Source organism: Trematomus bernacchii, unplaced genomic scaffold (assembly GCF_902827165.1).
Source record: "Trematomus bernacchii unplaced genomic scaffold, fTreBer1.1, whole genome shotgun sequence".
NCBI classification, from domain to species: domain Eukaryota; kingdom Metazoa; phylum Chordata; class Actinopteri; order Perciformes; family Nototheniidae; genus Trematomus; species Trematomus bernacchii.
The window spans coordinates 7618011-7732180 of NW_022987313.1; the positions used below are offsets into that span (position 1 = coordinate 7618011).

A 114170-nucleotide genomic window follows, 5' to 3' on the forward strand; every position below is an offset into this window, starting at 1 on the left:
ATATGTTTCATTTCTGGATTTCCAGGAGCTGCGTTTTGCTGATTTAGGTCGTGTTTACAGGACGCACATACTGTAGGGGTAGAGGACAACCCTGGCTGTGCTTTTGCTTTGGCTGCAAATAAATCCTGTTCAAATGTCAAACCTAAACAGTTTCTTTTATTTTTGATAAAAAATACTTGACATGACTTGAATCAGATTCATGTAGTCTGTCCTTACCTCACCCTGCCCTGTCCCCCTCCAGTTCCTACAAATATGTTATTTTAAACTGAAACAATTATATTATATAATTGTAAACGCTGTTGAATTTAATCAGTGTTTGTGTGCAAACTACATATATAAGGAGAAAGGGATTTTCTGTGTTGTTATCTCTTCACCTCACTTTACCAGACTCCCAATATTTTCACAATGTTATAGCAGAGTGGTATTCTACATGGTGATGTAAAAAGATAATGATCATATAATTGTTATTAGAAAGTAGGTATTTCTACATTTGAGACATATTATCTTCAGTGACAAGCACAACATTCTTGCTTGTGTGTGCTTTGGAGTTTTTTTTAAATAGATTCTACTTAACATTCACTGGCTTATAGATGGTTTTTTGGTTATTTGCCTAAAGTGCTTTAGAGATGTCTGTCCAGTCAGACAGGCTCCTTCTCTCCATACCACTGTTTGGAAATTATTCAAATTGCCTGGCATTCAGCTCACAAAATGTTTGTAAAATCATTTTCCAGCCACCTTTACAGCTCATTCAATTTTCTCTTTTATATTTTGCCGTACAGTTATTCATCTTACTTATCCCATGCATGGTTGGTTTTAACATCTGGCTATGAGACATTTGGGCAATGCTTTGGTCGTCACTTCTCAGAACTGTTGGCACGTCAGTGTGTGTGAGACTCAGACTTTGAATTACGGACCAACAAATACATGAATAGGAAGGCCTGGTATAGCTAGGCAATACCTTGTGAATTTCTTTGGTTGGCCTATAAACAGGTGTGGATGAGAAAACTGTTGAAAAGCATATTATGTGGATTTACAGGGTTCTTACACTATGCTAGTAGCTGAGCTTTACCAGAAAGGACTGACACTGTATTACAAATTGTGTGTAACAGGTCATTGCAATAAAGATTACACAATTGCAGCAACTGATGTTTATTTATTTAGTCATTCTGATCAACTATATGATTGTCTGGAAGAAGTCTAAGGTGCTAGCCACACCTTTTTTCTTCTCTTTTAGTCATGTCATAAAGGTGAACACATGCTCTTCCAGTTATATCTGTAAGAACACTCTGCTGTGCAACAACACCTTTAACACAATGCTTTCAAAGAGAAATGTTGTAATGTGTGGGAAAGATTGCATTGTTGTTGTAATAGCAACCACTGGTTGATTGGATTCTGCTTTCTAAGTCGATTCCTACTCAGGGTAAGAACCATAATCTAATGCAACCACTATAGGCTGGGGTGCTGAGCGTGTGTGTTTAATCACAGAGCTGATTCCGTGTTGATGCACAAAAAGTCCCAGTGATGTCTATGTAAAGCATCTCTTTTGTCCTTATCTGTTGCCACATTCGGGGCTATCCATCATACAGCCAGGACAGCAGGGTCGAACACAGATTCAATCGAGCGGTGCAGAGACACTGCTGGCAGCCATCAGTATGTCTCAGTAATGAAAGCTGAGACAAGGCTCCTAAATCTTGCGTCTCATTCAAACATTACCGGAGGAAAGCTGCCAAACAGGGCCACATTAATGGGTAAACAAAAAGTAAAGTAATTTAATCCAATGTCCGTTCTTTGTATACTGTAGCACACACAGCTCATCTTTGTTTGAGCACGCTTGAAGTGGATTAGATGGTTGTTAAGTCCCTGAGATCAATGCACTTCTAAATCTCGGTTTAACATGATGTTTAACTGGGATTGACTCACAATAAATAGAGCTTAGGATCTCTACTTGTTCAAATGTATTATTTGTAAGTAAACAGAACTTTGCAGTAGCTACTTTTGAGATACTGTTTTCAGTTTCAGATTATACACACAGGCCTTTTCTTTATCGGATGTCACCCATTTACAGTATGCAGTCGCACATTCTTCCACAGGATAGGGGGCTGAGGAGATAAACAGATGTGGTACCTGAAGCCTTCCTCCCTGTAACCAACAGGAAGAGACCATCTCCGTTCTGCAAGGTCGAAGCTGTTTGTGTGTCTGCAGGTAGAGAAGAGGGAGCACAAGATTCCTAACAATACAAGTAACTTTTCCCTTTGTTGTTTTATTTTAACAGTTTCTTATACTTATACCACCAACAGCACATACTGTACTGAATGCATGCTTCTTAAAGTGTCCCAATAGCATAATTCTTGTCTTCTTGTGTCTTCCTGTTTCTATCAAAAGGCGACAGTCATGACGCTGTGTGGTTTCCTGTTTATCCTCTACTGGTTTGCAATGACGGAATGATCTACTAAAGCCCCCTCGATGATGATTGGCCAATCTCATCCGGCTGCAGAGTTAAAGTTTCAAGTTCTCACTCTCTTTCTCTCTGTCTGCCTCCTCATTTTATATTCTCACAGCGACGGTGGTTTAAAAGTTCAGCTGGGAGCCTTTTTAATATCTGCAGATTTGAAAATGCTCCTTTGTTTACCCAGGCAGCCTGCCTACGGACCTGAAAGCTTTCTAAGACTGAGTTTGCTGAGAGAGCAAGTGTGTGTGTGGGTGTGTGTAAGCAGAGAGCAGCGGACTCACAAAGTGATTACTTTTACTCTTGAGACGCACAAAGACTCAATTGAATCTGACAGTTACCAAACACCATCCTAGCATTCTTCCTATCCCCGGACAACTGTGTGGTAATATCAAAAGTTCTGGTTGTTTCACAGTAAGCCTGAATCACCACAGAGTTTTCACCTCTGATGAAGTGTTGCATCATTCTCAACATGCCTGATCAAATTACATGGCTAATCGTTGCCAAAATCTTTTACAGGGTATGATTGATGAAGACATTATCTACTGTATTATCTGGAACTGACAGGGGCTACATAGACAAGTCAACTGTGTAAATTGTTCAAATGTCAATTTACCAGTATGTATGTCTGTGTGAATATGCTTTCTTACAGAGTAGGGTGACATCATTGAAAAACGATCTCATCTGCACACTCAGTTTTTCCAGGATTTAAACTGGCAGCTTAAGTTTTCTGGGAATTTCTGGCAGGACGGTTCCAACTGGATACATTTTTCCTTTCTCTAGAAAATTCTGAAGCAAAAAATGAAACACAAAGCACGCCTTTATGCTTCAAAAAGTGCTTTTTCATTTTAAGTAACTGGAAGCGAACTCATCCAGAGTAAAATCAGTGGTTGTACACTTTATCAAACACATATAAAATACACCATTTACACAATGACACTTGCAGGAATGTGTCCCAAGTGAGACGTAAGTCAAGACTTAATGGTATTTCAAAAGATGATCACATGGCACATTTTCGAGAAATACAGGAGTGCTTAAGGGTTCATCAGGTGCAGAACCAGTTCCTGTCAAGCGTGGGTGTGTCTGACTCCTCGGCAATTTGCACCCTCATGTCTCTGGGGAATTTGACAGCAACATACTGCACGTACCGCGGGGAACAGTCTCAGGGGATTCACGGAGGCAGGGAAGAGTGAGAGTGCAGGAAGAATTGTGGATCAATGAGGAGCCTCTTAGCTCTCCTGCAGGTCAGGCGAGGTGAAGGAGAAGTTACGAAACTCCTCCTGGTTGATGGAAGGGATCATAGGGTCATCGATGGGCGTGAGGGTGGGCTCCTCCTGGGTAAAATCTGGGTCAAAGTTGTTGACGTCTTCAGGTGTTTTCTGAAGGGGAAAATACAGAATGATTCATCAGCTGCAACATTTGAGCAAAAACCATGGTTGCAGTCACCGGCTAAGACAAGGTCAATCATTACGTAATGTCTGCTGAGTGTCTTGCTTATCATTTATACACACACTATCAAGCTATCCATAAAGTTATTAATGTGACTTACGATCCTTGGCTTGAAGGGCGGCTCTATTTCTCTACGATTCAGCTTCTCCCAATCGATGCCAGTGAAGAAGGCGTGGCCGGTCACAGCGCTCTCTCCGCCCTCTGAGGCCACACAGCCCAGACGCCGGGCCGGGTTTTTGGTCAAGAACTGGGGAAACCAAAAGATTCATGAGCTTACAGAAGAAACTTAAAAGGAACAGTATTCTATAGTCACTTGTTGGATATACCTAATGTAGAGGTGTCTGCCTTTCATGAAATATTGTTTAACTAGAGGGCATTTGGCTTGTGGTGCTTCAATTAACAAGATAAATATACATCAAGAACTCAAAAGCAATTATTATCTTATTTCAGAAATACTGACCCTGTTACTCAGGATAGTCAACAGACCTAGTGAGCAGTTTCATGAAGGTATTATTTAGTTTGTACTTTGTGGGAAACTAAAAATGTTGTTGAGTTTAGATCTTTATGGCCTCTATCTGAAACACTAGGCAAATTGCACCAAAACAATCTAGATTCATAAATAGCACTACAGGTAAGAGGATTTTGGAATGAACTGTACTTTTAAGACTAAATAAGAAATGTTAAAATTGTGTCAATTGTCAAGAAAATATGACACATAACAGCAGCAACAACCAAGTAGGATTAAACCGTTTGAAAACAGTTTACTTAGCAGCAGATTATACTTTGTTGTATCTCTACATAGTGAAGAAATATGACTCATGTTATTCAACTAGATCAGACCAGAATGTTTTTGGAGAAGTGCCAAACTCGACTTGAGCGAGCGTGACATCCAGTCAATCCCTTCCTCCCAATTAATGAAAAAACTCACCCTGTGTCGTTACTGGCGCCACCTACAATGCTTTATCTAAAGAGAGTTCAGCTTAGTTCAATAAAGTGCAACTGAGGTGTCTCAACTTCCTGGTTTCACAAACAATAGAATAGTTAATGACCTACAACTGTGCCTCTGCCAGAAATATAGAGGGATGGGTCCAAACAAAACAATCTCAAAATTGGAAAACTTTGTTTTAACTTGCCTCTGGGAGGAAACTGAAAAAAACACAAAAAAACAATATTGAAGTGTTTTGGACAGCTCTGTCTGGGCATTCAGACAAAGCCACAACAAACCTCTGTCTGCACAGCGACAGTGAGCCGACTAACCCAAAGACATTGGAAAGATCGATACAGCTATCAGCTCAAAACGCTATTAACTACCAGCGGCCTTAACAACCCCACATACCTCTGCAAATCTAAGTTCACAAAGAAAGAGAAAGCTGATTAGAGAGACGTCAAAGAAATAGAATGGCACTTAAGTTGAGAGGAAAAGATAAAGAGGAAATGGTGAATATAAAACACCCTAATGTTGGTTTTGCATAGTTTAGTCCTGTAACTCACAATCAGACAAGCCTCAGACACATGCCACACCATGAAAATCAACTTGCAGAGACTTGAATCTTGCATCGACACAACAGGACATCTTCCTTCCAGTTGAAGAATCTATTTAATCACTGCATATCTGCTGATATAACAGACTATCACTGAGCAGCCCTGCAGTATGTGTGTATATTTAAAAACCTTGGTTACCAAGGAAATTAATAATTAATTGTTAGGCACTTTACTGTAAATCCCCCTCCGCTTATGTGTTGTTGTATAACGTCCTTCTCTCAGGTTGTTGTTGATGTTGTGCTGGCAGGTGATGTTGATGTTTGCTTGTTTCAGTGTTCTTGTACAATGTTAGTGTTGAAGTGTAAATTAAACACATTTTTTTTTAGACATTCTTCTTTGGGGACGAAACATTATAGTTTAATGCTTATGCAGTTGCGTGTGGGGATTTGCAGCTGTAAGCATGACTGTGATGACGTGATTTGCAGTTATTGAGTTCAAACTTATTTAAAAACCACAGCAGCGCACCAGTATGGCCTTGAAGTGGAAATAACAAACACAGACCAGCAGGGGTCAATCGGTTCAGGAGCTTACAGACCACAAGACTTAAGGAAACTATAACACTGATGCCATCTTTCCATCCTCAGCACCAGACCTGACACGTCAGCATTACTGAATTAAGAAGCCATTCTCCACCACACTAGCAGAAACATACAAGGTCATCAGAAATTACTAGGGCTAGGGCATTTTAATATATATGTTTTTGATTTTCTATTAATCAGATATATAATTTGTTATGCTTCCAGGTTCTGTAATGTGGAGGAGTCTAACAAAAATGTAAATCAAACATCTTTGCGTTTTTGAAAAGATGGCTGACAGTAGAGGAAAGGACATTGAGGACATCAGCTTTTGGCTCACAGATATTGTGATGGGCATTTTATACTTTTTTCTGATGTTGCATAGAAAAGAGGATTTATCAATTATCAAAATGTATTGTTTTATTACTCAGAATGAACTCAACTGAACTCCAACTGAACTGGCCTGCATGCACGAGGAGCACCTTGCAAAGATCAACTTGCATTTATAAATAGTGCAGCAGCGTTCAAATCCCAACACACCAACAAGCAATCTTTACTCAACATGTGACTCTGGCAGCAGTGACACAAATCACCAGGGGACATGGGTCCTGTGCTTCCTCAAGCATGTTGGAGTAACAACAAGGATAAGAGGAGGAGAACAGGGAGGGAGGAGGCGTGTCGTATTTATAGCCTGTGTGCTGTGGCTGGGCAGTGGACCATGCCTTAATATAGTTACAGTATGTAAGAGACCCTGGCCAAACAGCTGGCTGGCAGAGCTCCGCAGGGCTGTCAGTCACTCTGAAGGACAACAAATAACTGCACAACAAATGCACAGCAAAGCCGTCCAACCTTTGACATTTTAACATATCACGGAGCAGGCTCGTGTTACTCTGTCCAACAATGCTGGGAATTTGTCTTTTAGAAAATGTTCACAACTTATTGGTTTTTCTCCAACACGCTGGTCACCAGTCATGTGAGAAATTGATTTCCTCTATCATTAGTTCAGTTTAAAAAAAGGTTTCGATGACATTTCTTGCAATTATATATAGTGTAAAATGTCAGACGGAGGCAATCTGGGGATGGAAAATGTCTGGCAAGAAAATAAATAACACAGCAGCTACTACATCCAGCTTTATCCATCAATAGGGCTGCAATGATTATTCACCTTATTGATTATTGGATCAACACGAAAATGTTCGCCAACTATTTTGATAATCAATTCAAACTAACTGCAAAAATAGCGGTAGATTCAGCCTCTTAACTCTGGAGATGTTCTGCTTTTCTCTGCTTAATATCATATTAAACTGAAATCCTTAGGGTTGAACTCACAGAACAAGATATTACCTTGGATTTGGACATTGAATGGTTTTCTTACATTATAAAACCAGATGATACAATGATTCATATTCAATTAAATTAAGATTGAATAACAATACATAGCTTTTTCAATAATGACATCTAAATAATCATTGGATGCAGCCATATTAAGCAAGTTGATGAAAATGAACCTGGACTCACAGATTTGAGTATATGCACTGCCTCATCACTGAGCCAAGATGCATAAACAATCTCTTCATTGAGGATGGATTCAAAGAGGTCATCTTCATTTTCAGCTTCAAATGGAGCGTGTCCTGACAGCATCTCATACAGCAGCACGCCGAGAGCCCACCAATCAACAGAGGGCCCGTATAGCATCTCCTGCAGGATCTGTGGAAACATGTCGCAGCATTAAAGTTAACCACCACAGCACAGAGAGCATTGAAAGCAACTTTTTTTTAAAACAAGTGGTTGGATTAATAGACTGTTGGGTTAGTGTGTTGCCAGTGAGGCTACACTGAGGAGCAAGTGTTGACTGTTAAAGAAGCCTTTCATAAATCCAGACTCACAGAAAAGTCTCTCAAACATGAGGACACAGAGCATCTTAATCCCTCAATATGAAAACCAAGCACATTTGTAATAAGGGGATCAAGGTTTGTCATGTCTATAGAGCCTTTCAGAATTTGACTTCCAGTAAGTCAGGAGAGAGTTTGAGTGACAGGCACTGAGCGCAGTGTTGGTTTAAAGTGGGGTGGTGTGATGGAGAGAGGAAGGCACTGGGAACTGCGTCAAATGAACTCAGAAGACCTCGGTTACAGGAAGCAACATGTGTTCTATGTTTCTCTTGTTGCAATCTGGTAAACTGATATAAAACAGAACAAAAATATATGAAAATGTCCTGTAACGCAGGTGAGGTGAATAAAGGGTCCAGATGTCTGTCATTATAGGTAATTAAGGGTAAAGTTACAGTGAGTTTTTTAAGCACAAGAGCAGAGACTAACCTCGGGCGCAATGTAATCCGGAGTCCCACAGAAGGTTCCTGTGGCCGTGCCTTCAAACATGCCCTCTTTGCACATGCCAAAGTCCGCCAGCTTACAGTGACCGTCTTTGTCAAGAAGAACATTGTCCAGTTTTAGATCCCTGAAAGGCAAGACAAACATAGAAAGAACCAGAGAATAAAATATCTGTTTTGGGACATTGTTAGCCACGATTATTAATAGTACAGAGTAAAGCTGGAAGCTATTATTCAAATGGCCCTCATGCTGTCTAGTGTTGGCAACTTTGTGTGTTTATAAAGTCTGTTGTTACTCACGTTTTATTGGTTGGTTGTATTAAATGCTTTTTATGGTTATTTCTAACAATGTTACTCTTGGATTTGTGATCTTGCTCTATAAAAATGTGAACACAAACTTTACTCACTAATCATCACCCATGAAAAAATGTAATTTACGCCAACAGCTGCAGAAATGTCAAGTTTGTGTTCAGACTGCAGTCACACCCTGTCGGTGTTGTTTCTAATTATATCCCATGGAGGTGGACATTTGTGGTGAGACAAAAAGAGAAGGTCTCCTGAGGATAGTGAAGCTTCTGTAGCAGAGGGAGACGCTGACAGACTGCCTGAATGTTAAATGGCTGCCAGGAAGAATCAGATGACCACTTAGGCTGGCACCAAGGAAAAGTGCTTTAATGTCAATATTTAGACTGAATTCAGGAGAGGCTAAACGAGAGCTGCTGGAACAAATTCTTACAGCTTAGTAAATCTGACATTATTACATGTACTGGAGGTAATTAAAGTGACACATTATTTGAATGTTCAATCGTGCAATTTGGGGGGAAAAAATGTTGGGTTATAAATCATTGTTGTTTTCCTCTAAAGCACATTCTTACAAAATATAAATAATATCAATGAGATTTTTTTTCTTGTGTCTTTGTTGTGATTTTCCTGTACTCTGTTAAATTATGAGTTTTATTTTCTGAGGAAGGGGCAACCGGTAATGAAATAAGGCAATAAATAAAAAGTATTAAAAAACTGAAATTAATCCATATTTTACTATTATCAAATATAAAATGATATTATTAAAAGACCTATAGAAGAGTTAGTCCAAGCGACATCCTTGCTACACATTATCAAACTTACCTTTATTACTAAGGTTATAAGATTTGTCATTAGATGGTAGTTGGTTATAAGAACTATAAGAAGTGCTCTGTGTTGTGGAACTAATGAATCACCATGTGAGCATAAAAATAAATATATATACATAGCTCCTTAGTCAGCAAAGAAAGCAATAACAACATGCATTTATAGTAATTGAATAAATAAGTATCTTCCCCAGTGATATCTGTGCATGTGAAAGGATGGCAAAGATCTCCCCCTGTCAGCTGGTGCTTTGTCATCTGACAGGGAGATTAAACCTTCGGAGTGTGCGATCTGGAGTTGAGCTCTAATCTGCAATCAGGTGACCAAACTTTAGACCAAGGTCATTTTATGGAGAGGAAGCTGTATGGAAGATACTTTGTAATATTAATATATATATATATATATATAGTAATATAATATAACATGTGGGAAAAGCATGCAACAATAAAAAGGAAAATATTTTGTATTTCCTGTCCTTCCAGTAAACAAGGACTCTGATTGATTTTCTCAAACAGGTTGACAAACGCAGAAATTCTCAATGAAAAATGGACAGAGGCTGCCGGTCAAGCCACACTGGCCTGTTTGTATTAATCTGGTTTGCTTTACATAATCAGATTGTGTAACAGTGACTCAGAGGTTCATGGGGACTTTCTGTCGCATTCAGCCTCACATCTAGGCCAAAGAGAGCAACTCTGACCACTCTGCCGTACAGTACACAACAGGAAGGTGCCTAAGACAACAGGAAAAACCAAACTGTAGAGGCCAGCCAACTGATTAATGGTTAAGTGGGTGTCTCTGATATATGGCCAAACATTTTCATGCCTCAAAACACTTTCCAGTAGTACTTGTTTCTAGATTTGGTTATAAATGTGTCGTCTGAGATATGAGCCCTTTACCCTGATGGTTTTAAACCCAGTTCTCATTACACATCACTTTGCAAAAAACTCACTATACCTACTGAAATATTAACTGGGTCAGAGATAAAGTTGCACTAATATGAACATTTCCAGAAAAGAGAAGTGGAAGTGCTGACAAACACTGACGCAGATATTGTACTACTTTTTGGCAAGGGTAAGAGACCAGTACATCCGGACAAACCACCACAGCCTTCAAACATCTTTACAAATAGACATGAATTTAAGGTTAAACCACTCTCACTATTTAATAAGTCGCAGTTTAGCTGTAGCTTGTTATTAAAGAGGAATAAGTACTAAAGCAAATATGCAATGGATGAAGTTATTGGTTGTTGTTAGCTTTTTTAACGTTTTGTTCCCATCATATTATTTGTTCTCTAAAGGTGGGGTAAGGACAAAGAATTACACAATACAACAACATTTCTCTGGCACTGTCGCAAAAAAACGTTTCACAACAACGGCAGAGTTTGTTGTTCTTCATACTCTAAAATGTTTGATCAACTATTAATGTTGCACCTTTGTATTCCTCATGCTGTTACATTGTCTGAGTTGTCTTGAACAGTTTTATTAAACGTTTTAAACTCTCTAAAATTACCTAGTATACATACCTAACTGTTTTGAGGCAGCTGTACTCTGCCTTGCCAAACTTGTACTCAATGAAACTTAATAAATTAAACTGAAACCATCAGCTGTTCATGATACTGTGTTTACCTCCTGCAGACTCTCCTCACTAGACAAGTGGTGCAAACCAGACAGTCTGGGTTCAGACCATTTGAAATATAGTAATCAACAAAATGTGAATGAACCACAGCATTTCCACAGCTTCAAACGTAGGAGGATAATAATTGGACATCTTCTGAAATAACAACTCAGAAGGTCCAAAGCACCACTTCAGCTATGGCTAGAAGCGATATATCTGGTTGAGTCACGAGAACACGTACTTATAACACCTTTATAGTGACTTGAGGTCGCTGGCTTATTTTGAAGGCGCTCTGCTGTTATTACACTGGCCTGATGTGCAAGCTGCTCTTTGGCTTGTTATTTTGGTTGTAGCATGCAAACTGCGTGTGGCCTCTTAAGCTAACAGTCATGCTATGTGATGCAGGCCACACTGAACACTTGGACCTCTAAATATAACCAAGGATTTAGCTCACATGATGCCCACATCCTTATCATCATGAACCGGCAGGCACCCAAGGGTTTGAAAAAAACCACTGAAATATGTGATGCTGGAATACGAGCAGTAAAATGGCTACCATATGAAATAATAACACAAAATGATATTATTAAAATTGTAGGTCTGTTTACATCTGTTGTGTGCTTGCTGTTTCTATGGTATGAGCCTTGAGGAAAATAAAAATGATAATGAGCTTAAACTAAACATTTGGTAAACAGCCCAAGTTTCTGGCTGCCTGGAGCATTTTAATGGGAAAATTCATTAAGGGCTAATGGTTTGAGAAAAGGCTGGGGAGTATATGATTGAGGGCTTCAGAAAGTGCATTGATGTTTCAACTGAAATGGGGAGTGAGAAAATAATGGCACATCCATCTTAAAACAAGTTTACTGCGATTTTGTATTTTCCTCTAATAAAGTTGGACAATTTGCAAAAGAGGATTAGAAAGAATTGAGGCCATTTCTGGACTTTTTTACTGTAGGCATTCATAAAGAGATGCATGTCTTTGTTTTAAACACTTGAGGGTCTACTCTGAATAATGACCGGAATGACCATCAAAAAACTAAATAATAGTGAAACAAGGCGTAAAGATTTAGAAATCTCAATAATATATAACATTCTTGAAAATACCTTTTAGAGACTCATCAATAGATACAATACCTGGTTCAGATGGAGACCTACTACAGTAACCTATAGCACAAATGCTTTGAGGACCTGTCTTTGGACACACATGTTATAATCTATCAGGCCCAGCAAAGCCATTCAAGTTATTAAGTGTTCTGTGACTCAGACCTGTAGAGGATGCCTTTGTCGTGCAGGAACATGAGCGCGGATGTGATCTCTGCTGTGTAGAAACGCGCTCGAGGCTCTTCAAACTTCCTGGACTTCTGGATGTGGAACATAAGATCGCCACCATTCACAAACTCCATCACAAAGAAGAGGCGTTCCTGCAAAAGGAGATGAGATTTATACAAATGCAACACAAACCACAGTAGCCTCACAGGGGATCTACAAAATCCGTGACCATGGACATGCTGAGATTTCCTCAAGGATGACGCACGCCTGCTTCTCATAAATTTCACATGTCTATTTAATGTATTCCTGTGCAGCTAGAATGTCAGCGGGGCAAAATAAATATTGATCGAAACCCATATATCTTTTTCTCCCAGTAAAGGCTATAGTTGATTTGTGATCTAGAAAATGAAAAAGCAGGAGAAAATGAAAAGCAGGAGAACATGATGTTCAGGTTTGATCGTAAAGCTTCTTGGAGCCATCAGGACATTCAGTCACAGCTGACTACATTTTACTGCTCTGTGGTTAAGGGTAGTTTAGTATTTAATGTTTAATAATAATGTGCTGCCAAGTAAGGCAGGCAACACTCAGTGTGGTCTAGCAGGAAGGGAATCTTTAAATCTACGGTCGAACAATTTTACATCTCTACTCAGTTTTGTTGAGTTGACAAAATTGAAAATGCTGTTCACACTGACATTTGAGCTCAAACTTGAAAGTACTTAGACATGTTTCAGTAGGTTCACTTGTACTTGAATTAAATTCAATAGCTTTCTTGAACATTAAAGTAACTAATGCAATTTCCTGTGGTGTTCAGTTTAGATCCACAGCTAACGAATGGCTGCCTCTGGGATTTCTTATACTTAATTATACTCATTTATTTTGCAAGACACTTTTCAGACCTTGGTCAACTTGATGAGTTAGATGTGTGGCCATGCAAGGTGAGGGTTTTTCCGATCAAGATGAACAAACAATGATAAATTGCTGTATCGAAGGTAAATTCCAACTTGACATGTAATTTGTCACATCACCACAGGCGCAACACATCCCCTCTCTCACTCTTTCAAAACCTACCCACTTCAAAATGGATGGGAGTTCAAAATGGATTACAGTAAGGACACTTTACAGCAAAAACAACAGCACAGTTTGTGCATGATATCAGTATGAGAAAAACGACACCCTCTGTCCTTAGACCCTCACATCGTACAAAGAACAACTTCCGGAGAAAAAACCCCACAGTTTAAAGGGAAAAATGGGAGAAACCTCAGGGAGAGCAACAGAGGAGGGATCCCTCTCCCAGGACGGACAGACGTGCAATAGATGCCGTGTGTAAGAGATAATACATTTTACAGCGTAGGTAGACCGAATGTTTGGAAATGCATGTGACTATAATGCAATGTAATATGAAAAATGTTTAGTCACGTTTCTTTATTTCATCACAACCGGCTCAGGAAGGGGCGATGAGATGTCAGATAAAAACTAAAGAGTGGTGCAACAAAGGCTTTTCTATGGTTATAACTGGGTAGGGGAGCAGTGTCATAAATGCAAATCTTCACTTTGTGCAGCTCTATTTCAATCCCAGAAGAAGTAGGTCAGTAAAGGTTCGAACAACTGAAGCAGATTAGAAGTGTCCGGTCTGTGAGGCGTCACTCGCTCCTCACACATGCACACACAACACTTATAAACGGCTGCCCCCTGCTGACAAATGTACATATTACAACGCCTTGTACCAATCCCACACTGCATGCTGACTGGATCCTCTACTGTGTTTAAGTTTACCATTGGTGTGGTTAGTATACATCTCAAGCAATATGTGTAGGTTCAGTCAGGGGCGGACTGGGACTACAAATCAGCCCGGGACTCTCGACCGGCCCACTTCGGTACCGCAAGTAATTACCGCTAGTAAATTGTCGACGGGGGGCGGGGGGCGGGGGGGGGGGGGGGGGGGGTGCTAGTGCTTTAATTTAGACTTATTACACAAGGGTTATACAACAGAAAACTGGTATAATGAAAGCAACATATTATACATTGGCATATAAGAGATTTAAAGTGGGGTATGATTTTATATTTCTGTGCAAGTGAACTACAATAAATATACCTAAGAGACTAAACCAATACTTTATTTTGTGGAAAATATGCAGCTCATTCTTTAGCAATTCAGGCTTGGAATTGTTGCAATACAGTATAAAGAGTTTAGAGAGATACGACAGCCTTTGTTAGCATGGTGCTCGTATCAAGTGAAAACACTTATTCATCCCACCGTTTCATCTCAAAGCATTTCTTCAGGAAAGCAAGGGAGATGGAAAAAAAATGAAAGAACTGATTTCACCTCAAATAAAAGCTTACTAAACTGCTCTATGAATGCATGTGTGTTGGACCCGTACTGACCGGCGTCTGGAAGCAGCAGTACAGCTGTGTGAGGTAGGGGTGACAGCCGGCCAGGGACAGCACCCTCTTTTCTGTCATGGTGCACTCCACATCATCGTCCTGCAAAATGATGTCCTTCTTCAAAACCTTGACCGCAAACACTCGGTCTCTGCCGTTTAGTCTCGCCAGCATCACCTGCAGATACAACATAGTAGGATACACATTGTTTTCTCAAAATATTGCTTCCACTTGATACAAGTCGTATCAGAAAGATGAGGATATGTTCATCAATATCTTCTGATCATTCCCACCTTGCCAAAACTGCCTTTTCCGAGAACTTGAAGGAACGTGAAGTCTGAGATGCCCAGTCGAGGGGTCTCCGCCTGATTGTTTTTACTCTCCCTCCTCTCAGGGGCCCCCCCTATGTGACTGGCACTTCTGGCCTGTCAGAAAACAAGTAGATAAAGAAACACCACTTAGATCAGCCCTATTGAAGCCACACCTAAATTAAATAAAAACTGAATAGACTCATTCGGTAAAACTCAGCCTTTGTACCAATGAGTTGCGTTTCGAGAGTCCTCCGGCCTGCAGACCCATCTCTGCGAGCTTATTGGCCAGCTCCACGCTGTTGACCCCACAGTTTGGAGCGACGTTGCCTCTGCAGCGGATGTGAACATTCATTTTACAGACTGCAGAGAGAAAACGCAGACAAAAGCACTCAATAAGAGACACATTACAGACACTTAAGATCTAGATTTAGAGGGACAGATGTTGATAAGGGTCTTACTTTTACAGTGCAGCCCCTGCTTCACTATTCCCCACAGCAGGGAGCCACAGTGGTCACAGAAAGTGGGCGACTTGTAGTTGTGGATGCTGAACATGTGAGGGATGTTGATGCTGAAGCCCGGGGTTCCAGGCTGCGGAGAGAAGACATACAGTAAACTAACCACTGGGGGTGGTAACAGTATGTTTACCTACACATGTTCACATTCAAATTGTCACACAGAGTGCATTGAGGGGAATGTTAGTTCCTATTTGTGTCACACTCGGACCCCCTTTCAGTTTATTGCTGCATTTGCTTCTCTCTGAATTTCCCAAAGGAAGAGAAACTTGTCACGCTCAGCAGAAAATAGTAAGACGGAGCAAAAGTGACACGTTTAAAATGCTAAAACAAGATCAGATGTATTTATAGAAATGTATAAAAAAAAAGCATGGGTGGAAAAATATAGTGTCCTGGTTCAGTGATCAGCTCAACACAGAAACAGGAACCTGTACGGTCTGCTGATCGCTGCAGCTGTTAATTAGGGGGGTGTGTGTGTGTGTGTGTGTGTGTGTGTCCTGTATTACACACAAATTACTTGAGAGGTGAAAAACAACAGCTATAACACGCTTGTGTCCCTGAAACCTTCTGACACACTTATTACTTTGTTATTGACCAAATTATCTGTATTGAGTCGAAATCCTGCTGTTATAAGAGCCTAGTGTAACTGTGTACAGACGGTGTTGTGTTCAATTGTTCTTACCTGCTCTTTGATTTCTTTCTTCATGCGTGGACACATGGTGACGATCAGCTGGTGGCATCTTTTGTGAACTACACAGGTACACACTGGAGAAAACAACCACTCAATGTCAAACTCTCAACTCATGTTTTAAGGATATTTTCAATGACAAATGCTTTTTTGTTTGTCAATGAATGACCTTCTGTTACTTTGAATCTGAGAATAGTTTGGAGGATTTAAATACATTTGATCCTGCAATTGATTCATTACATCACGTTACAGACTCTAACACAACTATTGCAGTTTAATCCAAGTCTTATTTTAACCAGAAGTATACTCAGTACTGTCTAAACACAAGCGTTAAGAGGAAAATCTAAATATTTAAAGATCAGACTTGGGATAAAATGCAGGGGTCTTATGAAAGTTTGTAAACTGATGATTGGATATCGTTGGTAAATTATTTTCCCCATTTACTTCTATTCATTTGAAATATTCTCTACTTTTTCTATGTTATACAAATTGTGCTTTTGGGATAGATGTATGCTTTAACTGTGGCAGAAAGAGAAAATAATGTCTGCTCACCTTGGCACTGGTAGCCCTGTTTTCCAAATACACCCCTATAAACAGAGAAAGAGACACAGTGAGATCCAGTTTACAGTCCACACAGATACTGTGCGTGCAGGCAGCAGGGACTCTCACCAGATGAACTCTCTGCAGTGGAAACAGAAGGTGGGTTGACGGAGGAAGGTAGACATGAACTTGTGTCCGTTGACCTGGTGGATCCTCCGTCTCACGGCCCCCTGTCGCTTCCTCGTGAACTGCTTCTTCTTCTCTTTCACTATGGCGTCGTCTGACAGAAAACAATGACAAGGAAAGTTTGTTAAGAGCAAAAGTTTGCGCTCAAACAAAAAGAGAGCGACAAAAGGACTTTTCTAAAAAACCTACCTCTCTGTGTGAATATTCATAAAAAATGTAATGTATTCATTATATTGTATTTAATTATTGCTATTATTTCATAATAATTATCATTATTTATTATAATTGTATATGATGGTAAGCACTTTTTTTAATACTGTTAAAAAGTGCTATAAATAAAGATTGTTAATGCTAATTAGAATCGATAACCGCCATAATGTTGTGGGATTTATTTAAAGCAGATATAATCAATGCCTCTATTTGAAAAATGGATCACATTACTACTACTATACGTGATAGCAGACACCCACGATGAACTATAATTGGTTTTGCTCTAATAGCGTCATTTTCAGCCACGACAGGCTGCTGTTCAAGGCTGAAAAGCCCCCACAGATCACCCGCTGTACTCTACCTGCTTTGCAGCGAACAGTAGACACATTTAGCAACTGGCTGGTTAACGCGGTGTAGCGCTCTGCATCTATAGGGCCATAGTTTCCACAGGCATGGTGCAGAGCGCTCAATGACAGTGTGATTGTTGTTAGATTTCTGTTGGCTACAAAGTTCAATTTCAACTAAAAGTATTCCAGTCGTTTTTTTTTGTGATCTTTACAGACAGTGACATGGGTGTTTACGTGGTTATTTGTCACCAGATGAATGTAAAGGGATATAGATCTAAGATTGGCTCGATATAGAATCACCTAAACACTGAAAAATAGACAGTCTTTGCATTTCAGAAGCTGGAAGCAGAATTGTTGTTGGCCTTCTTGCTTGATAACAATATGAAGTAAATTAATAAAAAGGTCATTTTCTTTTCATGATGGAATAATCATTAACTAATTGTTTCAGTACAAGCCAATCTTCCGAAATCTTTTTTAAATATTTGCCAATGCCAGGTGCAATACTCCCTCTTTGACATGAAGTTCTCAAAAAGGTTTTTAAACGCAAACAAATATCGGAATAAGAAGAATGTAATCGATTTATTTTCCGACCCTAGCTGTTGTGTGACAAAGGTCAGCTAACATACAGGACAAGAATGTAAGACAGATATAATTAAAATGTCACATAGCATTGTGTACATTTGTGTCTACCTTTGTGCAGCTTTCTGTTTTGGCTCTTTATGTTGTAGCTTGACTAAAGTATAAGTTAAGTGTTGTAGGGTTATAGCGAGATGATGAGAAACCACACATACATTACGGAAACATCACCTCTGAGCCCCCGCCTTCCCTCTGTAAACAGCACATATATTTGTGGTAGAAGTGTGAACGTTTTTTGAACAGCGCGCTTTTACTCTACAAACCTTTTATCATATGCTCAACCGCTTAGTTTTTCTCTGTCAAAGATCAATTGTACAATAATAAACCCATTAGTTAAGAGATGTGCCTCGATTGGAAAAGTGTTGCTTTTTTAGTTTTCTCTAAATGTTTGCATGGAATAGAGTTTAAATATCAATGTCTAAGGCATGGACATTATTACGTATTATTAATTATGAACTATCAGTGTAATTTGCATGATAAGGGGAACATACTGTGTGGTTTTCCAAATGAATGACCCGGAGGATATTTTAATGTGCACAAACAAACTGAGTCATTTGAGCTTTTGTTTCTCTTATGAGCAAGTAGTTTTCCTGATGTAACAAATAGAAATAAAGCCGTTCATTGCATCCAACACATTTTTGAAGACTTATTACTCATTTTGCACACGTATAATAATATATATCAATATCATAGAATAATCTTATTTTTTATCACAAGCTATTTCAAGTTTAGATAATGCTATTGAAAAAGGCACAGAGACTATCTTTTGTTAAGGTGTAAATTAATCAATATTTAAAAAAGAAAGGCATGAATATCTCTAGTGTTTGAGGCCTTTCTCATTTATTTATTTATGATTCAATAAAATGTTAGTGTTTCGTGAGGTTTGGCAGGCAGTGAGGCATGCTGGCAGCAGATTAGAAAGATGAACCATCAGAGGCAGAGTAGCCACTAGATAACTAGAAGACTTCTGCTTCAAAAGTCCTGCAAGGTCACTTCCCTCTCGTCTCATTTCATTTCTTCAACTCATTGTGAAACCATGACGTAGATATCTCTGCTAAAGATGTCCTCAGTGTTGAAGTCTTCTGACGTCTAAAGAAAGCTTTCCTTTCATCATAGAAAGACCTGACATACCAGACACATACTAACCTCCCGAGTCACACACAAACATGCATTCACACCTTTCGTCAACGTCTTGTATTACTACTACACAGTTGGACTATGTATTTCATTGCTGACATCTGATTATTATCTAAAAACAGGTGTCAGTGTGTCAGACTGGAAAAGACAAGACGGTTACTGAATGAGGTGGGATAATCGTTGGTGCTATTAAAGTGGATGTGAAAAAGAAACTAAACGGAAAAGTGTTTGAGTGCTGCTTCTGCATGGGAGGAAACATGAATCTGCTTTCAGATCCACAGTAGCAGCCTTACCATCAATGAAGGATCCAGTGAGTGCAATATGAACGTAAACCTTGCCCTCTGGCTCCAAGTCCATCTGCAGACACACAAACAGAGAGGGCAATTACATTTTGCATAGTCAAATAGCCAAACGGCGACAGTATGGAACAGATATTTGTATACTCTAAAATTATACAATACCAAATCAACATTTGTATAAACAATTACATATATATCAGACAAAAATAGAACAGAAATATGGCATTATATAACTATGCGTTTAGTTATTCCGCGTTAGTGCTTTAATGACAGTAACTGGATTAAAACAGGCGTATGAGATGGTATTATCATTCTTCAGTGTGTACGTAATGTCGGAGGAATTTGGACACCGCGGCAGACAGAAAACAAAGCAGGTCTGGCAGGTCGGGCTGGTGGCAGAGTTTGTTGTGATTTGACGCTCAGCTGAGAGTGACTTACAAATGTCTGAATATGCATTTAAAGCACTTTATACAGAAAAGGGTCTTTTTAGAGATGGATACACAGAACAGGAGATACTTCCTGTAGAAACCACGGAGTGGAAACTTAGGTCACTGTAAGGAGCTATTTATGTTACACACACACCCACCTGGAAAATAATGGTTAGCCACAAAGCATTTCATGACAGGGTTCAATCACTTTATCTATAATTGTTTTGTTTTAAGTAACCTGGTCATATCTTCTGTCTGGATCTACAGTCTATACATACAGTTTGACTTCCTGTCTCTGGTGTTTTCACCTTTGCTAACTCTAGCCATGGTCTACAGAAACTAAAGAGCTGCAAAGCATTTCAGAAAGGTCTCTTTCTAGTGAAATAGCTCAACACAAGCTGTTGTCAAATCTGTCGTCAAAACCTTACATATTGGCTAGAGGCTTGCCTTAAGAAGGAATTTGATCACAGAACTATGAAGGCGTTCCCCTTTTCTGTCAATTTGATCTAAGTGAAGCAAGATATATTTAGTTGTTTTGTAGTTTTTCATGCTGAATGACTTATTTAAAAGAAAATATGTTATTATGTTGACCACAAACTGTTCTGTCTGCTGCCGTCTGGCAGGCGGTACCGCAGCATCAGGACTAACACCACCAGACTCACAGACAGTTTCATCCCACAGGCCAGAAGACCGTTAAACATCTGAACTTTTGAAACAACATCCACAACATTCATCTGGCTGCAATTTACAAATGATGTATCTAATATATCATATTCAATCACTTGTAGACTCTTATTGCGCTATTCCACTATTTGTTGTATTTACTTGCACTATTTTTTCAGTTTTTTCTGTTTTATTTTGTTGCACTGTTGGACTGCTGTGACCTAAGATTTTCATCATCATAACTACACTGTAGCTATGTACGCATGACCAATAAAAGCCTTGAACCTTGATCTGGTTTAATCACCTAATTAAATGTAGAATTTCTTTAAGTTAAGACTGTGAATTGTGTCCCCCGTCACTCACATTTGAAATACTTTAGAAATGGACGGTTAACTCTTTCAACTCTAAAATACAAGTGTGTGAAAGCAGCATAACAATGTAGGTAAAAAGCAGAACACTTAATGCTGCATCACAAAGGAGGAAGTTTCTTTTTTTTTTTAAACAGGACATGGGGCCCGTTTCAGTCGAGCAAGCAGTACTCTTTGCTGGAAAATGTGAGGGGCTTTATTCAACCTACTTTCAATTTCAACGCTCCTCAGAAGGACTTGATTGCTTAAAGCCAGAGAAACCTATATATTGTGAAATTAAAGAGCTCAGTGGAACGAGTCAAACATGTCACAACATAGTGACATGTAGTGTCAACAGGCAAAGGAAACTGGCTAAATGTCATATGGTGAACGTCTCAGACTGATGATGTCAGCGCTGACAATGATTTCAAGAAGATAAAAGAAGGAGTTGAATGACTAGAGATCAAGTGTTTTGGGGGTTTAAGTTCATCAAACTGGACTCGGTGCACAGACGGGGGTGAAGAGAAATATATGGAGCACTGACAGTGAGTATTTTCATAGTGAGCCCCCAAGCAGTATTCAGGTGATGGGAACGCTGTGATAAGCAGCAGCAGCGTGGGCGTGTGCAGGCTTGAGCCTCAGTCTCTGCTGCCTCACACTTGAAACAAACCAGCCCAGCACCTCTTGTGCAAAAAAACCCCTTTCACAGTTAAGATTTAGCAGATAACAACTTCAAGCAAGGGTCTTTTCGTGAGAAAGTTAATCACATGTTCTGAAACTGCAAGGCGCGCTCCACTTTCACACCACCTCCCCTTAACTTTTGAGGGTCTTGGTATAGGTGTGGGCATAGCTTTCTCTAACGATTTTTAGAATTTAATTTCTAACTTCTTTGTCAATGTACAGCTTAAAATATACATAAACATGTACATTTTTCACATAATTTATCATCGTTTTTACTCATATAATGAATGTAATGCTGGAGGAAGAGAAACTTGTTTGCCTTGAATATTTACTGATATAATAATTTATGTACATTCTTTATTTGTAAATGTTTTCTTTACTTTTTTTTTATCTCTTTTGTATGCGTTTGTTTTGCTTTGTCAAAGCAAGTGGTAAATATAGTGTCTTGTCATGGACGTTCTTAAGGGAACCATATCGATTGTTATTATGTTGCATTGTTGGAGAAGCCTGTGACATAAGATTTTCAACTGCATAATTACTCTGTAGCTATGTCAGATTGACAATAAAGAACCTTGAACCTTGAACCTTGAACCTTGAAATACTTGTCAAGCTATGTTGAAAATTCTATAATTATAGTGAAAATGTGTGTAAGTGCCACATTTGTCAAACTCCATATCGCTGCAACTTTTCGACAGTGCATTGCAAGGTCATAGTAAATGTCTGGTGTGAGGTGATCAAATACAGAAGTGGACAGATGGTCAGTGAGATAAGGTGGACAGAATTTACATTTTAATTATGATTTTTTTTACATTTAAACTTGTGGTATTTAAGCATTTGCCCCAAAACTACTTTTTGCTGCATAATTCAAAAAACGTTATTGTCGGAAGCCAAATGTCAGTAGAAGAGAGAAAGCTGTATGTGATGAGAGTGCAGCAGTAGAGTGCAGCAGTAGGTAGTGATACCAACGGGCCGAGACAGGCTCAGGTTACATTCACCAGCACCTGCACTGGCTAATAATCCTAGAAGGATGCAAATAAGCAAGACCAGGGAAACTCCAGGTGATCGGTTTTTTGTGTATGTCTGGAAGACAGTGAGACTAATACGATACTCTACGTAAAGCATTTAATCTGAGCTTTGATGTGGTGCCTTTTTGATCCTGAACTGTGGGAGTTTTATCACCACACATTTATTTGCACATGTAGGTCAAATGTTGTGCAGGCAAGTCTGATGCAAGTCCGATTGTGCACTCTGCATGGAAGAATAACAAGTCTTTATAAGCAGAATTAGCACCTTTCCACAGAGGTGGCAAATGTGGTTTCAGACCACATTGGCCAATGATCTAAGTAGAAGCTTCTAAGCCAATGAGTGCAAGACATGAGAGGTCCATGTCCGCTACATACTGCCCAAACTGAGACATGAAGATGTGAATATGTGAGGGTGTGAACACTGTGAATACAAGGTAGTGGGGATGTTTTCAGCAAGAACAACAGTCAACGTTACTCACAGTGACGGGGAGATGTGTTGTGAACAAATTAGCATGTTTGTTTCCCGAACCTGCTCTCAAACACTGTTTAGGAGAAATTAAAATATTCACAGTTACTATAATGTCCCATAAGGAGTCTACATAACTTCTGACCTCTCAGTTGACTTTTCATTTTTAATCTACCTACAAGAACTACATTTTAGTAAAGTAAATTGGGAAATACTATTAGAATATTCATGGTTGAAATTTGAGACTATAGGTTCCTGTACCAAAATATGAGATTGGACTGGTGGGTGTTTAAGTGCCCCCTGCCTCCTTAAACCCTAATGATTGTGTCAGTAGGCCGATATCTCAGCCATGGATGTGTTTGTTCGTCTCATTGTCATGAGGTGATAACCATCATTGAAACACATTAAACCTGGGGTCAGTTATTGTGTTGTGTTGATAAGAATCAATAAGTAAAATAATCACCATTAAAAAGGATTGTTAATATTATTTTTTGATGCATATGCCAGAAAAAGTGGTGGTGTGCCCTCCAATATGGAGACATCCTGATTTTGTTCAGTTTTATATCAAATTAAAACTAAATATATTTGGGTTTATGACTACAAATTGCAGTCTATCACTTTGGACTTAGAGAAATGGGAAAAAACCTTTTCAAAACAATCAATGGAGGGAATAAAAGGCAGATAATCGATAATGGAAATAATTTAGTTGAAGGATATTGGGGTGGGGATGTGTCAGGGGGGGCCCAAGGATACATGTGTTCCCCATAGCATCCTAATAAATGAATCCGGCCCGGATTAGGGTCATTAGGATCTGAAACCATGTTTACAATAAATGCTAGGCAGTGTTTACTTCGCACTCACCCATCCATCGAAGGTATCTCCTGTGTTGGAGGTTTGGATGAGGTCCTCAAACTGGATGATGCAGTTGGCCACAAAGTCATCATATCCGATGGGAGTATCGTGAAAGACTGCCAACTCGATTTGTTTCCCGTCGCTCACGTTGAGGCAGAACTCCTCGTTGAACGTCGGTGTGTTGGTTTTCTGTTTGGTGAGAGTTTGTCCAATTTTCGTGTCGTCTACCTTCACCACAATGTAGGGGTCCAGGCCGGGGGGGGCTTTGTTGAAGATGACCGAGTGGCGTAGGGAGAAGGTGGTGGGCTTCAGGCCCACCGCCTCACCGATCCGGAGCTTCAGATAGCCATTAAACTTCATGTTCACACAGCTAGTTCAGCCACAGGCGAAAAAAACACTCAAAATGCGGAAAAAATAAATTAAAGAACATTCATGCGCACTTCATATCAACACTGAAATGAAAGATGGGTTCATAGTTTACGCTCCAATTTGATGTCTGCTCTTTGTTGCATTCATTCTGACTTGTACCTGATCCAGGCGACTCTCAGCACGGATATGTTTCACACAACGCTCCTCTGTCTCGGTGTGAACCTGTTTGCAAGAAGTTTCAGTAAAGGAGGAAGCCACAGCACATACATGCAGAGGAGGCGCCAGTTCCGCGTAACAAAGTCACGGAAAACACACAAACACGACACACACAACCTGTCACTGTTGGATTGGTATGTCACATGGTTGGATTTGTAGTTCTTAGTTTATAAAGAGGAGTCTGGAACTACGTTCACCACGATGCACCACTGAAGGTGTTGTGAAGGCTCACCTGTCCTGTGCTGAGTGGAGAAATGGCGCCGTCTAGCGGAGAGTATAGCAAATGACAGAACAGGGCTTTCTTCCTTCCTTTCTTCCTTAGTTATCTAATTATGCACTGTAACCTTTAATCTTACATGTTATATGTTTTCAAATGTTGTCTTTGCTCTTTTTGTGTTTGAGATTTTTTATTTTGCACTTCAACTTATTGCTTTTGATCTTTAGCGTAGAACAATTTCTTTGTTGCGTAAATGTACTAAAACTAATCTTGCCAGAAAAACACTAAACCATTTCCTGTGGTGCGTACCAATTGATGGCTGTAATTTTAGGGCTGAATGTATTTGTAAATATTAATAATAAATAAATGCATTTCGTGTTTTTCTCCCAGAAGCCAAAAGTCGGGACTCCTCATTCATGTTGGAAATTAATTTGTTGGGGGACTAAAAAAAAGAGAGACAAAAACTGGTTTTACTGTGAGTAGCTTGAGATGGAAAAAGGAGGATATGGCTCAGCTCAAAGTGCATTTAGACTCAACACAATTCTACTCATGCATTTAGGTAAAATGAAATACTGTGACACACTGACATCACAACTGTAGAACAACCTGTAATGGTTTACATTTGTCATGACATGATTTTTCTAATTAAAAGTCAATCATCAGGATATAAAAGTCAGAGTTAGGACTAGGGAAAAAAAGTCCAAAATACTGAACATAATTAAGTCCAGCTTTTCAAATGCAATATTTGCTGCTTTTGTCTGTTTTCTCTAGTGTCTACTCTTACCAGTATTATCCCTTTGTCTTATCTTCTTTAAATGCAATTCTCTCTCCTTTGCACTCTTTCTCTCTTCCTCTCTCTGAAAGTGCTCTGCCTGCTCCATCCATAAATGCCAGGATCAAAGTCTCCACTTTATTGGTGTTAGACTTGACCTCTGACCCCACTCTGCCAAATGTCAGCGCTCCCCATCTCTCTGCTCTGCTCCAGCTGTTATAAATAAAGGGCCTGGGTCCCAGATCTTACACATCCCTGGGATACAGACTGTCTTGTAAACAACATCTCAGACATGACCTTACTGAGCAGAGAAGGTCGTAATGATAAAGCACGCAGATAGCGGATTGCCTCAGTGAAGGAGTGTGAATACACTCAAAGCCATCAGCAGCAAAGGCTTGATATTTTCTGATGGACCTGACGGGTCAAAGTGAAACATTTAGCACCTGGAATTGGTGCTGCAGATCACCTCAACCAGCAAGCGTAAACATGCGAATACGTTCACGCTAACCTTAGAGTCAAGGTCTTTTAATGGTATTTGTGAACCCGGACAATACATAAGAGGTTATAAATTGTGAGTGGTGAGAGTACCTGTTCACTGAAGCTCCATGTAAGAAAATATTTTATGAAGAGACCCTACCGGAAAAAAGAAAATAACTCATACGTAGCACCACATAACTTGATTCCATGGTTTTGTTTACAAGTTTTCTTAGTTAAATTAACAATGCATTTTCCCATTTTACTAAATACTGAAATGTATACACAAACTAATTTGCATAAACACCCAGGACATACATCTGAACGTAGAGCAAAGAACAAAGATGCATATTCATTTGGTTGATACTAGAGTCAGGTTTGTATAGAGGGATGACTCCATACATCAGAAAACAGCCTTAAAAACATCTATGTTTGCAATGTTTTAAGTAATACCATTTTAAAAGCTTTAAATCACAGAGTGAAACGCTTCAGAATATTCTAGTTGATATATATATATATATATATTTTTACAAGCATTCTTAAATATGTGCACAATTTGCAAAATGTGTCACAAACTAAATTGATAAGTGCATAAACAGTTGTCACATTGTCCAGCAGATGGCATGATAAGACTGTTACATAATTGTTCCCACCCTCACCCTCCTCCTCCTCCTCCTCCTCCCTGCTTGCGTCTCTATTATGATGAAGCAACTTTATTTCACTTCCTCTCTCCCTTGTCTTACCCTGGAGCCAGAGCTGGCACTTTAATGGTCTTGGATGATTTGTTTTGTTTCTTTGTTCTACCTGCAGTCTCCCTCTCTTTCTCCCTCTGTCTGTCAGCTCTGTGGCCCTGCATCCCTTCCTCCTCATTCCAGTCTAACCTCCTCTCTGTAAGTGGTTGCCAAATCTTGAATTATACACCCATGGGAGAAGTCTGCAACTTCACATGACTCACAGATCTGAGAAGACAGACTTGTGGGATTCATGTGTATGTATGTACACACACAGACACGTGTGATACACATGAATGAATACACTTCTGATGTATCTCCTCAACATTTTATTGCACACAAGCACAGAGCCAGCTACCAGAAGCCTGCCATATTTCAGGCCGAATCTGTGTATATGACTTAATTTCCGCCACCTGTAGAGTTTCCACATTCACTTCACAGCCTACGCTCCGATTTATGTCCGTGTAACCCAGGACAGCTCAATCCTCTGGCTCCCTGCCCATGTACACCCTATAGCTGCAGCTAATGAACCATAGCATTGGTGCCAAACAGGGCAGCGGGGAGAGGAGAGCATGGCCCAAAATTTGGCGAAGCCCATTCCCAACTCTTTTGACCCCGGTGAGAGAAATCCTGCGGGGCTAGTATACACCCCACCACACCCCCTGCACCACCACAAACTCAATTACATCCATCAGTCACTGTGCAGTGGAACTAACCCCCATCCCACAGTCACAAGACCCTAGCCTCTCCTCAGGTTTAGAAGCCGACACACACACACACACACACACACACACACACACACACACACACACACACACACACACACACACACACACACACACACACACACACACACACACACACACGCATGCGCGCGCACACACACACACACACACATCCCTGGGGCTGCCAGCGTGGAAGCAGGGGCACTCCATAAATCACACCTGTAAAACCAGATTTGGTGCTAAATGTGCTATATTCACAAGAGGTGTTTACTGCCAGTGCTCTACCACAGGAAAACATGACTTAAAGCGTACTATTGTGCATACAATTCTACCACAATGAGAAGGCCATGAGTATTTAGTGTTCAGTCTTTAGAGCTGCTGTAAGGAAATGAGGGGATATGTGTGTAAGTTCATGGTATTATATATATTTTTTGTAAATGATTACTATATCTTTAGGTCACCTGATACTCTTCTCTAATCAGCTGATAAATTAAGAAGAAATCCTTGATCAGTAGAGGATGTGTTTTTTTTGTTAAGGCAGGGCAGGAGAAGAGGAAAGGGGGACCGACAAAAATAAAGAGTGGTGTTGTGAAAAATGGAGGAATGTAACTGTGAGAGTGGTCGGAGCTGTGTTGGACAGCGGAGTGGGGGGGGGGGGGGGGGGAGCTCTGTCACAGCCCCTCCAGGGTAATTGGCTCCAGATGTGAGGCAGCGTGGCCCCTGCGCCAGCGAGGCGTCAGGGCCGCATTAAGAGCTCAGCTCACTGCTGATGGGATCGCAGAGAGACAAACTGACCCCTACACACACCCCCCCAAAAACACAGTCTGAACCCCATGCTGTGCTGCTGACCACTGGGCCTCCATCAGTACTCGTCCTACCTCTCAACCCCTGCTCATTATCTGCCAAAATAACCAAGCACAGGATTGTAAAATCCCCCTTTTTTATTTACCAAAGTCTTATCACACCCTTGACCCTGATTTCTGTGCTGAAAATATCAAATCTGTTATTCTATCTCCGAGGATTATTATGTGGTGACTATAGGTGACAGCAATCTTTGGTCTATTCTATGTCTTTGTGTTGCTGCCATTATGTTGGCCCTGTTTGTGGACTGAGTGTGTCAGGCAATTATTTTGCGAACAATGTTTGAAGACGCTCTGTTCGAGGCAGCAACATGTTTGTTGCACACAATGGTAAAGCACAGTTTTAAGTGTTTTTGGTGACAGCTTTGCGCAGCACGTGGTGCTCTCCAATCCACAATGGAAGATAAGGTGAAGGACTAACACTCTTCTCACCCGTGCATCATGAATGTAAAGACTTCTAATGTTATACATAAGGACCCAGATAAGCACAGCCTGGAGAGCTTTTGATGAATAGGGTTGCACTTCATTTGCCTGGAGCCTTGTTAGATCATAGTGTCCTAATAAGAAATATACTTTACTTATTTATTGGCCTTGATATGACTTCACAAAAAGCATGAAGAAACTTGAGTGTAAAAGGAATAAATTCCACTATTGCCAGAGCATGTGCTGTCTGCAAAAGAGTCCTCAGAGCAAGGAATGCTCTTACTGTGACCCAAAGAGCATGTTTACTGATAGAGCATGGAAATTGATTAAAAGCAGAAAAGCAGCATGGAGTGGTGGTCGATGGAGAGAATGAAAGGGAAGAGAAAATATAAGATGGAGAGCACTTCATCAGTGATGACACTTGCATATCGATGGCATTTGCTGAGTTGCAGTCCGCCACCATGACTAACAAGGGAAAGCACTCATCATGCCAACCAGCATTAAAGGGCTCATGTGAAAAGACCCTTGAAGCACCTTTCAGCCAGGAATGCCTGTTGAACAAGATTATACGGGTAAACAGAAAGCAGATGTGCATGTTCTCAGCTCTGCTGCACTTTCTGACATCCACTACCTGTGAAGGCCTGATCAGATGTTGTTGTTGAAACATAAACAGGAAGAGGAAGTGGATTTTAGCATTGGCTCTGCTTTCTGCCCGCTAATTTGAAGAGGGCTGCAACCACCTCACCACAAAGACTAACTGAAACATCTAGGCTGTCGAGTGATGCCTGCAGATTGAATCCATTTATTTCTGTCAGATGTACACAAAAGGTCCTGTCAGATAAACTCAAGTACCACGTCCACTTGTTTTGACTAACTATTTCAAAAGATATGTATTAGCTTTGGCTAACTATTTCAGTTTTTCAGGCATTAGCCTCTGTTCAGCTAACCATGTGTTCCCTTTATTCATAACCTTTAGTCACATTTTTCAACTGTTGTTTCATTACTTTTAGCCATCATTTTTTTTACAGTTTATCCTCTACTTTTAGTCAACAATTTGAACATCATAAATCAGTTACTTTTAGCTAACATTTTCAACTGTTTATTCTATTTTCTTGCAGAGTCGTTTTTATACTCTCTCAGGGCTACTCATCACACCAATTTGTAAAAGCCTACTACAGTATTTATGGCCTACTAGAAATATATTGATATACAGTATTATGATGGCAATGACGAAAGACATTGAATTATATTTTTTTTAAACAGCCATTGAATCAACTGAAATGAGTTAATTAGGTCCAGACAAGTTGGAATTCACTAATTTAATCTATGAAGGCACTTCTATCAAACCATAAGATGTCAAACTGTTTTAAAGGTCATAGTGGTGACATTGGGATCAGACCCAGCTGTTACCCAAAAATCCTGATTTCCAACAACAGAAAATAATTTTCAAAGAACACAGTCGACTCCTCTTAAAACAATACAAGAGCCGAGGCTGCCAACAGGGGATTGATTTCAGCCCACCATCGCTCCTCCGCCTCATTCCATCCTTTAACCCTGGGAGATGGTGTTGTCATACTGCTGGACACGGGCCCAGGGTGCGAGTGAGTTTAACTAAACAAAAACACTCCCACCCTGGGACGAGGACTCATGCCCCAGTCAGACGGACCTCCATAAAAACACTCTGGTCTGTTTTAACATGCATGTTTCCAACACATGATAAAACTGGAGCATCTGGTTATCTATTCCTAATTAGGCGTTCATAAACCAAGAGAGGAATGTCAATGAAAGAAGAAGAGCTGGACTGCTGTGAACACAGTCTGACACTAGGTGGTATTCTTGTTTTGCAAATGGGTTTAGGTATGTTGTTCCCATAGGAGCCTATGTGTAGGAGTTTGTTTTTTATTTCTGAAAGAGCTTAGGTTTCCACAATTATGTTGACAGACGTCTGGTGATGGTCACTGAAAGTGCTGAGGAATTAAACTTCTACTGTACAGCATTTCTGAGGGTCATATTGTTTAACTCAACTACATTATTTCACAGCTGTTTTGTTACTTTTCAGATCATGGTTTTACATACATTCCATTTGATACACTTTTTAAATATTAACATTTAAATGTTAAAGATTAAACCAGTGGTTTTTCACTTTTTGGCTTGTAAACTCAAGCCAATTTCAGGTGTCTATTTATTGTTATGTTAGGGAAAATGAACTCGAAGTGAAGAACTACTCAATAGCACTTTAACCACCATCAAGAGGGATGTGCTACTTACACAGTAATAGGTTTGTAACAAAAATCTAATAATCTCATATTTAATAAATGCAGCAATCACAAAGGCCTTTTTTGCAGAAAGAGTACTTTTACATGAGGCAGAGTTTTAATGCAGGGCTTGTGATATTATTTTTGTTTTATTTGCACTTGGAGCTAAGTAAAGGGTCCGAATATTTCTTGCACCAAATAAAAATATTTTCAGGCTTGATAGTGGTTTGTGTGTACTTTCTTCATGGTAGTGTCCTTCAAAGTGGAGGATGGGATATTTCCTGGACTGCGGAACCTCTTTAAGGGGGCGTGAAGGGCGGGCAGCCACTGCTTTGTGCAGGGCCGGCGGGGCCCTAATTCCTCAGATTAAAAGCAGCAGTCGGATGGCTGTAGGTTCCAGAGGTAGCATGAAGACAATCTAAACAGCATCATGATTAGAAACGTACCGAGCATGTGGCTTTGATTAACTGCAGGCTGAACCCACAGCGCTGAGGAGCCGGTCTCAGTCTCCACACTGAGCCTGCCAGTCAAACACAGCCATGGACGTGACATGTTGGACTGATGAGCTTCCCACTAATAAACACTAATAAAGACAGGTTTGTGGTTAAATGAGCGAACGCACATGTCAGTTCATAAACAATTTCCTTTTTATTGAATGCCAGTAACCTGAAGAGAGTTATATTTTTCAAATGTGCATAATAACCTCATACAGTACATTTGAATTTACAGTTTTCTTTGTCATATACATTAGAAAAAGGTAAAGTATAAAAGTAGCAGCAGAAATAATCATACCTGAGGCTTGGAAAATCAAACACAATTACATGATATAAAACAAGTTCAAAAAGGTGGAATTAAGTGTGGAAAAAAGCATTTAAATACATTTTGGAATGAACATTTGTGATTGTGTATGTACAAAAAAAACTGTGAATATGTTCCATAAACAAAACTTGAAAAAGGGACATTCATTAAGGCTACGACTTGGTCAACAGCGTTTTAAAAGTAGTAGCAGATTGGTTTACATTAGGTGCGTAATCACCCCCGAGAATAACAGGCTCTTAGAAAGAAAAAGTGAAAAAGAAGTACACAATAAACGCCTATCTTTTGTTCTAGGCTGATTACAAAAAATTTAGATTAGCCCTGAATTGGCGTATAATCTAAAAGCAAGCATGTCAAAAAACGTGTTAAAAATTATGTATAACATTTCAAATCCTTTATTTGTTCGGGCTTATATGTGCAGAGTTTGGTCTATGTTTGACGAGCCAACTTTAACGTATAAATAATCTGCCTGAGGTAATGCTGATCAGCATCTGTCCGTTCCCTTCCTTTATCCACTACTCACTATCTTTGGCACGCATTCTCCTTTCTTTGCTTCGCTTAATTTGGGTAAAGGGGGCCCGACGCGGTTAGGAGTCATTTATCCATGCGTTGACAATGACGGAGAAGCTGATGATCCCCATAATGAAACCAGAGACCACCAGAAGTACAGCCTAGAGACACAAAGAGCATAAACAACATAGTTAACATCATTAACAAAAAGGATATGTTCAAAATAATTGAATAATACAAATGTAAGGAAAATGGGCTGAAACTGTTTTTGTTGCTTACATATATGAGTATTTAATATACAGTACATCTTTATATAGATTATATCTGTGATTATTTACCCCAATGGAGTCAACGGATCTGAGGGGTCCTGGGTGGATCTTGAGGTAGAAAATGCCGGGGTAAACAAACAACAGGCAGGTGGAAGTTGTCGATCCTGGAGAAAGAAGCAGGATAGTTACTTTAAATGCAAAGACAACACACTGTATATGTCTGACAATAGCAGCATCATAAACTGTTTGAGCAGGACTGCACCATTAATTATGTATAAGCAGATACTGTGAATTTAGCCAACACGATCAATAATTGTGGAATATTGACATCTTGGCTGAGAGCTTGGCTGCTTTAATGTCTGCTGCAGTTGAAAACAGATCTGAATGTTTAAAGGTCAAGCAAAATGATTGTCTGTAAAATAACAAGATGAATAATCATAGGATTTATAAAGACCAGAATAAAGAGAAATTATTTTTAAATGATACATACCCACTACTCCAAACACATTGCTGATGTCAGGCACAAAGAGGGCGAACAGCAGCGACACACTCAGGATGGTGAGAGTTGTAATGATGTGGATCAGCCAGGAGAAGGGCCGATTTCCAAACAGCATCAACACCACAGCCTTGCGGGCCTGTACACAAACAAAGATGAATCCAACCAAACATACGCAGAGAAGATGTATTGTATTAACAAGCTGACCAAATGTCTGGCAAGAGAGAGTTAAAGCGTTAGATCTTTTTGTATCAATTGGAAGCAGCAAATCAGCAAATGTACAGACACCCAATAAATATGAAATTCAGCATTATAAATACATACACTCACACAACACAATTATATAACAAATATGAATAAATATACCTCTATTGCTCAATCATCAGTTTAAAAAGTTGAATAATTACCTAAATAACTAGAACTATGAACATACAAATAAAGGACTCCTGAAACGAATAAATAATCAAATAAAACATTTGACATCAGAGGCTTGTGAAAAAGTGCAGCAACTTTAACTATTTCCTGTTTTCAGATGATTTCATAGAATTGAGTAAAGAACCAAAAAGAATAAATGAGGAAATGTTTCGTTTGTTTAAAGAATATAATGAGGTTGCTGTACTCACAGGAAAGTGAATCAGGGGTACAGTCAGCAGCACAGAGAGCAGGATGGCCAGGCGAACCACGATCACCATGATGTCCCGAGGCATAAACGCGTCGTAACCGAGCAACAGCTCAGAGGCCACATGAGCTGTGAGCCGGAGACAAGGACAGAGTGAGGGTGCAGACATGAAAGCGCTTGAAAAGAAGCAATGAAACTGGGAGGAAAATAACTTGGATGCTATGAAAAGAGAAATCAAAAATGAACTTCTGAAATTATAGAATAAAACCAGTTATACAACTAATATTTTAACTTTATAGACTAATGTAACTCTCACCTTATTTTCTCCCAAAGGACAGATCAATTAATTTTGTATGAAAAACCAATGGAAATGAAAAGGAATAATTTATACAAAAGTAAAAAGATGGTGGCCTTGCTGCTATAGCTCTGTGTAAAAACCTGATTCTGATTAATCGGTCTTAAAAGAAAGGCTATGTTTAACTGAGAAAAAAAGACTGCAAGAAAATATTCAGATACAACAAACTTGTGTGTAGTTTAATATTGAATGTGTGTAAATGTGTAGTAAAAATACATATGTTGAGAAGTAATTAGTAGTAGTAGTAGTAGTAGTTGCAGTAAAGTGTGCATGCTTACCGTAGAAGCTGAGGTATCCAAAGAGCGCAGAAATGAGGTAAATGGTGAAGGTGAGGCTAATACTGACATTTGTAATGTTCTGCATCCTGGCCTTACTAGGTCTGAAACACACACAAACATATTCAATGAGAACATTTAGTGTTTACGCGGATGGTGAACATATTTGATATAAAAAGAGTAAAGGCTGCAGTGCTGACCGCTCCAGTTCGCAGTAGATTGGAAGCACAGTGGTGTGGCACATGAAGGAAAAGGCCATGGTGGGGATGGCGAAGCCGCTCTGCAACACACATCAGAGCACAGCGGTCATTAACAAATTATCAGCTTACACTGCTGCACAGGAGCGGGGGGGCAGGGGGTCAATGTATGGTTTGTGTAGCAGTAATTACCGTCTGGGCTGCATGAGTGTGACAAGGTCAACTTTTCATGAGCACAGAAAAAAAAGCACCTTCTCAGCTTTGTGAAGACGCACTTCCAAGCTGATCAGAGAGGTTTAGAAAAAGCTTGATAGCTTAAGTGGGAACATTTGAACTATTCATTTATTAAAATCACAAGAGACAGGAAGGGTATGAAAGGTTGTAATCTGTATTATCTCTGAGATGTTGAGGAGTAGAAGTATTAAATTAAAACAAAACCCTTCTATAGTAGCTACATTTTCTACTAAAGAACAATACTTGATTCAATTAGATTGGTGCATTCCACCACTGCTTTTTAAGATCTTCTCACAAAACATTGTCCAGTTATGTTTAAACATCTGTACCAAACATGTGCTTTTTGTATTTCTGCAAGTACATTACATGTCAAATAAATATGAGTGGCAGCTGCATAGTGCACCGGAGTTCCTTACATATACAACCCAACCTATAGAAAAGAGTGCGACCTGTCACCAGAGTCCAAGAAGTGCAGCAGATCTACTTTCAACAACTTCCCTCTGCCCCCTCACAGGAAGAGAGAAAAAGTCTGCTTTCATACACGTACCTTACTGGAGATGATAAAGAGTTTGGGTGTACAATCTGAGTCAGAGGAATTTGATATCTGCAGAAACAAGGAGAGAAGAGCGAGCGTGTTATTTCTGAGATGAATTCTGCAGTGCTGCTGCAAATGGGAGAAACACATCTAGATTTCATTGCCCGGCTTTAGAGGTATAAAAGGGAAAACAACCATGCCAGTCTGAAGCCATACTTTGGTTTGTATAATTTCAAGAGGCCACAGGTCATTTCCAGACTGATGCAAGGTCACCCGGACTTCCTTCCCCTCAGGACTGGCACCATTCACCACACAGAGCTCTCTGGTCCTCATCAGCCAGAGCCAACATAATCAGTAAACCCAGTCCCTCCTCCTAATCCTGTGGCCGTGACCGTCGGCCAGACTGCACGCCTCAGGCCTACGGTATCTTATGTATGTGTGTCTGTGTGCACGTGGACATAAATACAAGGAAACTGGGGTTGTTGCTACCTGGAATGCATCTGAAGGTATCGTCATATTGTGAGGCAGAGGACAGGGGATGGACCATTTCTTGACCACAACCTGTAGAGGCGACGAGACAACATGTCAACAAAGGAAACATATATTTGTAAGGATGCACTTTGCTTAATCCAGCCATCTAAAAACGCATACTTCAACTATGAAACAAATATTCTACCATCTACTGCTGCTTCTTTCTTTTCTTTTTTAAAACACTTTTTCAAAACACTTTTTTCCTCCTTGATATACAATCTAATTATTTTGGCCAGTATATGACCAATACTGAATACTGGGTACATGTAAACTCACCACAACTACAAAATACAGCATAAAGAAAAAGGCGAGGCTGCTGGTGCATCCCAGGAAGCCTGTGAGGGTGAGAGAAAGCTCAGGTAAGGAACAACAATTCACTCAAGGTCAGCAAATCCACTTGATTAACACACTTACCAATTTTAGGCAGCATTGCCAGAGGTACAACAACACACAGTGTGACTATGATCAGAAGCAATCTGCCATTCTCATACCAGGCATGTCTGAAAAAAAGAAAAGAGGACATTAATTATTAAAGGCTGAATCGAGGCACATTTCCCATCATGATCTACTAGAACCCCCAATGTGACGGGCTACAAAGATCAATCTTCAGGGCTTTTAAATGCACCAACTCTGTAAATTTGTCTCCATTTCGTGCTCAAATACAGAGCGACAGATTCATCATGTGGTATGAATTAAGGGCTTTAGTCCTCGCAAACCATAACAATTATGTAATACACATGCAAACTTTGTGTCGCTCCGTCAGATGAGACCGCATTTCACTTGCCGGGTTTTTCAGAGAGGGGGAATAATATTTTCCTTTGCTGAGGGATAGCCTTGGCGGTTTTGCTCGGGAATTGGGGAGCTGAAGGAGGAGAAGTAGGAGGGGGAGGGGGGGGGGGAAAGTGTTGGAGGTGACACATGTGGAAGGCATGCCGGCTCCGCTGGGGTCGGGGTCGGGTGGAGAAGGGTGCTGCCTGCCGCTGCTGTATGTTGCAATGCAGCGCGGGGTCACAGGGGACTGGCTCCACCACTCTTTATGGGCTCTCACAGTCAGCAGCACCTGCTCCGACCACATCAACACCCACTGACCCCCGTTTGGCAGTTTCACAGCTGTGGCGCTACCATAGGCGCTGATGGATTTGTCTCTGCGTCTAGGCCAGTCCTGCCCTGTAACTGGATGTCAGGGAGACCTCTGATCCGACCCCGACGCTCTCTTGTCCAATCACTTCTACTCCAGCCTAAGTTTAGCTGAACCACTCGACCGCAGCTTAGCTAACCCCCTCCTGCACTTTTTACAGAACATTATGCACACACGGGGATGTATAAAAATCCCATACACCACTAGGATCCATTCTCAGGAGGCTCGGGGGGCTTACTGTAAAGGCGCAGGTTACCTAGAAGACCCATGAAATGTGGAACATTTCACGCTATGACAAGATGCACGATAGCTCTCAGTTAAGGTGGGAGTATGACTGCCAATAAGTCAATCTCCACATAGTGTCGAGGATCAGCGTAAATCTGGCCAACGCAGCACAAACCCAAATCCACAGCTGTGCACGTCGTTGGCCTCGTTATCGAACTGAAACACGCAGAGAGAAACTCAAACAGGACACACGGTCCACTAGCAAAAACTCTAAAAAAGATTTAGCACCACTGTGACTTTGCTCTGCTGTATTATGATGAATGAGCCAGAAAAAAAAAAAACACATTAAAATAAAAAACAACTTGTTCATTTAGGCTCTGATGAAGCCGAGTGTGTGTCTTGTTAACATCCAAAAGCCACTCATTAACAGAAATGTTTTGTTTCCCTCGGCAGTGAGCTGTAATTAGAATGGCAAAACTGATATCCCCTTGTATCAGTCTGATTCCGGGGAACATGTGCGAGAGATTTGGGGGTGAAAGGAGAGCACTAATACAAAGCAGCTGTGCGTGGAAGATTCAGATGTTGACGGATTGGGCTGTGAGCAGTTACAACTCTCGCTTAAACCAGTGTGGCCAATAATAAAGTGATAGAAGTTACATTCTTGGCCTGGGACTCGCCTGTGAGTCCACGTAGGCCAATGAAAGACGCAGGCTGCTCATGATGGGTGATGTATGGCTCTCCATCATAAATACATTTCCTCTGGGCTCGCTTTATGCTGTACAGCAACGAGCAGGAGTCACTCTCAGACAAAGTATTAGTACTGTGGTTTGTCTTCTACCGCATCAGTCATACATTTCTCATTGCCCGACTAATACCAGTTTGTGTAGCTTTGTGGTGCAGAAATGTCAAGTTTGAGTTATTTGAAGGCCAAAGGTGTAATCTACAACATCATGGGAACAGTATGACTCATTCTTTATCTCAGCACTGTTAATCTAAAAGAATGACTTGGTCTGAGCCGCAGCTGTGACACATTTTGAACCAAATGTCCTTATTGGCCCGGATGGAGCTCATATATCTGATGGTACCCACACTGTTCTGTCTGGACTCAGGAGGCTGTCGATGGCTGCAGGAAGCTCCGACTTCAGGATGAACAAATACGATGACATGGCTGAGTGAAGAGAGGGAAAAGGGTTCAGGAAAGGTATTATTTGAATATAAGTTAAACACAGAAAAAGCACAATCATATCAAAAGACTGCATGTTGCCAAAAGCAATTCTACATTTCTGTGTGAGGGTCGTATGTGTTTCCAGCAAAAGGAAATGGAAGTCAGGGTGGAGGGGGTACTGCGGCTCTGAGTTAATGCAGATGGGTGGGGCAAGCAGCTCAAGGGGATCACCAGCAAAGCCCTGGGTGCGGAGGAGCAGACGCTACGCAGGTCTTCCAAGGGCTGGAGAGTGGAGCAGCAGCCAGGATGGAGAAGTGCGAGGAGGGGGGAGGAATGCTAACAATAATGATCTCTGACGCTAATCCAGGTATTTCTCCCACTGCTCCACCTCACTAGGAAACAGGATATTATCAGCCTCCGACTGGCTCCAACATCCTTCCCAAGGACGGCCAATCACAGAGGGGATCAGGGTCACTTCCTCAGGGTCATACCAGCCCCCAGAAACACCAGGAGGAAGAAAGGGAAAGGGGAGATGGAGACTGCACAAGGTGGGCAGAAGGTTTCTGGCTGAAACAGGACTCAGGTGCAGTGTGTGGTCAGTCATAAAGGCAGATAATGTTGAGGGATTTAAATGTGTGCAGCCAGGCAGAGCCAGAGTTAGCTGGGCCCGAGGCAGGTCTTGCACTCGCCGTTAAATAAGCCTAGACCATAATCCCTAAGATCCTGTATTTGTTTATAAAAGAAAATTCCTCCAATAACCCTCCAGCCCACACAGAGACAAGGACCCGCACTATGTGAATAACTAATGGCATTTATGAGCACTCAAATCTGTCAATAAAGTTATTCTGAGGCAGCAGTTGCTTTAGTGTTTTAGCCAAAAACGTTCCCCCCCAAAAAAGGCTCAGTTTATACGAACCGCAAAAATAAAAATAAAATATTTTAACCACACAAGCTCATAAAGGCACACTGACGGGGATCACACAGCAAGCATGATGCAATGGTTTAATTTCAGGAAGAAGGTTACTGTAAGCACAACAACACTTAATACTTACAGCTCTAAACAAAAAGGGCCCTTGAGTGAAGGAAAAAGGTTGTTATTGGCCATGTGGTAAGAAAACACAGTCTTATAATAAGTAACAAGTCAAGAAGAATTGATGTAAACATTGTGTGTGTGTGGCCAGCAAACAGTGGGAGAGTGTGTTCAACGTTAAGACAGAGCCACTTTCATTTCATTAAGAGCGAGGGGACAGGCAGGCTGTGAGAGCCCAGGGCTGGTCAGTAATTAAGGTCAATTGGCCCCTCAGCCTTTGGCAGTACAGATGAATGTTTACTCAGAGTGAGGCTAATTGCACTCTTATAAAAGGGGCCGGGGGTGTAGACAGATGCATGCTGGAGTGCTGGCTCTCACACTCTCACACACACTGCCCCATGCTGGGAAAACCACAAACATACCAGAGGGCACGGCAATAACCCACTCAGCCGTGCTCTAATGAGTGCGGAGGAGCGATCACCTCAGCTCCCACCGTCTGAGAGGAGCAGTTTGTGGCTGAGGGACGGGCGGAGATGGCAGTAGGAGAGAGAAAAGAAGTGTGGGAGGGGTGGGGGAAATAAAAGGGAGGGGTCCCATTAGGTTACTCAACACTGGGTGGGTTTACCATCAGTGATCAATTAGACGAGAAGTCAGGTTTCAGGCCCAGGGGAGGGGCCGAGAGGACAGCGGCTAGAGGGCCAAAGGTTATCAGGGAGTCCGGATAATAGCCTCACAGGAAGGAGGGAGTGAGCCTGAGCTCAGATGCCTCTGATCGTCAGTAGGAGGCACTATCTGCCTCCAAAATGCACCGGCCACAGTCTGACACTAGAGCAGTGTGCAGCTCTTCAACACTCTGCTTCTCAAAAACCACAACATCGGTTTATTTCCAACATGTCAAAAAAAATTAAACAGGAGCTGACTTACCTCCAATATTTTGTATTATAATGGAAATTCCAACCAGAATCTGAAAAGACATTTGAAAAGGTGGTTAATGTGAACATGTCTTCTGGTCATGTTGAATATTTAAGTGAATACATTTTCTTTGACAGGAAAAAAAACTCAAACCAACACTTACTTTTCCTGGTTTTTGCAAGGCTTTCTCTCCAAGACCTTCATATGAATTGATACCTATGAGAGTCAAATCATAAACAATCAGGACTACTCAACTACCTAAGAGAGTACACATCATCCAGCATTGAATTTCTACAACATTGCCAAATATATGATGGACAGTTTAAAGTAGAAAGTATCAACATTAATGTAGCACAACCAGAGAGAAAACACAGTCCAGGCATTCTTCCTACTTTTCAAAACCTGATGCCTACATTACCCACAATGCAAATCAACTGCCGACAGGTGTGTTATGCTAATGCTAGTAGTGGCTTTTGAACTTATAGGCCTTGCCCGATGATGACAAAATTGTCTTATCATGCAATATACAATATGGACATGACCTAGGTAATTTTTGCTTAACATATTTCCTGTTGTGCTTAAATGCGTGTTTGTTTACTTATGAATGCCATCGATATTTAAGCTAACATAATGCTAAATAAAACAGCACGGTTTTCCCTACAATCATAAAAAAAATTGTAAACAGAACAAGAGAGTCAATTATGTTTATAGTTTTATATTTTTCCGGTATTTTAATATTTAGTTTTTTTTACATCTAATTCCAATGTCTGAATATTCTTAAAATGTTGAAGTTCACTGCTGTTTGAAAGGGGGTACTTGCATTTGTTATGCTATCATACTGTTAATACATCAGTGTCTGAAAATGTTGTTTAAATTACACTAATGTTGCTTATCACAATTATTTTTGAGAAAATATATCAACCAATAATGGTAGTTATCGTGATAAGCCGAAAGTCACTTCTGCCTGACCCAATACCCCCAGAATGTTATGCATTTTCAAACTTGTCGACTTTAGACCCAAACAACTTTATGTCAATTTATCAGACATTAGATAAGGCCAATGTAGAAGATGATAAAACAATCAGGATATAGTGCCCCCCCTCAGGAAACTCTCACAGTATCTGTGTGATAATTGATAACATCCCATCTATTATCTCATCATGTCCCATTTGACCCTTTTAAACATATTTGACATACCACCTGATTAACTTACAACAAGGAGGTAAATAAAGAGACAAAGAGATGCCAACACATCAGCTATTTCCCTGAATAGCATTGTGATAATGAGGTATGTAGGGGAAATAGTTCAGGGTGTGGTTAAAGAAATCTGGATAACCCCCCTGGATAAACCTACGAGGAAATGACAATCTAAAGTTACATAGTGTATCCATTGTTAGTTTCTCACCTGTTTGGTCACACAGCTTTAGAAGGAGATGTATAGAGTACGCTGCCAGGCTGGACACTAGTACTAACAGGAGACTGGAAAGGAAAGATACATTCAGTACAAATGAGTGCACATGTAGCTGTATTTAGGTCCGATTTGTTCTAAAAGATATTTAAACAACACTGTGGTAAAAGGTGTAATAAAAGCAGTCTTACGAAAAACCAACTATTCCAGTGCTAGCCATGGCATAAGATAGACCCAGAATGCCACTGCCCATGATGGCATTCATCAGGTTGAACACAGAGGAGGCGAAAGAGGCTCCTTTGGCTTTGGGCTGCACCGATCCCTGCACACAGAGGAGATAACATGTGAAAAAACTATAAAGAGTTAAAACAATTCATGTGAAGACAAAGCATGGAGCCAAATAAATCGTATTATTTTTCTAGGAGCTTTAAGAGAATTGCTCCTGACAGATTTCAGAACAACTGGCTGGCCCTGATGATGGACGTCATGAAACAACACTGCAGAGGCATGTAGGATCAGGGAATGGAAATGGGAATGGATGTGGTGGGATTTGAGCAGCTAGCAGTGGGACAGCTGCCTGAGCTCAGGATAAGGGGAGCTGCCCAAACTGCTTGACCTCTCTAATAGGGGATATCCTGGAAAGAACGAGTGGCAACTCTGGTGTCAGTGTCACAACAAGCGGGGATTGACCTGCGAGCTGCTGATCAGATCCACCCTGGGTTACAGTACCGAAAGACAGGAAGTAAGCTATGACACCTGATAAAAATGCAGGGTCGCAATGATAACAATTAATGCACCAAATCAAATAAGATAAGAGATAAGATAAGATGGTACTTTCAATGACACAGATACTTAGGATATTTGAGTTTTTAAATAAATATGCACTGGTAAGGTATTGTGATATGAAATTAACAAATTAATGTAAAGACCGTTCTTATCTCACCTAGTTCCTTTTACAATGTATTTATTGAGCTTGGTTTCAAAATAGTGACAGGGTTTATACATGGTAAAGTAATTGTAAACATGTGTTATCATGAGAGGGGCAATTAACTTTGCAATGTGTCATTAGATTAAGTTCACGGTGTTTCTACTCTCACTTTTGAGCATGGTTTCTGGCCACATGAAAACAGTAAATAAACCACACCGATTGATTAGTGTTAGCATCTTATAATAGGTCAGATGACTCATTACTTGTTCCTATACTTTTAAACCAAACATTGCTTTGTAAATCTGAACCATTAAATCCTTTGTTCAACATCACAGAGATGGATTTGAATCTTCTTTGAGCTACTTAATCAATGAGCCGAGTAGTGTTAATGGACCAAATGCAAAAACAGTCAGTGATGATCAATACCTGTATTGATTAGCATGTACCACAGATCACCTGTGCTATGTTATCTGGATTGATTTGGGGGAATTTAGAATTCCTTTACACCCTGAATAGTAGTTGAACTATAATGCAGGAAACTTAAAAGTGTGCATTTTAAGGCTGGTCTTCATACATCATTTCTTTAAACGCAACTGTTTTAGGAAAAACTAGTTAAAGTTTAAGTTAAATCTAAATTATGAAGAGACTTATCACAAGGACTTTGGAAATCTCCCACCAGAGCCAAGTAAACATATTAAATAATTGTTTTAAAAGCCCTATGGTACTAATCATGAGTGTCCATCACTATAATACACATCTACATTATCGTTATTAAAAACACATCTGAAAAGGACAGTAACTAGCAGAGATGTATAACACTTTTTTGATTTATGTATTTGAACTTGTATTCATAAACTCCTGGGTAAATTGTACATTTCTTTTAATTTCGTGCAATTCCCTAATCTTGAAAGTTTGATGCATGATGCAAGCTCTTTGCTTATCTTTTTATCCCTTTTTTAAAGTATGACTATTGATAATTAACAGTTGGTGTATATTTTTAGAACATTTTTTATTTCTAACCTGTCCTCCTAACCAGTACTCGAGTTGAGGGGGGATGAGGGGGGATGGCATCCCCCCTGAAATAAAAATGGTCAAAATCATCCCCCTTCTAAAACTGCCATCCCCCCTTTCCATCCCTTATGTTATTTTATCAATGAACGTGGCACTGGTATTACTGCTATTTCAACATTAATTTTGCGCATATTGAGTAAAATACTGTGGGCGAGGGAGCACGCACACATGCAATGACATTTTTACCAAGTCACTGACGCTATGCTATGCGAGTGCCGTGATGTGCCCGTTTGATTGATGCCAGAAGCTGCATAGCAGCACTAGCGCAGGTAGCGGTCATCACAATGGCCAAGCGACCAGGAGGACAATGCAATCTGAGGGACTTTAAAAAGACTAAAAATAACATTTCAGGTAAGTCAAGAGTCAGTAATCTTAGTCATTACTCATTACTTTAGTCACCAAAGGTGGAATAACAACTTAGTTTGGAGTTTAGCTACGTTTTTCTCTCGTGTTAGCTAGCTGGTAAGACTCCAAACTGTTGATGAAATGATACCACCAGCACCAGAAGAGCTGAAACCCCTGCTTCAAGCAGTGAACACTCTGGTCATCTCCACAGCTGAGTGTGAACGTGGGTTTAGTCAGATGAACATGTTAACCACAACTAGAAGCTCCCTAGAGGTAAAAAGCATGTCAGCCTTGCTTTTCATCAAGTGTGTTGGCCCTCCACTGAACAAGTTCAGACCAGATGTATATGTCAAGACTTGGCTTCAAAGCCATTGCTTAGCTAACTATCCGAAAGCAAGAGCCAGAAAAATTGAGACCAAAAAGCATGATTATGAAAATCTTTGGAAACTTCTATGAGATGGGGGAGAGTGGAGTAGGCAGCCATTGACACAATTGGTCCTATTTTGTATTATCTGTATAATCTTTTAATATATTTTCATATTTTGTAAACAATTTCAATTTGCACTTAATGCCCTGTTACCTGTTGTAACATTGGGAATGTTAACATAAAAGATTTGTATTTGAACTGCAAGAAAATGATGACGGATCAATTTTGTTCTAATTTCTTTCCTCAATTTTTTCATGAAGTGTTACATTTACATAATTATTTAATTAATCACGATACAAAATTAACCCTTTAGATACCAGTTTTGATCGTATACCAGTATCTGCTTTTAAAAAAAAATACACTATAATTCAATATTCTAAAAACAAATTTGACTTTATTATTAGTATCATCAGCTGATCCATCTGAATAATACATGAGGGACTGTTAACCTACAAGATTTGTACCATAGACTTCCATTATAACCACATTTTTTTATCCCCTCCCCCCTTTAAATTAAAGTGAAAAAAAGATTTTGCACTAATTGTCCTCTGCATTTGACCCTAAATGTTAGTGGTGCCATGGCAGCCCGGGGACCGACTCTAATTCTGAGGTGCCTTGGTCAAGAGCAATGTCAGGAGTATCTGAACATCCATAACATGCATGTTGTTTTAGGAGTATAATAATTATCTTTATGCTGGTTGGTCTCCCACCCTCTGCGGGTTATCAGCTAAAGTTATGTCCCCATATGATAAAATCCACCATCCCCCCTGATTTCTTTTTACAATTTGAGTACTGCTCCTAACCATTTCTTAAATGTGTTCTCAGTTTGTGTATAGTGCAAAATACACTTAAACACACTGTATTGTGTCTAAATTGATGAAATCCTCTTTATATTAAATATTAAATAGTTATTATTTGCACAAGTTAGATATTTCCTCAGTGGAAAACAATGAATGAAACACCATGGAGCAGTTTGTGTTTTAGGGTGGACTTTCACTGTATTTGCTGACAGAAGCAGAAAGTGGAAACTGAGAAATGTACAGAACAGGCGCGTGATGTAGTCATAAACATACACAGAGAACTTCCTGTACTGATCATTTACTCGTTTTATAAAGTTCACGTGCTCACTGTTTTTTTAACCCATAGTGTTTTCTTACTCACATTTGTTATTAAAGGTGTCGTTTCGTCTCCTTCGTCTCCTTCGTCTCTATCGCTGGTGACGCATTCCTGATATAAGTCTGGAGCTGAATCTTTATTGATGCTCATTTTCTTCTCTCAGAAACTCAGGGCACAAACTGCAAGACTTCTTATTCACGATAAAACTTCTTCCTATCAACTTCCCAGCTGCTGAATGTTGTTGTTTATAAAGTACGTCAGCTGCCTCTTTTCCGTCGCATTTGTTACGTCAGGAAAGAGACCGCCCAATCAGAGTGCGACTCTCCGTTAGTTTGACCAATCACCAGCCGGCACTGGTCGACCAGTGATGACGCAATCCAAGCATGCCTGAGAGCGGAGGATGTTGAGGTGAGCTCTCAATGTTACATTTCTTGAAAATAAAAGCATAATTACCGAGTATTTTAGCCGAAGCGGCTCTGTTTTGTTAAACCAACCACACAATTCACTCTTATTTTGTGTTTTATAACTTTCCTGCTGTCTAACCGCCACGTTTTATGTCATTTTAGGTCTCTATCCAGAGTCTTTTCCTATGTTCAATCTGAAAGAAACCTCAAATCTGCTGTGCTTCGTAGCCTCTGGTCTGCAGTCTCCGTTTGTTCTGATTTTTATTTGAAACCCACCATGGAGACTAAGCTTTACAAGCCCCCTCAAGAGGTCCGGGGTATGACCTCTCTCAACAAAGAGGCCTTTACACAGACCATCACTGTCCCGGCTCTACGGGTGCCCAATGGGGTCTTAAACAAAGTAGTTAAGAGCCTGAAAAAGGCAACCATCCAGCGCCCAGGGGTGCCCAGAGTAGTGCAAGATGAAGAAGGGAGTAGTGACTTTCGTTTAGTCCTGTTGGACCCCCACAGAATCTCCTCGCCAAGCTCCTTCAGTGAAGGTGAAGCCGAGGCTCTGAGGTCTTTCAGTGTGGTTCAGGAGCTGCGGCACTATGAGCTGCAGCTCACCTACCACAACCTGAAGAGTGATGAGGTGCTGGAGGCAGTGCTCCCCCCGGGTCAGGACGTCCCCTCTGGGTTCAGCCGGGTGGGACACATTGCACACTTTAACCTGCGGGACCACCAGCTCCCATACAAGAACCTTATAGGTGAGAGGAAGGTGTTGCAAGAGAATAAGGTCTTTTGTGCATTGTCAAAGATGCACAAGTCTCTAGAAATGTAATAATGTGATGAAACTAATTATTTAAAACAATATTCAGTGTTTTGATGATGGTGTCAAAGAATTTGGGAGATTTAAAGTTAGTGGCACATTTTAATGATTTATTTCTAACTTTGTGTCTGCTTCCATTGTAGGTCAAGTCATCATCGACAAAAACCCTGGTGTTACCTGTGTGGTCAATAAAACAAACATGATCGACACCACTTACCGCTACTTCAAGATGGAGGTGATGGCTGGGGAGGAGAACATGGTTGCCAAAGTAGGTTAAATCATAAATGTGCATATTCCACGTTAATGGTGTATTTGTAAATAAGAAAAATACTATCAATTTGAACAATAATGCTCTGATATGAGACCATTGACTGACAATTGATAAATCGTTGTCTCTGCTGCAGATAAAAGAAAACGGGGTGACATACGAGTTTGATTTTTCACTTGTCTACTGGAATCCCCGGCTGAGCACAGAGCACCAGCGCGTGGTGCAGCTCGTGAAACGCGGGGACACTGTGTTCGATGTGTTCGCCGGCGTCGGACCTTTCGCCGTCCCGGCTGCCCGCTCTGGAGCCAATGTTTTGGCCAACGATCTGAACCCAGAATCCCACAAGTGGCTGCAGCACAACTGCAAGCTCAACAAGGTGGAGAAGAAAGTCCGCACCTTTAACCTGGACGGCAGAGCCTTCATCCAGGGGCCCGTGAAGCAGGAGCTGCCTGTGCTGCTGAAGGGAAAGGCCAAGGTTCACATAGTGATGAACCTGCCTGCCCTGGCTCTGGACTTCCTGGATGCTTTCAGAGGTCTGTTGCCCCAGGAGCTTTCCTGTGACGAGAACCTTCCCACAGTGCATTGCTACGGCTTCTCTAAAGAAGACAACCCTGATACGGATGTGGTGAAGAGGGCCTCCTGTAGCCTCGGGTTCCCCCTGAAGGACAAGTGTTCTGTGCATTTTGTGCGTAATGTAGCACCCAACAAAGATATGCTCTGTTTGAGTTTCACCATCCCTAAAGAAGTCCTCTTCAGCGGTGATCAAGAAAAGACAGGTGAGTTAATTCATTCAACGGTGAGGACGTAATGACAAATTGATGATCACTTCAGGGGAAAAAACATTCAATTTCAACATGAACAAGAATACTATTTAAACATATAAACATAGAATGAGAGAGAACAATGTGCATCCCCAGTTCTCCAAGTGGTGATGGAGAGATGCAAGGACGACGTATTTGTTTGCCCTGGTTCGCTCCATAAAAAGCCAATAAGATTTTCCATTGGATTGTCTGTTTGCTTAATTTGTATATCATATTTGATATAAATACTCCCAAAGAAAAGCTGAAACAATGTCAGTTACTCAATAAACAACATCAAATGGCAACTCATTTGATAATCGGTTTATGGTTTGACACATTTTTCTAGCAAAAATGCCGGAAGATTTGTTTCCAACTTGTCAAATGTGAGCAATTTCCTTTTTTCAACTCAAAATTGAAACCTGTTTCTGGTTCTGATTTACAATAAATCAATGATGAAATTCATCTTTATTTGCAGCTCTCATTAAAGAGCATGTATGTATCTTATGTGTGCTGCATATGGGTCAAAGAATATTATGTGGAACTGTATAAACTGATTTTGTTTATCCACAGATCCTTCAGAAGAACCTGCTCCAAAGAGACAGAAGTGTGAAGAAGCCACGGATTCAACGTGATGATCGACCTGCCAATATTAGGAATACAAAACTACTTTTTAGTTGAGACATGTTACTTTTCTTTGTTTTTTGTTTTAAATCGGAGTTTAACTGATGCTTTAATAACAGATTATGTTGCATGTTGTCTCAGGAAATCATGTCCAATCTGTACTTCAATACATTTTGTTTCTACTTTAATGTATTAGAGCTATTATTATTCAAAGCTTGACCATACGTCAGGAGTTGTTTCACCTTTAAATAAAATTCACAAAAAATTGACAGCTTTTCATTGACGACTGATTTATGTAAATAAAAGATTAAAACAAAATATAAAAAAAGGTCATGTACACCCTTAACAAAAATCAGTCAGAGCAGCATTCAGCTCAGCAGCGCTGGCCTCTTTAGGGTGGCAGCGAGTGGCTTTTATTGTCCTTTTTATTGTCCTTTTGGTCACATCTATCTCCGGGCTCTGGATGTTCTCAGCGTTTGAAGACGAACATCCCACTGAAAGCGTCCTGAACAGCTCGGTGACAGGCCAAAGCTGAGGTGTATCCTCCAGCTGTGTCCTGAGGCATGGCAGCCCGCACGTGGTTCAGATACCTGAGAACACACACAGAGCTCTGGTCAGTAACAGCAGTGAGGTATTTTGTAAATAATGTGACTGACTGGCAGCCTGAGAGCAGTTTTCAAAAAGTAGTTCCTGTGAGTGTAACCCGAGCATACGGTTTTTCTTCATTAAATCCACACTTGAAGTTATTTTCTCTGGCTTTCCGCGACCCTTTGGCCCTTTTGATGAGATCAACGAAGACAGACGTACCCATACACAAACACTGGAACACCTTGTGCCTAAAAGCCTCTCCAACATTGCTCTATTAAAGTATTATGGGTGTCTTTTATTTTTTAAGTGCTTACAGATGTATCCTGCCAAAGCCCCTTTTCAGGTTCTTAAGCAAAGCCAAAAGTCACTGTTTATTTTCACATTCGTGCACAGACAGAAAAACAGTTGAGCTGTTAATTTAGTCCTCACATTGATAGAAGCCCCTCTACTTCTTCGCTGTGTTAGTATAAGGTGGGGTTGACCTGTGTCCCCCCTACCCACTCTAATCCTTCCTCTACTGTTGTGCCGTCAAAAAGTGGGCATTGGCAGAGAAACCCGCACACATGTTCTGTTCTCCAGCATCTTGACTACAAAGCTAAAACGGCAAAGTCCTCTAACAACGGAGACAACACGTAGCCTTGCCTGTCAATACTGCCGACCACCCGACCCCCCCCCCCCCCACACCACCCTGCAGAAATCAGAGTCCTGGCAGAAAGGACTAAAGCCCTCACACGAGTCTGGCTTTGTGGCCCCTGTTCCTGTGAGCCGGAGAAACTTCAAAGTAAAACGAGAATCAAGAGCACAGACAGCCCTCTGTGATTTCTGTGCCCATTCAAGCTGCTTTACAGAGTAACCCAACACCTGTGGGGAGGCAGAGAGAGATGGAGAGGGTTGAGGCATATGTGTGTGGGTGTGTGTAAATGAGAGATGGGACAGGGAGAAAAAAAAGGTGTCAGGGAGACTACATGCTGAATAGATCATATTTTGCTTTGGTGTTTTATGATTCTACGAGGTGCTTTGCTACACAATAAAGCCTTCACTGAAAATAAAAGTTAAACATATTCACTGGCATGACTGTGACATAAAGTCGAACATTTGCGAGTATCAGAAGGATGACCTTGTCTTGTCTTACAACAGACAGTGAAAGTGAGAGGAAGAGCAGCACGAGATGTCAATCAGGGCACTCATCACCCACTAGAGAAACGACACACAAGTTCAAAACAGGAGGCCCAGTGATTAATAATAACTTCATTAGGCCCAAGCTGCTGTAGCCTGTCCTTCAGAGCACTTGAGGGAGGTCTTCTCATATGGCTTCCTGCATCAGATGAGTGCTATCTATTGATTATATTGTACTGGGCCTTTTTAATGGTGAAAAAAGTGGGCTATTTACAGCCCGGCTAAGTCTGCTCTTCCTGCTAATCTAATCCCCAAGCTACTCATGTGGTCATTCCTTCCAAGAAAGCTGAGAGCTCTGTGTAACTTTATACCTGCCTGCCCCTAAGGAGCCAGAGAGAGGGAGCAAAAAAGAGAACATGAAGGAGAGGGGGGAGGAGGAGGAGAGGAGGAGGAGGGGGAGGGGTGGAGGGGAGTGGGAAGTGGAAAGGAGGGAGGATATGAGGTGAAATCACCTTTGGGTATCATCATCACAAACCCTCTTCTCTTAAACCAACCCTGTCTGCCCTCTGCTCACCCCTAACACCCGAGGTTAGTTCAGTTCTGCTCCATTAACTCAGCGGTCATATCCGCATCTTCCTGTAAGGGCCGGCCGCGTACATGTACAAGCACAGGACCGGCTGTAGAGGAAGCGGAAAGATAAACTTGACTCCTTTCACATGACTGTACTTGACAATGCTGAAACATTAAGAGTGGACTGACAACACACTAGACGTGCAACAGCATGAACTGCGTTTACATTTGGAGCACACTAGTCTGCTGAAACACGAAGTCACTTGACACTGCCTTCAATCATAAAACGAGACGCAACTCACATGAAACCCCCCTGAAATGCTTCGAGACCCTCTGACGCTACTGTTTCAGTGTGCACTCCCCGTCTCCACACCCTCCCACCCTGTAACCCCCCCCCCCCCCCCCTCTCTCCCTTTCTCTCAAAGGACTGGACTGCCTTTTGTTCGCAGGGCCCTGAAACCCAAGCCGTGTCGGCCGGTAACATCTTTCACTCTCCGGGCCCCACCAGAGCATTAGCTGCAACTCGATATGGGTCTTTTCAAAGCCTCGTATTATTGGGTAAATATGGGTCACTTTGGACTGGCCCATTATGTCGCTTGGGGGGGGGGGAGTGGGAAAAGACGAGTGCAGGTGATGAACAACTGAATGACACAGTATGACAGTGTGCGTGTCAGACTGCAGTTGCCACAAGGGAATATGACAGGGGTTTTCCATGAGTATACACACCCAAAAGGAGTGATATATGTTTTGCCAGATTTTTTTCTCACATGAACATCTCAGCATAAATCTCAAATTTAGATATTCCCAAACGCATAATAGATGATAAAGTACTTGCAATATTCTTCAACTTCTACTCATACCATCTGTTGTTAACGCTGTCTTTTAAAAAAAAAAAGGCATGTGGATCAACATTTTTCAGAGACAGCAGTATTTTTCCACTTGTGTCTAGAGCTCTGAATACCTGCGCAATGTCTCCTGCTAATGCTAATAACGGTTAGAGATTTTCCTGACTGGACCCCAGAAGTATTCCCCACTCCGGCTGCCTGGAAAACGCAGCGCAGCCGCATCCCTAATTCAAAGTGAAAAGATAAGTGGCGAAATGTTCCAGCGGGGTTCTGCGTGATTTCCAGCTGAGAATGTGTGGCTCCTCTGTGTTTGGATCGACGATGCTGCTGCGGAACGGCGGGTGTTTGGGCTCTTCAGGGAAATAGCTGTGAGGTTGGGACTCAGGAGGGAAAACGGCCGATATCAGAGGGAGGTGCAGGCTTTGTTGGGCCTCTTGTCTAGACTCCATGTGTTGGCTGGAATTGGATTAAGAAGAGCTGTGGAAGCGCAGGCTGGATGGAAAAGAAAAGAGGCCTGTAATTCTACAAGTCTATTGCAGCAAGCAGACACTTAATCAACATACAAACCACAGAGCAGGCGCACGGGACAATGGAGCAATCTGAATCAGTCCTAAACAACGCTAACTGTAGAATAACTGGATGTGGTTTGGCTGCTTTCATACTTAAAGACTTAGCTCAAAGATGCTAAACTGGCTGCTTCAACAGAAACATTGCTATCTGAATGAGTTGAATTTATAAGCTCCATGCTGCTCTCACGTTTTCCTTCAAAACCCTGACCCGAGACTGGGCCTAAGCTTGGCACCTGTCCACTCTTGCAACCCTTACTGATCCAGGGTCAGCATTTGTTTGACTTCACATAAGATGAGAGGCTGTTTTAATTCAGCTTGTCGTCAGCATGATTCATGACCCACACAGTGTAAGCTGACTTCCAGGCAGTTGTTGAGATGAACTCTGGATTCAGTTCAATCAACACTGGAAAGATACATCAATAAATCCAAACCTACCTGAGAGCGCTCCAAGGACTGAAGTCTCATTAGCTATGTTTATTAAAGCGAAGGAGCTTAGACTGTAGTGTTGAGTGCACAAACGAGGGCAGCTGACAAGCACAGGGCAGGCTATATCTGAGCAGAGCTGCCCCATGCTTCTGTGAGGCCAGTCATGAGGCTGCTGGATGGCAGCGTGAATGTCCGGAAGTCTTCCTTTAACGCTCTGCTCCAGCTCCAGCAGCGGTTGAGGATTCCTGGCCTGGAAATGATGGGGGCTGAAGGGGGGGGGGGGAGGCAGAGCCACACACCTGCCAGATGATTTGTCATTATAGAGGGGTCAGCACTCAGCTGTCACCCCCTAATCACCCATCCTACCCCTTAAGTCAGCCCCCCTTTACCCCCCAAACTCCACTCCAGTCCTCCAAAAACACCCCCTGCATTCCTAAGGCAGATCCGGTTACACTCACAGCACTGCTGCCCCTCCTTCCTACACTCTGCCCTGAGAGAAAATGTACCCCTGTGAGAGACACAGCACACTGAGCACATTGTGTGGATGTGCGATGTGTGCTTATGCCCCCCCCATGTGTGTCTACACAATTCCAAGTGTGTGAATACATGTTTTTGTAAGGGCAAAGCTGTTTGTATCGATACTGATGGTGAAACCGACGGAGCAGAATTTTACCAGCACGGGACGTGTGAATTGGTCCAGGCTGCAGTCCAGAAACAAAACCCCCTGCAGACAAGCCAAACACAGAGGACTCTCACAGGTATACTATATCTGTCAACAGCGGTCTTTCATCACCACAGGTCAGAGGTCACACTCCTTTCCATTGAGTGCAGCTTCCTCTGGGACGTGCGAGTGTGTGAGACAGATCCTCAGCCATCAGCCTACCCACTGTCCACCAGATTATCTCAAGTTGTGAGTGCGTCTGAGGGGAGCTCGGTGCGGTTACATCATATCCTCACGAGCCTACAGACCCCTTATCCATTATCGTGATTCTTATCATTACCACCGACAGACTCTGCATCCAGAAAGCAAGGAGGAGCGGGACATGGGTGTAGCTAACACTTAGTTAAGAGGAGAACATGTTTAGAGTGTTAACAGAAGCTTTGGGTGACACTTGACTTTAACACTTATAGGAATACACACTCATTTAGGGGACTGACAATCTGTAAGATGTCAGCTCGTTGTATCAGTGATAAAGACTAAGAGGTACACTTGTTTTGTGTCTATGAAAGACAGCATTGTGGAGGTGCCCACGAGAAAGGCCTATTGTGCCCAAATTCCACTTCCTGGTCCCAGCGTCACCTGTCACTACTCATCCAGGGCTCTCATGTGTGTCGGCCTGCACCTCCTCTGTGTGGCCTGATGGGGGCAGTAGAGGCCGACTGACTGCACCTAACCGCAGCAGCCATGGGGCTTGGAGAGGCATCACACATCCCGCTGGCCACTTGATACAGAGAGCATCTTTCTTTCGTCTCCTGAGCTGCCACTTGATAACTTTGCCCCCTGGAGAGTTTAGAGGAAGGAGGAGGGAGGCAAAGCAGACTGGAGAGGGAGGATAATGACATGACATCAGTGTCATCGTTAACCAAATGGGGCCGTAAACAATGGAAGGACATATGCTGTGCAGTGAATGGCTGCTAGCACAAGGCACACCCATACATGCACAGCAAAGGAGCCATGACAGTTAGATGTAACATCCTGGGAATATAGCAGCGATACAGAGAGGAAGAATAGAGTTTTCCCGAGGGGGGGCGAGTCGCCTCCACAGGTATCAGTTACTGAACCACCTCAAGCACCGTGGCGAGGCAAAGAGTATTTCAATTAGGAAGAAAGATGGGAAAAGAGTAAACAAAAAGGTAGGGAAAGCTACAGCAGCAGGGGGAGGGTGATAACTCATACGTCATAGTGGAGAAGTAAATCCTACCACTGTGCGTGGCAAGTCCCCACAGTCAAAACCCCCACATGACGGGAGTTTGTTTTCTTTCTTCAGCTCTTAAGAGGGAAAATGAGCCAGCTAATCCCCCTGTACATTACTAGGCCCTTTGCCCCGGGGGTGAAAAAGAAAGAGAGAGGCAAAGTTCAGGTCTGTTGGTGTATGTGTGGAAACACCACATACAACTCGAGGGTGTGTGCAGAGAGTTATGAGCCCCATCATGCTCAGAATCATAGCATGCAACTCTAGAAAGTGTGCGGCCGCTTTGCAAAACCTCTACACAGATCAGTGTGTGTTAAAATAGTCAGGAGACATCACCTCACCCTCTGCTGGGTGTTGACCCTGTCGCATCTGGGCTGTGACACAAATAAACCTGCAGGCAAGAGGCGCTGTTATAGTCAGAGTTCCCTGTTCGCTGGTGTCTCCTTCGCTGGCATTGGCCTGGTTTGGCCTGGCCTGCGTTCGTCCTGGGAGGAGACTGCTTGTCTGTCTGGCACACAGCCCGCAGAGGGAAAACAATAACACTAAAAGCAGACCTCTTACAGATGACCAGAATACACACAAGACAAATGTTTCTCCCGCTCTGACATTTTGTAATACTCCCTCTGTTTCCGCCCGCTCTCTGGGTCAGGAATGACTCACACACGAGTAAAAAGCCTCCAGTCGACTACAGCGCATGCTTATTTTGACTCGTACTTCAAGAGAGGATCAATATTTGCACAGATCTATGGGATGGGAAACAATAGTGATCTGGCCTCCACCAGCTCTGTCTGTTAATGGTCTGTTTACTGAGGCAGACGGGATAATGGCCTGGGTGGGGGCTGGTGGAGAGTCGGACCGTGGCCACGCTCCACTCTGTTTCTGATCTAGTTAGAAACTAAGACAGACGAGCGCCTACTGTACAAGAAGCTCAGTATAAAGGCAAGGTGGAAGATGGGGGCATTGTGTTGACACAGACAGGTTTGCAAGTCAAATAGCTGAGCTTAAACCTCCACACTTTTATTGTGCCTGCACTCGCTTTTGGTTATGCAAATAATAAATCTGAGAGATGTTCAGCTGCTATGGAAGGACTTAAATGGCCATAGAAGCACTGCGTTGAATCCTATAGCTTCTGGCAATGCTGGATCTACTAAGACATACAGTGACATGGAACAGTGTACAGTGGAAAAAAAGAAGATATCAAATATCTGGAAAACCAAGTTCAGCTTCAGGTCTTGGTTTTGGGAGAAACCTCAAAATGTTTCAGGAAATGTTCTATTGTTATACAAAAGCCAAACAAAAACGTTTCCTATAAAAAGGCCCTATTTGGCAATTTCATTGAATATTTTAATTGGTTGATTCAGAGCAGAATATGTGCCTTGAGACATTATCTAATAGTAGTAAAAGTAGATCAAAGCATGCTGCTCTTGAGTGAGTTCATCTGAGGTCATGCTAACCGGCGCCTCGTTCTTCAGCTCATAACTTAGCATCAAAGCTATGTTTGTGCGAGACAGAGTGTGAGAGTGGAGGACTACTTGAGGCCAAGAATAGGAGTCCCGTCTCTCCAAGGTGCCATCACTCTGCTCCCGTCAGTCTGGGCACTCTGACATCCCGGTGCTGCACCTCAGCTCCCCCGTGGTCAGTGACCTCTGCCCCCCCCCCCCCCCCCCACCCCCGGCCCTTCCAGGCCCGTCAGATGGATATGCGCCCCGCAGGGATCAGAGAACCTGGGATGCATGGAAAAAACTACTCAAGGCCGTCTCTAGAAATTCCTCTGGAGTTGCTGTTCTCTATTGAGTGAAAAAGAAGAATATCATGGTTGACTTCCACTTTCATCACAGAGTCAGAGGGGAACGCGGGGGAAGGAAAGAATGATTTGTATGCAATTTAAACCTCATATACACCAATTTAGTGATGGCAGAAATGGATTCATGAGTACTCTATGGACCATGTTTAGTGGTCCTGCTGAGTCTATGAGCCAAATCCAGGGTCACTGGCAGTGCTTTTGGACAGCTAGGCCAGAGCTGGAAAGATGGAGAGCTCAGACCTGGAGTCAGGCCAACCAGGCAGGGAGAGGCTAACAAAGCCCGCTGCCAGGAAGTGAAGGCTGTGATAGCACCAACGACTATTCTGGATATCTCCCTTCCTCCAAAGCACTTAACATGCAGTATAAGCCAACACACAAACAAACAAACAAACAGACACACACACCATTAGCATAAACACGCAGACGCCGAGGGATGCTTGGAAAGCGAGAGAACACAGTCAGAAGGAGAGCATCACTCAGAGACCCATTAACCCTTGGCTCTCAACCAGAACAGTGAGCAGGCTACCTTTAAGTACACGTTAAACATAGCCAGCCCATGTTTGTGTGTGCACAAGTGATTTATGTACTTCTGTGTGTCCATGTGTATGTACATAAAAAGATCGAGTCACTTTAAAGAAGACTTGGGGGGGGGGGGAGTTTCCAGGGGATGAATACAATTGGTTGTCCTCTGTGTTTATGAATGAAGGAGATAGAAAACTATCCATCGCTATTTAACCCATCTGCCAGTCACAAGTCTGTTCTAGGGAGAGAAAGTGCTCTGAGGACTACTTCCTCGTGCACAGAAGTGTATCCCCAGGAGACCATCTCCAGACTAAACACTCTGCTCATTCAGCTGCTCTCCTTCACCCTGCCGACAAGAGACTGATGCTTGACAAGCGCTCCCAACAAAAAAACCTCACTTTTTCCACCAATTATAGAAAGCAATGCGGAGTGGGGGAGGAGGCAGAACTTTATAATATTATACACACACTGGCATTTTGTGAAGCGCATTGAGCAACTTCTGTCAGAAAGAGATGGGCTAATTTCAGGGCGACCTATGCCAACACAAACAACTGTTCTGGCTAGCTTTCATTGTCAGCACTTGAGGTTTAAGTCAAATTTTTCAACGCTCTGAAGCCAATTTCTCTTTCCCCTATTTTTTTCCCCACATATGATTTGTCCTTGTCCAAGATCCCAGTAAGTCTTTCATCGCCTACGCAGTTAGAGCTTTTTTCTTGTAGGGAACAAACTCAAACCCAGATGCTCATCTACACACACACACACACACACACACACAAACAAAATTGGAACTAAATAAAACTTTAAGGTCGTGTTTACTGAGCACATGTACGAAAAACAAGATATATTTGAATTATAATGCATGCGTGACTTCAATGGTGCTGTGCATTTTGATGTAGTGCTTCCATTCGGGTAATGTCCATCAGCAGACAGGAGTTAAAACAGCTACCGCTTCATTCCCTGGCTGCTGTGTGCTGGGATACATATCACAGCCATGTCCACGTAAACATCATATGTTTTAGTTTGCGTCCCAAGCGCAGTATTTACTTCTACTTTGATTTTGTTTATTAGAGGTTTTTACTGTTCAACATAAAAGCAAGGAGCCATGGCAGGACATTTGGATTACAGGCAGTGATGTTGAATTCATAGCTGCCTCATAATTCTCACCGCTCACGCATGGTTCTGGGTATCTCGATGAGATCGACAGCCCTATAACCTCACAGAGCAGGGGTCCTATCCTCTGGCAAATCACATGCACCTATGCACATCAGGGGAGGAGCATTTGGTTATATTTGTGTGCATGAAGAGGAGGTAGACATTGAGATAGAAGCTGAATGGGCACTTTTGAAAGGCCCCTGTTGCCTGAGCATGCAGGCTTTACTCCACTCCAGTATTGAGGCAGCTGTCTTTAATATAGGAGCTCAGCTCAGTCCATATTTATTCAGGTACAGCTGACAGAGAGGGGGAGACAGTGAAAGAGGCGTGGCCCTTCTTTTTCCTGGCAGCCTTTGCAGTACTCCTGCGGTTTTTGGGGGGCAAAGGGACAAGGCGAAAAAGACACTGAGACAGAGCGAGAATGAGAGCTGTGTAGCAGAAAAGAAAGGGTTTAAATTGGAAAAGCACGGCTCCAGTCAGTCCTGTGTTGACTGGACTTCCTGTGCAAGAGACCGGCCCCAGAGGCCCCGGGGCCCCTAGAGAGGGGGTGTGTGAGCTCGGCTCTCCAGTCTCTCCTGATGGCTGGGTGCAAGACAAATCACCGGTGGTGCTGCTGTCACTGTGGGACTTGACCAAGACAAACAGGCGTGTTTTAAAATAAGTACCTGCCCCCTCACGGCCCCTTTCACCTCATCCACGCTCAGGCACATGCACATCTCCTCACACATACAGGCATATTCCCTTCACAGGTCATAGGGCCCGAGCGGTAGTGCAACGCTCTACACAGGGGACTCACTTTTCACCCTCTGAATGCTGTTTGCATTCTCTTTCCACTGCACACACACTCGTGAATACCTACCACATCACACAACTTCCACTGTGACCAAAATGCTGGGATTGCAATAACAGGGGTGAGTGTGAGTGTGTATGACACTAAATGTACAGCAGGTTTAAGGGACAGTGTTGGTATGCACTCATATATATATGTATGTCTGCGCTTGCATGCAGAAAACCTCAAACTTAGCTGAATCACAAACTGCCTACAGCGCGAGAGTGTCAGCATTATTCTTTGGTTTTACTTAACAGCACATTGCATCTTGGGAGTTGTGGTTTGTCTGAACGGACCTGTCTGTGTCGCTGCCTGCACCAATGGGACTGGTGCTCCTCACTGAACCTCATTTATCTCAGTGGCAGAGCCCTTCCTCTCCAGCATCGGTCCTCCTGGACCCCTGAACTGCTGACACCGCCCACCCCCTCCTCTCCCCCCCCCCCCCCCCTCTGAGCTCTAGCATGCGGCAAGATTTGTGAGATGCGTTTCATCTGCATATTGATCAGCCTGGCCAAAAGAAGTAGGACCTCAGCACTTCACTGAATACATAATGTAAATAAGTACCAGTTATTCTGCTTAAACTCCACCGTAATCCTTTAAGGAAAACGTTTCACCTTAAGTAGGTGATTTTCAAGGTAATTAGGTAAATGTGGCTGTACAACAAAAGTCAATAGCAACTTTTATCTGGAGAATAAAGAAGAATAAAACCCTCATCTCAAACATGCTGACATTATGTACAAATCCGCACATCTCAGCCAAATGAAGGTTATTGTCAGGGTGAAGCAGCGCTGAGAGTCAATGCGCGCTCGCCCAAAAAGAATTAAGAATATGACCCCGTTTTGCTCCTGTCACCCAATAAAAGTGGAGCGCTCTCAGTGTGTGGGCAGGCCTCAGTGCCAGCCGGTTGCAGTGCAGATGGCGGGGCTGTCTGATGGATAGCTTACATTCGGCAAGGACTGGACCAATGGCGTCTTGGATTGATTGGCCCAATGGGGCCGTCGGGGAAAGCACTTCCTGTGTGTGTTAATGGACACTCCTACAGAGGCACTGTGGCGGCTTGTGGCAGGGCGATGGTTGTTACTCCCTCTCTCTCTCGTTCTCCCAGCCCTCCTCCCCCTCATTTGCTCTCACCCTCCCAGTTAATCAGAGGAGAGTCAAGTGAGATGAGCCAGGCTTTCCCAGCAGCTCTCTAGCCCTAAACCAAAACCTTTATAATACAAACACTATGTGGAGAAATACAAAACTCCAAAATGTAAGTTTATTTGATAAAACCTTTTTATTTATTTTACTAGTCCTGTAACTTCCTAGAAAATAACTTTAATTTCCTAGGTAGGTCCCTGGAAATATCTTTTTAATTTGGTATCAATTTCAAGGAAATTTGAGAGGTTCTTAATGAATTACAATTACTTGCGACTTAATGGACCAATTCTTTCAAGGAAATGTCACTATACAGCTGCTTAGAAATCCGACCCTACTAATGAATGTGAACAGTCTCAAACGCATGTCTCTATTATTCTAAAGCCTACTTGGCAGCAAAATGACATAGTTCTTTCAAGGAGACTTCCAAAGAATTAACGAGGACATGATGGACTTGTTATTGGTTTATCTTCTATCATTCAACATGACAACTCTGCTCATCTAAAAAGGTGAAAACTCATAGTTAATGGGTGCGGCAGATGTGTGAGTGTGGCAATTAGTACCCGAGTCTGCCTAGCTGCTCCAGTTCAGGCACTAGGGGTCCGTAGGTTTCAACATGAAGGGCCTTGTACTGGTACAGAACTTCCTCTATCTTGGGAACAGGCTGAAGAGACACCGTCTGTCGCTGAAAAAAAAAAAAAAAAAAAATCCACAATCAACAAAGAACAATAATCTTCATTGTTTTAGCTTAGTGTGCAGCAAAACTGGAAACTACGGTTATGGCACAATCACAATGAAGGAAACAGGAAAAAACTATTTGGAAAAGGCTGAATGTCAATCCAACCGCAGCATTAACAACAACCAGTTCTTGACGGACTGGTTTGGCAATAGGAGTTTTGTCTGACAACATTTTAACTTTCCCCAGGCATTGTTGTTTAGTGGACAGACCTCACTATGACAATCCCTGAGCATGTTTTTAGTGGTCAACACACCGCTGGCAACTCAACAGCTATTCCTGATAGTTTCTTCTAAATCAGAATCAGATTCCTAACAAAACATCACGCAGGAGAACTGAAGGGGCTGATGAGGAAACATAAATCCTGATAACAGAAAGTGTACTTTGGATCAAAAATGGCTTTTTTACATGAAACCAAAAAAAGACAAATCAACTTTTAAGAATAGAAAGGTAATATATTAACTTAAAATTGGCACGGTAGGCTTACTGTGCAGGAAGTACATTTTTGTGGGTTTAGCTGAGATTGTTTGTTATTTGCATTGTGTTTTCAGAGATAAAAAAAAAATGTGGTTGACACAATCAAGGTAAATCAGGTGTTACTGAAGTTAAGCAAATACTCAGGATTGTTCAACTAAAAACTGTTTGCAAAAAAATAAGCCTGAAGACCTGCAGTGGCAAGCACAGAAAATGTAGCCTGTTTTATAAAAAACTCGATCCATAAGTAGTCAAGGTTGAGATTTCAGTCGGGGTTCTCCAGTTCCTAATGCTCTTGACCATGGTGATTGAGTGAGAAACACGATACTTCTTAAGGACAGTGTAGAATTGTTCGATTTGGGGCTCTGCCATCAAAGGGGAATTTCCGCACCGCGTCAGACCACTTTGTTTTCTCCAGCATTAAAGTAAAGAGACTCAGAAGACAAGCCAGGATCATGAAACAAACCTGGAATTAAGATGATGATATCTAAACAAACACCAACTATTTTAGAGGAGAGCAAAGGAACTTGGAGACAAAGGAGAGATAAAAAAGATAAGAAAAAAAGCAAAGAAAAGAGAAGTGGGGGAGTAAGAACAACACAACACAGAGGGGAGCTGATGAAAACCAAACTAAACGAGTAACATGTGCCCAGCGGCCTCAAACTGCCCGCCCTGCGAGCACACACAGGGGGAAATAAAGCAACCAAAGCTGAGCTGGAAGTTACAAAAGCACTGAGGGATGAACAGTGAGACAGCAGTGGATGCAGAGTTTCTGAGCCAAACACAACACCGTGGTAATTGTTCAAACCAGGCCAGCGAGTCGGATAGTGAACCAAACAATTACCGACAAGGCAGAAATCTCATACTGTATCATTACAATGTTAGACAAGATCAATATGTAGTGTTAAAGCAATCCAGGATTTTGTGGTATTTCTTTTTCTACACTATTCTTCTAAGTACCTTTTGTGCGACATGACATAATTCTTATACAAAATAAATGTGTATACTTTCAAAGATTATGTAGCACCGAGTTTTTGTATTAAGTCTTTGTATGCGATGGTGCAAATCAATGACCACGACTATTTTACAGCAGGATTGAATTTTTAGACAATGTTAACATCCTCATACCAAAGTACATCCATATGTCAGGTAATTCACTTATTATATGAGCTAAACAAAAGACACGCCTGTCTATATATGTAAGACATTAACACTTTGATATTTATGAATATGTACTATATCACGATATATATACCAACACTGCAATATAAAATGACATTCACTCTGATTTAGGATTGTACCCATACCCTCTAATCCCACTTCGCAGAATGACTTTAAAGTATTTTAGCAGAACGAGCCTCAACCTGTTGCGTTCAGCGGTTTAAACATGCAGGAGGGGGAGCAGCAGGGGTAGCGACAGTTACATTTACAGTATAAGAGTGGGTTTCTTTAACAAAGAAATAGTGAGGGAACATCTGCTCAAAACACGACATGTCTTTTGGCATCAAAACCTTATGCTTATGAAACCACAATTTGCTATAATAAATCATTATTTTTCATGACTGATTTATTTTCATATTATAAATTAACTCACGTAAGCAACATCAAACTCTTGCTTCTTGGCTTCAATGGATCATTTAACATGTATCCATGATGGTTCCCTTACAGTGTACAAAATAATAAGAACTACCCACAAAAGCCAAATAATGGACCAAGAACAGATACATATCGCCCGTATTTTTAAAATAGTATTTAAAAGCTTTACATTGTTCATTTTTTCCTTTAAAACACAAATGCTAGACACAGGCGGCTCTGTTTTTTTCATTCAACCTTTAACCCCAGGGTGCCAGGGATCCCCAATCCTGTCCTATCCATTCATCCAACACAGTGGAGCCCCACCACAGACTAATGAAACCCAGACAAACCAACTCAAACTCAGTCACTCTCCCTCACTTTCACACTCCTTCAGTCTCTCCATCCATCTTCTTTCAGACTTTCAGCACTGGTTAACTCCCCTGCTGCGCCAATCAAAGAGACGCGCTGGGATGAAGGGGTGGAGGGAGAAGAAAAGTGTACAATGTTGGAGCGGTAGTGAAAGAGAGGCAAATTAGGAGTTGCAGATAGCTAAAGGGCAGCAAATCAGATTTTTGAGCGACAGACAGAACAGAGCCAGGGAGTCTGGGAGATTTCTGTTGCATTCCTCGGTAAGGGCACCTTGAAAACTGGCAGAGACACTTCATCAGGAACAAACACAGACATGCATACACATGGACAGGCTCTGCTCCTCTGAATATATTCACCAAAAATGGCAAATGTAAAGTTTGTAGTACATCTTTTGTAGCTGCTCCGATGCAAGTCATGCTGTCCGTCTCACAGAGCTGCCTGTCTCCATCTCATCTGCTGAAACGTTCAATCAGTAACTCATCATGTCCTATTAAAAGCTTGTGTGAATTGCAGCATATGAATGTTGTTTTGGAAATGCCCCGGTGAAAGAAGGCAACAGAGGGGGAGAGAAAGGTGACCCTCACGCAGGCCCAGCCAAGCAGAAATGGCTAAGGGACGAGGGGCCGCTGGAACAACACCACTGAAAGAGCCAACACAAACATCTGCTTTTCACATCTCAGAGGCCCGCCTTACTACCTATACAAGATCATGTGTGCCCTCAAAATGCTTTCAAGTTTGTGTATAACTGATATTTCAGAGTCTCATGGTACCCCTGTGACTCTAAAATGAAACTCTGGAGGTCATTAATCTTAATAAAAACAGCAGGGGAGGATGATTTGAGGAAATCACCATCGTGCCAGAGGGAGTCGTCGTCCTGCTTCTTCTGGGGGTTGTGATCCTCCTACATCTAACTTCCAGGTTGAGTTATAGTGATGGGGCAATACCAGCTTCAATTTCTACGAGTGGACTCGTTTTAAAAGGTCAAGAGAAGCCGTCATTGTCGCCTGTCCTCGTGTAGGGGACAGGTGTGCTGGCTTGGAAAACTGTTTAGTGCTCTATGCATCTTTGGCGGGGGGGTTAATTTGACTCGTGCTGTGCTGTCACATTACTCTTTCTCAACTCCGCTGTCCTTCTTCACAATCCCTTCTGGGAAAGCAAGAGGGTTAACACACCTGACAGAGTGATATGGCAGACATGCATGTGACTTTTACGGGACAGGGGTCTCATAAAAGTCACATTACTTAAACAAGTTTGACAGGTCTGTGCCTGGGGCATAGCATCCAATGTACCTAAGTCTTCATTAAAAACAAGAGTCTTGTGGTCAAAGGTGCTGCTACATCTTTTAAATAAAGTAGATTTCACTTTTAAAGTAGTATTTTTTAAGCCACATTGTTTATTTTGTTACCCGTCAACAATTCCCAATGTTCTGAAGTAAAACTTCTCCTTTAATGCTTTCACCATGTGTACTAACTTTGTTTATGACGGAACATGACACTGTGATGAAGGAGGTCTTATCCAATGTTCACGATGCCAATCTTGTCTAAATTCTCATTGGTCAACAGCTCAAATCATGGGTCAGCAGTGCTGGAAAAACACATACACACACACACTGCACGACCATCAGCACTCTCCAGGCCCCCCAACTCTCCTCTGAATTTGCAGCTCAGCAGGACACATCAAGGTCGCATAGAGACTAACCCCTCCATCAGCACCTCCAGACCACATACACACATAACCACACACACTTCTGTGGTGGTTCCTGAGGGTTCGGGGGCCTCCAGCAGAGCTCCAGAGGCAGCAGGGCCCTCGTCACTAATATACAAAGTGATAATGAGAACAGTGGTCAGCATTGTATTGGGGGTTACATTTAATAAGGGTAGTTAGGGGCCATCCCATCCTCAGCCCTCACTTCCATCTTCTGCCCTGGCACTACCCGTGCTTCTGTCTGGATAAAGAGCTTTGGGCTTCCCACTGGCCCGGTGAGCAGCAAGTAGCAAGTGTAAACGCTGCTGCCCACACAGGGCCTCCCCTCGCCTCACAAGTTTAAATATAACTGCCTGTCCAGTGGCAGCTGCCCCAGCGCAAAGCCCCTAAAGCCGACAACTCCTTTTTCCGCCGGGCTGGGCTAGGCCTGGGCGAGGGTTGCTGAGGCCAACCCAACAGGGCCAAGCTAGGGGCAGAAGTGTGAATGCCCACATGTGCTGGTGCCAATCAGGGTTCACTTTACCCCCCGAGCTGACCCCCTCTCACCAAGCCTCTGCAGCTATCAACCTACATACCAGCAATCCAATAAAAAGTGAAAGGTTAAAGGCTTATGGCCTTTCCCCACCTACAACCATTGGTTTGTGAACAGCAACAGCAATTTTAAATAAATAACAAAAATATGTCTGGTACTATTTGCATAAGAGTGTGAATACAGGAAATGAAAAATAGATAACACTGAAGATAGTAAAAGAGTGAGTGGGGGTTGGGGGGGATTATGTAGCATAAACCTCACAGGTAAAACAGGTTAGGCAAGTCTGCTAGAGAAAATTAAAGCAGAGGGAGTGCGTCTGCCGAACAGAGGTCACTGTAGAGGACAACTTAACCAAGTAAATCAGGACTTAGCAAACAAACTCACAGCATGAGCGTGAGTGTAAGAGTGTGTACTTGTGTTTGTATTTTCTATGGTAGTCAAATACCACCGGCCTAAGTGTAGAATGGATTAAAGCCAGAGAGAACCCGGGGTTATTTCAGTTGGCCACACATCTATGTTTAGGGATAAACTTTCCACCCACATTTGGCTGACTGTGTGCGCAAGCTGCTCTTTGTTTATGTGTGTGCGTTTTATGCTTTCATTAGGTGCCCATGCCGGCCTCGCCAGGTATGTCAGCTGCTCAGCCGCTTGTGAGGAGTGGATTGGGGCCATGCAGTGCAGGAACCTGGGACCTTTCATCTAAGATGGCGCTGAAAGCTGCCCCAAGGTGGAGAGATTCCCCATCGGTCACCGCTTTCAGGAATGGGACAGTGTAGCAGCTGAGAACATCCCCGACCTCACTTAACTAGGAAACACAGTACAATTACTGGCACAAACAAAGCCAGCATGCTTAAATACTAAATAAAACACAATTACTCATTGGAGGCTTAAATCAAAACACATTTATAGAATAACAAACCTTTAAAAAGGTGCCAAATGTGATGACTCTTCACGTCAGCAGGACTCTTGTCATCGTGCCTGGCACTGAGGCTGGTTTTATGTGTCAGACAACAACAAGCAACCTGTTTAAACAGCGGATAGTTGCCTCCCTCCCACACAGACAGTCTCTTTTGATATCAGCGGACGTCTATTTTAAAAAGACACTTTATTCTTCAAAGGATGTTTACTCAGACTGGGTGAGGGGGGTGTGCATTTATGTGTGTGTGTTCATCCGCACAAGGGTATGTGTGTGTGTGTCTCGGTTCAATAGAGTACCTACAAAGTGAGGGATTAGTGAGTGATTCAAGACCATTCCTGAGGCAAGACCAGGCCCATCCCACCTCACATCACACCTGGACCGAGACTACTTTCCCTCAGGATCGGCTAACTGCTTTTAACCATCCATACAGGCAAACTGAAGAATCAGGGTCCCCTTCACCCTCTCCTGGAATATCACCCAGGAGGAGAGTAGTGCCAGAATAGCCGAGATGTCCCCTTGCATGTTCGCAGTAAACAACATGACACAACTAGATGAAATGTTAGATCACACTTCAAATTAAGCCTGGGGAAGCTGAGGAAGGATTGGCATCCTCACGTTCCAGGGATCGTACGGCTCAAAGAGGCAGATATGTCATTCCACCGGTGACGGCTCACCTTGGCCCGGGGTGAGGCAGCTGGCTGAAGTGTTGTCAGGGCAGCTGGTGGCGAGTGAGGGGATGTTAGGGGCACCATGAATCTCTGTTTGCCCTGACTGGGAGAACTTGAACATCACCAAAAACATCCAGATGAAAAAACAAGAGGTCATGCATCAGCCCTCTGACCATTCATCACTGTCACAGCCGGTCCTGCTTTGAGAATGTGCGTCACAACAAAGTATGGATAGTAGCTTCTAGTAGAGAGTATTTGTATTGTCAATATAACTTACTATATTCTCATTTTAAAATGAATCTATTATTTGTTCATTAAAACTGTACATCACACCTTCCGAGAGCCGTTATGACGCAATGTCAAATCGCCAGTTTTGTCTAAAAAAACAATCAGAAATCACTTTAATATGCCAAACTAAAATGACCACCTCGCTATCGTATATCCTCACAACATAATTGTATCCTATTTTGACCTAAAAACATAATGCTTCTGCCAAAGTTATTGTTGATGCAAAGGCTGCGAAACTGAGAAAAAGGCCACACCTCACACTTGATAAACTTTACCAGTGACTTTTTGGCATTTTTACTAAACTAAATGACTGATTATCAAAAGCAATTATGTGATGCATTTTCTGTCTAAATAATGAATCGATCAATGTCAGCACTAATTGATATTCCTGTAAGTGAAGCGAGGAGCACAATTCATCTGAAATGTTAAAAGAGGCACATCATGGAAATGTGGCCCTGCTTTAGAAATGTGTTTTTACATTACCCCCCCCCCTCCCCCCTCATTTCTGCTGAGGAAAAACCGAAGCCTTGCTTGGAACTAGGGACCACAAGTTAGCAGATAAATGAATTCCAGCGAGCTGCAGGAATCCACCGCTCTGTGCTGAAACCCCACCAAGTCAAACAGGAGTCATTCTTATGGACTCTGAAGTGAAGGGAAATCCAAAACCCACACGTTCCCCCGACTCTAGTCTCTGGGTCCGACGCAGCAGATGCATGGTGGGAGCTCTGCTACACCAACAGGAGCTCTGGGACGGGAGGATGAAGAGAAATGGGAAGAAAGAAGCGAGGAAAAACAGCCGCAGAGGAAGCCAAGAGCAACACAATCGTGCTGTTTCGCTCTCCATCAGCAAGTTTAACTTCATGCTGTATATCAGGGGTGAGAGTCAGAGTACCAAATCCTCCTTTTGGACCCATTCAATGCTTTTCCACTTGTGCTGGATGAGCCAGCTGCTCCTTTGGGGTGTAATGATTAAATTAATGTTTTTGTAAAGTCTGACTGTATTACTGCATCATATTATTTAACCAAGACCTTCGACCGAGCCAAACCAGTGGAAAACACATTGAAATAGGCAGGATAGGCAAACAAAGAAGGGGGGAAAAAGATATTTGGGTTATATCAGAGTAAACCAAAAACCGTGCTCCAGTTTGAGCCTAAGGTGAGTACTAAGCAGATATTTCTCCCACGCATCAGTGAACTGTGGGAAGACAACCATGCCTCATGAGGGTTGTTTGGGAAGAGGTGGGGTTGATGACACAGCCTATCTCATCACAGTAAAATGAAAATAAACGACTGAAAACTTGAACGAGGGCCAAATATAATGTCTCTCCTGACACGGTGAGCACAGAGCTGTGAGCCCCTATGCTCTCTCTCTCTCTGTGTGTGTCCCGCTGATCGCCCACAGGAATGTGATGACAGGACTGAAGGGCCCCGTTCAATAGGAAGAAGCCCCAGACACCAAGGAACATCCTCCCTTTGAAGGTCTGAGCTCTTATCACCGCTGTATTGTCAACAAGCAGTCCACGTGAAGTTTAAATTAGCACTGAACTAAAAGTCACACTGAGCATTTAACTGTGCAGACCCACAGACAGAGCGAGGTATACAACCATGTGACCTTAACCTGCATGGGCGCATTGTAAATATAGTGGCCATTTGTTATTTATGCTACATATAGATTCTCCAAGCTCTCATGTTTCACCGTGCTCACCCTGCTTTCACCTGAAGCAGCAAAGCCCACTCTGGCAAATGCATGCAAGGTCGTGTTCAGACCGACATTACCCCTGCGTGAAAAAATGTAGCCCCCTCATTCATTTAAATGAGGCCACTCTCTGCTGATGGGGTCCCAGTGCAGAGAGATTCTACAAAAAACAATCAAACCTGCACATTCTTGAGAGATTTGGTTTAGATTATTCCAGAGAAAGGACAGTGAACATTTATAAATAATCATGGCAAGAATTTTTTTGGGATCCATAGACCCGGTGTTCATGACAAGGTGTTACAAAATATTTCTTTGTAAAGTTAAATCTGTATTTCGACTGTTAACCTCTTTATTTACAAAGTGAAAAAAAGATTTATGTCCAGATAACTTCGAAGTACACACAACACACACACCCACACACAACACACACACACACACACACACAACACACACACACACACACACACACACACCACACACACACACTACACACACACACACTACACACAAACACAATACACACACACACACACACACACACACACACACCACACACCACACACACACACACACACACACACACACACACACCACTACACACACACTACACACACAACACACACACACACACACACACACACACACACACACACACACACACACACACACACACACACACACACACACACACACACACACACACACACACACACACACACACACACACACACACACACACACACACACACACACACACACACACACACACACACACACACACACACACACACACACACACACACACACGTTTTGAGTGCAGGCAAGCGTCTGTCACTTTGAGTTGCAATGGGGTTAAAGAGATAATGAGTCTATAGTGTCACACTCACCATATGAATTCCAGTTGAAAATAAGTTTGTAGGTTTGACGGCCAGTTTCTGCTGCTCGATCTGCGTCTCCAGCTTGGCAGCACGGACTTTGTGTTGAGCGAGCAAGATGGTGGCAGGAAGTTGAGACTTCTCCTGCAGAAAGAAATGGGATTAAAGATTTATGAGGATGTTTAGCAAAGTGCTTAATGAGGAACTGCTCATGCAGCCGACACTTATAAATGTGAGGACAGCTCCCTTTGTAACTGTTGCATGTTGAGAAGAGATAAATAAACAGCAGCCGCCCCCCCCCCCCCCTCCCCTATCAGCAGCATAGGGTCCTTTCAGGCCACAATATTGATGCAAGCCATATCAACCAAACTGTGACAGTGCAGGGGACGCTGCTTCAAGTGCACTGCGCCGCCTTCACCTCCATTAAATGCAAGGTCGGACATTTCAATTTCTCCGGTGGAGTGTTGCCAAGCACAGAGGTCTAAGAACACAAGCCTGAACACTTTGTTCACTGAAGACGTAGGACATAGTTTGATGGGGTGGACAGCAACGGTAGGACAGTCTGGAGGTGTCTTAGCATTAAACGGTAAACCAAGTGTCTTCAAACACTTATAGGTCCTGGTCTGACTGCAAACATTTAAACACAGTCACTTACATGAGTTATAATTATTTTTTATAAAATGTTTTATTACGATGACATCCCATGGTTAAGAAGTTGCCTATTTCGCAATCATTTTAAGAAAAAAAATATAATGCATTCCAGGAAATAATAAGCCTGAAGTCAAATGATGTCAAATCAAGGTCAAGGTGTTGCTACATATGGGTATTGACAATAACTGTGACTTTAAAAAAGGATTTAAATATTGTTATCATTAATAATACACATATAATGATAAAAAAACCACATAAATAAGTGGTATAATTTTGTCTAAAGAGAGAAACACACAAACTAATGTGAAGATTAATTTGAGTGATAACAATATAGATTTAGTTAGAACCATTTTCTTTTAGATATTGTGATAACAGCGTGATCATGAATACTTTGGCCGTGATAATGGTGTAGTGAAGATCAGATTGGCACAGCCTTATTTACATTAGAAAAGAAGATTCAAGGATGAGTAAGAAGCTCACAGAGATGTGTAATATTGATAAGTTAACCACAGCTTCCCAAACAGTAAGGAAGAATCTCAATGTTAGTGTATGTGGGAGAACAGTGAGCTCTCAGACCACAGGGACGTACAGATGTCAAAGCTCAGGATGGTTCCCCCTGGGGGGGGGGGGGGGGGGGGGGGGGGGTTGGAGCTGATCTCATCTGCCTACAGTCAACAGGCCCCGTGCCTTAAACAAACAAACACACAGCTTAGCCTGCTATCTGCGATGGTCCTTCAGCAGCCGCTCTGCAGGAACAATCACTTCCAAAGCTGGCCGCTCAACACAATGGAGCCAGGAGGCTTTGGAATCACAGAATGAGAACAATGCAGCCCGCGGCACAATGACTAGTAATAATCTCTTAATGATCTCACTGTCATGAACCCTGGGGCTGAGGTGTGTGTGTACTTATGTGTGAGAGTCAGATATGAAACATCTGTCATGATGCGACTGCTTTTTGCTCCACCTGACTGCAGCGGCTGCATGAATGTGCATCGTGTGTGTTTCTTACCAGTTCATCCAGCAGAGCCTGCTTGTTCTTCCTCTTGGCCTGCAGCTGCCTCTGCTCCTCCTGCAGCAGGTCCAGGCGCCGCTGCTCGTTGCCCTGCTGCTCCTGTAACAGCAGCTCCTCCAGATCCTCGTGCTCTCGCGACTGAGGACAACAGGGATGATGCAAAAACAAATCTTTTTACCAAAAGGCTGAATTCTCACCATGCCAATTTGAACTTGACCCGACAATCTGACTTCTCCGAGGTGGGGAGCAAGGAAAAAATACTGTGAGTTAAAATACTTACCAGTTTAACTTTATTCCTCTGGATGAGGTCTCTGTTCTCCTTCTGGTACTGGTCCATCCGCAGCTTAGTGTTCTCCACATCTATGTTGTTTGTCAGGTTAAACACTGCACCGAGGTAACAAAAAACAGAAAACTAAGGGGAAGGTGTAACCTATCAGAAGTGCTTGTTGATAAGATCTTACGGTATTTTAGGTAGCCAAAAAGTCAACCCTTACTGGAAATATATAATAATGTCTCCACTACAAGAGCTATGACTAAACGCCTGTAAGTGATAACATCCTTCTGCACTCAAACTTTAAAATTCTTGATAGGCTTTTAACTTGATTATTTATTTATTTATTATTGTGATGCTATGAACTATTTATAGTGTAAATTGGAATGATCCACATCTGTGCTCCCTGGTGTATCTGTGTGTTTTCTTCCTGTATGTTCCTGCCTGTGTACATGACATAAGCTGCTGCTCATAACCAATTGCCCCTTGCGGGATTAATAAAGTTGTTGATTGATTGATTGACATCCTACAGTCACCGTAGATTCATTTGAGTTAATGTTATTAATTTAGCATGAGGGTTTTTTTCTTACTTTATTTGTATTATTTATTATATTTTTAACTAGTATTATTTAAAAAGTTGTTTTCACTCTTGGTTTGTTGGACAGTGGTGGGTGTGATGCAGATGTTGGCATACTGTAAAATGTGTAAAACCCAATAAAAACATTTGAATATATATAGAAGTGCTTGTCGGTGTGTCACTGCTTCTGTAACATACGGAAAAAATGACCCCTGTTTCCCAGATGCATAGCCCATGTTAGGTTAACAGTCAAGACGTGTTGGCGTTTTACTATTGAGCATCCCCTTAAATCTCTGTTTCAGCAGGAGAGAGTCCTACCTATGTCTTCCACTTGCTCCAGGAAGTCATTATATTCTCTCAAGCCGGGGAAGTCAAAATCTCTCTTGTTGTATCTGCAGACAAAGAACAGAACTGATGAGACAAATAGTAAAACCTGATGAAAGCAAATATGCTCCGACATTAATAGCCTCCATTAAATCAACCATTGTAAAATACCATGTCTGCATACTGCCTAATAGACACACATTAGATGTCAATTAAGGGGCTATTAAAGAGCAGATGAGGGAGAGAGGGAGGCGGGGAGGGGCTGAGAAGTAAAAACCTGGCAGGGAAAGAGCCTTCCCGTTGGAGTCCCCCAGGGGAGACTCATTGTCTACAAAACAAACAGTGTAATGAGAAAGACAAAGGTGGCTTAAGAAGTGGGTGGAGGCACGAGATGACACATAAACACGCAGGGCCGCACCCTCCTGGTTCCCCCCCACTCACATCTTCAGCACCTTCTTGCGAATCTCCACCTCTTTATCTACAGCCGGGTCTTCGAAGAGCTGCACGCGGAAGTTGCTCTTCCTCAGGGGCGTGTCGCACTGGACGCAGTTACCCGAGCCGCGGACAAACAGCATCTCCACGCAGTTCTCGCATCTGAGAGGGGGGGAAGAGGGGACAGCAAAACAGAAAATAAAACCAGCCTGGGTTGAACGTTTCCAGAGGTGACTCTCCCAGAGTTACAGTTGTAAGCGTGTGTGGCTGCTGAAGTACAATTTTCCTCACAGCAAAGCTAAATTGTGTTGTTTTTTTTCATGTCTGTAAATGATCAGGCGGTAGGGTGATAATGGGGCATATGAATATTTCCTCTGAGTGCTCAAAGATGGCCGGGATTATTATTGGAATGTCGATTAGGCTGCCTCCTACTCTCAGACAAGAGGAAATTAGTCTGACACCCCATCAGTGGCGTGTCTGTCTGCACTGGAAAAACATTTGCTTTATTGTTATTTCAACAGACCTCAGTCATGCCACGTTGCATAATATGATCAAATCCAGCTCTCAGTGTAGTCTATCATTATAAGAATGGAATACATAATTTTGGGCAGAAAAGTCCAGCTGGACAATTGCAGTGTTTTGTGTATTCCTTACTTCTTTGGTAACGTATAGTGTTTTAATTGTCATATATGCTTAAGGCTTTCATTTATTTAAAAATGTTACTTTAATATCTAAATGGAAGATCAGTATTTTCTCATGCAATTCCAACCTTTCTGCCAGAAAATGTCATTATTAATCCTGACAATGCCTAAATGAAAGGAAGCTGTATAATGGCAAGCTTTAAGCCACATTATGAAATACTGTGGAAATATAGACAGTTATTGATTACAGCATATACTGGAAATCGTTTTAATGGATACAATTACTTTTCAAGACAAACTATGTAGCTGCACAGCGCGGTCATGATGAGTTTCTCAGGCAGGCTTTGTTTCCTCATTGAAATCTATTCAGTAAAGAGCACGTCTCTTCACCTGTGACCAATTCTGAACTAAAAAACAGTAACACTTTTCAGGTGAGAAGTGAAGCCCAGGTTCAAACAGGAAGGTTTACTTCATGCGCTCCACGGCAGCTGTCAGAGCTAGCTAAGGGCACAACTGAGCTTAGCCATCAATCACACCTTTATGCAGGTAGGCGTTTACCTATCAGTCACACTCAAGTGAGGAGTGGACACTGAAGACAATGGGAATGTTCCTAAATCTCCTCTGATGGGTGGAGGGCCTGGATAAACGTTTGCACAGTGCGCTCTCTTAATTAAGTCTCTGCGGAGCTCTATAACCCCAGGAATGTACCTTCCTGCTAGTGACCACCTTCAGGAAAATGGACAACATCTGGTTTCCCAATGTCACTATCTGCTTTTAGGCACAGATAGTTTTCATATTAAAGTATATAAAAGTTGATGGGGAAAAGTCAGATTTCTCACCATACGTCATTGATGGTATGGTCGAGTCATTTCTTTCCAAAGTCAAGGAGAAACTGGTGCCTTGTGAAAAACTCTCTGGGGATGAAGCCTATAAGAACAAGGCATTTCACTCCATCAGCAGGATTACACACAAATCAAAAGCAGTTGAAGAGAAACTGCAGAGCCATGGAGTTTGGTTGTTTACATCGAGCGTCTCAGATATGGGTCAAACAAGCCCAACCTGCCAAGTGTGACACCATGCTTTCACAGCCAAGCAACAAACGGATAAAACGTGCATCGCAGGGGACTTTCTTACAAGCATTGCCAGTGTAGCTTGGCTCCAGATGAAGCCTCAAAAAAAATAAAAATTAAAGCTGGGCGACAGACAGAAACATCTGCGTTGTCCAGTTGGTGTTTCGGAGCATGAGGAGCTCAAGTGCACCCTGGAAGAGGCAGATGTTCGCTGAGGCCCCGGGCTACAGGAGATCTATAGGCCTGGCCATATGGAGGTAGATGGAGGGATTCAGCTTGTTTCCACAGGCCCACAAAGAACCCATTCATCAACACGGGGCGAGGAGTGGGGCGTAGCTTGCCCCCTGCCCCATAAATGGACCACACAACAGAGCTCTCCAAAGGGGAAATCCTGTGTAACTATAGAGCAAAGAGGTGAACAGCTAAGAGGGAGGGTGGAGATTTAAGAGTCAATTTGCCATCTTTCTTCTGAAATGTGCCTTCTCTTAGTGACAGCTTTTGGATTTTTTGCCTGTTGCAATTTGTATTTTAAAAAGAACATTTATTGCCAAGGCTACGCTGCTCGCTGGGCAAACTGAACAGGCGTTTAAGTGAGCCGACAGATCTTCAGCAGCTTGCCTTTTCTGTGTCCCAGGGCTGTTGTCGCTGACTGAGTGCTCCTGACTCCTCCCTCTCTCACCTGTCCTGCTCACAGCTCCAGGCTCCTATATCTTTCCCATCTGCAGCTGTCAGCAGGTCAAAGAAGGGGGGTAGTTAGAGGAGGGTGAACAGGGCCCTGGCTCAGCAAATAGACCTCTCAACCACCACCACCACCACCACCCCCACTGCCCCTTGGTGACGCTGCCTGCATCTCTGCCTCCTTCTTATGCAAGACAGAGCAAAAACAATGCAGGACTATGTACAAAATGGATCTGGATTCACCACGAAGCCTTATGATCTTCGCAGAGAAACGGCTGGACAGAGCTGGCTTTGTGTCAAATTCAAACCTGCTCTGACGCTCCGTCCTGCCCTGTGACCTACAGTACCTGCAGCAGCACAGTCAGAAAATGCTGAGGCCCAGGAGTCTGATTGCTTACACAGGAAGCTAGCAAAGGCCTGTGTGATCTTGTACAAATAAAGCTTAGATTTGGTGTACTTTATAGAGAAGCGCAGTGGGCAGGGACCCATGTTCCAGAACGTTTTTTCCCAGAGTCAATTTGAATTAAACAGCTTCGTAAATAAAATAATCATTTACAATTTCTCTCAAAAGAAATATGGGTCTGAAAAATGTAACCATGGACAAAAAACTGCCTAATAAGAACCACAAGTTAGTAGACCAGAAGCTGAGGTGGGGACGATGTGAAGCTTTGTATAGGCAGCCATTGCAACACAATGTAGAGCGTGATATTTGGATGTATTTTACAGCAATGCCCCAAAGAACTTGTACTTGACTTCTCTCTTAAATAAAAAGCTGTACATAAGCATTTTTTTTCCCAGACTAAGAAGAGAAGATCAATACCACTTTCTGGTGTCTGACTTTAAGATATAAAGCTACAGCCAGTTTAGCAAAGAAACCTGGAAACAGCTAGCCTGTTCTGTCAAATGGGTAAAGAAGTATGCCTCATAGCAGCCCTAAAGTTCATTAATTTATATATTGTATACCTTTTTTATTTGTGTAGCAAACCAAATTGAAAAAACAAGTAGGGAGTTACAGAGAGTTAGAGGTGCTGATAGGCAGAAGGTTAGACCTTTAGACAAAGCCAGGCTCGCCGTATACGCCTTCTTCAAGTCTCTAAGCTAAACTAGCCTGGCTTTAGCTAAGGTGGTATCCTCCTTCTCATTTAGATCTCAGCATTGAAAAACCAATCGAAGGTTATTTCCCAATTTGTTATTTATTTTTATAAATGTTTCAAGTACACAGCTGTTTACTCAGCCATGAGTATCCTATGCCCTTCTGTGTCTTAAAAGTAACTATGGAGAAATATAAGATGCCTGAAAAACCCGTATAACTTTGTATCATTTTACAATAAACATGTACCAGGCTACAGGAACCAGCTTCTACTTAATGAGGTGTGTCGATCCTCTCTGCAGATGGTGGACCCCTCTAAACCCCCACTGGATGACCAAGCTACTATCGCCTGTGCCCGAGCTCAGTGTCAAATGCCAAAGGACATGGATATGGTGTCATTGTGCAAAAGTAATAAATAACACGCATCAAATGCCCCCAGTGACAGGGATACAAAATGTGCTGTGGTGGAGTTTAAATATAGATGCATGCTAAAGGTGGAGAAGCTCAACACTGCATCGCAACAGCCGCTCAACCAAGCCAAGGTAGAGTGAGCCTTACAGTTATTGAATACATAGAAGAGACTTGGGGAGCTAACGATTACATTCAGCTTTCATTATTCTATCGATTTCTAATTAATGGCATTATTAATAAATCAAATTAAGGGTTAGTTTATTATTTTAGAAGATACAGAGAATAATTCCCATCTCAGTTTACCAGAGCCCAAGGTGACAAATGTATTGTTCTGTCAAAGCCAGCCAGAAACGTAAAGGAATACAAATGTTATGATTATAATACAAAAACATTTAGGACGGATCCGATGTGGGCATTTTTGATTACATTGTAAAAAATGGTGTCGCTTCAGCACAAAGTTCGACATTAACCAACAACCTCAAAGTAAATAGAAAGGATGACTGGCATTCACATCCTAAACCAGGGGTGTCAAACTCAAGGCCCGGGGGCCAAATCCGGCCCGCAACTTCATTTAATGTGGCCCGCAAGAGCATGCAAAGAATATAATACGTTTATTATACGGTTACATGCCACTTTACAGAGGCACGTTGCCCATAAACTACATGTCCCATAATGCATCTTGTTTTGTGACATGCGCACTGAAGAGACTTATTTTCCCTAGACTTCTGCTTTCAGACGTAGTTAATTATGAAGTTATTACCCTATCCGATAATAATCCAATGCACAGGAAATTATGTATTATAATACATTATTTTATATATATTATATATTTATATAGTCTTAAAGTCACAACCGGCCCTGTGAGTGCAACCATAATGCTGATGTGGCCCGGGATGAAATTGAGTTTGACACCCCTGTCGTAAACCATTAAAGATGTGTGTCTTTAAATGTACTCAAGAGATGGTAATAATATGTAGTGAGAAGAATCTATAGGGACATCATGTATGAGATCTGTCTGCCTAATAAACAACTGTAAATATGAAATAGTATTACATTGGAAATAGAAACTCACACTACAGTTAGTCAGAAACCAAGCCCTGCAGTTGGTACTGGGATGGATGTGCATCTATATATTTGCCTTCATAATCTCAGATTCGTCAGGCTTCCCTTTCTTTCTTATTTACTTTTTTCTGATAGAATTGTTGATGACACCAACAATTGGAAATCAGTAACTGTGAAATTGAAACACAGCGCTCAAGCTACAGTACAGGTTCCCATTGTATCAACCTCTCAGGAAGCCCGCCAAATGACATCAGTGATGAAAATATTGATACAGTTTGAGAGAACAGCAGTTTCCAAGCAGTGCATTAATTCACCGTTGCACCAGCTCTGAGGAACAAATCCAAGGTGACCCGGGCTAGGAGGACATCTCTCCAAATTGCTTCATTGCAGAATCATTTTAATTGTCTGTGTATAGCCCCGCATCTAGACAGAGGGCTGAGTTATGAGCTCGCTGACCTGATGACAAAGCACGACCACTTCCTGATGGTACGGTCAATAAACAGACAGGGTCAAAAAGATGCTCTCATCAGGAAACCAGCGTCACTGCATGGGGCTCATAGAGAACATGCCCCCTTCGTTTTAATGACCAGGTTTAGAAACAGTTGACAAGCTTAAATATTGGAAAATGCACAGCAGACAAGTTGACAGAGTACTGACAGGAGGGTGACTAGTGCTGGACCAGATAAAAAAAGAAGAAGAAAATCAATACAAGTTTAAAATGTTGGCCTCTGGAAACTTTTGATGGGCATTTTTTTTTCTTTTTTTTGGTTATGTTTTAGTTTATGTATGGAGGTTGAAACGATTATGTTTACGTTGCATTTGAATGGCTTGGGCATCAGAGTATGCTCTTGGACTGACTTGTGTCTCTGCTTGTGACGATGATAGGATCCATTAGAACTAGGGATGGGAATTTGAAAGCAAATGTATATTCGAATATTCTACCCCCAAAAAACGGTTAACCGATTAACCGAAATGTACATATCCTATAAAAAAAAAAAAAATGTGGGAAAAATATTTACAAAAAAAAAATATATATATATATATATATATATATTTCATTTTGAAAAATAAATAAATACATGTTCAAATAAGTATAGAAACCAAGTCGAATTTGTCAAATTGATTGAACTGGTGACCACAGTTTGAACAGTTGACAGCCATAGGCCTACAGCTTTCATGCTTAAAACATAACTTGGTTTTTAAATGAAAGAGGGATCATACACGAACAACATAACGGGTTAGGGTAACGTAACTCTATTACAACAGAGATCAACAACCTATAACAGGGCCTATGCACATAATGCAGCTATTCAATACTCATTCTTGTTTAAGAATATGAGCATGACTACATGCTCAGGGGAGAGGCGGGTGCGGAGGCGATTCACAATCAGGCCAGCTGTAGAGAAGACCCTCTCAGCTGGAATTTGGGCATAAGATGAGGTTTGAGTCTGCGTGATCTGCGTGTAGGGAGGGGCAGCAGCCATATCATTAGCTAGAACTAGCTAGATCTGATGGATTTGGACATAAACGTGAGTGAAGTATTACCGGACGCGAGAGAGAGAGAGATCAGCACCTGCAGCTCTGCCCGCTGTGAGGGACCGGTGAGCGGAGCAAAACACATCTTTAGACCTAACACACTTAGCTATGGCACTGTCGTATACATTGAATTATTCCATTTGATAATATGTAATCAACTTAGGCACCCCTGCCAAAAAAAACAGATATTCATAACTGATATTCTCATATTCGAATACCTGAATAATTTCGAATATTCGATTAATCGTTCCCATCCCTAATTAGAACCAGCCTAAACATCTAAGATGAGTAATCAGTTCAGCACAAAACTAAAATGAGTCACAATATGATTGTGCGGTTCAGTACTAGTGCAGATAATGAGATTTTGTTTGTCCCTTTAAGATAGACCTCTGTATAATTGTGTGCTCCGTATGTGGATTAAAACTCATCCTCAGTTACTCTTCTCTCTGCCATCTTGAGCTCTGTGTAAAGGGGATATTTCAAAGGACTGACATCTCTTTCAAGTGAAACTCAACATGTATGATTCAATCACCAGTATCTTGTTGAAGACCTCTGAGGGGTTGGAATAAGCAGTGCAGGACAGGTGTAAACATGTACCAATACAGTGTGATAGGTGTATTAGCCTACTGATGACTGACTAGATTGACAGTTGTCATGCAGCACTATCGAGTATGGAAGAGGTCATAATCCAACATCTACACCGTGTCATCTTGCCTTTTAAAGCTGGTATTTGTACTTTATACTTCTACTCCACTACATTTATTTGATGCTTACAGTTACTCTGTACACATATATACATGATATGCTGATCTGGCATAATGCAGTACTGTACTAATCTACACAGTATTTCAAGTAACTGAATTTGGTCCACATTGAACAACTACAATACTAAAATGTGTTTGCCTGTTTAAAAATAGGTTGAAATAAAAACCATAATAATATAATACTTTGAAAAGATCCATTCTGCATAACGTGTACTTTTGCTTTTGATACTTAAAATACTTTAGCTGATAATACTTATTTTAGAATCTTCTGAAATGGGTCAATGTGCAGAATGAGTACTTTTACTTTATGTACTCTATATGTTGATACTAAAACTTTTGTACTTTTAAGTAACATTTTGAAATTAGGACTTTTACTTGTAATGGAGTATTTTAAGACAATAATAATTGTACTCTTACTGAAGTTAAGTATCTGAGTACTTCTTCAACACTCCTTCGTCCCACCTTAATCAGTCCAATTATAAAAGAGGATATAATGCAGTGATGTACTACTAATCTACACAGTTTTTTAAGTAACTATGGTGACCACATTGACCAACTACAATACAACAATGCTTTTGCCTGTTTAAAAACAGGATGAAATAATAATATAATACTTTGAAAAGATCCATTCTGCATAACGTGTACTTTTGCTTTTGATACTTAACATACATTTGGCTGATAATACTTCTTTACAATATTCTGAAATGGGTCATTGTGCAGAATGAGTACTTTTACTTTCTGTATTCTAAATATATTTTGATGCTAATACTTTTGTACTTTTACTTAAGTAACATTTTGAAATCAGGGCTTTTACTTGTAATAGAGTATTTTAAGACAATAATGATTGTACTTTTACTTAGGTAAAGGATCTGAGTACTTCTTCAACACTTCTTCCCCCCCCCCCCCCCATCTTAATCAGTCCAATTATAAAAGAGCAAAACAAAGCGTTAGCTGTTAGCTCAAAATATTTTTGCAAGTTAACGGCCAACCATTAAGATTTAAGAGAGGTTACAAAGCTTGAATAGTTTGAATAAATAAGACTTTACCGCTTGCTTTAGGACTTTCTTGTGTTAGTGCATGTGTTTTCGCACAGTTTGAGGCAAACACTGGGGGTTTTAGCTTCACTCTGTGCCTTCCTCTAGCTGTCAGATGTAAATACTCACAGCGTGTGGCCGCAGACATTCACCATCAGCTTCAGCGACGGGTTCCTGTACTTGGTTGTTTTGCATCTCGGACACCCCTGGTCGTCCATTTCTGTTACTTCAACACAAATTTAGATAAAAAGATTGAGCAAAAAGTGTCTACAATTAGAATATCTCCTGTCAGTTTCTCGGCGGCGAACCGCTGTGTTACACAGAATGCGGTCCGACAAGAAACGCCATTAAGAAGAGAAGTTCCTCTTTAATGATAACCTCTACAGCAGCAGTGGTCACACTGTGGTGCCGGCCCACCCAGGGGTCCCTAAGGACTCCCAGGGGTTCTGAGGTAAAAAGCTGAGTGGTTTATTTTCACTTGTATTTAGAGAGAGTGTAAAAAAAGTGGATGTTTTGATTAAAGGTCTCACCGCCTTCTCTGTGCAGTTTCCTATAGCTTACACTCCCATATATTCCATGATCTAATGTAAGCCTGGACTGACACATAATTAAAACCAAAAATCTCTCCAGATGTTGCTCCCCAGGGCTTCTGACATCATGTCGTTTCTGGGTGTATGTGTAACGGTTTGGGGAAATAAGTCAACAAGAATGGTGGATAACTATACCATGATTTATTATCTTAAATAAACAATGCATGATGGAGACTGCAAATTCAAATTATAGTGATAAAAGAGTATCACTAACAGCCGTTTTTTTCAAAGGTTATAGCTCTGAACACTTATATTATATTACAATCATTAAAAGCCATGTGCTATATTGATTTATTGCCTAAATGTCAGTTATTGATCACCAAATTAGGCTCCAGTGCCATGACTGGAGTTTATAATTTGTAGAATACATAAATTACCAATATTCCAGTTTTCCAATTAAGGTAATCATTTTGAATACATTTCTGTTGAGTCTCTATCGACATAAAAGATAGCAGAATCGTGATTCAGGCATTAGCCAAGTGATAAAAGTCTTACTATTGCAGTAAACTGAAAGTGAGATTTAAAAAAAACACACCTCTAATTATAAAAAAAAAGGAGAAATTAAAATCCTGTTATTTCAAATAACATTCATGGAAATTAGTGAGGTTTTCTTTGGTGTTCAAATAACTGTGATTCAAACTTGTACTGTATTTTGGGGTAAACAACACAATGGGTAATTCAGAAAATGCTCTTAATTTGCATTATTGCAGAGATGTTGGTTTATCACTTATATTATGTTCATGTAATATCACCGGACTTTTCTATTAAAATCATTATGATGATGTTTGAGGGGCTTCTGACAGACAAACTGGCAGTATTTACACTTTATCTCATTTACAATCAGCACCTTCAACTATTGATATCCAACAAATCCAGCCCCAGTGTCAAAGTCTGTTTTATGTTATTGTGAGTAATTTTAAATTGTCAAAATCATTTTAGTGTGATACAATGACTAACAATAGTCCCGGGATTTCTTTCCCTTTGATTTTCCTCGATATATGAGAATACACATGTGTTGATGTGTCCGCATTCAGCCAAGTCAGCTCCTGACAAAAGAGACAACAAGGATATCCCGTTCCCACGATCCCAATAGCACTCACCTTGCACAGGTGAGCCACGGGAATACGCTGCATTATATGACTGACAGCTGGAAACCTAACATTCGTGCCTGAATCCCGCTCGCTCCTCCCCTATGAGGCCCTCGACGGCCAATAGCGTGGCTCTCCTGCAGATAGACCCGAGTGCGTCTCTTTCCAGCTCCAGTCCCCGCAGAGTAAAAGTCACGTTGGAAGGAAAAGGGGAGAGAGATATCTACTTACAGCTGCTGTCAGATATCCGATCGCATTCGCATGGCGAGGAGGTAACCTGATCGAGCTGGGAGGAGTGACTTTACCAGGGAAGGCTTGAACAAAAAAAATGTCTTCTTCTTCTGCTGGAGAAGTCACAACAGCTAATGACATCAAGAGGGAAAATGTGAAGGAGTTGGAGAAGCGGGAGTGCATCAAGCTTGTGGCGCTGGACGCGGCGGATTTGTCCATGGAGCGCAACACGGACGCCGTGCGCACGGAGCTGTTGGTGAGCGCGGCTTCCTCTCTGGCTTTCTCCCCGGAGCAAGTGGCGTGTGTCTGCGAGGCTCTGCAGCAGGGAGGCAATGTGGACCGGCTGGCCAGGTTCTTGTGGTCCCTGCCGCAAAGTGACCTGCTCCGCGGCAACGAAAGCATCCTGAAAGCCCAAGCCCTCGTTGCGTACCACCAGGCTCGGTACCAGGAGCTGTACAGTATTCTGGAGAACCACAGTTTCAGTCCGTCCAACCACACCTTTCTGCAAGATCTGTGGTACAAAGCCCGGTACACCGAGGCGGAGAAGGCGAGGGGGAGACCCCTGGGCGCCGTGGACAAGTACAGGATCCGGAGAAAATACCCTCTCCCCAGGACTATCTGGGACGGCGAGGAGACTGTGTATTGTTTCAAGGAGAGGTCCCGGAACGCGCTGAAGGATCTGTATACCCAGAATAGGTACCCCTCGCCCGCCGAGAAAAGAAATCTCGCCAAGATTACAGGACTCTCCTTGACCCAGGTCAGCAACTGGTTCAAAAACAGGAGACAGAGAGACAGAAACCCGTCCGAGGCACAGTCAAAAAGGTGAGGAAACAAAAGGAACACTTTTCATTCACAAACTTTACAGAAAGGAAATTATTAAAATGGGTTCCGAGTGTGCGTAAAGTACGCATTAATACAAGTTTAATTTCAACAGTATTTTAATAATTATAGGAAAGCTTTTGGGGGGAATGGCGCCTAGTGTACCACCACTCTTCACACACATTGACTGACAATAGTCAGAGTATTTAATAATTTCGCGCACATATTTCAAGGACTTGAAAATGTGAGACATTACCACAAATAATAATGGATAATAAACCACAAAATGTGCGTAAAAGGTTTTGGAGCACGCTTTTAGTGTTTTGAAATATGAAGCGGTTGCCATTCAGATCCGGTTTCCAGTGTGTTGGTGCTAAGGGGCATGGAAACCATAAGCGACTAAATAACATAGTAACCTCCACACTGACTGGACAGACACGAGACGCAGCTGCTGACTTGGAGGAAACAATTAACAAGTTACCTTTATAATTGTTTGTATTGTTATATGTATTTTTAGTATTTGTGTGTGTCAGAGATTAATACACACAAACACAGTGCGTACACGTCCCAGCACATAAATCATTTTTCACTTTTTTCCCTCTCAGACCAAAGCAGATCTCAGAGCCTTCCTCAGCTCCTGCGTTTCATTTTATAATCCTTCACACAAACAGGCAGATACGTAGTTCTTTCATGTTTCTCTTTCTCTGTGAACAAAGCTGACGCACACCTGGTGGAGGTGACCCCTCTCTCGTGCACACGCACACGCACGACACACACACACACACAAAACTACACTATTATAGATTCCCTTTTAGTAGCTACTAAAATACAAACAACATTTTAGTATTCTATAAATTATAGAATACTAAAATGTTGTTTGTATTGTAGTACCTATATATTATATAGGTTATAATATCTATAACCTGTGGATATTTAGATATTATCTTTCCATGAAAGAGAGAGAGAGTGTGAGTGTGAGTGTGAGTGTGAGTGTGAGTGTGTGTGTGTGTGTGTGTGTGTGTGTGTGTGTGTGTGTGTGATGGTAGGGGTGCAGCTGTTTGAATCAATCTTCTTATTTTTTTAAACAGTCCTGTTTAACAAGTGTTACCAACTCCTTCTGTAAGACTTCATGGAAACAGCAACAATATGGATGGTCAATCAGAGCACCATTTTTAGATTGAGAAAGAAATTGAAATAAATCCTCCATGCCATTTGTTTTGTCACGTCACCAGTGCTGGCAGTTTGTCACGCCAGAATTTATTGTGCCAAATGGTTGCACGGTTGTTGACGTTGGTGGGTTGTTGTCAGTGCAGCTCTCCATGAGGTAAGAGAGGGCTACACATTCACAAACACAGCCTGCTCTTCAAAGCTGTGCAATAACACAGCAACAAATGTGACTGGGTGGGATGGAAATAAATCCCAATATGCCTTTACATCTTATTAAATTAAGTGCTTAAGAATGTGAACTCTTTGCTTAAAAACAAAATGCACACATCGGAGAAAAACTATTTATATGAATTGTATGAACATGTATATTTTCCAATCTAATTAAAAAAGGTATTCTGAAAATGTCATCATAAAGTCATATTATACCAATAGTGTACCACCATTCCTTATTTAGTTTCCTTTGTTTTCTGACACTCCATTTGTAATTGTGTTTCCAGTGAATCTGATGGAAACCACAGCACAGAGGATGAGTCAAGCAAAGGCCAGGATGAGTTGTCTCCCCGGCCCCTCTCTAACTCCTCAGATGGGGTAATCACCCATGGGACCCTGCCCATTCAATCAGGGCCTATGGACAGTGGGGTGGTCATCCAACAGATCGGGGACATCAAGCTGCCTGCTGGATCCAACGGTGGCAGTCTCTACAACGGAAGTCTGGTCACCAGTAACAACGGCGTGTTTCACAATGGTGGCTCGTCTTACCTTCACACGCCTGGAAACATCCTCTTCAACGGGCTCAATCTGGGCATCCAGCCGCTGGCCTTCAACCCTCTGAGGCCATCTGGTGGGGTGCTGCTGGGGGGCTCGGGTATGGACATGCAGATGCAGACTGGGCAGGAGAAGGGACTGGGCAGCTCTGTGGAGGACTCGGCCCTGCAGTACGCCTCCTACTCGGGCTGTGTGAACGGATCAGAGGTGAAGCTGGAGGGGGTCCACACCATGGCTGCTCAGAACGGGGGCTCCTCCGTGCTTACGTACAGCTCCTCGTCAGGGGCGCTGCAGCTGGGGGGCTACAGCCTGATCCAGGTACCAAGTGGAGTCTCTGACAGCGATGGCAGCTCATTACTCAACAGCGACGTAGGTCTTCCTCCACTGCAGCTCTCTTCTGGCTCATCTTCCTCAGCAATCACACAAGGTGGGTTCTGAACAGAAATGGCATACATGACAATTATTGGGATATGACTCGTTAATTTTGTCAATTGGAAATCATTTTATGGTCTGAAATGGAGTCTTACCATTTAATGAATCAGAGACTTTCATTGTGTTTCCCCTTTTTTAAGCAGTTAATTCATTCTTTGCTATAATATAATGCTGGTATGTAGAAGCGTTGAGCACCAGGAAAAGACAGAATTGAGATCTATAAAACCAAAATCCATCCATAGTCTCCTCCTATTATATAAAATATACAGTAGATGTTATATACTTATATTTTGCAGCTTGATAGCCGATATGTGGGGCCATTTGACCTCCTTAAATGTTCCAGTGCATGCTGCACGTCCCTGGTAGTTTGTCAACAGGTTTCCACTACGTCCACCCAATATATCTGAGCTGTTTTATTCTTGGCTTGTCTGTTTCTGGACTGTAGCCCGAAGGGCCGATACTACACATAACACAGAGCAGAAGAAACAGGGCAGGGCCACACACACATAGAAGAAGAAGGTGGTCCTTTGAAAACCCAAGAGATGAATAAAAACAAGCTCTGAAGTCGCCATCACTCATCATCATTGCGCTCTTGATCTGCAGAGCAGGGAGGAGGGGAAATATGTTTCACACAATCAGAGGCCATGAAACGCGCTAACAGGGAATACGCCATTACAGCACTTAGTTTGACAAAAAGCAGAGAATCTACAGCAGGATGAATAATAAGGAAAACAGAAAATTGCAGCTTGCTGTTGAGCCCTGGCAGGCTTTTGCACTCGTTCCCTGGGGCACCGCGGGGTCGAGCTTAAGGAGCACAAAGTGTGTGAGACACACAACAGCAATTTTGGGGCCAAGGCCTGCTGTAAATGAAACGTATAATTCTGTGAGGAATGGGGAGGGGATTGGGAATGGGATCCAAACGGAGGAACTGCATGTATTGATACAGTGTTGTATTTCCACAGGTACCATGTCTCTGAACAATGTAGCGGTGCGTTCCCCCAGCAACGACTCCTTCCAGCAGCAGGACAAGCTGGCCATGACGTCCCTGCACCACAGCACAGTCCTCTACAGCATGGGCAACGCCGGCCAGACGTCCATCAAGAAGGAGCCTCTGGAGGGAGGCGTGTACTCCTCCTATCACCACGGCCTCCACCTGGACGCCAGCGGTCAGCTCAGCTACACCACCCCAAACTCAGAGGAGGTTCCTTCCAGCCGAGGTCCCGCCTCCAGCACCGACGTCTCCGCAGTCAGCTCGTCCAGCCCTGAGCCAGAGGTCTACACCACCCTCACCGTCAGCACGCCGCTGATGGTACACCAAACGGACCACAGCAGCCACCACCTCCACCCCTCAGAGTACCTCGGGGGCCACGAGATCCGGGGCCACCTGATGGGCTCCGGCATGAACAACAACTACATGAACCTTTCCGATAACAAGGTGGGCTCAGGAGGTGTGAGTGAGATGGTGCGGGCGATGTGTGGGGAGATGGAGGCTGTGGAAGGGAAGGAGCTAGCCAAACTACAGACAGTGCAGATGGAGGAGGACATGGCTGACCTTTGACCTCTCGCAGGAGCACTCTGCCCAAACAGTGATATGGTGAAACTTTTTACTTTTGTGTGCGAGTGAGTGTGTGAGTTCCTTTTTTTTTTTTTTTTATCATTCATTTCCTTTAAATGTTAAATTATTTGTGTTCATTGAACTTTTACAATGCACTCTAGTGAGAGCTTATCCCTGTGGGTGGGCTTTTTGAGTTGATCATTAAAATAAAAAAAAGTCTAGGACATGTTTTAAACGCCCCGTTCATAAGATGAAACATTACGACTGTTACGTGCTAACAGAAGAAGAAGAAGTGGTTGTATGTGTTGGAGCCGTGTTTAAATGTTCATTTTTTATAGACAACACCTGCTACTTCCTGTTGAGTGGATTTGATCTGCAGAAGCAGGTGCTGGAATGCCTCGAGTCATGTGACCGGGATGCTCCTCCAAACTAAATGCGTCATATGGGTTAAACCAAAAAGGTCATTCAGTAGGGGGAAGAGGGAGAGAGCCTCTGTGAAAACGCTCAGTTAAACAGCTTCACTTAAGGACTGCACACATACAGAGAATAGGTCAATAAACACATAAAGCTACTGATTAAGGAAAAAAGTGTCCTTCAATTATCACTTCTCTTAATGCCTCTTATGTCCCCTTCAAAACCTTGTTTTTGTGCTTTATACCATACCAAATGAACTAGGAGTGTTGGACTAGAGTTAAAACACATGTGCCTTTCTGCTACTTAAAAATAAACAATGGCATAGGTCTGTTTTGGCATTTGCACTACCATGATGGCATTACAATGTAACACGTTTCAAACAGCCTTCACGTTGGAGGGTTTGAACACCTCAACAAATGCACACTATTTCAGTAATGACTCATATTTCAAGCCTCGTCGTCAACCTGTGAGACCATGATGTGAATTATGATCTCGAGGTTGTTCATCGTATGTTGTTTATAATGCTGCAACTCATTGTATGTTAACTAGATGTGATGATGCTATACTATATCCTGTTTCATTTGATGTGTCTCTCCAAATGTCAGTAATCATTAATGATATTTTTCTATAAAGGGATTGTAATAATCTCTCTTTGCATGGCGTCATAATGTTTTGGACACTAGTGCCTTTTACTTTTGTTTCCTGAAAAACACTGAAAGTGAGCTCGGTCGTAGCTCTTGCGTTGGCGTGCCGGCAGTGACATTGCAGCCTCAGAGATTTACCACCGCCGCCGCTGTCACTGGCACATTTGTTGGGTGTCAGTCGCGGGAAAGACAAGAGAATGTGGAGCCCATTTGTCAAGTGTGTCCAGTGCTTTTCACAACAGGGGCCTAATTCCTCGCTATCATACGTGACCATAATAGCACATTTCAGCCTCATAGCCAACTCACACCATGCACATCTATCAGTGCGTCACACATCTTTATACAAGTGGACTAGAAATACCTTTTCTCCGTCAAGATCTATGACACAATCCCATCAATTTGAATGGACTTTTCAATGAAAGTATCCTCAGTGCTTTAATGTCATATACCAAAAATGAGTTGTGGGCAAATAGTTCAACTGATGGTCATTTGTTTTTTTTAATCCTAGTTTGAATTATATGTTTGTTATCTGAAATTATGTGAATGTATTTTTCTAAATCTACATACTGCAATAAAAGTTTATATTTATAAAAACATAAAACAGATTTTATTTTTACAGATGTATCTTCAAGATGTTAAAATTAAGTAATAATCTCTGAGAGTTTTGAATATTTTAGGCTCACAATATGTCTGTAATAAATGTAAGTTCACGCCAGACAGAAAGCATATGTCCTCCCAACGTTTAAGAGTCCTATGTAGCCAAACTGCGGATCGGGGGGGAAAGTGGCATGCAGTAATCCAGCGGGCCTGGTGCTGCTCTCTGCAAACCTGCGGTGATCGTTTGCACATGCCTGGCAACCTGGAGTTCATTAGCCCTCCTTTTCTCATCTCAGCCCCTGTAATTCAAATAAACAGCAATGAGATTTCCAGAGGTAAAGCTCCTTTTGGGTGGGGGGTCTGGAGCTCCCCACAGCTCAGTCCAATGGCCTTTTCCCCGAGCGAAGGCCGAACAACCCCCCCACAACTTCAACATGTGGAAGAATGAATCTAAGTAGCTGTCACTCACAGACACTGAGCCTCTATCCAAAAAAAAGAGCCTGAACTCCTTCTCAAGGCTTGAGGGGATTCTCCCTAAATTCATGAATTTTCAACCCTATGCTTGTTCACTCAGTGGGCACCCGACCAAACCAGCAACGAGAGATAAGATGGAGACAAGGTTTGACAAATGGCTGAACAGCAGGGGATTTTATTTTATTCACAGCGTGTCTGTGGTGGATTATAGGAGTTGTCCTCTCAGCGGATCCTGGCTGGAGAAGTTATATATGATCTAAGTGATGACCTAAATAAACAGAGGCTGTTTGTCTGTGCTCACTGTTGAGGCACAGAGAGAGAGAAGAAAAATGGGAGAGTCTAGCGGGAAAGGGAGGGAGAGGTAGCTACCCGGGATAAAGTTACCTGTGCACAGGTGACCTCGTCGCCATGGGCAGTGGATTAGCTGATTGTTAGGTATCAGGTAACTCCTCCTGTAATATTGAAGAGGGTGAAAACAGCTTTGTTGGAGCCCAGAACAATATCCCATTCGCAGCATGGTCCGTGGGTCTCACGGGGAGGGGGCCACAGAAAACTCCAAATTCCACCTTTTGTATTGTGCCTATAAATTAGACAGGAAAGGAGCACAATTGTTCCCTCACAGAAGATGTGTTGTGCATTTTTCACGAGGACTGCTGGTTGTTGAATTTTACATTTTAACTGCTCCCCTTCATGTGGGAATATCAGGATCCCCGTATCTAAATAGTAGTGGATCATTTTGTCCACAATTTCAAATATGCGATGTAAAACTTACTTGGGTGTGCAGTAAAAAAATGGGGGAACTCCCCCAGAACTCTGGCCTTATTAAAAACACTGACCTATGATCTTTCAGATGGTTTCAAAGCTGACATTTAATGCGGCGCAGCAGACTGCAAGCCATATGTAACATGACCTGGGGAGCACGGTACTCCACTGCTCCACGTCCCACTAATGAGAGGGCAGGGGTCAGCGGGTACCAGCCTGCTGCAAAGACCCACCACTACTGGCCAAGGCATGAGATGACTTCTCCCTCCTGGCAGAAACTAAATCTGCCCCTGGCTCTTGTTGGGTTGTGGAAAGTAGGTGGTGTTTATGAACTAGTAGGAATAAATGTCCTCAAGCCTTGTTGCTTTTTCTCTTACCTCCACTTAAAATAATTGGGTTGTTGCTTGGCAGGGTAAAAGGTATGTGCACTTCATCACCCAGTGTGGGAAAGATGCAACCAGCATGATTCACTGGTTTCTTTGGGACTGCAAGGAAAGAAAGCACAAGTCAGTTTTGAGAGTGCATTGGTGAATGTGACACTCACACAGAGGCAGCAGCTGGGGGGCAGCATCAGGTCCACACCACAGCATTTCCCAAAGAGAAAAACAGCACTTTGTAACAGGAGCAGCAGCAGATGAGGCCTGCCATGATCAGTGGAGATCACGCACACACACCTGCTGCTCAACTGCCTGCTATAACTTTGTCATTTGCTAAAACACATGCATCCTCCGAGGAGTAACATCCTGACTTGTATGATAGCACTGTCATGGCGCCCCCTCCCTGCCAGAAGGCTCACATGGTATAGCGACACATCCCATTTTAATCCTTCCTTTTGTTTGTTTATGTGTTTGTTTCACCGCCTTGTTTGTTTACTTACTACAGCCCTGCAGCTTAAAAAAAGAGAGAATTGTCCTAATCATCTGTATGCCCTGGGCGTGTTTACCGAGCAGAGCACTGTAAAAGCCGAGGCCGTAATTGCATATTTGTGAAGGTGGTCCTCTGAGGAAATGCGTAATGATTTTGATGGGGGGCTAACCCCAGTGCACTTGTACCAGGTCTAATTTTCCAACATGACAGGAAACTCTGTTAAGCTGATAATTGCAGCTCCAATTTCATTTAACTCACTCATGTCAACAGTTGTGTTTTGTTTTGAGAGAAGGAGCTGCTTTTTTTCTCACTGCCTTTCACCTCACAGAATAAAGCGCGTTAGTTCTTAATTAAATGCACACATTTAGGACATCTTGGAATAACCAGAAACGTAACACCAATCGTTTACTATTGATACGATTTTACAATCTGTCAATAAATGTGCAGTTAGTCAAATTATTATTTTTGTGATTTAATTATGTCTATAAGGAAACAAAAATAAAATAAATGTACCTCTTGTGTACGAATGCTTTAAACAATCTTGACTTAAAGGAAGACGCTGCGTTGTTCGTTTTGTTGATTGGATAAATAAATAAATGTTCACTGTAGGCTATGTTGTTTCAGTGCAGTAAGAGGACACCCTTAAGATGCCACCAAAATCCCTCCCGGAAAAAAACCCTGGGGACCAAATCAGACATTTTTCACTTAATTTAAACAGTATCGGCTTTGTTCCAGTCGATACAGCTGAAATAGCACTTTGGATTTAGATAGAGTGAAAACCATCTGTTCATTGAGCCAGTGGTCGGTTCACTTCTCAAAAAAATAAACTCTCTCCAATAGGAAACACTGGCTTTTCTGATGATGACATTTTTATGAAGTGTTTTCTAGTGTTTTTGAGATGGGACTTTTCTTTTCTCTCGTTTTGTCCCACAGGACCGGAGTCACCGTGACTTTTCATTCGTTTTCCCAGTAATGTAGGGTGTAACAAATTCCTATAATACAGCTATTTTCATAAATCAGTAATCAATAAATCGTTTTCACCTCAAAACTGCTATCATCATGAGGTAGGATAACTTAACAAGCAGAGGGCCACATTTCTCTGAGGCCTACCTCCATTAAATCAGTTTAATGAGAAATGGCAAAAAGTTTATTTTCTCCTGGTGAATACAGTGTGACTCATTTTGGTTTTCCGGAAAGGCAATGACTAAAACTTGGAGCATCCATCCGTGATATTTAACTGCCCTGAGCGTCCAGGAGAGGCAGGCAGATTCAATGCGTTTTATAGGGTAAAAGATGAGTCTCACGTAAAGAAAAATAACGAGAATAAAGACTCCCTGGCCCACTATGAGAGGAGTAACGAGTGATAGCCTACCTAAGTATTGCATTACTTCTCGGGGTTTGAGGAGCCCATGCAGCCCTGGCCGTGTAAGAGGCGGAGAGTCCACATCTTGAAATAATCTCGCCCCCCGGGCTGCTCGGGTTAAAGGAGGAGGCGCGGCGCAATGTGGTAGAGATATTAGAGAAACCCGAGAGCCGCTCATCAGACAGCTCATTTACTGAAGCTCTGAGGTTTTACACACAGCCGAGTGCTGCTGGACCCCGGCCTCAAGTGGCCTGAGAGCCTGCGTGTCCACTGAAGACAGTCCAGCAGTCAATCACAGCAGATTCGTCATGTTTAGGCAATATGGCACGATGGCCTTGCCGCACAATAACATGAGAATTAGCTGTTTTAAAATCTACTTTCATTCATTTTAAATTATATATTTTTTCATCAAACATAAATTATATTTGTATTCAGTATTATACAAAAAAATCTATTTATTGCAGGCTGATGACACTGTTAAAGATATTGCTGAAAATCATTAAAATAACTCTACAATTTCAGGCATTATAGGATGCAACTATAGCTTTAAGTGTGATGGATCCAATAATGTGATATTTCCTCCAGACAAACTGTAATTACAGTGCATTAATTCAGGCGGAAAATAGCTTGCAGTCTATCTGATAAATACTCAAATAAACCATGCAAAAGATGATGGTGGTGATAACGTTAAACTGCAGTGTTGTTTTAATTTACACTTACAAAAATAAGCATACTCAACGGCCTGACCCAACCTGATTCAGTCATTATTAATTAAACCTTATTTTTCAGTAACATATGCCAACATTCTCTAATAAGGGAGAATATGTTGTGATTATGTCTTAGCCTATTTGGGAAACCATTCCTGTTTTTTCGCAAGATAATGTAGGGAATAAAAGGTTTTCCAGAGTGGAGCTGTTTACAACTGATCTCTGTTATTTCAGCTGTCTGTCGCCACAAAAACAAGTTCAAAGCATTTTAGCTTTATAATAAAAAAACATTTTAAAAGGAGGTCACCTTCTCAAAACGTTTTAAGTGAGTTTGTTTAAGTTAAATCATATTTTCTAGGTCAAATCGTGTTCCATAAACTAAGGGAGTCTAGTTTCAGACGCTGCAGATAAAGAAATGTGATCTATACGGCTCGAACCAACAACTGCACCACCAAGAACCAGTGTGGCAGAGAACTCATTTACTAATGGATTGGTTTAGTGTTTCACCCCACAGAAAACACTGGAGCCAGTGCGGTGCCCGTCTAATCCCTGAAATATAAATGTAGACTACAGGCTGGAAGGAGCTCTTCAAAAACACGTGACGAAAAAAAATAAATAAATAAACCTACAACAACAAATTAAAGGAGGAAGGAGGTCTGTGAAATATGTCCAGTATTTAATATTCATTTAAAAATCTACAAACAAAAATAAAGAAAAGTGTCTGTATAAAATCAAAACTCTCACTTATTAAATTCCAGCTTGACATATCTCAATTCTTTTATTTTACGCATTAAAACGAGTGTGAAGGGTGCTGAATATGTGCACGTTTGTCTGTTATTTACTATCTTAAACACACAAAAGCACGCACTCACACGCGCACACAAGCACACACACTTTAAGTGCTGATTTCCTTTTCCTACTGGTGGTCTATGTCCCGTAGCACGTTTGGCAGGTAGTTTAGATTTTCTCGTATAAAAAGGCGTGCGTAATGGCACAAATGGACCCAACAAACATGGGCATTTATTAGATTATATCACCTCGTAAAATAAACGGCCTCGGTAATTAATAGAGTATGAAAGGTGAGGATACAACAAAAGTGTTCAATCTGCATGTAATTAAGGTGGGGGGAGTCAACCCTGATCAGCTGTGATGGTAAATAAACCTCCAGTTTAAAGAAGAACAAATAAATCAAGATTTATATTTTTGTTATGTTTAAATTAAAGAATTCTGCAGACAACAATCATTGATTGATTATGTAATTGTTTTTAAGTGTTTCAGCCCATACACTGGATACACTTTCCTTTACAGATACAAAGCTTTGTGTTGTTGTGGCTTCACCCTCCACTGGCTGTGATTACTGATAACGTTTGGAGATGCAGTGTGTGGTTTTGACCCACCAGGGAAATCTGGAAGCCTATAGTTGCCAGCATTACAGAGGATGTATATTCAGAACATGTTAATAAGGCTTTTTAAGAGGTCTGTAATAATTGATTAGTGTTTAGGTGCTGTGCTCCCTGAGCTGCAGCGGCAGAGGGACTGTGGGGGCGGGAGGTGGGAGCGCTCCTATTTCAGCCCCTGACGCACTGCCTCTGGGGAGGAAACGGAGCTGCAAACTCAGTCCTGCTCTGCTGTACACGGTGCAGGGCAGAGGGAGAGCCAATCACCGAAACGCACAGGCTCCCTTTAAGCCTGACATATCTCCAACAGGAACAAATTGTCCCAACAATCAACATCCCAATCTGCTGCGCGCATCAGGGGCTGGAGTGGAGAGGATCGCCTATAGGCCTGAGCTGCGCGGACGGATCGCGCTGGATTGCATCGCGACCAGAAACTATAAACACTGAGAAATAAACGACAGCTATCGTGTTGGATACCAACGTGTTGGGCGGAGGCGCAAGCTCGGACATCATGTCTATATTGCCGTCATTCGGGTTTACGCAGGAGCAAGTGGCGTGCGTTTGCGAGGTGTTGCAGCAAGGAGGGAACCTGGAGAGGCTCGGCCGCTTCCTGTGGTCCCTGCCGGCTTGCGATCACCTCCACAAGAACGAAAGCGTCCTCAAAGCCAAGGCAGTGGTGGCTTTTCATCGGGGGAACTTCAGAGAGCTTTACAAGCTCCTAGAAAGCCACCAGTTTTCTCCGCACAACCACCCAAAGCTGCAGCAGCTCTGGCTCAAGGCGCACTACGTGGAGGCGGAGAAGCTGCGCGGACGGCCGCTCGGAGCTGTAGGGAAGTACCGGGTGCGGAGGAAATTCCCGCTGCCCCGCACGATATGGGACGGCGAGGAGACCAGCTACTGCTTTAAAGAGAAGTCCCGGGGAGTCCTGAGAGAGTGGTACACGCACAACCCCTACCCTTCCCCGCGGGAAAAGAGAGAGCTGGCCGAGGCCACAGGACTGACCACCACGCAGGTCAGCAACTGGTTCAAAAACAGACGGCAGCGAGACAGAGCCGCAGAGGCGAAGGAGAGGTACGTGACACAGCCTCCGTGCTGCCTGGAATAAATAGACACAAATATTATCATTGTTTGCATGTTTTAAGACAAAAAATAAGGTTTGAGTTGGAATTAAATATTTGCAAAATGTGGCTTAAAGCAGCAAAAGATTCAGAAAGTGCAGGAATCGCAGTGTTCATATTTCTGACGCAAGAAAGGCACACGATTGTATTTCTGATAACAACATCTTTCCAAGTAAATTTGAACTTTTTAAAAATGTGGTTGTTACGCCTATATATAGTGCTTAAATGTGATTTTTCCTGATGACAATAATGGTGAGTAAACAGAAGCTTGTTGTTGACAAATGTTTGGCTTTCTCCTGATTTCAGTCTGAATTATAACATAAACCTTTTAAAACATTAGGAAAGGGGATAACTTTGTGTGTGATAATGTTTGAAAAATACAAAAAGCTATAGCCTATAGGCCTACGTGACATTTTGTGAACTTTTCACGTTTGAAAGGTTAAACTAGGTTACAGTGGAGTAAATTAAGGCACACAACACGTGATTTAAAGTTGCCGGGAACATCAACAGGAAGAGAAATAAACGTGTTCAAAACACATTTACAGAGAAGTTCAATAACTAAACTTCCTCCTTTAGTTTAACTTCAATGGTTACGCCTACTATGTTTTGGTGTGAATACAACAACAATTATGAATTATTTTTAGTTTTGTTGTCATCAACGGATTTAATGCTATTTTCCAAAACTGAGCGTATTTTATTTCTTCTAATTTCTCCTTGTTGTCATATTCAGGGAGAACAGTGAAAACAGCAACGCAGGCGGCAACAAACAGAACCAGCTGTCCCCGCTGGACGGAGGAAAGTCTCTCATGTCCAGCTCGGAGGACGAGTTTTCTCCACCCCAGAGCCCCGACCCGAACTCAGCGCTTATGCTTCAGGGCAACATGAACCACCCCGGGGCCTCCGCGTACCCCATGTCCGGCCTGGGGCCCCCACAGCCGGTGCACAGCATGCACGGACACCCGCACCAACTGCAGGACTCCTTGTTGGGACCTCTAACCTCCAGCCTTGTGGATTTGGGCTCTTAAAGAGGCTGCCAGATTATTTTATTTTACAACAACAGAAAGAAAGAGGACTGATAAGTGTATCAGATTGATGTATGAAATAACACTATAGTAGCTACCTTATAATATAGACTGACTTGTCTGTCGTTCAATTTGGTTAGGACAAAATTCCTTTTATGCGCTTAAACTGTATATCCCCACTGACAGGAGCATTTTCGTCTCCTGCACACGAAAACACACAAACAGGACCTGTCTGAAACTCTTAACTCGACGAGACACTTAACTGGACTGCCCATTTGCTTAATTTATGATATTTTGTTGATATAAAAGGATTATAGCAACATCCTGCGATGGAAACTAAGAGGTAACGTTTTCATTAGTCGTGGTAATTAGTTTCCAATAAAACAAAAGTAATACAATTGTCTCTGTGTTATTTGTGTATTTAGAGAAAAAATAGACATTAATTTAATTCTATATTATAGTGTTTCAGCATATGCAAAACAAATTGATCTGGACTATCTTTATTGTAACTATTTGGGAAGTGGTGAAAATCAGGTTAAATATTTGTTTCACAATTGTTGTTAACCTGTAAAATTAGGCTTTATTTATGCCTGCTGCTTAGAATGAGTAAATACATGGAAAATGACAAACAATCAACAATATATAATACGCTGGAGAGATATCAAACATAATGTGAGTAATTTTGTGTCAAATGTTAAAACCTGCTCCACGGGTTCTTTGGGCTTTTAACAATAATAATGCTAATTCAAATCATATATTTCAAACACAGAGTCATAAAGGGAAATTTAATTATACAAACGTGAGTCAACATGAGCAGCTGTCTGTCAGGAGGCTGTTGTGCGCAGGAACCAGCGTTGGTCCCTTTGATTGTCTGCTCTGTAATATGATGACTGAAGGAGAAAGGATTTTTTTTTTTTTTTTCCTTTTTCGTCATTTCTAGCCCGAGTGCTGCGGATCATTGGCTTTTTGTTGCCGTGTTTTCTTTACACTCTACGAGAGTTTGCTCTGTCGGTTCCGGGCCATGGGAAAGAGCCACCACTCAACCTCTTATACAAGCTCTGGATATTCAAACATCCCATATGGAAAAACGTCATTGCCTGATGAAATCAATATAGATACCCTATAAACAAAACAAATATTAGTGGCTCAAATAAGAGACATTTCATTTCTTAAATAAAATAAGACTATTAGCAGACACTCCCACTCATATAGGGGTCACAATAATAATTTCCATAATAAACAACAACAATGTTCTACTCATAATAATAAATAAAAGGGACTATATTTGTAGCAATATGAGAATATGTTGGCCTGAGAGCAGGAATCTGGTGAGGGCAGCTCTCCTGTCCCCCCCCCTACCCCCCACCCTGCACTCCTCTTTGGGCTCATGTCAGGGTAAATTGTTTTGAGCAGAGAGCACAGAGGATTTCCTGAGCATAATCTGAAACAGTCGCTGCTAGCATTACTGCCTGATTGCGAAGATTGCAGGGCTGCAGGGCTGCAACGCCCGGCTTCATGGAGGGACCTTGAGGTATTCTGCATCCCGGAGGCCTCCCTCCCTCTGCCTGTCTCTCCCCCTCTGATCCCCTCAGGTCTACTAACAACACCGGGGCTGTGCTCCCCATATATCACCTACAGAGATCCATATGGTTGTGCTTGAGCGATGTGTCTGTCTGAATGTCCTCAGCAGACCTTCCATCATCAGGCTCTTTGGTCAGTGTTTCTCCTTTTTACAATTGTATTCTAATATGTGATGAGAAAAGCATGGAGTTAATTTACTTGAGTACAATTAGAAATGCCACATATTCTTGTAAAGAAGAAAAAGTTCTGCCTTCAACATTTTACCTTAAAATAGTACAGATGTATTCTCAGCCAAATACATTTACAGTATTACACAGAAAATCCCCTGTCTTTATTTATTATCATGCTAGTGGACCATTAAGGCAAATTAAAGCAAATGTAAGCTTATTTATGTTCATATTGAGCAATCCATTAATTATGTTCTGAAAAGAGTAAGATGTATGTAGTGCAGTATGGTCAGATTTCCCTCAAAACTGTAGCGCAGTAAGAGTGTAAAGTAGCATAAAATGAAAATACTAAAACAACAAAAAAACACCATAATCTGAACATTTCACTGAAAGCCCCTGAAAATGTGTTTTTAAAGCAGTTTTTTAAAATGTATGGAAAGTTACAAATATGTGTCTTACCAAAATAAATTAAAGTTACGAAAATTTCAGTTGGTATTATTTATAAAGCATTTCAAACTCAAAAGCTCCTCTTATTTGCGTCACCAGGAACGTGTGGTTTGATCAGATGTGAATGACAGCGGCCTGCAAACCGAAGTAAACAACTAAATCAGATGTTGATTTAAATGTTGCTGAATCTTGATTGGAAAAAGAAATATGTGAGATCATTTTTTTTCCACACAATCCCAGCCACTTCAAACCTTGAGACAAAAACAAAAGTAATCCTGAGTCATGAGAACAAAAAAATTCAACTAAAGCAAAAAATAGTTTTCTCATATACAAATCACCACTCACAGTGCGAAGCTGGTGTTTTTAGGGCTTTTAGGTTTGCTACTAAGAGATGTGCGTAGTTACTACATTAGATTATATTGCACATTTAAACTTCACTGACAATATCTCAAATTTAATTTTAAAATGTCAACTTTAATGTGACGTGTGTTCTTACAAAATGCTTCCTGGGTAAAGAAAAAATAATAAAACAAACTATATAGATAAAAATAATAATTTATATTTAACTTTACTTTAAAAGCAGTCACAGAAAAGTGGATTAATTGAATACACTAATGGTCTTTGTTGTAGTATATCAAGATATAAATGTGTATTATAAAAGCCTTCAGTAAAACCCATGGAGCAGAGGTCAAGAGAGAGCAAAATGTCCCGCAGATGAGATATCATTCTGACCAATCACAGCACATGTCCCTGGCACACTGTGTGGCTAAATATTCACAAATTAACAAACAGGTGATCACAAAGCCACCGGAGCGACTCCTCATACCTGTTAATGTAATGACAACATGTCCGGCAGGGTACACACACACAGCGAGGATTAAACCGGCTCTGTGCCACACGACAGAGGGAGGCTACTAGAGTCACCTTCAGGATGTGCAAGAGACTCAAATCAATCCAACACGGAAACTCTGACATTGCCTTTAATCACGTTTGAATCCCTTGCTTCCGAATCCGGAGGGACAGCGTCTGCAGCCACAAACTGCCTGCTGCATCAGCCTCTCAGAGATGCAACAAGTGCAAGTGGTAGGCGTGCTGCGGCCTATAGACTACATGACAAAAGCTGGAGGTAACGTCAGTATAAAAAGCAGGCCAGCAACAACAGCTGCTGATGGCAAACAGAGTCCGAGTAATCAAAAGGGCATTTCATTTCTCACAGTCCTAAGTGGCAGTGGCTCTAAATCAACAGCAGGAAGGGCCCTGACGTGTGCAAATAAACATGGAGAGTAGCCTGCATGAGCCTCAGCTGACTTCATGTTTTCTCTGGCATCAGAGTGAGTGTGCATCTCTTATAAGGACAAAATCAGAAGATCAGGAACTTTTGCTCGAGTTGCCTTTCATGGTCTGATGCATGCAGGTAGCGTTGCCCCACATGGGAGGAGGGTGTGAGCCAGGTATCCATAACCACAGGCTGTATGAGGGGTGTGTGTCAGAGAAGGGGGGAGACAGGGGAGAGAAGGGAGCGGGGGGCAGGCGGGTGATGAGGGACAAAAGGATCTTTTCAGGTCTGCCTCAGAGGGGCGGGGGTGGCGGTGGGGTAGAGAGATTTTCTTACCAATGATGCATGGATCTGACAATGTTCCTGCCTGGACGTAGCCAGAGGCAGAGAGAGTGTGTGTGTGTGTGTGTGTGTGTGTGTGTGTGTGTGTGTGTGTGTGTGTGTGTGTGTGTGTGTGTGTGTGTGTGTGTGTGTGTGTGTGTGTGTGTGTGTGTGTGTGTGTGTGTGTGTGTGTGTGTGTGTGTGTGTGTGTGTGTGTGTGTGTGTGTGTGTGTGTGTGTGTGTGTGTGTTTATCTTAGAATATATAACTGATTACAGTAAAACATTATCTGGATGGCAGTGGCAGGCGTCTGCTATGTTTCTATGACATAAGTGTACAGAGATCAGAGAGATTATGCTACTCCGCACTAAGAAATGTTAATTATGCTGATGTGGGAGCTGCGAGCCAAAAAGTAGGAAGCCTTTCGTCCAACAGGAAGCTCTTATGTGACAGAGCTGAAAGAAATATTTATCTCTTTCTTCCAGTGGGATGAGTGATGCATGACCCTGGGTTCAGACACGAGGAGGAGGAGGAGGAGGAGGAGGAGGAGGAGGAGGAGGAGGAAGAGACTCTGGAGTCGATTCCTAACTATTAGGGTGTTAAGTAGCATGTTGTATGTCAAATGAAGGACAGCATCATATTAATACCTGATGAAAGGGGGGAGTTTTTTTTAATATGTTACAGGAGGAAAAGACAAAAGGACAAGATAAGACGTGTGTGTAATGTCTACGAAAGAAAAAATAAATTGCCAGAAGGCTCAGCTCATATAACAAACTCTTCCAGAGACAAAACCCGGCTCTGGTTGCTGAGAATCAGATATGTATATTTTTGGAGCTCGGAGAGAAAGACGATAGTGGCATTAGTCTGGTTTGATCAGGAAAGTGACTTCAGTCTGGGAGGTTTTTTAGGGATTCTTTTGTGAGGACTAAACAGATTTTCTCAGTGAGTTGCAGTTTTCAAAGCCAAATTATAAAGAGATCTAATATATCTCAAATGAATATATGATTATTTAACTGTATATGTTTATTCCAGTGGGTGGTGAGATATGAAGGTGGCCAATAAATGAGGCAAAAAAAGAAGTCAAACATACAAGTACAACTTTTTTAAATTGTCCTCAAATGCTCCTGTTTTGCAGTCTTTAATCATTAAAGCTGGTGTTAGTCTATACAGTTGTTATTGTGAAAAAATACAATGATAAGAACAAAACCAACAATGTGTTGTTTATTCCTTCAGACACTTTAATTTCCCTAAACAGCAAGTCATTGTAGTTTTTAGCAAAAGCTACCAAAACAAGAATAAATAGTGCATTTACAAGGACTTGTATTATGTGGATTAATACACATTTGTTGATTAGTGAGTATTTTTGGTGACAGAAAAGTGTAGCAGGAGGCCGAAACAGAGTGCTATGTCATACATAAATTCAAGTATTGATAGTTTATTTAAAATATTTTTGTTTTAAAAGCACAGGTTTAAAAACGTTTGTTTATTTGAACTCAACTCAGAAAACAGAGAGCTGATTTAGAGAGGTGTGTTTGATCTAAGGATGAATTTCACTGTGTACTCAGAACCAATTATATACAGTACATATACATGCCATATAGCGTAATTGTTGGCAATAAACTATTAAGATATATCCTTGAGCCTCACAATTACAAAGGGGGAAATGGTCCTTTATTAGGAAAGAAATATAGATGAAATCCGCCTTAACACTAAAAGGAAATGTACTTAAATAATAAACATGTGATATCCCAAAAAAACAGAAAAAGGAATTTGTTAAAAGTTTCTCTTTCTGCCTTGAACATCTCTTCTACTGTATCCAGAGATGTGTTATGTACAGGCGGGATGAACCGAACATAAAACAGCCTTGATGGATTGAAGGAGCCAGACATAACTAGAGCCATAATGACCGGGTTTGGTATCATATCATGGGCATTCTTTTTTGCAACAAGATTAATAATTGATACTTCTGCAGACTGTTAGCACGATACGGCTTGATGTTCTGCTTCGATATTCAGCCAAGAAAGACCCACGAGTCTAAACACAGACACAGCAGTGATCAGGCTCAAGGGCATTTTGGGAGGGGCTGGGGTGGCAGACACAACAAGAGGAAGTGGTATGGGATATGGGATAATGAAATACACCTCACACTCCCAAAGGGCATCACCTCACCTATCCTGGGGCTCACAAATAGCTCAAGTAACCAAGCCTCCTACTTCACAGACATGATCCACACCCCGCTGTGCCAAAACTACACCACAGCTCCCCTCCGCCAGGACCCTGCAGCTATGAGCAGTTTCTACTTTATTTGTTTGCCGACGTTGGAGTGACAGCAGCCCGAATCTGAGCTGCCATCTCGCTCCCCTCGACCTTCATCTCCAGGCCGCAGAGCAGGAGGATAAAATACCCTTCTAGGTTTCCACGCAGAAAAAAAAAAAAGGAAAGAAAAATATTCAGGAAATGAAAGTTGTAACACGATCCTCTGAGTGCCAAACGTCTCCCTGAGCAGGGACAAAAGGCCCAGAGAAAAGCTGCTGCTGGGCCCATTTTAGCCTGCAGATGATAGAAGAACAGGGGGGGGGAAAGTGGAGAAGAGAAGGCATGAAACTAAGACATGAAATTAGGAATCATTTGAGATGCAGTGGGGGGATGTACTGAAGTTATTTCCTCAGAGAGTGAAAGAGCAGGAGGCTGCTGCAGTGATGAAACTGGATTGCTCCTGCAGCCCTCTGTGCTCAGAGCCCCACATCCCACAGATATTCATGCACCAAGCAAAATAAACTTCCCATTCCGGCACTGCAGTATGTTTTCCAGCGGGCCTCTCCTGAGAGGAATCCTCCAGGGCTGCTCATTCAGCACTCAGGGCCAAGTCGAGTGTGTCCAAGACAAAAACAGAGAGAAAGATCGGGGTAAAATAACACATTCTAACTGCTCCAGATTGGTATTAATGGAGCAGAAAGAGAGAATACTTATTTGTCTGTCTGCTGTTTGGCAAGCACTTTATTCCCACTACTAAGTCTTGTGCCATGGTTGGTCAGTGGGGCACCCTGGCAGCGTGAGGGGGGGGGGGAGGAAATGCTGGTCCCCTCAGTGCTGGCTGGTGCATTTGCAGCATGGTGTCAGCGGCCGGTGGTAATTACCAGGCTCTCTCTGAGTTACCGCTACACCAATGTGCCACCGGCTCTGGTATGCCAGCTAAGCTCTGTTATTAGGCCCAGAGCTGCCACTGGACAGTAGGCTCAATGCAGCAGCAGTCAGTGTATATGTCTCTGTATACATCTACCTACTGCATCTATGCATCTATGTGTCCATCTGTCTTGTGTTTCTGCAGAGGTGATGATTGTTTATGCAGTACAGGCTGGAGTGCTAAATTAGTAGGATCTTTGTTGTCGTGTGGGAAACATGTTTATCACATGTGGCAGCTATAATTACGCACAACAGAGCTGTCATCTCACTCCACCACAATGACTGAGTCGTCTTTATTAAGGCTGCACTTTGGAAAAACATTTATGGAAATCCACTCACCGATCAAAGACGCAGCAGAGATGAAGAAGCCTTCTCATCATCCTCCTGCTGCTGCATGCAGACTTGTGTCTTAGAGCAACCTGGAGAGAAGAAGAAAATCAGTTAGTGAGATACTTAGAGTAGACGTTTTAAAAGTTACATCCAATGATTTCCTTAGAATACCTTTGTTATACTTCATTTTAAGTATGTGATTTTCTAAGTAACACACACAAAGAAGATTTCAATCAATCATAGATATTTTGAAGATTAGAAAGAAACCAAACAATTGTGATTAAGCAATGTCATGTTGAATTAATAAATAATGTGGAATAGTACTGAATAACATTTTCAAAAAGCCACATTTTAATCAGTTTAGGTTCAATTTAAATGTTTGTTTTTTTAGTTGCTTTGGTATAAATGTCTAATGGAAATCATCATTCTCAAAACTGTGTGAAATTGTCAAATTTAGCTCAATTTCTCAGTGAATTACTTTTGTGTTGCTTTTCAATTATGAAACAAATGTTTCAAGTGCAAAACATTACAGTTAGCACAATTATCACACTTTGGTTTTCTGTCAAAAAAATACATACACACTTTTACAAATACTCATAAAAAGAAAAGGTAAAAAAGGACAGAGATTAAAACAAACAAAGACAAGATCATGTAGACACACAACATGCACATACAAAAAGAAAATACAAGCAGCATGACAAATGATTCAGTGTTTTGCATAACATTGCATGACACATGGAGGATAGAACACTAGTTGCTGTGGTCCTGGATCCTGAGTCCTGGATGGATATCCTCGTGGATTCATCTTCTTCTTCACATGCATTTCCAAACATTTGGTCTACCTATGTTGCAAATGTATTATCTTTTCAATTTAAACACGGCATCTACTGCACGTCTGTCCGTCCTGGGAGAGGGATCCCTCCTCTGTTGCTCTCCCTGAGGTTTCTCCCATGTTCCCCTTTAAACTGTGGGGTTTTTCTCTGGAAGTTTTTCCTTGTACGATGTGAGGGTCTAAGGACAGAGGGTGTCGTTTTGTCGTACTGATATTCTGTACAAACTGTGAAGTCCACTGAGACAAATGTAACATTTGTGATATTGGGCTATATAAATAAACATTGATTGATTGATTGACTAGTATTTAGAAAGCACCTTAAATTAAGTGTATTTCCACAATGATCTGTCCCAAATTATGACAAATGAGATACATGATTGAGTCCTCTGTCTTTATCTATTTAATATCTAAAGGATAAATGCCCCAGTGAAGTTTTAACTAACATGTATTGTTGGAATAAATATGATATGAGCATGATGATTTCAGGTGTATCCAGTATTTTGTTCTACTTTGTCATAACCAGTTTTGACAAAACACAAATAAATGCATGCCCCTGTTAAACCTTTAGGGGAACTCACAAATTCTTATTCTAATAAAATACTAATTTGATTCTATGATAAATGATTAGGAAGCAGGGGGAAATAGGAGCAAACCAAAACCAAAACAGATAGTTTCCGCTCCTTGCTCTCACAGAAAATGTTTAACAATAAGAGTCTGTTAACCATTTCAGAAGAGGTGCAGTGTAGTAGAAGTGTATTCTGAGGAGAGGCGGTGTGTAACATGAGGATGAGCTGATAATTGTGCAGGTATTTCAGTTCAATGACACTGGAACTTTTTGGACTTTCTGAGCTCCATGAGATCTCATGAAGGGCAGACGAGGGTCTCTGCTTCACTCTCTCTGTCTCACAGTTTGGCAGGTTTATAACTGTGACCCAGGAGCATGACTGAGAAAGGCTCAAGGTGCTGAACTTAAACTTGGCGACAGCTGCAGAAACTGGAGACCAGAGAGTTTAAATTTAGACCGTTAAAAATCCCAACTGGTGCCCTCGCCCTGCCTCAACACTTTCTTACACATGTACGTTCACACCCTGCACTCGGTAATGCTGTACGCTCATTTACACCAGATCCATGTTTACTGCTGGTGTACCTGTAGTTTGTTTGTAAATGAGTAGCCTACATTCACCGTGTATTTTAAAACTCTTTGTACAGTCAAACATAATCGTAATGTGAGTTAAGTATTCCATCATTAAATGGAGCCCAACTGGACCCCTGAAATAAGCAAACGTTTAAAAAATATGTAGAATGAATCCAAAATACGTACTATGTCCTCTCAGGCCTTTGTCCCTGGACAGAGGTTTTTTCGGTGAGGAAGTCCTTAAAGTTTTTGTTAACTATATTAGGACTTTTATTAATACATTAATGCATGATAAAAACCTTCAGCTGCAGCACTGCCGAGTGGTTTCCTCTCTGTTGTGGATCTTGTCCACCATCTTGTGGTCAAAAGTCAGTACTGCAAGAACAGACACTACTGACACGCAAATAAAACCGTACATTTAAATAGGAAAATATTAATGAACACATATGTATGATGTATATAAATGATGTTATTTAATATATATTTAAAATTTCAAAACCAATTAATAAATAATATTCCAAATAATAAATTAAAACAACCACTGAAAAAATAAGAAAAGCATTTGAAATAGCCTCACAGCACTTTGGTAAAGTATTTCATATTTGTAATATTACTGACAAAAAACATTTCATTTGAGATCAAACATTTTGCATTAAAATGTAAAAATAAAAACTAAGTTATAGAGTTTAAAAACTAAAATATTTCTAATTATGAGTATTTTTATGGTTTTCTTTTTGTGTAAACCCACATAAAGAATGAAGCACTCCCATTGGGTATCCTTGGTGTTTTGGTTCAAAATAAACAAGTCTGAATATTAATCGGAGATGTGTCAGTCTCAGAATATTCTCTTTCTGTGGTCACTGTCTCCATCTAGTGTCCAAACTCTGCACTTCACTCACTGAGCTGAGAGATTATTATTTCTTGGCCTGTTTATGTTATAATTTCCCCTCAATGTAAAATGTAATTTATAATCCACATCACCAAGGTTACTTTTCTGGAAATGAATTTGTTGTGATTTAATGAATTGCACACTTGTTTGACGATATGCACCACTACGGCATAATAAAGGCCTTCACGCATATGGGACAAGTACAGGTGTAACTAAAAACATGAACTATTTATTTTGTATGCAGGTGACCCAGTCAGACATGACAGTGTGGCAGAAAATGAATAATGTAATTTGCACCTGTTCATTTCTTCAAATTGTCTTTAGAGAACAAGGTCTATACCTTAAATAAATGGTTTTATTAAACTATTTCCTGCTAATTTGGGGATGGAGGAGGAAGCTATAGAGCCCCACAACCTTTACAGTCTGGCCCCCATGTGGATTAAACTGGCCATGATGCTGGATGAACTACATTATAATGATAACATACATTAATATTGTATTATTGAAAGAAGACACTCTTAATAACAACAGGATTCATATGTAGGTTTAAGAAGGTGCTCAAATACCTTTTACATAACAAGGTATTTGGAGAATTTGTGTATTTACATTTTTATCAAAAGTCTACTTTCTTTTGCTTTAAGAGTCTACCGTTTCCATAATGCTGCAGGACATCTGCCCTCCATCTTCCTCTAATATCTTCTCTGTCAATATTCGTGTTCACACAACCTCAGCACTGAATCATATTTTCATCTCATGTTTTGTCACCAGCTCCTGTCAAAACAAAGGCCACTTACAGCTCCACTAGCAGGCGAGGACTGTGGCTGACATTAGTGCTCTTTGTGCGAGCAGAGCAGCCTGATGATGTGAACGCTAGCTGACTTCACATAATTGCCTCACATTGTCTGCATTGTATGGGCTAACAAACAGCGGATTTGTGAGTGGAGCAGACGAGCAAGGTTGGAAGAGCGATGTATCAATTGATCCGCCTGCCAAAAAGTACAAAGAGCTACTTGGAGCCTGTACATGGAAACGTTTAAAAGCAGAACTAAACAGAGCCAATCAATTTCTGTGAAGGCAAACTCTCAAAGGTTTCTGAATTTAAAAACTGCAGAACATCAGTCTGTTGTCTTATGGTTCAATATAATCAATACGTAGCCCTATGAGACTGACTTACATGTGGGGCAATTATCTGAGTCTTTGTGGGTTTACACTTAAAAAAGATGTGGAATTATAATAACAATTTATAGTGTAGACCTCTCTAAAACAATGTTGCTGTGGGATTATTATAACAATGTTTGATGTTCTTTCCCTAAAATGTTGGATATTTTTGTAACTCTGTCAATTATATATACCCATTTCATTGCTTATTAAAAGTCTATATTTGTATATGCATAAATTGCACAGTTTTGTGCAAACTTCTGCCACATAATTGGAAAGACATTTTTTCTGAAATAATAATGCTTAATTAAACATCACAAATCTAAGAGACCTAGTCCTAGACCATCATGTGAAGACCAAAAGTAAACAGATTGTGTGTGTTTGTGGGGGGGGGGGGGTTATCTCTGTAGAAGATACTAAACACATGATTAACCCTCCTGTTGTCTTCGGGTCAAATCTGACCGATTTACTACTTTCATCAATCATAATTTATTTGTTTTACATTCGATTGCATTAAGGCTTTATGATATCCTTCACAGTAGTCATTTGAACATATACAATTGCTGATCACCACTTTCATTGCATTTTGGATGATTTAGTCAACTTTGTAACACCCATGGTGTTCCCGCAAAACACACACACACGTGTGTTCCCCCCTTATGTGCCCATTCCCCCATGTGAATCACACCTGGCACACACAATACATGTTCAGTGTCTATTCTCTGTATATTTACTGCAGTTTTTCATGTATACCAGTAGTCTGATACAATATTTACAGTTTGAAAGGGTGTTAAATGAAATTTGGTGATGATTAATGGTTTTTTGTGTTAATGTAATAGCAGTTAAAACAGGACCTGACCAATTTGACCGCAAATACCAAAGTAAGGGGGGGGAAACAAAGACAATAGGAGGGTTAAGCCGAGGAAAATGTGCCCAGGTGTTTTTGTGTAGAAATCAAAGGACCTGTAAAAACATGATATAATTTGTTATGATAAATTGTGCACGGATTGATTAATTAGATGAACAGTGTCTCTGTCCGTGGTGCTGAAAGTCTCATGCAGTGTTTCAATGTTAATCTGGACTCTGTATTTATTACTGACCCACATATTATATTCTATGGAATATGCCTACCTGGATTTTACCTGAAGCCTTGGGCATCTTTACATCTTATCAGGACACCATTAGGGGGATATTTATGCCATGTCCGTTAGTATTGTTTTCAGGAAATGTGTGGATTTCTAAAGAAACATTTCCAAATTACACAAACTACACATTTGGTATTTGACTTAACTAATTCTGAGAATCCTTAGAGTCATGAATCAAATGGGGACTATTTAAAAAAGGTGGAAAATTCATGAATTTAAAGTAAAATAAGTAAGGCTTTATATTTTTGTTTTATTTTTTTTCTGTGAGAGAATTGTATGGAGGATAGTTTTACACAGTGTGTATAATCTTTATTATTATTTTTTTACAGTTGTTGGTGTTTGGTTGAACTTCTTTAGATGGCAGGCGTAATGTGCACTATTGGTTCAATAATTGTATTTTGGCAGTATAGTTGTATGTTGGAAAAAACTAATGGTCAGAATCGGCATGAACCTGTTTCACAGCAATTTCAGGCGACAGGGAGGGATGAATTGCGGGTTTGTAGTTTAATATCTTGCATATAATATCTAACTTCCTCTACGCTTTTTATGGATTTATATACAGTAGTTAGGTAAACTTAAAAAGTGCCAACTATCGTGCAGGTCGATGTAACATCCACTCCCGGCCACCAGGGGGCGTCACTGGTCTGCAGTTTCCATGTTCCCTGTGGAGCCTTCAGAGGATGAAGCAGCAACACGATACATGAGAGTTCTTAAACATTTGAGAAGAAACAACAGGTCTTATGGTAAAGGAATAATAGGTTACAATAACACTCACAAGCACCGAAACAGCAGTAGGCCATGTCCAAGGTTTGGAAACACTGATGGTGGAATAGCAGTTTTCAAATGTGAATATATTTATATGAATTCATGGCCTTCCGCACAATGAGCTGAAAAAATGTTCGCTGTTGATTTGATCTGGTCCTCCGCAGAAACAGTTTTGATAGCTAGGTTTTTGTTGATTTATCAGAAAATAACCGAGTTCATGTTTTACCTTGGAAACAGCAAGCAATGGTTTTAAAATATATAGAACATAGTTGGAGTGGTATGGGATAGAGAAGGTTATTGCTGCAGTTATAATTTGTATTATTAATATTATACTGGTCCTTATTATGCAACAGTATTTTTTAAAGTTTATTTTCTTCGTGAAAATACATAAAAGGTAGGCTATCAAAGCCCGGGGAACTATAAGGCTGTCAGATTATAAGGTGAAAGCGAAGCAAGCTAAATTATATAATAGTTTACTTCAAAGTGTATCTATCAAAGTGTAAAAATACTCTGTTACAGGTACAGGTTCTGCATTCAAATACATTATGTTTATCCAAATAAAGTACCAAGAATGAACATATGCAGAACTCTCCCTTTCATAAAAATACATTATAGAGTTTTTACCTTATTATACTGTCAAGTAGCGAGATATATAATAAACTCCCCGATCTATTAAGTGTTTATACATTTCGTATTCTTCATGGTGGTGTATTTATAATGGTAATGTTGAACTGAATTATATTTTAAGAGATGTTTCTAAATGTGTGTCCTCCCTATTCATATAAATGAGGAGGTCAGAATATTAGCACATCTCAATATAAGGCAATCCAGTAGAACACATGACTTATTATAGGCTTAAATTCAGTGACTTTCTGGTTAAATGGTGCTATTGGATTGCATCAGACTGTACAGGTGTTTGCCCAAAGTGCTGGGGGTACTTTCCATTAATAATCTGATTCTGCAAAGCAACTAAACCTGACTGCTGTATGTGACAGAAAAGTAAAAGAAATTGCGTCCAGATACAGTGGAATATACTATACTATATATATATACACTCAATATAGTAAATATACTATAATCGCAGATAATACGAACAAACAAATCTCTGTGAATTCCCCTCTACTCCCAAATTAATCAAGTGGGGTTTTGTTCTCTGAAGATTTTAAAGAGTCTGCCTGAATGTGATCAGTGCAAAGGTTTTTTGATGAGGTAAGGTTGAAATGTTTGCATAGCACGTCCATATGTCTGCTGCCACACCACTATGCACATTTTAAACGGGAAAACGATCTACATGTAGCCTATATCACATTGCACCTCGAAAGTACAGTATTGGTCAGAGAATACGATGACAGGTGTTCACACGGCCAACCAATCGTGAAGCAGGACACGTTTAAATATTTGTATTGTAGTCTACAGGTTAGGGATAAAGCAGGGTGTCTAGAAAGTAGCCAACAAACTGCGTTAAAACGCAACAATATGGCTTTGAACATCAGCAAAACGTGGTGGGTAATTTTGTGGAAAGTTAGAGAGAAGACATGAGGTTGGAAGCTGCAAGAATGCTTGATTTCAATACCAAAGCTGAACGTAAACAGTTTCCTGTGCCTGTTAATATGACTAAATAAGCGACGATGCACCGGTGTGCAAAGTGTCTTCACCTCAAATCCTCACAGTTTATAGAAGAAGAGAGAATTTCATACACCATCTCTCTGTGACCTGATTTGTGTATTTTTCCCTGTAGGATATTGTGGATAATAAGGTTATACTGTATGTCAGCCTATAGCTACCGAATTTTTTATTTGTATTCCTCTCTGCTTAAAGTCTGCCCGGCAGGGCTTCTCGCCTTTGAAATAAAAATACAGTTTTGAATCCGACAGCCATGCATATTTGCTAAGAAAATAATCATGCAGTCTGTTAATGTGGCACCTAAAGGTCTTCTGTTTGCATTTTATGTTTAAGCATTTTTTATGTTTTATTTAAATCCTATTTATAATTAGTATTCTCATATCAATTGGGCTGCTCCAAAGCATTTTCAATATAATACAAATATATCCTTATTTTATCACTAGTTGTATTATTACGACTTGTAGGGCAACTTTATTAATAGCCTTAAATAGGCTTTTACATTGATAACGTTATGGTAAAAATACAAATACAGTTGCCTCTTAAGTTTGAAGCTTTATAGACAGAAAAAAACGACTACTCTTGGTTAAAATACGGATCGAACCCAGTCAGATACATAAATACATTTCTCTGCAGTGATACCCGGCTGTCATGTCACTGCAGTCACTCTGCTGACTGACTGCGCTGCAGAGTGTCTGCACACTGAACGTGGTTGACAGATTAAATAACAACAAAGACGTTATGTATAGTCGAGGCTGCAGCCTGCCCTTCAACACATATCACAGCCCCAGCTCAAAGAGCCTGTCCTTATAGGCAGGTTAACCTCACTGACAACCCTTAACTTGTCGAAAGGCTCTAAAGCTGAAATACTTGCTGCAGCTCTGCCCACCGGATCAACTGAGTGTGAGAAGTTGTCTCTTCAAGGCCTTGATCAGATTTGAACACACTATATTTAATAATCTAGTAAATTACGCATGTGCTGTGTCCATGGGTGCCTAGGCAGGTCATAAAACATTTAACTGGTAATTAAAATCCCTTTATAATAGGCCAAGCCATGAGCTCAACAGACACACACACACACACACACACACTAGAGAAGTTGTGATTTCCGTGCCCCAGACTCCCCTCACAGGAGTCTTTTCTTTGGAGAGGGACCCGCGGTCGCTTCCCTTTACAAAACAGCGGCAGGGCCCCTTTTGTCCGAGCAGGGACCCCAGACCCATCATTAGCACTGATTACCGCTGACCAGTTTGACAACCTTATTGACTGCGAAAAATACTTTTTCATCGAGTCCCCGGTCCTCCTGATTTTCAATAGAAACGGAAATATTCAGCCATTTTGTCCCTGTGGTTTGAAAAGAGGAGCAGCAAAAAAAAAAAAACATAAAAAAGGAAGAAAAAATCCCCCCCAACCCCATTTATTTCCCTTCACTCGTTTCCTCTCTTTCCATAGATTTAGCTTCTGTGTTGTTCGAGCTGAAAGGCTTTTGTCTGTTGCAGAAGTTACTGTAGCCTAATTAATCGCAAATTGGACGAAACCAGGTGTCTGTCCCATCAGTTGGAAAAGCTCGACTTTAACTTCTGCTCTGCTCACCACATTAAAAAGCTGTAGGCAACTTGTTCTGATTTAAAGTCTAGAGTCTAGTAAAAATAATAGTTGTAATGCTGTGCAGATATATATATTTTTTTACTGATATTTTTTTCAACGTGGAATACAAGATTGTTATTCCAGATATCAGTGAGGGATGTAGCTGACAACAAAAACTGTATTTTGTTGCTACTCTAAAAAAATTGAGTGGCAACAAAATAAACAGTTTTTGTATTGTACCACGATTAAAACTATTTTAGGAATATTGTGTTGATGTGTTTAAGGATAAACATTTATTTGAAGCTGGATTTATAATCAAAGA

The 114170-nt window shown here is 41.6% G+C and overlaps 6 protein-coding genes across 7 annotated transcripts; 3 read left to right on the plus strand and 3 right to left on the minus strand.

Annotated features, from left to right (window-relative positions):
• Positions 1-2726: 2726 nt before the first annotated feature.
• Positions 2727-24676, minus strand: prkcha (protein kinase C, eta, a). Of its 2 annotated transcripts, XM_034135403.1 has the most exons (15): positions 24006-24676; positions 23158-23220; positions 19529-19592; positions 16849-16999; positions 16732-16766; positions 16174-16256; positions 15438-15567; positions 15206-15339; positions 14962-15093; positions 14672-14845; positions 12287-12441; positions 8271-8409; positions 7471-7659; positions 3996-4142; positions 2727-3825 (listed from the first exon to the last, which is right to left on the minus strand). In XM_034135403.1, the coding sequence occupies exons 1-15, from the start codon at positions 24354-24356 to the stop codon at positions 3676-3678; spliced, it is 2097 nt and encodes a 698-aa protein (XP_033991294.1). In that variant the 5' UTR covers positions 24357-24676; the 3' UTR covers positions 2727-3675. The 2 variants fall into 2 exon arrangements, with proteins under 2 accessions (XP_033991294.1, XP_033991358.1); XM_034135467.1 differs by lacking the exon at positions 23158-23220 and having other exon boundaries at positions 24006-24673.
• Positions 24677-31663: 6987 nt separating this feature from the next.
• Positions 31664-45912, minus strand: slc38a6 (solute carrier family 38 member 6). Its single transcript, XM_034125732.1, has 16 exons — positions 45686-45912; positions 41945-42075; positions 41751-41824; positions 40509-40561; positions 40358-40397; positions 38328-38406; positions 36290-36375; positions 36152-36210; positions 35834-35905; positions 35357-35413; positions 34579-34658; positions 34382-34482; positions 33753-33877; positions 33124-33268; positions 32703-32797; positions 31664-32525 (listed from the first exon to the last, which is right to left on the minus strand). Exons 1-16 carry the CDS (start codon positions 45788-45790, stop codon positions 32442-32444), a joined length of 1386 nt encoding a protein of 461 aa, XP_033981623.1. The 5' UTR covers positions 45791-45912; the 3' UTR covers positions 31664-32441.
• A 58-nt stretch (positions 45913-45970) lies between these two features.
• Positions 45971-48808, plus strand: trmt5 (tRNA methyltransferase 5). Its single transcript, XM_034137494.1, has 5 exons — positions 45971-46048; positions 46207-46790; positions 46996-47120; positions 47257-47896; positions 48491-48808. Exons 1-5 carry the CDS (start codon positions 46041-46043, stop codon positions 48550-48552), a joined length of 1419 nt encoding a protein of 472 aa, XP_033993385.1. The 5' UTR covers positions 45971-46040; the 3' UTR covers positions 48553-48808.
• Positions 48809-48814: 6 nt separating this feature from the next.
• Positions 48815-81718, minus strand: mnat1 (MNAT1 component of CDK activating kinase). The gene is made up of 8 exons (XM_034137606.1): positions 81531-81718; positions 73125-73277; positions 72678-72751; positions 71792-71895; positions 71509-71649; positions 69861-69992; positions 60576-60697; positions 48815-49131 (listed from the first exon to the last, which is right to left on the minus strand). The coding sequence occupies exons 1-8, from the start codon at positions 81617-81619 to the stop codon at positions 49011-49013; spliced, it is 936 nt and encodes a 311-aa protein (XP_033993497.1). The 5' UTR covers positions 81620-81718; the 3' UTR covers positions 48815-49010.
• Positions 81719-83229: 1511 nt separating this feature from the next.
• Positions 83230-89702, plus strand: six4a (SIX homeobox 4a). Its single transcript, XM_034137719.1, has 3 exons — positions 83230-84132; positions 85794-86488; positions 87456-89702. The coding sequence occupies exons 1-3, from the start codon at positions 83408-83410 to the stop codon at positions 88049-88051; spliced, it is 2016 nt and encodes a 671-aa protein (XP_033993610.1). The 5' UTR covers positions 83230-83407; the 3' UTR covers positions 88052-89702.
• Positions 89703-95453: 5751 nt separating this feature from the next.
• LOC117488735 (homeobox protein six1b) lies at positions 95454-97808 on the plus strand. Its single transcript, XM_034137838.1, has 2 exons — positions 95454-96344; positions 97122-97808. The coding sequence occupies exons 1-2, from the start codon at positions 95785-95787 to the stop codon at positions 97414-97416; spliced, it is 855 nt and encodes a 284-aa protein (XP_033993729.1). The 5' UTR covers positions 95454-95784; the 3' UTR covers positions 97417-97808.
• Positions 97809-114170: the final 16362 nt, after the last annotated feature.

Coding starts and splice junctions, on each gene's coding strand:
- prkcha (XM_034135403.1), bottom strand. CDS start 24,356: ATGAAGTTTAATGGCTATCTGAAGCTCCGGATCGGTGAGGCGGTGGGC. Junction 14,846..14,961: donor GAAAAGGCAGTTTTGGCAAG/GTGGGAATGATC, acceptor TTGTATCTGCAG/GTGATGCTGGCGAGACTAAA. Junction 8,410..12,286: donor GACAAAGGCATCCTCTACAG/GTCTGAGTCACA, acceptor CTTGCCTTTCAG/GGATCTAAAACTGGACAATG.
- slc38a6 (XM_034125732.1), bottom strand. CDS start 45,790: ATGAGCATCAATAAAGATTCAGCTCCAGACTTATATCAGGAATGCGTC. Junction 33,878..34,381: donor TGGATACCTCAGCTTCTACG/GTAAGCATGCAC, acceptor TCCGGCTCACAG/CTCATGTGGCCTCTGAGCTG. Junction 33,269..33,752: donor TACCCCTGATTCACTTTCCT/GTGAGTACAGCA, acceptor GTTTGTGTACAG/GCCCGCAAGGCTGTGGTGTT.
- trmt5 (XM_034137494.1), top strand. Junction 47,121..47,256: donor AGGAGAACATGGTTGCCAAA/GTAGGTTAAATC, acceptor TCTCTGCTGCAG/ATAAAAGAAAACGGGGTGAC. Junction 47,897..48,490: donor CGGTGATCAAGAAAAGACAG/GTGAGTTAATTC, acceptor GTTTATCCACAG/ATCCTTCAGAAGAACCTGCT.
- mnat1 (XM_034137606.1), bottom strand. CDS start 81,619: ATGGACGACCAGGGGTGTCCGAGATGCAAAACAACCAAGTACAGGAAC. Junction 71,650..71,791: donor AGAGGAATAAAGTTAAACTG/GTAAGTATTTTA, acceptor TGTTGTCCTCAG/TCGCGAGAGCACGAGGATCT. Junction 60,698..69,860: donor TTTCAACTGGAATTCATATG/GTGAGTGTGACA, acceptor TTTTTTTTTCAG/CGACAGACGGTGTCTCTTCA.
- six4a (XM_034137719.1), top strand. CDS start 83,408: ATGTCTTCTTCTTCTGCTGGAGAAGTCACAACAGCTAATGACATCAAG. Junction 84,133..85,793: donor TCCGAGGCACAGTCAAAAAG/GTGAGGAAACAA, acceptor TTGTGTTTCCAG/TGAATCTGATGGAAACCACA. Junction 86,489..87,455: donor TTCCTCAGCAATCACACAAG/GTGGGTTCTGAA, acceptor GTATTTCCACAG/GTACCATGTCTCTGAACAAT.
- LOC117488735 (XM_034137838.1), top strand. CDS start 95,785: ATGTCTATATTGCCGTCATTCGGGTTTACGCAGGAGCAAGTGGCGTGC. Junction 96,345..97,121: donor GCCGCAGAGGCGAAGGAGAG/GTACGTGACACA, acceptor TGTCATATTCAG/GGAGAACAGTGAAAACAGCA.